Source organism: Macrotis lagotis, chromosome 1, assembly GCF_037893015.1.
Source record: "Macrotis lagotis isolate mMagLag1 chromosome 1, bilby.v1.9.chrom.fasta, whole genome shotgun sequence".
NCBI classification, from domain to species: domain Eukaryota; kingdom Metazoa; phylum Chordata; class Mammalia; order Peramelemorphia; family Peramelidae; genus Macrotis; species Macrotis lagotis.
In genome coordinates, this window is record NC_133658.1 from 171178937 (window position 1) to 171323115 (window position 144179).

Below are 144179 nucleotides of genomic sequence, written 5' to 3' on the forward strand. Positions count from 1 at the left end.
AGAAAAAGCAAGGGACCTGCAATCAGAAAACTCAGGTTCAAATCTCATCAGATCCTGCCTACTTGTGTACCTTGAGTAAGTCACTTAGCCCACTTCAAAACAGAGCTTTAGAGATTAAGGGGGTAGCTGGTCAAATTTCCCTTCCCTTTTTTAACTCCCAGAAAAAGAAAGCTGTGCCCTATTTATCTAGAAAATAAGTAACAAAGAACTGAGATTCAAACCAGCCTTTTTGAACTCTTTGGAGCCTCTGATATTGGGTACAAGATCTTATTCAACTAAGGCAATCCAAAAATATATTCTCTGACATGGCCTCATTTATTTACAATGATTGGCTTCTGCAGGTGAGCTTTCTGACTGAAGTTCTTGTCCGACTTCTCTGTACTCTTAAGATTCAAGGTTCAGCCCGACGCAATATGGTAACAATCACATCTTAAATTTCATTTGGCTTATTAGTCTTTTCCCTTAAAAACCCTTGCTGTTGTCTCCTAATTTGCATAAGGCAGCTGTAGTTTTCATTTTTATCTTCTCAGAATCCCATCTCAAAGCAATTGTGGGGCAGCTAGGTGGCACAGTGGATAGAGCATCAGCCCTGGAGTTAGGAGGACCTGAGTTCAAAGCAATTGTAGGAGACCATTCCCTTGATTGCCCCTTATCCTCAGTCTTGCACAATCAGGGATTAAAGGTAGGTTTGGCCTCTAGAGAACTGGATGGCCAAGGGCATGCTGAAGCAAACTGCAGCTTTGTTATTGTTTTGTGGTTCAGTCGTTTTGGTTGTTTTTTGACTTTTTTTATGACCCTATTTGGATTTTCTTGGAAAAGATTGTAAAGTGTTTTGCCATTTCCTTCTCCAGCTCATTTTACAGATGAGAAGACTGAGAATAGGATGAAGTGACTTGCCCAAAGGTCACACTTAATTGTAGATGAATCTTTCTGACCTCAGGGCTGACATTCCTATCCACTATGATACCTATCCCATAAAAACTGTAGCTGCTGTGGTACAAAATAATGCAGGCATTTATTAATCTCTGCTACTTTTGGGTCTGACAGGTAAAATAGCATAATTTTTTCTCTACAAAATAATATACTTGTAATGAGAAATGCCCTTGGATCCTCATAAGTGAATGAAAAAATTATTTAAGTCCTCTCTAGATGGCACACTAGGCCTTGGGGATACTAATGCAAGAATGAGACTGTTTCTGCTTTCAAGGATCTTCTATTCTAAATTCAAGGAGACATTCTACTTATAGAAGCATGGGGCAGGCTAACAATAGGCTACTGAGGTGAGCTGATCTGCAGGAAACTCAATAGGGAAGAGCAATAGTAAAGTAGAACTGATTTGACCTAGAGGAAGGATCTGGGGGATGGGGTGGATGAGTAGATGCTCAGTATGGTCTGTGTCAAGTCTGAATAAACAGGCTAGTGAAAAGTTGGCTATATGCTCACTCAGTCAAGGAACAAGGCAGCTCAGCCTGGTATGAGAGTCTCAAAGATGAGCGGGTGATTCCCTCAGGGATGTTTGGTCTAGATGTCCTATTTTAGGTGGGGAGAAGTGGAGTACTAGTAGGATAGATGGTTGGATGGCATGAAAAGCATGATTTAAATAGAGCCTTGCAATATAACAATGGCCCAGCCAATGGGTCTGTAGGAAATTTTGTTTAAAAATGGCAAATAAAGTTCCTAGTGCCACAAATGACCAACACATTAACTTTGGTAAAATTCACATTCTATACTTAATAGAGGTGACTATGTACTAAATCAATGACATAAAATGTGCCAACTCCAAAAAAGGTGTGAATTATAAAGGTATGAATTATCTAGATAGAAATTCCATTTATAGACATAATTGTAGATATAATTTTATAGGAGAGGGATTTCCAACAGCATTAGAAATAGAAATTGTGTCCTTAGTCTTTTTTTTTGGCAAGGAGGTTATTATGCTCTGAAGTTCTCATATTTCAAAAAAACACAGTTTGCTACCATTAAGCTTTAGAGTTGTCAGAATTATAGTTTACAGAACTATATATTGGTATTTGTTTAAGTGTGAGTTTATGATGAAACCCATTATTTCCTTCTGGGTATTAGTTTCAGAACAAGGTGCTAATAGGGTCATGGAACAATCTGCCCATATTTCTTTGGTAACTTCCATTTAATTAGCAAATCAGTTTCAGTCACTTATGTCATTTGTGGTTTATGATTTTATACCCATTAAAATGTTTGCAAAACTGACATAAACAAAAATGCTGAATTTGCCCCAAAGAGGATGAATTCCTAAGGCCACAGCTGCTATCGAGGTTTCCTTGAGACTAGTAATCTTTTTTTGCTTTTTTCATTACCAGATGTATTTATAAATATTATAAACTGAGATGAAAAAATGATTATTGTAAAGTAAAATTGTAGATTGTTACAAATCATCTTCAAAAATGCAGACCCAAACTTTTCTGTATATAAACTATACACAAAACCAGGCAGTATACATTTCTTTTGTTCACTTTTGGATAGTTGGGTATGAAAATAGCAGAATTTCTTAAGAGTTCCCAGCTATATAAACATGAAAGTTTTGTTTCTCTAAAAGTGCACCAGCAGCAATCCTTACAACAGCTCCTTGCCTATTACCAAAGGAAACGTTTCAGAATGTGTATAAGATAGACATACTGGTGGGATAGATAATTCAGTAGAAGCAATTCCATCTACTTCTCAAAATTGTTTTGACATACAATTTTTAGTTGGGTTTTTTTTTTGCAAGGCAAATGGGGTTAAGTGGCTTGCCCAAGGCCACACAGCTAGGTAATTATTAAGTGTCTGAACCCAGATTTGAACCCAGGTACTCCTGACTCCAAGGCTGGTGCTTTATCCATTACGCCACCTAGCTGCCCCCAACATACAATTTTTAAAAATGAATACATATTTCTTTGTTAAATGAGTGTTTGAACCAGTTGCCTTTAAACAAAATGTTAAAAAAAGGTCACTCTAGAGGGAATATTCTAGAGTGATGCACTAAGTGGATCCTCTCTAAATTCTATGGAAGGGGCGGCTAGGTGTCTTAGTGGATAAAGCACTGTCCCTGGAGTCAGGAGTACCTGGGTTCAAATCCGGTCTGTGTGGCCTTGGGCAAGCCACTTAACCCCATTTGCCTTGTAAAAACCTTAAAAAAAAAAGACTTCTTAAATTCTATGGAGTAATTAATGAACCAGTGACCTCAGCCTCTTGGTTGTTCCAAGAACAAGACTCTCCATCTTTCGGATCCAGGCATTTTCTCTGGCTGTCACCTATGCTTGAATTCCTCTCTTCAAATCCACCTAATGACTTTACTGGCTTCTTTTAAGCCCCAACATAAGATTTCAGCTTTTACAGGAAGCCTTTCCCACTATTTTCTGTTTCTCCTGAATATAGTTTGTTTTGTATAGATTTGTTTGCATGTTTGTAAACTGCCTGAAGGCTAGGACTGTTTTCTGTCTCTTTTTTGTAACCCAGGCACTTAGCAGAGTGTTTGGAATATAGTAGATATTTGATAAATGTTTATCAATTGATTGATGGGTGAATGAGAGTTACAGGGGATGAAACAGCATGTTTAGGTTGTGCCCAGTCCCAGTGATTTACAAGGGAATACAATGAAGTCTATATACTATGTACATTTACACACACACAAATATGTATCTACCTTTATACACCTATATTGTATTATATACATTTATACAAACATACATATGTAATATATTACACATGGGCCACAATCTACAAGTTTTATTATTGGTCATTTGTAGTTGGGAAAAATACAAATATTACCTAGGCACAGGCTTTGTTCACTAAATTTTATCAACAAAGACTTCTTGAGCTTCTAATTTTGGGCACATTAGGATATAGTCCTTTAATGTTCAGAATGAAAATTACAAAAAAAGTTTTACAATACAGTCCAAGATTATCGAGTCTTTGTTCAATCTTATTTTCTTTCTTTTCAGGGAAACAGAATGTTATACCTGGTTTTTCTTGTATTGATGGACAGTTCTTCAGTTGAAAAGTTTTCTAGGTTTTCATTCATTTCAGTTGCAGTGAACTGACTGGAGTGTCATATTTTCACAATTAAAAATAACTCTCTTTGCTGGTAATAATATGGTAGCCATTATCAATATTAAAAATACTTCACATTTAAGTATCACCACTCTTAGATTTCATTAGATAGCAAAGGGACAAATGAATTGGAGGGAGTACCCGTAATAGTGAGATCACTAATTCTATAATTCACTAAATTACAGAAGCATCATTTTCCCCAAACTATGAGAAAAATTAAACTGTCCTTGAATAATATCCTCTATCCTAGTCTGGATTTGGAGAAGTTTGGTTTTTTCCTTTTTCTGTATATTTTTCTAGTCTAAGTAGCCATTTGGACCAGTATTGAGAACAGAGCTCTGAGTCCATGAAATGTGTGTGAGCAGGGGATCCATCTTTGTAGGCCACCACAATTAAACCACATTGAACCTGAGGGGAAAAAAAAAACATTTTCAGCAAGTTCTAAAATAGTATTGAGAATTTGGGTATATTTTCTTCACCTTTTAGGTCAAAAAAATTTAAGCTCAGAATAAAATAACCTACAAATTGTTTTCACATTCACCAAGCTGTATATGACATGAGACTCTGGACCAAGTTGCACATCCATCATAAAGGATAATGGGATGGCTTTAGAGTGTCATAGGCAGAAAGCAATAAATACTTGATAGACTGGAATGGGAGATGATCAGTAGGGAAGTGCAGAGGAAGAATAAAAGAAAATCCTTGTCAGATTGACTGAGGCTCAAGAAAGAGATTAGGCTTAAGAGATCTCAGAAAAAGTAGAAGAAATAAAGCACAAATGAAGCAAGCCCTTAGACAAATACCAAGCAAAGTGTACAGTTCAGGTCAAAAGACTGACCTCAAAGTGATAGTTGATGTCATGGTTAATGGCTCCAACATAGGCTACCACTTGTAAAGGGTTGTCATATGTGTTCTGGATAAATGGCTTTGGTTTCTCTGATGTCTTCCAATCAATCACACACAGCTTACCCCTGCCACAAAAACAATACAAAAGCCCGACTTTCAGGTTAGGCTGCTAAGCAAGAACAAGCTTGGAACGAAAGCCCTCCCTGCAGGTCCTTTGCTATACATCCCTCATGACATCCTAGCAATCCGTCCCAATTTTTCACAGTAAGGTGCATTCCATTTTAAAAGACTTCCCCCTTGGATTTTTAATCCTTTTAAGAAAGACACCACTGCTAATAATAACTTTGTTAGCTCCTTCTTCCCAGCGAGAAACTCTTTAACCTTTCCTTGACACGCTAATTCATAGTAATTACTAGCTGCTTCCTCTCAGGCCATGCAGTATCACTGGCTTCCTGTGGTGCAGGATTGAGTGCCAGTCAGTGCTAGTCCCAGCACCAGTGTCTTCTCCCCACAGCCCTTTGCCTCTCGCTCCTCTGGGCTCTGGACTCCTTCTTTAATACTTCTTTTTGTGGCCTCATTTTCACACAAGGGGTGAGAGGAAAGTGCTGCTGACATCTAAGATTGGCACACTGCCCATGGACTAGATAGCTGGGAGACTGTTGAGCATGTCACATTTTGGCCTCCCATCTGTAAAATGGGGATAACAACACCTGGATTGGCTGCCTCCCAGGGGTGCATAAGATCCTTTGTGAGCTTTAAAGCATCAAATATAGATCAGTTATTATATTCTATTTTATCTTTCTACTTGAATGGACAATTTAAATACCATGACTTCTATTATACAAACTAAAAATGATGATAAAGTAGAACTTCTTGTCTGAAACAAAACAGAAAAAGTCCATCATTATCAATGTTCACTGACAGAGCTGGGGATGCAGTGGATGGAGCACTCGGCTTGGAGTCAGGAAGACCTATATACAAATCCTTCAGAAACTTTCCTAGCTGTGTGACACATGGCTAAGCCATGTGACTGCTCTGGGCCTTAGTTTCCTTATCTGTAAAATGGGAATAACAACAGCACTTAATTTCTAGGGAATCTGATAAGATTTCTGTACTTTGCAATCTTTGTAGTTATATAAATTATAGCCATTATTATTATTGAGCACTATATGAATTCCTTGATGTAAAAAAAAACCTTATCAATGTGAGAATTTGTCATGTCCATGTTTGATATGATGGTTTACTTTTCACTTTATTATTGTTATTTTTCCAAGTGTGTATGTGTTTGGGGGTGGAATAGAGGGCAAGAGAAGAAATGCCTATAGATTTCTTTTTTGGTGGTATAAATTTTTTTCAACCTCAAAAGAATAAAAATAAAAAAAAAGGAAAAAAGGCAATTTTGCAAAAAAGTAAATACTTAAATTATATCTGACAGTATACACCCCCAATCTCTGCAAAGAAGGAAGGGAGGTATACTTTCAAATCTCTTCTTCTAGGTCATTCTAATTATATAGTATTTAATTTTTACTTTTTTGTTCTACTTACATTGCTATAGTCATTTTATACAGAAAAGCAACTGTCTAGAACAAGAATAGAAAGAAAACAGTCACTGAAACTTTTTAAAATGCACAGAAAAAAGGAAAGTCAGAAAAAATCACTGATAAGCAACATACTGATAAGTTACATACTGATACATCTTTAAAAAGAAAAGCTGTAAATAATTAAGATTTACAGTTTCAGACACAGTACTCTTTTTCTATTCAATTACATATATGTATGTATGTATGTATACTTATGTATATATATGTATATATATATATATATATATAGAGAGAGAGAGAGAGAGAGAAATTATTTTATTTGAAATTCCTTAAGTTCAAAATTAAAAAAATGAATCTCCCAAAATGAGTCTCCCAAATAAAAATACCTGGCATACTTAGAGTGCATGCACTAGGGTTCTTTAGAAAAGAAAAATTGACCTCTTTTCTTTTTACATCACCTTCATTTCCAAATATATTGCTCCTCTACTCCCTCACATGGAGAGCCATCCCTTGAAGCAAAGAATTGAAAAACAAAGAGAAGGAAAAAGCAGTTCATCCAAACTATCATATCAACTGAGTCTGACATTCTCATCATCCCCAAACTCTGCAAAGAAGAGAAGGCAGGGTATTTTCTCTTCTTTTTTCTCCATCAAGTTTGAGCATTTTAATTTGGTTCACTTAGCATTTAGTTTTTTTTCCCCTTCTGTCCTTTTCATTTATTATTGTTTTAGATATTTTGTATATTATTTTCCTGGTTCTGCTTCCTTTGTTCTTCATTAATTTATATTGTTTTTCCATGTGTCTCTAGATTCCTCATTATTGTTTCTTATGGGACAGTAATACTTCATTACATTTGTGTACAATGTTAACCATTCCCCAACTAATGGGTACCTCCTTTATGTCCAGTTCTTATGCACTAAATTTCTTAAAAGCTCTGTTATTCGATTTTCTCCTATGGCTTCTGGTGGGTGAGCAGTAGTCTTATGTTATTCCAATTTTCTTTCCTTCTTATTTGAAGGGCTTTCTTCTGGTTGAAATGTTAAATTTAACTACCATGTAAGTCAGCTTGCTACACAGGGTTGTTTTTTTTTTTTTTTTTTTGTGAGGCAGTCTGTGGATTCTTTTAATTGGTACTTTGTTTTCTGTGTTCAGACATTCTGGACAGTCTTTTTGTATTATTTCTTTTATTACTGTGTTCAGATTTTTTGACTTGTGCTCTTCTGGGAGATCCATAATCCCTAAATTGTCTCTACTGATCATGTTTTCTTTGTATAGGAATCATATTTTCCTTCACTTTACTTTTTTGCTTTTGTTCTTTCAGATTGTCTTTTTTTTTTGCAAGGCAATGGGGTTAAGTGGCTTGCCCAAGGCCACACAGCTAGATAATTATTAAGCATCTGAGGCCAGATTTGAACTCAGGTACTCCTGACTCCAGGGCCAGTGCTCTATCCACTCTGCCATCTAGTCACCCCTCAGATTGTCTTTTACTTCTGTTTCTTTGGTGAGACTCACCACCATGGACTAAAGTTTATCTGTTCTGCTGATTATTTCTACTGTGTGTTAAGTCCTGCTTTCATGATTCTTATTTCTCTTTTAAGTCACTCTGGACATCCATTAGGTATTGATTCATTTTCCTTTGTCTTGAAATATTTACTCATAGATGCCTGTACTCTTTTCCCTGATCTGAAGGTCATTTTATTTCCTGTTATTAATATCCCTCCTTGTTATCTGCTTATGGTCAGTATCTGAGAAAATTTTCTCCTCTTGTCCATCTTTTGACTCTTTCCCCTTTGATGGTAGTTTCTAGGGCTGGACTTCAAAGCCATGTTGGGAAATTCACATTTTGCCTTCCTCAGTTTCTGTCCTCAAGGGTTTCTGGGGAGATAGAACTTGTCTCAGTTGGATGCTGGGTTCTTTCTCGCAGTTTTGGTGGAGTACTTCACATGAATGCATTCCTTTGTTCCTTAGCTCTCTCTACTTGAGTTGCCAAGCTGCTGTGCTAGCCAGAGTAAGCTTCTGCCTTTTTTGATTTTCGACAGCAGCGAGAGCAGGGTGGAGCTGTGTGCTCTTGCAAGGTTATGAGATTGTGTAGTTCTGTGTGAATAAAATGGGAAGTGGGGGAAGAGCTGCTGAGTGAGTGAATTAGGGGTTAGGAATCAGACTTTTCTGCTGTGAGTGTATCAGTTTTTACCTTGTTAAGGTCCTTGGTATCTCTGGACCATGGAGACAACTGAAATTACTTTACCGTTGCATTTAAGCTATTTTAGAGAGATTTGAAAGGTTATAAGGATCAGAGAATATAAAAGCTTTTAAAATCCACAAAAAGCGAAATTCAATGGAAGCATGTTAGGGTTGGGTTTATTTGGGGGCATCTTATTTCCTTTCCTAAGGATGGTTCTGAGAATATAAATATGTACATCATGGCAGAATACTATCTGACAAGAACATTATATTTGGAATCAGAGGACCTAGCTGAAACAGCAGCTCTGCCACTCATGAGCTCTGACTGAGTAAATGCTTCAGTTTCATTATCTATAGATTGGATTTAATAATACATGCACTACTTATTTCACAGATTTGTGAGGAAAGCTCTCTGTAAACTTTAAAAAGTTACTGAAATAAGAGTTATTTTTTGATTGAATAACCTCATTTCACTCTTCTTTTCCCCGAACTATATAACCATGAGGTTTAGGGAAACTTTCTGGTGAGGTCCTCAAAGTTCCCATATCACTCTGCAATAATTTTGCAAGAAAGGGAGAAGGGGATAAAAAATAGAGCCACCTTTAAAAGATAATTGCTATAATAAAGGGATTTTTGTTGTCAATAGTGTTTTATGTTATAATAGTATTTGGACTGCAGAGCTTTATAAAGCATTTTTTCAGAAAATAGCTTTGCCATGACAATGAAATATATTATCCTACCACATAAAAATTGCTCCATTTCTCACTTCACAAAAATTATAATGTAAAAAAAAATATTTAAATTTACCCAGGGTATAGGAACATATTAAAACTTTATACCTCTTTATGGTGGCGAAGAATTGGAAATCAAGTAAATGTCCTGCAATTGGGGAATAGCTTAGTCAACTGTGGTATATGCATGTCATGGAACACTATTGTTCTATTAGAAACCAGGAGGGATTGGAATTCAGGGAAGCCTGGAAAGATTTGCATGAACTGATGCTAAGCAAGATGATCAGAACCAGAAAAACTTTGTAGACCCTAACAGCAACATAGGGGTGATGATCAACCTTGATGGACTCACTCATTCCATCAGTGAAACAATCAGGGATAATTTGGGACTGTCTGCAATGGAGAATACCATTGGTATCCAGAGAAAGAACTATGGAGTTTGAAGACCAAGGACTATTAACGTTAATTTAGAAAAAAAAACTGATACCTTACTGTCTGATCTTGTTATCTCTTATACTTTATGTTTCTTCCTTAAGGATATGATTTCTCTCTCATCACCTTCAATTTGGATCAATGTATACTATGGAAACAATGTAAAGATTGGCAAACTGCCTTCTGTGGGGGGTAGGGGAAGGGAAGTAAGATTAGGGGAAAAATTGTAAAACTCAAACTAAATAAAACCTTTAAGTACAACCCCCCCCCCCCCAATAACTCAAAGGCAGCTAGGTGCAGTGGATATAGCATCGGCTCTGGCATCAGGAGGACCTGAGTTCAAATCTGGATTTCAACGCTTAATAATAATTACCTAGCTGTGTAACCTTGGGAAAGTCACTGAATCCCACTGCCTTGCAAAAAACAAAACAAAAAAATCTATAACTCAAACTAATGTTAAGAAAATAATGTCCCTATTAGTGGATTATATTTAGTTTCAGACCTCAGTATTGCTAATGATATTTACTTCAATATGAGTTTGATAATGATATTTACTTCAATATGAGTTTTCAACTTGATTAAAAGCATGAAAGTAAAAAAAAACTTTATAAGATTTTGGTCTTGGGTTTGTAATGATTTGCATAGGTTTTGGCTAACTTTTATTAATCAATCCTTTTACTATCTCACTGAAATAAATAAAAATGTATGGCCAGCTAGGTAATAAGGTTTGTCCTTCATTTTCGAAGACCATGACATCAAGGAGGTGATGCCACGACAAGAATGTGAATTGAATTTGAATGAGGAGGTGCTCATTTTCTCCCCCAAAACCACATGGGTCTGGTGGTCAGATATAGATCAGGATGACTGGAGATGGCCCTGGATGCGAGGCAATCAGGATTAAGTGACTTACCCAAGGTCGCAGCTAGCAAGAGTCAAATGTCTGAGGCCAGATTTGAATTCCAGATTTGAATTGACTCCAAGATCATTACTTTCTCCGGCTAGGCAGCTAGGCGACAAAGCAGACAGAGTACTGGGTCTGGAGTCAGGAAGACTCATCTTCCTGAGTTCAAATCTTACCCCATTAGATACTCTTTAGATACTCTCTGTGTAACCCTAGGCAAGTTAATTAACCTTGTTTGCCTTAGTTTCTTATCTATAAAATGAGCTAGAGAAGGAAATGACAAAATACTTCAATTTCTTTGCCAAGAAAACCTCAAATACGGTCTCATACAGAGTCAATTTTGGGCAGCTAAGTGGCAAAGTGGTTAAGAGCACTATTCCTGGAGTTAGGAGGATCTGAGTTCAAATCTGGCCTCAGACACTTAATAATTACCTAGATGTGTGACCTTGGGCAAGTCACTTAACCCCACTGCCTTGTAAAAATAAAAAAAATTAAAAAAGTCAACCTCAAATAGTCACATCCAGAGTCAGACACTACTAAAACAATTTTTTTTTTTTTTTTTTTTTTTAGAATTTTGCAAGGCAAATGGAGTTAAGTGGCTTGCCCAAGGCCACACAGCTAGGTAATTATTAAGCATCTGAGGCCAGATTTGAACCCAGGCACTCCTGACTCCAGGGCCGGTGCTTGGTGCTTTATCTACTGCGCCACCTAGCTGCCCCTACTACTGAAACAATTTAACAATAACAATGGTTATTATTTTACAGATGAAGCAACTGAAGAACAAAATTGTTAAGTGATTGAAATTAGCAATCTTGGGAGAAAGTAGACTACTTCAATATGTTATTGTGATTGGTAGACAGGAATAAAGTAATGGTTAGGGACTGGGTTACTCCCAGGGCTACTGAAGTATTGTATTACCCACTTAAAAAAAAATTGGCTTAGAACAAAGGGGGCTAAACACAGTCTAACCTCCTGTTATGGATCATACTCATGACTATCTTAAATAAGCAGAGCTTTCAGACAAGGTAAAGACAATTCTGGAGAAAAGGAGTACAGCCTTGGGAACAATGAATAAAGTAAAAGGTAATATGTAGCAGAGATGATCCTATCCATATTACTTAAATTTTTCTCCAGCTGCTTGGGATATCTATAAAGTAGCACTTACCGATATTCAGCTACACAGTCTATTAGGCCCAGGTACTTGAGGGTCTCATGATGAACTGCACTTTCTAGAGCTCTTACTCCACTTATCTCTTTTAGGACATGCTGGACACTTGCCACATAGCCAGAGCGAATAGTTTTTTCATCTAATTCCTTTAATTGCTCTTGGGATGAAAGCATGGCTTCTAATTCTTCATGGAAGTGTTTCCCTTGTAAAAAAATATCTAAGAAAAAAAGCAGGAAAAAATAAAACCTCAAAACTGACACTAAGAAAAGACTCTAATTAAAATAATTTTAAAATCACAGTTATTACAGAAATACTTTTTAAAAATAATTTCTGAACAGAGATTAAGAATATTTTCAAAAGTAGAACCATTCTAAATTGTTTTAAGATGATGAAAAGAATTTAAATAAAGTATTACATGAGAACAATCTGATGTGAACTAATGAGGCTTCTGCTAGTCGTAAACAACTTTTGAAAGAGAAGCTACAATAACTCCCTGATACTTTATAATGATATGCATTTACATATACAAAGAAAAAATAAAATAGAGGCAGCTAAAACAGGAAGAAAACAGAAAATAATGAATTATACTTCAATTAAAGAATAAAAGTTTGTGTAAACCTAATGAGGGAGTGGGAAGCCTTTTTACTATCAATATCATCTACTAGGAGAAAACTAAAAAAGCCACAAGTTAAAAGAAACCTATTTTTTTTTTAGCAAGAATATAAATCATCTCACTCATCTACTTTTTAAATATTTAATATTTACTTATGCTCATTTTGTACAATTTTTTTATACATTAATAAAATATTCTTGTTCAAGAGTAAACAAAATACCCCCTTCCCCCCCCAATGTAGACTCGCTTGAGCAATAAAGGGGAGAGAAAAAAAATTAAAATTAAAAAAAATAATAGTAATAATTGTAGGTATGGCCAGGTGGTGCAATGGATAGAGCACCAGCCCTGGAGCCATGAGCACCTGAGCCCACATCTGGCCCCATACACCCAACAATCACCCAGCTGTGTGACATGCAAGCCATCCCAGCCCCACTGCCCTGCAAAAACCAAAAAAAAAAAAAAAAAAAAAAAAGACCCCCAAAATAAAATAAAATAGTAATAATAGTAGGGGTGGCTGGGTGGTGGACAGAGCATTGACCCTTGAGCCAGGAGCACCCAGGTCCAAATCTGGCCTCAGACACCCAAAGATCACCCTGCTATGTGGCCCCAGGCTGTCCACCCAGCCCCATTTGCCCTGCACCCCCTCCCCAAAATAATAATAATAAAAAATGTGCTTCAGTCTTTGTTCCAACACCAACAACTCTGTCGCAGGTGGATCACATTCTTTATGGTAAGTCCATCACAAAAGTTACTTCCATATTTTTCCACCGTTGCCATTGCCGATCGCAACTCGCTCCTTTCTTATTTTTCCACTACCATGTACTATATTTTCTCTCTCCTTTCACTTTGACTCTGCTGTAGGGTAGCTGAGTGGCCCAGCAGACAGATCCCAGGCCCTGGGGCCAAGAGGCCCCGAGCCCCCATACCACCCCTTAGGCCCAGCATCTACCTGGCCCTATGGTCCTGGGTAGGCCTTCCAATCCCAGCTCCTTGTAAGAAGTAAAAAAAGAAAACGTGTTATATCTGACCACTCTCCCCCCATGGTCCATCCTCTCCTCCATCACTCACATCCCCCCACTTCCCCCTGCTCCCCCCTCCTTCTTACTCCTGTTGTCTATACCCCATTGAGTATATTTGCTGTTTCCTCTCCTAGCCACCTCTGATGAGAGCAAAGGTTCCCTCATTCCCCCTTGCCTCCCCCCTTCCATATCATTGCAATAGCTCATTGTAATACAGAAAAATCTTATTATATGAAATATCTTGTCCTATTCCCCCTCTCCTTTTTCTTTCTCCCATTACATTTCTCATTTTTCTATTGACTCCATTTTTACACCATATTTTATCTTCAAATTCAGCTTTCTCCTGTGCTTCAACTATAAAAGCTCCCTCTACCTGCTCTGTTAACTAAGACGGTTCATATGAGTATTATCAGTGTCATTTTTCTATGCAGGAATACATGCAGTTCATCATCATTAAGTCCCTCATATTTTCCTCTTCTCCAATCTCTATGAGTCCTGTATCTGAAGATCAAACCTTCTGTTCAGCTCTGGCCATTCTAACAGGAACATCTGAAATTCCCCGGGTTCATTGAAAGTCCATCTTTTTCCCTGGAAGCGGACATTCAATTTTGCTGGGTAGTTGATTCTCGGTTGCATTCCAAGCTCTTTTGCCTTCTGGTATATTATATTCCAAGCCCTATGAGCTTTTAATGCAGTTGCTGCTAAGTCCTGTGTGATCTTGACTGCAGCTCCACAATATTCGAATTGAATCCTTCTGGCTGCTTGTAATATTTTCTCTTTGACTTGGGAGTTCTGGAACTTAGCTATAATATTCCTAGGGGTTGGTTTTTTTGGATCTCTTTCTCGGGGAGATCGGTGGATTCTCTCCATTTCTATTTTGCCCTCTGCTTCTAGAATATCAGGGCAATTTTCCTGTAGTAATTCTTTGAAAATGATGTCAAGGCTCTTTTCCTGATCATGACTTTCAGGTATTCCAATAATATTTAAATCATCTTTCCTAAATCTGTTTTCCATATCAGTTGTTTTTTCAATGAGATGTTTCACACTTTTCTTCTAATTTTTCATTTTTTTGGTTTTAAAGTATTGAGTCCTGATTTCTCATAAATTCATCGATCTCCCTGAGTTCTATTCGTTGTCTGAAGGATTTGTTTTCCTCAGATTTTCTTATTTCTTTTTCTATCTGGCCAATTTTGCTTTTTAAAGCATTCTTCTCTTCAAAAACTTTTTGAACTGTTTTATCCATTTGACCTAAGCTGGTTTTTAGCATGCTATTTTCTTCAGCATTTTTTTGGATTTCTTTGACTAAGCTGCTGACTTCATTTTCATGTTTTTCCTGCATCTCTCTAATTTCTTTTCCCAGTTTTTCTTCTAACTCCCTCATTTGATTTTCAAAGTCTTTTCTGAGCTCTGTCATAGCCTGAGCCCAATTTCTGTTTTTCCTTGGAGTCTTTAGATGCAGGAGCTTGTGCTTCTTCATCTTCAGACTGAGTGTTTTGATCCTTCTTGGGTTCATATGCAAAATATTTCTCAATGGTGTTCCTCTTTTTTCTCTGCTTGCTCATTTTCCCAGCCTAAGCCTGTTTTTGGCATGCTTCCTGAGCTTTTGGGACATTCCCACAAGGATCTCAGTGTGTGAGGTTCTGTCCTCCCTCCTGGTCTGTGAATGACTATATGCACCCCCCTCTGCCGCAGGGCCTGATGTTCTACTGGGGGGCGCCTAGACTGTGATCAGGACCTGAATGTGGTCAGAGCCCCAGAGTCCTGTTCCAGGGACAAAGCTTGGCAGTCTCTCTCTCTTCACTCCCCTCAGTAGGTTCAATGGGCTCATGCTGTGGGGGGCTTCTGCTTATCAGCTCCGCCTGCTTCTGTTTCCTGGATCTGGGCTGAGGTGGCCACACTGCTTGCTGTGTGCCCTGAGGGGTGGGCTTCATGTGCTCGCTCTGGCAGAGGTCCCCACTGTTCCCCCAATTTGTGACCGGTGCTCCCTGGGGTATAGGTCAGGAAACTCCCCGGCTGCTGTGAGCCACCGCTCCCAGTGCCCTGGAGCTACCTCCAGGAGGCTGAAGTTCTTTCACTCTGGTGGGCTGCCCCTCCAACCCCGGGGAGCAGAGCCTTTCTGCTCTTTTCCAGGTTACCTTGAGTAGGAGAACAGCCTCACTGGGTCCTTCTGTGGGTTCTGTCTCTCAAAAATTTAGCTAGAGTCCTTACTTTTGAAGATTTATGAGAGAGCGCCTAAGACACTATACATTCTTGTTGCCATCTTGGCTCCGCCACTCATCTACTTTTAAAGTTAAAAATAGGCAAATGAAGATAAGAGTGAAAACAAGTCTGGTTAAGTCTGGAATAAGAAGAGAAGGAATAAAGACAGAAACTTAAAAAGAAAAAAAGAAATACAAGATAAAGAAAACTCAGAAAGGCACAAAGTTACACATGCTAATAAGGAACCAAGGTAAAAAAAAAAGACATAAATACCCATTTATATAGAAATGGGTATAGAGAAACATCATAAGAAAATTATCTTTAAGAAACATCACAATCATACAGTATATTTTTTTAAATATTATAAATCTTTTTTGTTTTTTAAAAAAAATTTCCCGATTGTATCTAAAGATAGCTTTTAACATCTTTTTTCTGTCTCCTTCCTTTCCCTTTCTCTCTCCCCAAGAAGTGAGTAATGTGATAAAGGTTATACATATACAATTATGTTTAACATACTTTCATATTAGTCATGTTGTGAAAGAAGAAATAGAACAAAAGGGAAAAAAAGTCATGAGAAAGAAAAAACATAAAACAGTTCAAAAAGTGAAAACAGTTATGGTTTTGGTCTACATTCAGATTCCACAGTTCTCTCTCTAGATGTGGATTGATATTTTCCATCTACAAGTCTTTTGGAATTGTCTTTGCTTTCTGAACTACAAAGAGAAGCTAAGTCTGTCATAGTTGACGATCCAACAATATTGCTATTAACGTCCTACAGTATTTTCAAATACTGAACCTATAAATATATTTAAATAAATATATTCAGTCTTTTTGCTTCCACAATGATATATGTAAATGTGGTTAATTTTTGGTTTTTGCGCATCCTTCAACACTGGTCAGTTGTTTTTGTGAGCTGTTGGCATATGAGATTACAAAGATTGGCTCCCTGTATGAAATAGATGATTGAAAATTCAAACATTAGTGGACATGGTTAAAGAACAGTTTAATGCACTTGAAATTCTCTTACCCATTGCAAATTAGTATTTTCTTTGCAGCTTGCCTAGAGCACTGGTTAAATAACAGACTTGTCTAGATCATACTGCCAATGTGTACCAAAGATAGGATCTAAATCCAGGTTTTCAGGTTCAAAGTGGTCTTTAACCACTGTGCCTCTTTCAAATCTTACTTTGAAGAAAATTCAAATGAAAATCAAGATGTAATAAAACTATTTGCAAAAAAATTCACAATAGGATTTTTAAAAATAGAATTTCTTGATACATGTAAAATTGTTAATAATTTCAATTTATACAATTATTTGAAGCACATAAATGTCATTAAAACTGTTGCTATTGTTCAGTCATTTCAGTCATGTCCAACTCTTCATGACAGCACTTGGGAGTTATCTTAGAAAGATACTGGAGTGGCTTGCCATTTTCTCCTCCAGCTCATTTTACAGATGAGGAACTGAGACAAACAAATTTAAGTGATTAACTAGTATCTGAGGCCAGATTTGAATTTAGGAAGATGAGTCTTTCTGATTTTTCATAAACATTAATGAATATGTAATATACTGATGAGAGCCATAGATAATCCCCCTTTTTAAGAAATGGAGATCATGGCAGTAGGAAAACTTTTAAAAATGTATTTAGGCCCTTGAAAGTACAAGATTTTGAAATAATTAAAACTAATTCTTAGGAGAAATCTGCACTTCTGTTATCTTAGCTTCTCTTCCTTTCCAAATTCTGAACAGTAAGCTGGTACTTAGGGAATTGCTTAAGTTCAAGAAGCATGCCAGCTCTAAACAATACCTATTTAGATCTCAAGTATGGAAGGGTCAAAAAAATGGAATTCTAGGTCTGCCTCTGTGTTCACAAAAAAAAGAACCTTATTCTTTCTGCTCTAGAATTGGGGGCTCAGTGACTAGGTTATATTGATGGAATGTAAATAAGCCCACCTTTAGCATACAGTCTCTCTTCATCTCAAGTAGCCTTTCCTTGATCCTGCTGTATTTATTTTCTCCTTAATAGCTAATATTTATATGGTGCTTAAAGGTGACTAATCAATTCATATACAGCATCTCATTTAATCCTGATTACCTTGTGTGACAGGTGCTGTTATTACTGCACATACCAGACCAAAGAAGCTATGGATTATAGAAGGTAGAGTTTAGGAGGCCCTGCATTCCAGATATGGGGCCACTATATGTGCAAAGGAAATGGGAGATGAAACACTGTATACAGGTAAGGGAGGGTCAGTTTGCCTGGATTTTGTAAAGTGGAGTAAATACACACTGGATTGGAGAGGGAGTTTTAAATGCCAGGCTGAGAATTTTGTATTTTATCATCCTAAGGAATCACTTAGGCTTTTGGAGTAGAGGAGTGACAGGGCGAGGTCTGGTTTGACAGCTCTGTGGAGGATAAATTAGAGAGGGGACAGAGTCAAAGCAGGGAGACCAATTACGTAAACGACTAAGTGACAGGTGATAATGCAGCAGCTGTCTTGTGAATGGAGAGAGGGGAATGTGAAGACAGAACTAAGAGAACTTAGGAATTGTTTGAATGTGAGTGGTGAGAGAAAGGAGACAGATCAAAGATAACTTTGAGATTAGAACCCTGTGAGACTAAGGACTGAGGTGCCCACAGTAGAAACAGAGAAGTTTGGAAAAATAATATTTTAGGAAATTAGTCCCATTTTGGTCATTTTTTGAAATGTCTATGGAATTTCTATATGGAATGTCCAGTTGGTTATGCATGACTAGAATTTATGAAAAAGAAAAGGACTGGATATACAGATTTAGGAATCAAAAAGCATTGAGATAACTGAACTCATGAAAGTAGATGTGATCAAGAGAGAATGTGTATACAGAAAAGGCCTCAGGACAGAGCTTAGTTTTCCATTATTCCTCAGCATGGTATAGGAAAAAAGAATCTAGAATTTGGAGTCACATCACCTATGTTCAAATACATCTGAGTTTCTAGCAAGTTTTATAACCCTGAGACACCTAGCCTTTCTGTGGTAGTTTCTTCATCTGTATGTGGGGATTTTACTAGATAGCTTTAAATCTGTGGTCCTATATTCACTTAAATGAGACTGTTAGTTTTTTCCTGAATATAACATTTCATCTCCTATCTCAGACTGTCCCTATGGCTCTGTGGAAAGGCTGGAGGAGGGGGAGAAAGAAGAGGAAGCCTACTTTCTAAATCTATTATTTGGAATGTGTGCTCCAGTGAGAGCAGGGATTGGCCTTTGCCTTTCTGTGTATCCACAGGGCTTAGCACAGACCAGACATATAATGGGCACTCAATTAAATACTCTGAACTGACTAGACATTTTTTTCAAGGCTTGTCTAAAATGTGACCTCTGGAAATTCTTTGCTGATTCCTGTACTTTCTAGTATTAGATTCATTTAGTTTACATCCACTTGTTCATATTGTGTTTCCCTTGAAAGAACATAAACTCATTGTGGACAAGGACATTTTGTCTTTGCATCTCCAGAATCCCACAAAAAAGCAGCTGCCTAACAAATGTCTATAAACTACACTGAATTTGGGGTAGAGAGCATTATAGTTTTCTTCTATTTAGAGAATAATATGGAAGAGGGATTGGATATGTTCTGCTTATTCCCAGAGAACTAGGTCAAAGCTAAAGAAAGGCAGAGATTTCTACTAGCTATAATTTTTTTTTTTTACAAGGCAATGGGGGTTAAGTGACTTGCCCAAGTAGGTAAGTGATTATTAAGTGTCTGAGGTCAGATTTTAACTCAGGTCCTCCTGATTCCACGTATGGTGGTGCTCTATCTACTATACCACTATAATTCTTAACAGTCCAAATTGTCCAAAAGTGGCAGAAGCTGAGTTCCCCATTCCTAGAGGTCTCCCAGCAGAAGATGAAAGTCATAGTCATTGACTGGGCACTGATTATGATAAAAGTGGAGTGCAAGGCAGCCTGGAGAAGGATTAAGATAATGTTTTGGTCTGCCTTTTATTATTTTGCAAAGGTATTGTCAAAGAAATTGAGAAATCAAGAATGTTTGAAGCATTTCTTTTTTTGTGGACTGAGGAGAAGAATTTCATTTTGTAATTTCTTTTTTAGTTTTTTTTTTGGCATGGCAGTGGGGTTAAGTGACTTGCCCAAGGCCACACTGCTAGGTAATTATCAAGTGTCAGAGCCCACATTTGAACTCAGGTCTTCCTGACTCCAGGGCCAGTGCTGTATTCACTGAGCCACCTAGTTGACCCCATTTTTTTGTAATTTTAGTCCAAGTTTTGGTTTTGGTTCTTGTTCTTAGACCTTGCATTTACTCACAGGTCTATAAAAATCAATCATCTTCTTCTGGTGTCAGAGAATTAATTCTACCTGATAGGACAGAACAAACTAACCTATAGTAGTTGTCTTGATGGAGGTCTGATCCTCCCCCTTAAGGTTTTGGGAGAAAGCAGCCAATCAGAAAGTGAGATCTTAGGGCAAGGAGTACTTTCAGAGTGAGAAGTAGTCCAAGGGTGGAGTGAGCTTTCAGGGTAAAGATGGTGGGGTGAGTAGAGAAAGACCCAAGGAAACAGTTAGTAGTACCACCTAGAGATAAAGACCATTTAAGACATCATTCCCAAACAGGTAGAAAGCTAGCATGGTGGAATAAAAAACACTGGATTTAGAGTAAGAGTGCTTATGTGAAAATCCTACCTCTACTCTGATATTAATACTCATGTGACTTCAGGCAAGATACTTAAGATCTCTGCTTCATTTTCTCAATTGTTAAATGAAGGCTGGCTTTATGACTCTCTAAGATTCCTTCCAATCCAAACCTTGATGACTTCAATGAATCTTGATTCATTGCCTCCCCACTCCCTAGTGGTTTGATAAAGTTTTCTCTTTGCTTCCATTGTTACTATTTGTTTGGGGGTATCCAATTATCTAAATAGAATTTCTGTTGCTAAGAGATATTTTTGCCTTCAAAATCTGTTAGGTCTGCTATTTAGCATTCAAAATATGCCCTGGAGCTGAGCCAGTGATCTTGTAAGTTAGTTTACCTATTTTCAATTTTCAACAAAATGTTAACTTTGACAAGTTAGCATGGTTTACCAAGATCTGAATTTGGATCATGTGTTATGGATGACTGACAGTGTTTTCAATGAAATTATTGTCAATTTAATTAGGATTTAAAAGGATTTACTTCCTATTAACTTGACTATTATGTAATGTGAACAGATGAAAAAAATTTCTCTTAGTCATAGGAAGGTACCAAAGCACAGAGGATAAAAAACTGGCCTTCATAACCAGGAAGGACTGGTTTCTGCCTCTTCCAGTGACAGATCTTTGGGGTGTTAATTAACTTCTGAGTGCTAAAATCAGCTCTCTAAGACAGTGGTTTCAGATTCAAATAGAAAAGGGACCACATAAGGAGCCCTGTGGGCTGTACATTGACTTAGAAAACCACATATGTGCATAAATTTCTTTTTTATTAATACATCAACACATTATGGTTTGAGCAGAACTTGGCCGTGTTGTGGGCTGGGTGTTTGATACCTTTACTAGAAGATTCCACGTAGAAAAGAAGGTACCAAACTGCATTAATAGGAATTTCCATATCTGATAGTTTCATGTAAAATAAAATCACAGGTTCAGTTCCTATCCCTAATTATGGAAAACAAGTAATTCTAATATGGAAATTTGCAGTGAATTTTAAGTAACATTTTAAAAAAAATGGTTCCCTTCTTACCATCACAGAATAAAAAATTCTTAAACTTAATATTTAAAGCATTATTTGTTCTTGAAAATGTAAGAGAAATAAAGTAGAATTACCTGAAGTATATTCTGCAAAGCCATCCTCTCCCAGTTTCAAAATCATTTGCTGTTTCCACCTTTCTAGGATTAAGATTTGTTTTGCTGTCATAGTTTGTTGAAGGATTCTCGTAACACTAGGCATTTTATTCTTTTGTAAAGGGATTTTCAAAGGAATTGAGGAATCAGTTAGAGTCTTTGATACATTTCTTTTTTCTGGATTGAGAAAAAGAATTGTATTTTGTGTAACTTTTGGTTCTGATTCTTGATCTTGGGCCTTACATTTACTCACAGGTCTATATAATAAATCATCTTGGATCAATGATTCTGGTGTCTGAGAACTAATTCTGGTTGACACAATAGAACTTATTAAGTTAGAGTATTTGTTTTGGTCAACTTCTTGATAAGGGTTTTTTTTCTTCTTCTGGTTATGAAAGTAACATGAAGTAGAGAAACCTACAGAAGGAGCTAGTTCTCCAAAGAACCTACTTGATCTTCCAAATTTCTTGCATATACTTGATAGTGACTGCATTTTTTAAGCTCTAAATTTCCATGAAATATAATTTGGTTCAAAGTTCTCCTCTTCAAAGGCGAATGTTTTTTTTTTGGAGGTGTCCTATGAAAGAGAAAAGTTAAATGTTACTGATCAATATTTTGACTAAAAATAAAAACCAGAAGTCAAAGAAAGTAAGATTCCACAAAACTTTCCCAGTAATTTTCCATGCTAGCACTCAGACTTAGCTTAACTTGTACTTTACTTTTAAGGGCACTCAACCATCTTTGTTGATCAACTAGTGGATCTTGCCTCTCTGAAAAATCAAGCAAAAAGACAAGATGCTTGGAATCACTAGGTAAGTTTCAGAATTAGCAGCCTGCTGCTGCTTGGTTCCTAGGGTAGAAGTGTAAAATTTCAAAACTAGAAAAGCTGGATCATAGAGTATGTGAGCCATCTTCTTCATTTTATGTACGAGTAAACAATCAAAAAACATTTGTATAGAACTTAAGATAAAATAGCACTAACTGTAAAATTAGCAAGTGATTTTAGATGAGCTCCAATTCTAGTTCTTTTATCAGATTCCCTAGCAGGGAGTATCTATCATTTAGTCAAAAAACATTTATTAAGTACTTATTTTGTTAAGACAGTGCTGACACGAAGCGACAAAAACCACTCTTTCCTTCCCCTCAAACAAATAATCCTATCCACATTTCTGGTCTTTTAAAGGAACTTCCATTTAATTGGTGACTCAGATTTAGATATATACAAAATTGATAGAATATATATTTCTTTTTTGATGGAGAGAGGGCATGAGAAGCTTGCTGAATAAGGAAAGATTTCATATATAAGTTGGTGACTGAGGGGAGTTCTGGTGAAAACAAGGGGTATAAGAGAGGAGGGAATGCAGTAGTGCAAAGGTATGGAGAAAGGAGTTGGGGTCTCAATTATTATTGGTTTTTTTTCCGAGGCAATAAGGTTAAGTGATTTGCCTGTGGTCACACAGCTAGGTAATTATTAAGTATCTGAAGCTTGAACTCAGGTCCTCCCGACTCCACAGCTGGTGCTATATCCACTGTGCCACTTAGCCGCCCCACGGAGTGTCATTTATAGGGAAGTGGAAGAAACTCCGTTTTTATATAGCAAGTACTTGATGTTTTATAAAATACCAACGTCAGAAATATAATAATGAAAACGACAGGAGCTAATAATTACATAGTGCTTACCATGTGTAAAGAACACTGGCCTTGGAATTGGGTTTAATTGGGTTCTGACACTAAACTCAGCAAAACTGGCCTGAGTCTCAGTTTATTTATCTACAATTTGGTAGACTCAAATCACACCATCAACTATATAAAACACTCTAAAATAGGGGGCGGATAGTTGCATCAGTCGTGTGGCCCCGGGAATCAGAAACACCGAATTGAAATCCCACCTCAGACCAGGTAAAGAAAGTGTCTTAGCATCTCCCAGCCTCAGTTCTGAAATAACAGCCTTTATTTTTCAGGGCTCTAGTGGAGATAAAATGAGATACCTGTAATGCATAAGATATTTATCATTACAAAGCGGGAATTCTGCATAGTGCGGATTCTAGAGACAAAGCCTTTGTTCTTCTGGCATTCAGGTACACAAGTAAATACAAAGTTTCTATAGTCATTTTTTTTTAGATTTTTGCAAGGCAATGGGGCACACAGCTAGGTCATTGTTAAGTGTCTGAGGCTGGACTTGAACTCAGGTCCTCCCGACTCGCTGCGCCACCTTAGCCGCCCTCTACAGAGTAATTCCAAGAGCTGGAGCCGCTGAGCCCCGGGGGTTGAGGGCCCGGAGGGGCATCCTGGAGGCTGGGGCTCCGCAACACGACCGGGAGGGGGTTGGGGGCCGATGGCGGCGGGGGACGCGCGGCCGCCCACGGCTTCCCTCCCGCGGCAAGGCCAAGGCCCGGAAAGCCCGCGACTCCCCGGCAGCCGGAAGGAGCCATCCGGCGCCCAATCAACGAGCGCGCCGCTCCTCGGAGCGGCGTGCGCGTGCTCGCGCGCACGTGACTGGAGGAGGTGGGAGATCGGCGAGGGCGCCCGGGAAGCGGGCTGGGGGAAGGGGCTCGCCCGGGCCCCTGAGGGTGCAGTCGGTGTAAAGCCCCGCAGCGGCTGCGGGCCCGCGGGGGGGGGGGGGGCCGTGCGTACCTTTCGCTGCTTCTCGCGGCCCCGAGGCGTGGCCGGCGGCAACTCCCGCGAGTCTTCCTGCCTCTCGCGGCATCTGGCTCCCCGGGGGCGGCGGGCCGGCATGCACCGCGGCGCCGGCCCCGCCCCCGGCCCCGCCCCTCACAGCGAGCCTCGCGGCGAGGCGGGAGGAGCGCGGGGCGCGTCCCCGGCTCCCGGAGTGTAGCCTTGGCGCCGCCATCTTGAGTCAGGGCTCCGGCGCCAGGGGCGACTCCTGCGGGGAAAGCCCACTTCCCCTCGAGTTGGGGCGCCCGGCACCCTCCCGGCCCGCCTGCCTGCCCGGGCTCGAGACCCGCCGCGCAGGGACGGGGGAGCTTGAGCCGGAGCCGCTCTGCCCGGCTCCAAGATGGCGGGGGCCCGCGGCCGGCCCGGGCCCCGGGCGCCGCCACGTGCGGCTGGCCGGGGCGGGCCGGGGCGGGGCGGCGCGGGGGGCGGGGCGGCCGGGCGGGCCCGTGGCGGGGCGGCGGAGCCGCAGTCGCAGCTCCCTCCGCCGCCTCTCGCGCCCGCGCCATGGCCTCCGTCCCGGAGCTGCTGAAGCAGGAGGATGACCGCAGCAAGGTGAGGCCCGGCGCCCGCGGCCCCGCCGAGCCGCTCCGGCCCCTTGCCCCCGCCGCGCGCCCTGCGGCTCCGGCTGCCCCCGGCACCGCCGACGCCGCGCCGGCCTCCCGGGCTCCTCACGCGCCGGCGGGCGGCGGGCGCCTGCGCGGCTCCCGGGCCCCCCGCGGGGCAGCCGGGGCGCGGCCCCGAGGGCCCGAGGCTGCAAGCAGGAGCTTCCGAGCCCCGGGGCCGCGGCTGGCGCGCGCCTGCGGCGCCCTCCCGAGGGCAGCCCGGGGCGCGGGGGGCGCGCGGGGCACGTGTGCGTGGCCCCCGAGGCCCAAGGCGCGCTTTCGGGCCGTGCCCAAGACGTGACGAAAGATGCACCTTTTTTGCCTTGGGTATTTTTTGTGCAAATAAGAGCCCCCCCCGCGTTAGGAATATTGAGAATTTATCTTTTTTTTTTTTTTTTTTTTTTTTTTTTAGGATTTTGCAAGGCAATGGGGTTAAGTGGCTTGCCCAATGCCACACGGCTAGGTCATTTTTAAGTGTCTGAGGCCGGATTTGAACCCAGGGCCTCCTGACTCTTGGGCCGGTGCTCTATCCACGGCGCCACCTAGCCTCCTCGAGAATTTATCAATTTTCTAAAGATCACTAATCTTTATATTCTTCACTTTGTTTTATTCTCAAGTTTATTTCCTCCTGAGAAGAGTTTTCTTTGGCCCTTATTGGGAGAATTCCAACAATTTAAGGAATTACGTGCTACACACACTGTAGTACACAGATTTTGCTTCAGGCAAGGTGCTCAAATACTTGTTTAGTTGAGGAAGGGACTTATACCTTCCTTATACATAATTAACGATTGTATAAACTTTTTCTCTACAAAAACTGTAAATGCTGACAGAACTACTGGTCAATTTTTAAATGCACTGACAAACTTTTGGAATGTGAACTAAACTTACTTTTCCATTCCAATCCCTTTTACTTCCTGACTAGACAAAAATGTAACTGTTCTATGTGGTTACAACATACAAAATCTTTGATATTTTCCAACAGAAATTTTTTTAGTCAGCATGTGTAATCATTCCACTAGCACATGTTTTTTTTTTTTTTTGGCTACTATTTTGTTTTAAATTTTGTTTTGTTTGTGTCTCTCCCTCCACCTACTCTCCCTCCTATTGAGAAGGCAAAAAATAGCATATGATTGGAACCATCCCCTCCCAAAGCTTTCATTCTTTTCTATATCTTCTCTTAAATTTACATGAGGGATCAATCCCATGCACTGGAGGCTATATTCAAAATAGAGGTGTCTCCCCTCACATTCTGGTCTTGCTTTATAATCTAGTCATGTGCCTTTGATGATGACTTTTATGTTACTGTTTGCTGAAGTCTTTTCCATTTATTATCCTTTGAGTTATCTTCAATTTTGAGTCGCAGTAGAATTTTAAGTTATTTGGTTGTGATCTCATGTAAATTCTTTTTTTAAAAATTGTATGCTAGATAGGCAAGTATTTGAAAATGAATTGAAATTAATAAATTCCATTAAATGGAGATTTCTTTTAAAAAGTAGTGACCTTTTCCATTAATAGTTTTTATTCTTTGGATTATTGGTGCAAATTTGATCTCATTGGTCTGCATTTTTAACATGACTTTTGGGCTCACATAAAACTGAGCTTGATTATTTCAATAAGGGGTCATTGTTTCCTTTATGAGTTATTGAAATGCTACTTTGTAGGGCAGGGATCTTGGTTTGGTGTACATTTTGTATGTTTGGGGGAGTAGGTGTAGAAAATTTGTGTTGTGCCAGGGGGTGTGAGAGAGGGTTAATATTCATTATTGTTCTTCATACTGCATGAAAACTGGTCACATTTTTTGAGGATAGATATTTTGACTCCCAACTTGTTTTTTCTTTACCATCTCTTTTTCTCTTCCTTCTCCCCCCCAGTTTATTTTATTTACTATTCCTGATGCCAGCATTTGAAAATCTTAAGAATTTTAACAAGGAGATGATTTTCTAATTGACTTTTTAAGTTCACCAATATCTTTGAAAAGTCATCTTTTCATTCTTTGTCTTTATTTTTTGCAAAGAGTAGGAGGGGAAGGTTCAGCTGACTTTGCTACATTCCTAGGTTTTCTATTTTCTGTTTGCCCTAATCCATCCCCCCCTTTGCTGGAGTTCTCTCTACCCCACCCCTCCTCCCCACTTTCTAGGGTGAATGACTGGTCTTTTGGAAGTGAAACACTATTTTTGCTTTGCAAAATGGTCCTAGGGTATATCATTTAATCAACTTCTGTTATTTATTTTTATTATAAAATTATTACTAACTGAATTGTTTGGAGAATATTGGGTTTACTATTTCAATTTTTTTGAACCTAGCATCTTAATTTTTTGCTTTACTGTTATACTTGTTTTAATCATTTTAAAAAATATTGCAAAATTGACACTTCTCATTACAGCAAGGAAAAAGAAAGTTACCTTTTCCTTTGAGAATCTTACACCAATGATTTGTTATGAGATTGGACCAAATCTATAAATTTTGTTCGTTTTGAATGAAACTGACAAATTTGTATAGTGGTCATTTGCCTCATCCTTAAGAAGTGACCATCATAGGGGGGTAACTAGATTGCACAGTGGTTAGAGTACTGTCCCTGGAGTCAGGAGGACCTGTGTTCAAATGTGAACTTGAACACTTCATAATTACTTAGCTATATGACCTTCGGCAAATCACTTAACACCCTATTGCCTTGTATATAAAAAAAAAGTGACCATCATGGTAGATAGAAATCTTAGGAAGTGCTGTTTTTTAACCTCCTTTTTACTTGGGGTAAATAATAAGTTAAGATTCTGGAGGAACCCCCAGAATAAACTTGCCTCTGACACCTACCAGCTTGACACAGAAGACTTATATTAAAAGACTTTTTTCTCCTATAAGACTGCACATTTAAAACTAAAATCTATAGTTCTCATATTTAATCATAACTATAATAGAAAAAATTGTTGACTTATTTATATTGTGCTAAAATTCTTTGCTAGCATTTCAAGAAAATAAATTGATGTTAGCAATTTCACAAATATACCTTATAAACAGGGCTATCTTACTGAAAAAGATGATGTGTTGCTGGAATGACTTTCCTTGCTACATTTGATTCCCTGCTTTGCCCCAGCTTTCTCTTGGTTTTTGCATTTTTTTTTTTTTTTTGCTAGGCTATAGGGTTAAGTCACACAGCTAAGTAAATATTAAGTGTCTGAGGTCAGATTTGAACTCAGGTTTTCCAGACTCTGGGACTGCTGTTGTACTTAACCTGCCCTGAGTATTTTTTGCTTATTAGCCATCTTCAATGAATGCCTATTTCCCCAGGAAATAAGGGATTTGAAGTTGGGAGCAGGTTCTTGTTCTGGGGCTACCTCTTTTGAATTTTACTTTTAGGAGTTCCTCAGGCTATTGGGATCACCTTTGTAGTGCTTATAATCTGTTGTTAAGGTAACAGTAAATGATCTAATGTGCTTTGATCTTCTTATCCTGGTTATTTTTCTGTACTTTGTCCCATCTCGACCTTTCCCCATACAAAAAAATAAAGCCAAATAAACTGAAAGAAAAAGAGTAGGAAGACTTACATTCAAAATCTAACTTCATAAAAGATTTATTTTCCTTTCTGGGAGAAAGATCTCTTGGAAGGACTCTGGGAAAGATGTTAACTTCTCAACAGATAAAAGTTGTAGATGAAAAATAAAAATGATATTGAATAGATGAGAATTTTTTTCCTTTAAAAATATTATATGGGTGCAGCTAGGTGTCGAAGTGGATAGAACACTGGCCCTAAAGTCAGGAGGATCTGAGTTCAAAATTGGCCTCAGACAAATAATAATTGCCTAGCTGTGTGACCTTGAGCAAGTTACTTAACCCCATTGCCTTAAATAAATAAAAAAAAATTATATGCAGATTTTTTCAACCTTAATTTGCTTCCAAATTTCTTTGATCTTTTTTTCTATCATGGTATTTTTTTCCTTTATATCTTTCTAGACTAGTGTTTACAGATTCCAGCATGTATTTAAAGAGTTTGGAAGAGCATATCGCTAGAATGATTGGAAAAAAGAAAACTGCTTATGTATGTGTAGGTGGTTGAAAGTAGGAAGGAAGATGTCAGAACAAATTGAGGTATAGCCAATCCATGGCATTGTTTCATCATATACCTTTTCCTTCATCATTCCCCCCAAAACAACCACAGCAGATCAATCCTAATCCTCTCTTCAGGGAAGTCTGGACAGTGACTAGCATCCTTCAGATTGGTATGCTTAATTGTCTCACTGCTATTTCCTGTCTCTGAGAAGACTTGGAACCTTTCCTGCTCAATCATTGTCTTAATTCAACTTGTGAATACTTAAACTTGTATTTCTGTTTTCACTTTTTTTTTAAAAAATCAAATGATTGTAAGATATAGATAGTATATTAAAATCTTGGATTTTTGTTGACCTGGTTCCTCTCTGATCTTCATTAAAGGATTCATCAACTTCACGATTATATGAGCTAGATGGTATAAAAGTTCTTTTACATTATTTTCCTAAATTGCATTTTGTCTGTTTGAACAAAGGAATTTTGGTAAGGAGTTTTTCTCCTCACTAAAATATTAAATGTAATACATTTTTTTAACTTTCTCTATATTATATTCAGTATTCTTGTTATTTCATATCTTCAATTCCCCTTTATCCAGGCCTTTTATGTGTAGTAGATTATATTTTATTTATATTAAAATTTTTTTTATTTATTTAAGGCAATGGGGTTAAGTGACTTGCCCAAAGTCACACAACTAGGCAATTATTAAGTGTTTTAGCTTGAATTTGAACTCAGGTCTTCCTGAGTGTTCTATCCGCTGTGCCACCCAACTGCCTCTGTAGATTATATTTTAAACCCAACAACATTCTTTACCAGATTGGCTTAGCAAATTCTATATAAAGAAGTAGAAGGCTGATATAACATCATTAAGAATGAATATAGTAATTAAAAGAGGGATCCCTTCTCAGCCTGGTGCTTTTGTCTGTAGTGGAGAACTGATGTGTTTCCTATCAAAAATCTACAATTCCTAAATTACGTAAGTTTAAAGGGAGAAGACTTACTGAAATGATTGAACAACGGCTACTTTTGAAGGTCAGGCATTCGACTGGAATGTGGCAGAACCAGATGAAAATGTTTAGCAAAATAAGTAAAAACACTTTTTGACTGATATTAATTTGGGATTATATTAATTTGGGATTTTTTAAGTCACCAGTGGATTGCATTTCTATTTGAGTTTGATACCACTGCTGTAATGCAACTTCTCTGGTGAACCATTGCAATTCTCTTTTAGTCAGGCTCCCTGATTCCACCTTCTTTCTAATCTCGTTCACACAACTGCTAAAATAATTATCTAAAAACAACGATCTGGCTATCTCACTCTCCTGGCCTATAACCTTCAGCAATTCCCTATTGCTTCTGGGGTAAAATGGAAAATTCCCCAGCTGGGTATGTGAAGCCTTTTTGTGGTCTCACTGCAGCCTACATTTTCTAGGATAGATTCACACTAGAACCCTTGATGTGCTATATGTTTAAATTGATCTAGGCTTGATATTCTATCTCCCATGTCCTCCCTTTCTGTAATCTCTCTCCATTTCTCCAAAAATCTCTTAATTTATTACCAAACTTTATTTGATTTGCTGTGTGTGTGTTTTTGCTTCCCCAGTAGATATAAATTCCTTGAGGATGACACTTGGCTTTTGGGTTTTCTTTGTATACTTGGTGCTGTAATTAGTTAAGAATTTAAGCACTGGGGCAGCTAGGTGGCACAGTGGATAGAGCACCAGCCCTGGAGTCAGGAGGACCTGAGTTCAAATCTGGCCTCAGACACTTAATAATTACCTAGCTGTGTGACCTTGGGCAAGCCACTTAAACACATTGCCTTGCAAAAATTAAAAAAAAAGGATTTAAGCACCTACTGTGTGCTAAGGTCTGCCATACAAAGTAGATGCTTCTTAAATTGTAGTGAACCTCTTCATTTTACAGTTGAGGAAACTGAGGAATTAAGATGCTATATGATTTGCCTAAGTTCACTTTCAGGTAATAACAATTTTTTTTATTTTGAATTTATTTTATTTTGAGTTTCACAATTTTTCCCCTAATCTTACTTCCCTCCCCCACCCCCCACAGAAGACAATTGCCCATCTTTACATTGTTTCCATGTGGTATCCACTGAGATCCAAATTGAGTGTGATGAGAGAGAAATGATATCCTTAAGGAAGAAACATAAAGTATAAGAGATAGCAAGATCAGACAATAAGATATTAGTTTTTTTTCTAAATTAAAGTTAATAGTCTTTGTTCAAACTCCACAGTTCTTTCTCTGGATACAGATGGTATTCTCCATTGCAGACAGCTCTAAATTGTCCCTGATTGTTGCACTGATAGATGAGCAAGTCCATCAAGGTTGATCATTGCCCCTATGTTGCTGTTAGGTGTACAGTGTTTTTATGGTTCTGCTCGTCTCACTCGGCATCAGTTCATGCAAATCCCTCCAGGCTTCCCTGAATTCCCATCCCTCCTGGTTTCTAATAGAACAATAGTGTTCCATGACATACATATACCACAGTTTGCTAAGCCATTCCCCATTTGAAGGACATTTACTTAATTTCCAATTCTTTGCCACCACAAACAGGGCTTCTATGAATATTTTTGTACAAGTGATGTTTTTATCCTTTTTCATCATCTCTTCAGGGTATAGACCCAGTAGTGATATTGCTAGATCAAAGGGTATGCACAGGTTTTTTTGCCCTTTGGGCATAATTCCAAATTGCTCTCCAGAAAGGTTGGATGATTTCACAGCTCCACCAACAATGTATTAGTGTTCCAGATTTCCCACATCCCTTCCAACATTATTCATTGTCCTTTCTGGTCATATTGGCCAATCCGAGAGGTGTGAGATGCTTTAATTTCCAGCTAGGTAATTCTTATTTGAGATCCCATATGAATTCAGGTCCTCCTGTATTCCAGGACCAATGCTCCATCTATTGTGCCACCTAGTTGCCCCTTATATAATGTTCTTTATGGAAGTCAGATTAGCTCAGGGGATTTTAACTTGGGGTCTGATTTTAAAGAAATTTTTATTAACAGTATTTGTGTAATTGTTTTGCTTTGTAATCTCTATTTTTATTTTGTGCCTTTAAAAACATGGTTCTGAAGAGTCTGTAGACTTGACCACATTGCCAAAGGAGATCCTATTCCAAGAAATAAAGCCTGACTCCTGGACTAGCAGTAGTAGTTAAAATATGATAAGAGAATTGCAATACTTATGTAGGTTTTTTCTTTTAATTATATGCTAGGAAGTTAAATATAATGTAATCCTGTGGGACACTGTAAGTTTGAGGTGATGCAGATGAACACATCTTACATGGGCTTTAAAGGATTGTTTGAATCATTAAGCTGCAGTTTATCATTTGGGAGAGAAGCAAAGTATTATTCCTTTGTGGTGATGTTTTATTTTTTTGTTTTTTGTTTTTTTAAGTCTAGATTTTGGTCAAGAAAATGCTCCTTTGAGTGCCATCTGTATCTAGATAAAGAGCCATGGAGTTTGAACAAAGTTCAAGGACTATTCCCTTTAATTTAGGAAAAAAACCCAGATATCTTATTGTCTGGTCTTGTTATCTCTTAGACTTTTTGTCTCTTCCTTAAGGATATGATTTCTCTCTCATCACACTCAATTTGGATCAATGTACAACATGGAAGCAAAGTAAAGAATGACAGATTGCTTTCCTTGGGGGGGTGGTGCGAGGGAAGTAAGATTGGGGGAAAATTGTAGAACTCAAATAATACCTTTAATAAAAAAAATTCAAAAAAAAGAAAGAAAATGCTTTTTTTCTGTGTAACAAAAAATAATTTTAATTTTTTCCATTATTAATAGGGTTTGTTGAAGTAGAGTCACATGAGCTATACAAAATTAAATGGGAAGGGGCAGCTTTGTATGCAGTGTATAGAGCACTGACCCTAGAGTCAGGAGGACCTGAGTTCAAATTTGGTCTCTGATCTATGGGTACTTTGACATTGGACAAGTCACTTTAACCCCATTGCCTTGTAAAAACTTGGGGAAAAAAAGAAATTAAGTGGGAGGTTGAGAATGAAAAAAGAAATGAAGAATATTACTAGTTTGAAAATACTTCAAGACCTTTCTCCTTGTGCTTTCAGAGTAAAAATACAAAAGAATTCATAGTTGGATTAGGAGGACTACTTGACTACTGTTGAATGTACTAACTTAATGATTTTTTTAAGATTTTATCTTAAACCATTAAAATCAGATTCATAAGCAAGAAAAGTCTTGTTTCGGTAAGTACTTGTTTTTTTGGGGGGTGAATTTCTGAAGAAACTACAAATTCTTTTATATGAAGTTATTTGGCTCAAATTAAAGGTGAAAAAAAATTCTAGTCATTCCAAAAACAGTAAGGAACTAGGGAAGTTTTGAAGGATGGATGGGCTGTGATAACTGTCCTAAAACGAGAGAGAGAGAGAGAGAGAGACAGACAGACAGACAGACAGACAGACAGACAGACAGAGACAGACACAGACACTTCAGTGAGAGGAAATTAATTAGCGTTTGCTTATTGTAAGAACTTGACAGTTCGAATATGTTGTTGGAGTGCACCTTTTAACTGATTAAAATTAAATTTAATCTCTTTGGTTTCTTAAAATTTTTCTGTTAATTTAGAGGGTAGTTGGACCTTTCATCAAAGATGTTTTAAGGGAAATTTAGTTTTAAAGGATGGCCATCAAGTGCTTATTATGTGCCAAGCATGGTGCTACAAATACAGTAAATGAAACCATTTCCTTCAAGGAGCTTACATTCTAAATACTAGAGAAGAATGTTGATATATGTGAGGGAGAATAAATATAAGGTAGTTTGAAGGGGAGGTAGGGCACAAGCAGAGGGGATCAAGAAAGGCCTCCTAGAAGGTGGTACAGGAGCTGTCTCTAGAGGAAAGCCTGAAATAGAGGTTTTTAGTTTAGAGAGAAGTGTTGACAGAGAGTAACAGAAAGGGGGCCAATTTGGCTGGATTGAAGAACATGGGAGGGAGAGTAGCCTTTAATGAGGATGGATGGATAGGTTTGGGCCAGGTTGTGAAGGGCTTTAACAACTAAACTTAAAGCTAAAAGTTATATTTAATACTAGTAATATTAATAGAGAATCCCATGGCATCTATTTCATTCATTTATTTAGATTTTGCTAGGCAACAGGGTTAAGTGGCTTGCCCAAGGCCACATAGCTAGGTAATTATGTGTCTGAGGCCGGATTTGAACTCAGGTATACCTGACTCCAGGGCCAGTGCTGTATCCACTGCGCCACCTAGCCGCTCCTATCTATTGAATTAGGATTATAATTTGGTAATAATCTGTTTTTAAGGAAAATCATTTTGGTAGTGTGAACAATAGAACGAGTCTCTTAAGATCTCTTTCATTTTAGAATCTGATTATTCATGTTTCTTGTTTTCTGAATTCTCTGGTTTGTCATTTGTATCCCATGCAAAAATGAAATTCATGCTGGAAGTATTTCATTGGAGGGGAGGGGTAAATGCTTAAAATTCCTTATCTTGAAAGGAAACTATCGAAAAATGGATCATAGGAGGTCATCTTCTGGTATCTAGGCCCATTCCCTCTGAGAAAATGAGACCCAGAGGGCTTGAATGACTTGTCTGAGGGTCACACTGGTAACTGGAGCCCGGTTAACTGTATATAGATCCAGGACAGCTATTGTCTTTCATTAGCCAGTCTCTCTGAGTGAGCATTTTGTGCATGCTTGAGAACATTTTTTTCCTGTCTCTTTGAATATACCGTGGTTTTTTTCCTACAGGAAGCCTTTACCAAAATTTGTTATGTTTGAAGAGGGAATACTTTCTTCTTTCACAAGCTCATCACTTTAAGGAAAAAAATTTGTTTTGCTTAGCCTTTAAAAAATTAACTTTAGTATTCATAATCTTTTTTTAATGGTAGTGGACTCTGAGTTATAAAATGTGAGAACTGGAAGAGGATTTTTAGCAAACTATTCTTACCATTTAACTTTCTAGTTAAAGAGATGAAGTCCCATATAGTTTGTGAACTTAAGCTAAGCTCCTTGTTCAAGTTCAAGTTATGGTAAGACTTTTCCCTTCCCCTTGGACTGATCTCCCAGCCTCACTGTTCCTCTTCTGCACCCACAGCTGCCTCAAACCAGTAATTGAGTTACTGCTTACTGTTGAGACACACCTTAACTCTCACCCTGGGGAAATAGTGAAACTAGTATGTCATAAGTAAGAGGAAGAAGAAAAGGCACTAATGAGTGTGGAATGTCACCTTTGAGGCTTCTTTATTTTACTAGGAGAGTTAATTTGTTTCTGATCAGTTTTTTTGGTTCATGGCTTCATAATGTGTGATTTTGGCATTTCTGTAGTTGCATTTAACTCACCATTGATTACAAATGAAGTCTTAGTGATCAGAGGCCTAATTTTGAAGGAACTGCTTACCCACTTCTGACTGTTCTTTTATACCTCAATCACTGCTATGTTGTGAGTAATGCAATTACTGAACTAGAAAGGGGGTCTTAGAGCAAAGGCCTTGCCCCAGTCATAAGGTGTTGTTCTAGAACATTGGACTCTTCCAGTTTGCAGTATGCTAGCATCTTGAGGACTAGGACTCTACATTCTATCTTTTCATCACTGGCTTATGACAATAACTTGTATGTATCATATACTTAACTTTAGGGAGAATAAATATAAGGTAGTTTGAAGGGGAGGTAAGGCATCAGCAGTTGGATCCCCTTTAGGGGATCAAGAAAGGCCTCCCCCCCCAGAAGGTGGTACAGGAGCTGTCTCTAGAGGAAAGCCTGGAATAGAGGTTTTTAGTTTAGAGAGAAGTGTTGACAGAGAGGAACAGAAAGGGGGTTGGACTGGATGTGACATGGAATAATAATTTTTTTTAACTTTTTTTTTTTTTGCAAGGCAAATGGGTTTAAGTGGCTTGCCCAAGGCCACACAGCTAGAAAGTGTCTGAGACCGGATTTGAACCCAGGTACTCCTGACTCCAGGGCCGGGTGCTTTATCCACTGTGCCACCTACTGCCCCCTTTTCAGTTTTTTTAAAGAAAGATTTTTGAGTTTTACAATTTTTCCCCCATTCTTGTTTCCCTCCTCCCACCCCCACACAGAAGGCATTCTGTTAGTGTTTACATTGGTTCCATGTTGTACATTGATCTCAGTTGAATGTGATGACAGAGAAATCATATCCTTAAGGAAGAAAAATAAGTATGAGATAGTAAAATTACATAAAAATATAACACTTTTTTTCTAACTTAATGATAATAGTCTTTTGTCTTTGTTCAAAGTCCATAATTCTTTCTCTGGATACAGATGGTATTCTCCATTGCAGGTAGCTCAAAATTGTCCCTGGTTGTTGCACTGAAGGGATGAGCAAGTCCAGCAAGGTTGATCATCACCCCCATGTTGCTGTTAGGATGTACAATGTTTTTCTGGTTCTGCTCATCTTGCTTAGTATTAGTTCATGCAAATCCCTCCAGGCTTCCCTAAAATCCCATCCCTCCTGGCCTCCAATAGAACAGTAGTGTTCCATGACATACATACGCCACAGTTTGTTAAGCCATTCCCCAATTGAAGGACATTCACTTAATTTCCAATTTTTTGCCACCACAGACAGGGCTGCTAGAATAATAATTTAAATGTTTTAAATTTTAAAGAACATCTCTAACCTTCTCTTATAAGATATTATCTGTTGATCCAGAATTAAAGGTGGTAATAATATAATTATTATTATTTTATGGGACTTCTAAGGTTGGCAAAGGGCTTTATTTACATCATCTCATTTGATCCTCACCGTCTCCCTGGAAAAGAGATGCTATTCTAATTTACTGATGCAGAAATCTGAGGCAGGATTTGAATTTACTTACCACCAGACTAGCACTACCTAATGAAAAGTAATAATATAGAGAAAGTACTTAAGTAGAGATGGCAGTTTTTTTTTAAATTTAAATTTTATTCTACTATGAGCTTAACATAAACATGGATGTAGGTAATTGGGATTTAGGTACATATTTAGGTGCATCAGGGCCAGGGTGCATAACCAGTGTTGAAAGTAATAGTGAAAATATTTTTGATTGGGGAATAAGGAGGAAATCAGCATAACAATTTAAGGTCTGCAGTAGCACTTATCAAATACTCCTTGGTTGTGTAAACAGTTCTGAGTATTCGATACTATTGGCTTTGTTATATCTATTGTAAAGATGAGGAAACTGAAGTTCAGGTAAAGTGTCTTTACCAGGGTCTTTACCAGGGTCTTTTAGCTAGTAGGTATTGGAAGCAGGATTTGACTCTTAGATCTTCTTGAATCCAGGTCAGCATTGTAGCTTTTATGTAGATTATGGAAGTGTGCTGTATTAGGAATTGGAAGACATGAGTTCGAGTTCAAATCCCAACTATGCTATGTGTTATTTTTGTTGTTTGGGGCAAAACACTGAAACTCTGAGGCATTTACTTATAATGTACAATGAGGGTATTCAGGTAGAGGACTCTTAGGAATCCTTCCAGATCTAGGTATGATTTTATTTTATCCACAGAAAGAATTTAAACAGGATACCTTAGTTATCAGATTAATCTATGTAGGTGAAATAATTTTTAGCTGATTATATTCTGCGAAGTAGATTAGGGCATCTGTCTATTGTTTCTCATTCCACATCTGGATTTGTTTCCTTGGTTTGCAGCATATGTGAAATGATGATGAAGTTTATCCATTCTCTGAGTGTGCTGCTCTGTCCTTCCTGCAGCTCTCAGCTCCTGTTCTAGGAACTCTGAGTAATGTAACCTCCAGATGGCCTCCAGGCTTGCAGTGTTCTGCTGCACCTGGCAGGTGTATGTGGTGGTCTTACTGGTAGGAAAGGATGGGGTCAGCAGGGGTGGAATTGTTTAGGGTCCCCCCCAAGACGAATGACTGATGTCTGATCACATGCTGCAGCCTTTTAAGCTATTTCTTTGATAATAGAATTAGGGTCAGTGTTAGGTCATAAATTCTGGATCCCCAATGTGCACAGTAGTCTTTTGTTATACCTTTGGATGTCCGCTAGCCACTAAGAATAGGTTAGAATGAGGGGAGGACTTTTTAATGTTTGTATTTATAAAGCTTAAACATTGTAGGCTCTTAATAATCTTGCTGATGGAGGAAAATAGGAGGTTAGAGAATGTTAGACCGATAATCTGGGGGACCTGATTATCTCCGCAAATTTGCTGACTGATCTTGGGCAAGATTTCACTTGTAAAGGTATTGTTGTTCTCCATTTGTAGAATGAAAAGATTGGAGAAGATTGCCAAATCTCTTTCAGCTTTTGAGTCAGTATTTAAGAGGAAAATAAAAAGAGCAGAACATGCATTAGTTGACTGACTAAAAGTGGCTTCCTGGAAGTAATACCATATCCCTTGCACAACTGCTATAAATCTAGTTGACTCTCAACCTACTAGTTGTTATAGAGGGAGCAGTAAAAGGGGAAATAAGTAGGGTGTTGTTGGTTTATAGAGACTTTGATACAACTGTTTCTATTTGGGTGTATCTTTTTGAAAAATTAAAGTTAATAGTAACAATGTTAAATGATTTTTTTTCCAAGGCAATGGGGTTAAGTGGCTTGCCCAAGGCCACACAACTGGATAATGATTGTGTCTGAGGTCGGATTTGAACTCGGGTATTCCTGACTCCAGGGCCCGTGCTCTGTTCACTATGCCACCTTGCTGCCCCCGAAACAATGTTAAGTGGAGATTATAGCTTAGGTCTTAGCTGAATTATCTAATTTGTCTGGTATTCTAAAAATTCAGGTATATAATTGTATTTAGGAATTATTTTATATGCATATCTTTTGATAGTGAAAACCTCTAGAAGCAATATTAATATAAATACAACTTTTTTCACCTTGATCTAAAGATATATATACATATATATCTGTATGTATGTGTGTATATATCTATATCTATATGTGTGTGTGTGTGATTAAATGGTATTATAGAAATTCCCAGTTCAAATCCAGCCACACAACACTTCTTGTTAGTTATGTATCCCTTGGCTAGTCACAACCTATGTTTGCTTCAGTTTCCCCATCATTAAAATGGAAATAAATAATTGCATCTACCTCCAAGACTTCTTGTGGGATCAAATGATATCATTGTAAAGTGCTTAGCACAATGCCTGGCACAGAGTAAGAGCTATAAAGTGTTAATTGCTGTAAGAGAAGCACTTTCTTATTTATTACTTATTAGAATTTACCCAGGGCATTTGTGACTTGCCCTAGAGTTTTATAGGTATTAAATATTAGGGAGAGAATGGGAACCCAGGGCACCCTCAATTCAAACCTGGCTACTTAATTTTTGAAACTATAATATTCCATTATTAACAATAACTTCTTATACTTTTAAGGCTTAAAAGACTTCTCTTAACTCTCTATAAAGTTAAGTAGTGCAAATATATCTACTTAATGGAAAAGGGAAACAAACCCAGAGAGGCTCCACTAAACCCAGGTTTCTTCTAAACAAATCTAGCCTTGTTTTCTTTTCTTGCAAGACAATGGGGTTAAGTGACTTGCCCAAGGTCACACAGCTAAGTAATTAAGTGTCTGAGGTGGCATTTGAGTTCAGGTCTTCTTGACTTAAGGATCATTGCTCTCTCTCTCTCTCTCTCTCTCTCTCACCATTTAGCTGCCCTCACCTAGCCTTTTTTTTCATGGTACCAAATCATTGTAAAGCAGGTTTTATTTTCTCCCACAAGAACATCTCTTGAATTGCCTTCTCTTCATGGTCTCAATATCTGTGAATCATAACTTTAGCCAGTAATATGGCATAAGAGCAAAGGAACAACTGTGACAAAGCTCTATGATTATTTTCAATTTTAAAATTATGCATGACCTATAAAATGGGTGCTGTACATGTATTTTTAGGGCCTTAATGTACTGTGAAATGTATATTAAACATATAAAAATGTGATTCTGCATTAGTAATTGGATCCATATAACTAAATTGTTATATTTTTTAAATGTGTGTTGGAGGGGGTGGTAGGTAAGGTGCTGGAAGGCAATGCCCAGTGTCATTCTGTCCGGGTTAAGGCCCTTCTTCCATCTATTTTTTTTTCTGTAGCTTCATCTTAGAGAACTGTTGGGACCCACCTGTTTTTTGTTGAAGGTCTTTTTACTCTGTAGACCTTGGTTGGTATTCTATAGACCTCACCAATTAGAATGGTAGCTCCTTTGCCTTTCTGCTTAGCACAGAGACTGCCTGGCACAGAAAGTATTTATGAAAAATTTAGTTTGGTGGTGACACAGCTAGTGTAGTTCATGTGCAGGCCTTGTACTGAAGACCGTCTATAGGACACTGAGGCTAGCCTCAAATCCCCCTAATGTGCCATGTTATTTGATGTACACTTGGACCATAGAGGAGTGACCTGAAATTTCTTCTTCATTTCATGCAAGTCTTCCCAGATTTGTCTGAAATCATTCCTTTCATTGTCATTTGTACAGCCCAATAACAAATTCCTGTTCCATTTACATTCTATAATTTCTTCAGCAATTTCCCAATTGTTTTCAGTTCTTTGCTACTGTAAAAAGGGATGCAGATGTTATAATAAATATTTTTGTGCTTATAGGTTCTTTTCTATATTTTTGTCATTGCTAAATAGTTTTAATGATTATACTTTTGTAATATAGTTTGAGGGAGATATCAAGTCTAACTTTCACAGAGCTTCCTCCTCTTCTCCTGACTACTACTTGCAGAATGTGCTTTTACAGAATTATAAAATGTTATTACTGGAATTTCTGTAAGAGAACCATTGGGATTTTTTTCTGTCTTTGGTGGGGTGTTGACATGTATCTATGTTACCAGTATGAGTCATCTTCTTATGATCTGGGGCTATAATGTATACAAGATGAAATGTCAGCTTTTTTTTTTTTTTTAACATTATAAAGTATGTCCCCAAAGCAAGGGTTGAAGATTTCCCAGCTGTGAATCTATTGAACTATTTCAGCAGTTTCCAAAACTAAGAACACTGAATAAGCTATCTTAGAATGATATGAAAGTCAGGTTCACTAACCTACAGTCAATAGCATTGGGTCAACAAGCATTTGTTAAATAATTATCTACTTTGTGCAAATTTCTGGGGATGCAAAGAAAAAAAACAGTTCTTGCTCTGAAGGAACCCATACTTTTATGGGTGAGGCAACAGGCAAACAATTATATACAAACAAAATAGATAACATGATAAATTGGAAGAACTCAGAAAGGTTTATTTCAGAAGGTATGATCTTAGTTGAGCCTTCAGGGAAACTAGGAATTGGAGTTAGAGGGAGAATGTTCCAAGCATGTGGGGTACACAATGAAAATACTGGGGTGTTTAGTGGAGCCCAGCAGACTAACAAAATGACTGATGCAGACAAGGATCCTCATTCCTGAATGAAGCTTCTGGTAGAGAGTTGTAGCCAATTTAGTTCTTAAAGAAAAATTCAATCTTATTTTCCAGGTTTTTTTCCAGTAATGGGGTTAAGTGGCTTGCCCAAGGCCACACAGGTAATTATTAAGTGTCTGAGACCGGATTTGAACCCATGTACTCCTGACTCCAGGGCTGGTGCTTTATCCACTGTACCATCTAGCTGCCCCTGGACAATGTCTTTTAGCAGTCACATTGACTAATTCTTCTGTTGCTTTGATTATTCCGCTTGTATCCAAAAAAAATTTTTTTTGAAGCAATTTTAATTCTGTCTCTCCTAGCTATAAGGTTATTTTTCTTTTCTTTAAGTTTTTGCAAGGCAAGGCAAGGTAATGCAGGTAGGTAATTATTAAGTGTCTGAGATCAAATTTGAACCCAGGTCCTTCTGACTCTAGGGAATGCTCTATCCTTTGTGCCACTTAGCTAAACCTAAGGTTACTTTTCTTGACCAAAAAAAAAAAATTGGAAGCAACAAAAGAGTTGAACCATCTCCCTTTTCATTCTGTCTGCCTTTAACAGTAAGTACTCTTATACTTTTTGTGATTTCTTTTTGCCTAATTCAGTTTTCATCCCCTAAAAACCTCCTCTTTGTTGTCCTTATATTTTCCTTGCCATTTTGTGTTTTGGTGTGTTGGACTCTAATTACACAGTCCTGCCACATTTTGTTTTATTTTTTATTTTATTTTATTTTATTATTTTATTTTATTTTTTAGATTTTTCAAGGCAATGGGGTTAAATGGCTTGCCCAAGGCCACACAGCTAGGTAATTATTAAGTGTCTGAGACTGGATTTGAACCCAGGTACTCCTGACTCCAAGGCCAGTGCTCTATCCACTGTGCCACCTGGCTGCCCCTTCTGCCACATTTTGTGTTATCTTCTGTTTCCTGATTTTTCAATTTCTCACTTTTAAAATTTGATTTTAAAATTTAAACATTGAGTTCTCCGAGTATTCATGTTGATCTCTTGGCCAGTTTTCCTTTTTGTCCATACTAATTATTTGTCTTTTAATGTGCTCAGAGATTCACTTAATGTCTTTCCATCTTTCCTGGTCCTCTTCTTTGGGATTTTAGGCTATTTAGAATTCATTTCTAATTTTCCTCTTAAGATTCTAAGATTTCTTGGCAATTTTGGACCCACCCAGAAAAGGAAATTCAGTTCCTCTTTGTTTAGATTTTTTCCTTTTTAGTATTTTTTAATCTCTTATTATAACCAAAAAGAAATGAAAAGGGTGGGTACACAGGTATCCACAGTGTTGCCAAAAACTCTGTCATCATGGTTTTGTCCTGGAGTAGGGGTGCCCAAATCTTTTAGCTTCTGGGCCACATTGCCCAACAAACACTTGTCAAGAGTCACAGATAGAACAAGGTTGTTGGACACTCTTGATTCTAGAATTAAAAGGAGCTGGTTCCCTTGTAGTCTGATACAAGGAAGCCACATTTTAGGAAGATCTGCCATTATTTGCAGAGCTTGTCAAGAAAAGGGAAGGACTTTAAGTTTGTTAACATGAAGATGGATTGAATAGAGAAAAAAGATTTGTTGACAACCTAGTTGTTACAGAGTCATCATGTGAAAGAAAGTAGATTTATTCTGCTTGAAAGGCTGAGCTAGGAACTAGGGATTTACAAATTGTGAAAAGAGGCTGGTTTCAGTTCCAGTTAGAGAAACTTCCTTTGAGAAATGCTAATGAGAGGGTGTGGCTTGAATGAGTAATTGGCCTCAGACATCCCTTCTAATTGAAAACTTCTTCTATTGTAATTCTGAGGCAGAAAAACCTGGGCTTGGATCAAAAATTTTCTGCTCATTAAATTTGCCATATGATTGTCAAATAATCACTTGAGATGTCTCTGAGCTTCAGTTTCCTCATATGTAATGGCTATAGGTCATAATTATGGGCCTTAATTACTTGATAGCCATTGTTGTAAGAAAAGTACTCTGTAAACAGAAAGCTCTACTTAAATAGGTTGTTAATGTTCTATTGATTGATGTAGATGGGGGGAAGGGGAAAGCCGGTGAAATTATTTAGCCCAGGTAACTGAAGATGGTACTTGAAATTCAATCAATGTAGAAGCTTCTTGGGGATGAATTAATATTTGACCAAATAGTTCAGGTTAATTTTCATGTGGATAATTTTGTTTGACCCTTGAATGTTGTAAATATCCAAATGACCCATGGCAGAAACAGGCTCCTCACCTCTGATGTAGATGACTTAAGAGACTACTGAAGAGCAAGATTGCTCAACCCCTATTTTATATTTTTAAGCAATATAATCTTAACCCTAGTTAAAGGTATAACAAATGCAATAAAAGGTATTAAGCTTAAGTTGATGGGAGTAAGAGCATTTCAGGATTCTAAAAAATTGGGAGTTGGAAGAAGCTTTGAACTCCTAGTCAAACTGCCTTAGTTTTATAGAGTTCAGATGAGGAAACGAGGCTGAGTGATATGATTGATATAAATAACATTGAATAGGGAGTTGTTTCAATTGTATCCAAGTCTTTATGATCCCCTTTGGGGTTTTCTTGGCAGAGATATTGCATTGGTTTTCCATTTCCAGCTCATTTTACAAATGAGGAAACTTGAGGCCCGTAGGGTTAAGTGACTTGCCCAGGATCATACAAGGAGTGTAAGTGTCCCAGGTCAGATTTGGACTCATGCTTTCCTAACTCCAGACTTGGTGCTGTATCTGCTGTGGCATCTATTATCACAATTCTTTGTTCAAATGTCAGTTGGATGGAACTTGGTGAGGCTGAGGTGTGAAAGGATCTTTGAAGACTCAGGGAGATTTTTGAGGTGTATTTTATAGAAAGATCTGCTTTTGCCCTCTAAAACACTGTAAAACTTTGTTGAAGTTGTACTGTTGTGCTGTAATGACAACAATATCCTATAAAGGGAGAATTATTTGGGAAGCTCTAAATCTGAGACCCACAATTTTGGGACCTAGCCCCGTTTTCCCTCTAGCTAGGGAGTATTTTACTTGTTTTTTTAAATTACATAGTTTTTATACTGGTCATTTTTTTTTTGGAAGGCTTTGAGTTTCCCAGTTTTTCTCCCTCCCTTCCTTTCATTCCCCCCCAACAGAAGGCAATTTGATATAGACTTTATATTTGCAAGTATGATAAGCATAAATTGAAATTGAATGTGTTGTGAGAGAAGAATCAGATCCAAAAGGAAGAAAATATTAGAGATAACAAAATTATAATACATAAGCCAACTGTTTAAAAAATTGAAGATAATAAATAAGCTTTGGTCTTCATTTAAATTCCACAGTTCCCTCTCTGGATATGGATGGCATTCTCTATCCCAAATCCCCTAAGACTGTCCCTGTTATTGCACTGAGGGAATGAAGAAGTCCATCTTTGTTGATCCTCACCCATGTTGTTATTAGTGTGTATAATGTTCTTTTGATTCTCATCTCGCTCAACATAAATTCATACAAGTCTTCCCAGGCTTTTCTGAAATCCTGGCCCTCATGATTTCTTATAGAACCATTGTGTTCCATCACATATGTATACCACAATTTGTTCAGCCATTCCTCAATTGATGGGCATCCCCTCAATTTCCAGTTCTTTGCCACTTCAAAAAGAGCTGCTATGAATATTTTTGTACATGTGAAACCCATCATTTTATTGGTATACGGAGATGGGGCCCAATTCCCTACAAAGCCCTTGGGTTGAGGGATTGGAGGCACCAAACTCCAGGACCTCCACAGGACTGCCTTGTTTTAGCTTTCTGGACAGCCTCTTCATTTTGTAATTATCTTCCCTTAATAAAACTGGCTTGCCTTACTGTCTTGTGAACTCCATGTTTCCTTGTCCTGGGCTTGTTATTCTGAACTGTCCTAAGCCTATATTAAACAGACATACAGACTGTGACTTCCCTTGAGTGTCCAGCATGTTGGCCAAGTTTGGCCTGCTTCACCCTGAAATATAGTTGTTTGACAGTTTAGCAATATTTTTTTTGAAAACTTAATTAAGCACATAAATACTGATTGGTCAGGGTCTTACTTCACTATTCTTGATAGTTATAAAGTAGAAGACTTGAATCTATGAATAATTAAATTCCAAAGATAAATTTTTTGTTGATATTGTTTTTACATCACCTGAAAGTCTTAGCATATACCTTCTGACACCTCCCAGAGAACTAGCCTTTATAAAAATATTATTTAAGAAAGAAAAAATTTTGCAAAACTAACCAGCACATCAGAAAAATATGATGTAATAAGCACTGTTACCACACCCATGATTCCTCTGCAGAGAGGCAATGGGGCAAAGTCTTTTTATAACTCTTCTTTGGGACCAAGCTTAGTCTTTAATTTTGTAGCATTCACTTCTAACAATTATATTTAAAGTATCTGTTGGAAAACATAGACACCCCAGGCCCTGGGATGAAGTGAGTTTTGTTGTAGTGGTCATTTTTATGAACTTGAACATTGTGTATATTTGTGCTGACTTGGATCTTTTTGATTAATGCACTTCCACAAATGTTCATCCCTCTTAATGAGGAAGGAAATGTTATTAGAAATATGCCTAAGCTAGAGTTAGTTGTGACAAATAAGAAGATCCTTGACCTCTTTAGTCTTATATTCATTTGCAGGAAGTTACTATCAAGTTTGAAATCTGGTGACCATATGACAGTAGTGGAGCCATGCCCAAGCTGGCAAATAGCTAGGAGGAGTAAATCAGAGTCCATCCTTAAATAAAGAAATCCAAAGGAGACACATCCAGGCAGGAATATTATTCTCATATTGAAGTTGATTGTTGAAACTTCTGTTAAAAAATAGTGTAGTGAAGCAAATATTGATTAATGAAGTTTGCTTATGTTTAAAGAAGATAACTTTTTGTGAGGGGTAGCTAAACTTGACAAAAATTCAGAGTTCTTTAACTGAAAAACTTGTTTCTTAGCTTCCAGATCTTCTCAAAGAACTACTTAGTAAATGCATCTCACTTCTTTTGTTTTCTTGTTTTCATATCCTAATATATTTTTTGTTTTACTAATCCACAAAATTGGAAAGCAGACTAGAAAAGGAGAGAGGGGAGAGTATATAGAGCATGTCTGAATTGGAAAAGAGACCTCAGATCCTAGACTTCAGTCCATGCTATTTCCTCTACAGCTTATTCAACAAATAACACCCTTGATAATGCTGAGATGTTCACTATTTGCTGAGGCAGCCCATTCCAAAACTTTAATCGTTAGGAAGTTTGTCCTTCTTTTAAGCCAAAATTTGCCTCTGCAATTTCCGCCCATTGTTCCTAGTTCTGCCCTCTGGGGCTGGATGGAACTGGCATGATCCCTCTTCTACAGGATAGCCTTTCAAATACTTGGACAAATAATACAGAACTTTCTTCAACCTCTGATGCCCCACTATAAAGGAGAATTCCCTGTTCCTTTAATCAGTAGTTGTTTGGATGGTTTCTAGGCTTCATTATTCTGCTTGCTCTTTTATTCAATAACCTTTTTGATTTTTTTATGGCACCCACAACTGAATACAGTATTCCAGCTGCAGCTTTAAGCAGTTAAATGTGAATGGCAGAAGTGAATTGATAGTTCTCTGCATTCTTAGAATCTTTTATTAATTGCACCTTTATTCATACCTATTTTAAGAATCAAAATAAAGAATGAGTACCTGAAGACTTTAGGTTCCAATTTCCTAAATTATTTCAACCTTTTAAGATTAAGAAGGATTTTGAAATATTGGAAATCCTCTTACTGTGTTTTCCCATTTGTTATTTATATAAGTTTGTATATGTGTACCACATAAGCAGTTACATGAAATTTTTGGCATTTACAACTAATCTATCACATTAAAATGCTGCTTAATTTAGTCTCTTAATGCCATTTGTATAATAAATTTAATGGTTAGAGAGAGCAGTTTTTGCATTTTGTTGGTCTGTCATATCCAACTCATCTCTATTTGGGGTTTTCTTGTCTAAGATTTTGGAGTAGTTTATCATTTCCTTCCCCAGCTTATTTTATAGATGAGAAAACTGAGGCAAACAACCTGACTTGCCCAGGCTTATAAAGCTAATATATGTCTGAGGCCAGGTTTGAACTCAGCAAGATGAGTTGTCTTGACTTCAGGCTTGGAACTGTAGATACTTCATCACTATCTTTGCTTTGGGAATTACTAAATGGCCAAATACGCCTTTCATCTCTTTAAGGTGCTCTCATGAAGCTTCTTTTACTCAACAAGCTCCTTTTAACTATATGTTATATTCTAAGTACTATGTTAGTTGCTGAAGATAAAAAGATAAAAATGAAGTGGTGCCTACTTTCATGCCACTTACCTCCCATGGGGTTAGAAAAAATGAATTCTAAATTCTGAATATAGGCAAGGTAATTTCCAGGGGGAGGACACTAACAACAAGTGAATCTGGAAGGGGCTTCCTAAAAATGGCACTTGAAGAGATACTTGAAGGAAGCTAGACATTCCCCAGGTAGAGAGGAGTATGTTTTAGGGAAACAGTTGGAAGTTGGGATGTCATGGACAAAGAACAGCAGGGATGTCAGTTGGAATGTGTTGTCCAGCAGGTAAGAACTCTCAGTAAGCCTGGAAAGGCAGCCTGGAGCCAGACTAGAAAAGACTCTAAAAGCCATATTAAAGTGCTTATATTTTATTATATAGGCAATTGGGAGCCACTGGAGCTGGAACTTTCTGGAAGTAACTTGGTTGGTTCTTTGCTTTTAGGAAAATTGATTGTAAAATATTGAAGGATGACTTGGAGAGGGAATCATTGTGAGGGTGGGAGAGAGAGCTCTGTGAGTGGAGAACGACAGGTTTCAGATGTAGAGGGAGAAGAAACAAGACTTAGCTACTATTTGAATTCAGGAGGTGAGGAGTCAAGGGAGACAGGGAACCTGAGTAACTGGAAGAATGGTGGTACCTTTGACAGCAAATTTAGGAAAGGAGAGATAGTTTAAGGGGAGGGAGAATGAGCTCAGTTTTAAATATGGGGTTTGTAATAAATACATCCAGTTGGAGGTATTTTGTAATCTGTTGTTGATCTTGCTTTGGAGTTTGAGGGGAAGCTGATCATCTATCTAGCTACCTATGCAGTCATCTGTAAAGAGATGATAGCTGAACCTCCTGGGAGTTTATGAGATCCATTGAGAGACTTTAGAGAGAAGATAAGAGTTTGGGAGAGAGCTCTGGGGTACAAAGACAAGATGATGATTCAGCAAAGGACTGAGGAGAAACCATAAGAAAAATGACTGAGAAAAGGCCCTCAAATTTGGTAATCTATCATTGGTTACTATGAAGATTCTTTTGGGGTGAGAGAATGAAGACAATGAGTATAAACACTTTTCCCAGAAATTTCCCTTTGAAGGGTAAAAGAGATATTAGGACTGTAGCTTACGGGGATGATTATGGAGTGAAGAGAAAAAATCATTAGATAAGGGAGAGTTTGAAGATGAGAGAGAGAATGTGGGAATGATAGAATCCAGGGCAGAGTGAGAGAGAGTTCACCTTTGTGAGAAAAGCCATTTCTTTCTCACTTCCTGAAGAGACTGGAATAAAGAGAAGGGTGGATAGATTGGGAGTGGGCTGGAGATATGGAATACTTTTAGAGTGGAATGTCCTTCTTTCTTTTTAAGACTGAGTCTAGGAATTTACTCCACCCTTGTCTTTGTCTGCCCTATAATTTAGTTACCAGAACTGGTTTGTGCTTTCCAGATGTTGCTTGATTCCATTTATTTCCTTTCTGATCTCTTAGCAGGATATTTTTGAGGTGGTGGACACAGCCAGGACATACTCTGTGAAAGATCCCGGGTTTAGTCTCTGGTTTATTTCAACCTTGAAATCCACCCTTTAAAAAAAAATTTAACTTTATTTTTTGGTGCTTTCACATTCTGTGATTCTCAGATCTCTCTCCTCATGCCTTCTAGGGGTCCCCATTGATTTCTTTATCAAGAAGTCCCTGAGTATTTTACTTCAAAACTTGCCTTTCTAGCCCCCTTTATGTTTTCTCATCTGTTTCTTATTGTCCTAATCAGAATGCCACCTAGAGTTCTTGCTCCCTATAACTACAGTTCTCTAAAATTTCCCCAAAGTGTACACATTCCTATCTTTCCATTCTCTTTTTTTAAAAAAAGAGATTTCTTTTCTAAGTATATGCTTAATGGTTTGTATTCCATAACTAGTCTTAGCTCTTTTTTTGTATATCACTTTTTCATTGGTTTCTAATACTTTAACAAGACTAAATTGATTTAGTCCAAAAGATAAGTATCACAAAATATTTAAAGTAGTTAACCTCTAGAGTAGACCTTGCTGAGATTTTAGCATTTGGGTTTTCAGTTTAAAAAATAATATAGGGAGCAGCTAGGTGGTGCAGAGGATATGCATACATATATGCATACACAGTGTACAATGTTTGTTGACCTCTTGTCTTTGCAAATGGGTAAGGGATATCTTCTCATTTATCTCCTCATTTGCTATGATACTGCCATTGTGGAAAGCTTATCTCATTCTAGTTATACTTGTTTTTTTACTTTTGCAGTGTAACACTTGATTTGTATATGTGTGTTTATCATTTCTATAGTTGTAATCATCTTGTGAATATTTCTTTGACTTTGCTTACAAGATTATCATGTAAATTTTTTTCTTCACCCTTTCTCCCCACTCCAACATGATTAGGCACAAATAAACACGTGTGTCTGTATGTAATATACTTCTATTTATCATTTATTTCTCTGGATGTAGATAGCATCTTTGTTACAGTCATTATTTTTTTCCTATAACATGGTACAAAAAAAAGTTTATTGTACATGAAATTACAAATGTACCATGCACAACTTGCTATTCCTTTCAAATATATAGCAAAATGATCATATAAATTTTCTCAGGTGTTCTGCTGATTGATCTCTGCCTCAAGTCTCTCCCCACTCCAATCCATTTTCCATTCAGCTGTCAGATTGCTCTTAAAGTGTTAGTCTCTCCATTTAACCCTCATTCCTTCCCCTCCTGGGCCTCCAGCATCAAATGTAAAAATACTTTTGGTTTTCAAAGCCCTTTATAAACTTTTATAACAGTTCCCTTCCTTGCACATAGGTCTGTAACCCTGGCTTCTCCATCTCCATAGCATTTTCACTGTCTAAAACTCTATTTTCATCTTTGCCTTCCAGTTTCCCCTGCTTCCTTGAAGTCTCAGCTAAAGACCCACCGTTAGTAAGAGACCTTTCCTATTTTTCCTTAATGTTAAAGCTTTCTGCACTGAGACTGCACTCAATTGATCCCAAATGGAGCTTATTTTTACATTATTATTTGTACTTTAGTTTCCCCTGTTATTAGACTGTGAGCTTCTTGAAAGTAGGGACTGGACTTTTTTTGCCTTTCTTTGTATCTCCAGAGGTTAGCATAGTGTAGGACCTGCCACGTAATAAGGGCTTAATAAATGATTATTGACTGAATGTAAGTTTTTCTAGCATTAGGGAACTATGAGAAGGAAATATGTAAAATTTTGAATAGATTTCTCCTAATTTTAAGCTTCATTTGCCATTTTACTGAAATACTTTTCTAAGATAATGATTTTTCCTTATGAAATGAAAGAAGTGTAGTTTGGATGTCTTCAGTGTCATGTAGTTTAAACTTCCAACAAATATAGATGAGGAGAGTGAAGTTCAGAATACTGAAGGAGTAAAGATAGCTAAATCTAGTTTAGAACTCAGGATCTTAAACTCCATAGGGTTATATTTATTTGGAGTTTAGCTTTTAGTGATTCCTTTATGTCATTGTCATTGTGTATGATGTTCTACTAATTTTGTTTTTCCAATAATTTTTCTTCTCATTTTTATGAATTCCTTACATTCATATGTCAGAATTTGTTCAGCCATTTTCCAGTCAATGGATACCCACTTTGTTCTCACTTCTTTGCTATTAGGAATATTTTGGTATGTCCTGGACTTTGCATTTGTTGTTTTTTAACTTCCATGGAATTTACTCAGGCGTGATCAAGAGAACAAACAGTGTAATGACTTCTCTTATTTTAGTTTTTCCAGCAGTAGATAAGTTTGCTTGTCTTCCTACAGTTCAGCAAACATGGTATTTTTTTTAAAAAATATGCCTCAAATAGAGAATGACAATAGAAATGCAAATTAAAAGAAGAACAATTTTGCTATTCTCCAGTAAGAAGTGGTTAAATGTTATAAATAGTGCTCAGTTAACAGCAGTGTGAAAGAATCCCCTAATCACTAAAAAGAGAACTGAAAGTCATGGTAGCCAGTTTCACCCCACATCCAGCAAATTAGCAAATTAAAAAGATGACTTATTGTGGTGATATTAATTATTGTAATCATTATGGAAAGAAATTTGGGATTATGTCAATAAAGTGACCCTTTGACCCATAGATTACACTGCTAGGCATACACTTCAAAGAAGGTGTTAATAAAAAGACAGCTCCATATGCACCAATATATCTATGACAATATTTTTTTGTGAAGAAACTAGAAACCAAGTAGATGACTGTCAATATCAAGCACAATGTGACAATAACAAATAAATGGAAATTTAACCATAAAATACGCAAGACCATTGTAAAATTATAAAGAATAAACTTGGCTCCAAAGAAAATTTAAGATTTTCCTTAAGACTTAAGGGAAGGTGGGGCGGCTAGGTGGTGCAGTGGATAGAGCACTGGCCCTGGAGTCAGTAGTACCTGAGTTCAAAATCTGGCCTCAGACACTTAATGATTGCCTAGCTGTGTGTGACTTTGGGGCAAGCCACTTAACCCCATTGCCTTACAAAAAAACAAATAAACAAAGCAAAAACCTAAAAAAAAAAGACTTACGGGAGGTGAAGTAGCCCTCTTCTTCCTATGACCCTTTGCAGAGATCAAGATCAATAGATACAGGAACCCTGTACAGTGTCAGGTTTTTAAAATAGTTTTTCTGAATTTTTTCTTTTAAAATTTTTAATGTTATTTGTTTTAAAAGATGACACAGGGACAGAGAGGGATACACTGGGAAATCTAGTTATTATGCAAACACCACTGATATATTGTAGTCACTCCTTTCATCTTCTTAAGTGTTTTCTCCATTGGATTGTGAGCTCCTCAGGATTATTTTTGGCCTCCTTTTTTTTTCTTTTGTACCTACAAAGTAGATATTTAATAAATGTTTATTGAATGAATGAAAAAAACTTAATTAAAACTATTTTTTTCTCTCATACCCTTTAAAGTGAAGCTGTTAGATGACAGAAATTAAAGATTAAGTCTTTATGTTTTCCAGTTGAGATCTGTGTCTGTGGACTTGAATGTTGATCCTTCACTCCAGATTGACATCCCTGATGCCCTCAGTGAAAGAGACAAGGTCAAGTTTACTGTGCATACAAAGGTAATTTTATTTATAGAAAGAAGGGGGAGGTGGTAAGGGACTGTAAAGCTAGTTTATCTCATTTTTTACTCTGATGTTAGATATGAAATAATCCATGAATTGGTAAGGGAAAGATGACATGATACTGATCATAAATAGCCAATGACTTATATCTCAACCCTTTTTTTTTCTTTTATAGACCACCCTGTCCGTTTTTCAGAGTCCAGAATTTTCTGTTACAAGACAACATGAAGACTTTGTATGGCTACATGATACACTTACTGAAACTGAAGAATATGCTGGACTCATTGTAAGAGTTTAGGTTTTAAAGAGGAAAATTGTTCTGCTAAGATGCTTCCTTTTTCAATAATTGCTTTCTTTGCTTGAAATAATCTTTCCTCATCTTTAATATAGCTAAAATTTGTTTTAGTATCTTTCAGCACTTAATAACAAAATGATTATTTTTCTATTTAAATGAGATATTCCTAATAACCTTTCAAATGATTGTGGTTTTGCAAAATCCCATCAATGTTATAAATTTAGCATTATTTTCTCCTTTGGTCTTTGATTCTGCTTAATGTAGAATTGGCTTCAATCAGTTTAGTAATAAACAAATCTGAAATTTGTTTCATTTTGACCTTTCTTTAGCATGGGCTCGATGGAATAAGATTTGTGCAGATCAACCCATCTCCAAATGTTCATCCTTAGTATTACAATAGGACAGGTCAGGTGATCTTTAATATTTATTTTAGCACTCTGCTCAAGTAAGGATTTAGAACCATGTCATGTTCTCCATTCTACTTTTCCTGTTCTTTGTTTTTTGCTTCCATGAATTGAGACTTGGGATTTAAAGGAATACAATTTGACCTGCCAAGTAGTCAATAAAAGTAGATTTCTCAGCCTAAGTGGTGAATCCTAGTTGGCAGCGGAACCTGTGAATAGGGGTGTCCACTTGGCCAAAGCTTAAAGCAATTGAAATCAAAGTAAAACATACCCGTGAAGTCCTATTGTTTGAAGACTTAAACTCATTTCTAGGTTTTTTTTAGATCATTTCTAGTTTTAATAATGACTCAATGATGACTGACTGCAGTTTTGGAAATATTGAACCCTGGGATTTTATATGCTTATTTAAGCTAGAATTAAAGCAGCTTAAAAACTGTTGTACCATGGGTCCCATCTTCCTTTTTTTGTCAGTGATAATCTTCAAGCAGCCTCTAATATTCAGATGAGTAAATTAAAGAAAGACATATTTCCTTTTAAATACTTGTCTAGACAGACATTTCTCCCTTCACAACACTTTGTCCTGCGGCCAGCCCTTCCACCTCCCCAATTGTTGCATGTAAAGATTGGTGGTACTTAGGGGCGGCTAGGTGGCGCAGTGGATAGAGCACTGGCCCTGGAGTCAGGAGTACCTGAGTTCATATTGGGCCTCAGACACTTAATAATTACCTAGATGTGTGGCCTTGGGCAAGCCACTTAACCCCATTGCCTTGCAAAAAAAAAAAAGACTACTGGGGGAAAGTAGAGTGAGATTTGCCCTGGCTTATTTGGTCTGCCATCTGTCCTCTGGGGGAGATACTACAGTTGTTTTTTTCCCCTAAATATTGCCCTTTGTTCTAGAGCTGACTGACGTTGTAATGGGACAATTCAATACAGAAAGGAAAATTGAATTGAATCTTTAAATATGACCTTGAAGTAACATTTCTTAGAAATCTTCTTTAATGTTGTACTTAAGAGTTACTATATTGTGTTGAATGCAGATACCACCTGCTCCTACTAAGCCTGACTTTGATGGCCCTAGAGAGAAGATGCAGAAACTGGGGGAAGGGGAAGGCTCCATGACAAAAGAAGAATTTGCAAAGATGAAGCAAGAACTAGAAGCGTAAGTGTGGTGTTTTGGATGGTACTTTCTGATTTATTGACTCCCTTTAGAGAAGATAGAAAGAACCTTGGAATAGGTACAGAGAATATAATTTAGTGACTGTTGGCTATTGGGAATGGTTTTTATTGTTACCTGCTTCCTGAGAAAACCTTAGAAAAGTTACTGATGTAGATGACTTTTACAGACCATATCATCTAGTTCTTTCACTTCATAGAGGAGGAAACAGGGTCAGAATGTGTAAGTGAGCTGGGATATAAAATCTAGCCTGACCAGTAGACGACCTTTGATCTCATAATATAAAGACGTGCTTTCTTTGTTCTGTCCTTGTTATTGGGAACTGGTTGCATAGAAGAGCTTTTGCTCTGTTAGGTAGTGTAATTATCCTATAACTATTTCTTCCATATTTTACAAAACCTACTTAAAGTCCAAAGTCAAAATATGGGATGTGGGAGGGACAAAGGCCAAGGACAGAATTTTAGGGAACACTTTGGTGTTCTTTCTTTTTGTTTTTTCCTCCTGTATTTAACAGTTTACTATCTCTTCCAGACTTTTTCATAGGCTTCATTATAATATTCTGCTTTTCTCATTATCTTTTTTTATTTGGTCTTTCTTTGGCTTCTCTCTTTTTCTCCTTATCCCCCATAAAGATATTGCCTCAGTCTTCATTTCTCTACCCTGTCTGATCTGCTTTCTTAGTTTCACAAATACACTTCCAGCTACCTATTGAATCATACTTCTATGTCTTCTGCCACGCATTCACCATGTCAGCACTGATTGCCATTCACCAGGTTTCCTCTTCATAACTTTTCTATTTCTGTTAATGTTCATATACTATTTCTGTCATATTTAAAACCTTATCATCTTTTCTGTTTCTTCTTTCACCTCCACATTGTTGCTCAGTCCTCTTTATCAAAATTTTAGTGTCTCTTAAATTTGTTTTCCCTTCTGTTATCCCTCTTACTATGCTCCTGAGTTACTGCGACACTATTATCAAGAGTCCTGTTTTTAGACTTTTGTGTTTAAGCTATCTTGCTAACCAATGTAAGAACATTTTTCTTAATGCACAGTTCTGATCATGGTTTCCCATTGCTTGCTAGATAAAAGTCCAGACTCCATAAGCTTAGCAATTAAGAGTTCCAGAGTCTGGTTTTAACCTATCTGTTTAGTCTTCTCTCACTACACCCATTCTTAGACCATATATTCCAGTGCAGTTAGACTATTTATTGTTCTACAATCATCTCATTCTGATTTGGGACCTTTTCTTCTGCTGTTCCCTAAACATGGGATGTCCTACTTTGGTACTGTTACCTGTTAAATTGCTAAATATTTTCTCATGACATTTTCCCTGATCGTATCTTCACCCAGTTGGAAGTTATCTTTCTCTTTGAACCTTCATAGCATTTTTTGATGCCATTAATCATTCAGATTTTATATTTGCATACATACCTTATTTCCCTGAGTTATCTCCCCATAGGCAAGAACCATGGCTTATTTGTCTTTGAGTATCTCTGTCAAAATGATGCTTTATACATTACAATCATTCATTAGGTGATGATAGAATGAATTAAATTCCTTAAGCCCTGTGGTGTATAAATTTTATTTGTAAGTGTTTTGGAGATAGACTAGTTATTTCACATTTTCTTTGCCATGATAGAAATACATTTGATAGTAAATTTTTAAAAATTAGCACCATATTTGCTCCAATTTTAAACTTCTTCCAAATCCTCTCTTCCCTATAACACATACATCTTAGGTGGTACAATGTATGTATGTATGTGTCCAATGATTGGTAAATTTTTATTGCCCAGAAAATGTTCTTTGAGGTTGTGGGATAGTGAAAAAGCTAATAGATGCAAGGACTTAGAGGGACAATCCACTGAAATCTCTCCTTATTTCTGATTTTGTGCTTGTGTTAATTGCATGGCTATGCAGAACAATATAGCTGATAGAGATTTGACTTGTCACTGGGACTAAAACATTATGGTAATAGGTTAGTGTGATTCTTGTTAAGCATACCTGAACAATGAGAGATAACCATGATTATACTTATTGGTTTGATTTTTAAAATTTGGTTGTTTCTGCTAATGCTGGTATGTTCTTTACCAATCTGCTGCTTAGCTAGGTGAGGACAGCAACATAATCAAATGCCATTTGTCACACTACTAATTCCTGGGTCCAATTTTGATAGGCTAATAGTTAATCAAAACTGGGAATCATTAGGGTAATCAAAGAATTCAGCATAGGTCTCAATACTGTACATTTATTTCAGGGAATATCTAGCTGTCTTTAAGAAGACTGTATCATCCCATGAAGTTTTTCTTCAGCGACTTTCTTCTCATCCTGTCCTCAGCAAAGATCGCAACTTTCATGTTTTCCTGGAATATGATCAGGATGTAAGGCACTTACATCTCTTTTATAGGGTCTGTTAAGATTATACCACGTGCCCCATAGTCAGAAACTGGAGACAAAGTGTTAGCAAGAAAAACTTTCAGATGGAACCATTGTAGAAAGCATTTTGCTAACTCATTATCTTTCCTTATCAGGAAATGTCATTTTTCTTTTTCCTTCCAAAGTGCTCACTCCTGCATTTTGTACCCCCCCCCCCCCATATGGGCAGAAGCCCTAAGGTCAAAAAGTAGTCACAAGAGTAACCATTCATCGTTGGCCTCCAGCCATTCTGCTTCTTGAGGTTTTTGTGACCAGGATTACAGAGATTTATCATATTTGAATTTCTTGTCCCTTGTTAGACTCCCCAAATATTACTAAATTAAATGTTTTTTTTCTTTTCTGAATAAAGGTTGTATATTAAAAATATAATCAATTATATGAATTTTTCTTCCATAGTTTTTGTAGGTGATTTAAGGAAAGCTTTTGAATTTATGTGAATAAATCTTTGTAGTTGATCAGGCAGTGTTAAAGAATTGAATTTTCAAGAAATAGGGAGACCTTATATTCTAAAGTATCTTCTAAAAGTAACCACACTGGGGAAAATATTGTAAATGTTTAGAGCAATTCATGAATCTTAGTTTATAACATGAAGTGAGCACTCCATGAACCATCTTTTTGAAACTTTTTCCACTCCTTTTTATCTCTTCCTCCTGTCCTCAATTCCAGTTAAGTGTTAGGAGGAAAAACACCAAGGAGATGTTTGGTGGCTTCTTTAAAAGTGTGGTGAAAAGTGCTGATGAAGTCCTTTTTTCTGGAGTGAAGGTAAATGGCTTTTAACTTTTTTCTTGAAATGTGATTCTGTTTTCTGGGTATTGGAAGTTCTATCTTCTACAGGAAGAGAAAATCAATACTATACTACAACACATCAATGATAAAAATATTTTTTCCATTTCTTAAATTGGCATACCAGTCTTATCAATAAGAATAGACTGAACAGTTAACCACTTTTGAAGGATGTCACCACAAGAAAACTGAGCTCAAGGAATGTCTCAACAAATTTTGCTCCTGTGAATTGACCATAGTATTACACTCCATTGTTTTTATAAACTAGAAAAATCTAAACAGAAATTGAAAATTGAATATTGAATCCTAGTTTCTTCTGTTTGGGGCATTTGTTATATTTGAGCTTCTTAAACTTATCCTGTGACTTCAGTTTGTGTATTTTTTTTGTTTAAATAAACTTAATCATTATCAATTACACAGAACATAGTTTCTTTTCATACCTTCAAGATAACAGAAGGAATCCCTTGTTTTTTTTTTTATTGCTGGACTTTCTTTACTGGTGGTCAAGTAATGCATGCTCTTTGATTAGAGCTGCTTTCCCGTGGTGATGCACAGATTGAGCTGTTTCTGCTTGGTCATGCAAGTCTTCATACCTCAGCTGATATTACTGCAGAAGGCTTAAAATGCAGAGAGAGAACAGGAAGGAAGATGTTTCCATTTGAGCATTCCTTTAGTGAACATCTTGAACTCAGTCTTCCTGTGTTGCAACAAGCTTCCTAGGCTCCAGAGATGCCATCAAAGCATAAGAGCCCCTTTATTAGCCTTGTACTTTAACAGGAAATGAAATCTCTACTGTTTTCAACAAATATTCTCATTTTCAGCTCCTATCTCTCCACTGTTATCCTTTAAATAATTTCTTCCAATGCAAATATAAAAATTCTTATGTTTTCATATTCTTCCTTTCCTGCTACCACCCCACTTTATCTTAGAAATGTTTCTTAAAAAATTAAAAAATATTGCCAAATTGGTTTGATGAGTTCCCTCGATGTGCAAGAGGCAAGGGATGCCCCCCCCCAAAAAAAAAAAAGGTTTTTGAATCCCAAGGTTTGCTTCCAAGGGCCTCCTTTAATAGGATTTTAGTTACTACTTGTTAGTATGAATGTTCCTTTTTTGGGAATAACTGAAAGAATTATAGAGTTGGTTTAAACTCAGCCAAGTCTTTCACAGTTGCTTCTTTTTTCTCTTGTTTTTATTGATAGTCAAGTCTTAGCATTTTCCTCTATTTTCATTTTCTCCTAGTAATATTGTTAAAACATGCCTTATAAAATAGAAAAGCTATTTTAAAGTCTGATCGCTAATTGGAATGTCTGAACTCAGGAACTGTCAGAGTGAACTTTGGATTCTAAAGATGTTTTCTACAGAAATATCTAAACTAGTCCAGATTTTCTCTCTTGGTTTGGTCAACTTAATACTTTTTTCTTTTTAAATCTTTTTTCCCCCCCTTTATAGGAAGTAGATGACTTCTTTGACCAAGAGAAGAATTTCCTCATCAACTATTACAATAGGATCAAGGATTCATGTGCAAAAGCCGACAGAATGACCAGATCTCATAAAAGTACATACCATAGAACTGCTGAGTTAATTTAAAAAAAAAGACAAAAGAAAAATTGCTAATGTTTTCAGCTCTGTTCTGATAGAACTGAAAGTTCTATCCTTGTTTCTGCAGATGTTGCAGATGACTATATCCACACTTCAGCCTGCTTGAATAGCCTAGCTTTAGAAGAGCCAACTGTCATTAAAAAGTAAGCAGTGTTGGGCAGTAAGGGGTGGGGTTTACAAGGGTGCACAGAAAGTTCAGGTGGATCCTCAACTCAAATGATAAATTTGGGTACTTAATTGGTTTCTATATTTTCTGTAAAAAGTAACTATGGACACTAAATTGACCTCCTTGTTTTCTACTAACAATCTCCTTATCGACCATGATTCTTTCCTTGAAAAGGAATCTTTTGGTTTATATGATCATTAGAAATAGCCTGCGAAATCCTATTACCCTATCCATATTTGTGAGTGAGCATGCTTGCTGAGCCTGATATTTCATGTCCTAAATGTTAATGATTTAGCTTCTCCTTAGCATTTTATACTCATCAAAGCATGTTGATATCCAGGCATTTTTGAGTCTTATAGCCCAAAAGGAAGATGAATCACATGGTATCTCTTTTCAGTTCAACAAGCATTTATTTATTTATTTGCGAAATTTTATAATTTTGGCCCAGGCTTAACCCTCCTAGTTAAGAACCTTAACTGTATTGATGATGCATTTTGGATCTGTTGAGTCTGTAGTCTGACCTAGAGGAATCATTAGATTAAAAGTCAAGTTGATGGTTGTTAAGGAGACATGCAAAATCAATTCTTTTACTGTAAAAAGAAAACATTTTTGATTAATTTATCAATAGTGGTAAGTGGCTTCTGGATTAAAAGTTCTAAAATGTAGATGAAATTTCATGAGAAATAGCGTTGCTTTTAAATTTCTCCTAATGGTTGTTTATTTGTAAAATGCTAGGTTTGGATTTGAAAATAAACTAAGGACCCTTATAATTCATTTGCTGCCCTGTAACTTTGTGCCAATGTTTTGGTTTTGCTAAAGATTTTTAAAAAATGAGACTAATTATTGAATTCCTCTGCCTCTGATGATTTTGCTTCCATATATGTTTATATATGAACTTATTTCTGTCAGAATTCATGAATGGAATATTGAGTAGGTCTTACAAAAGGAGCAAAGTGGAGCTTTTCAAAATGTTTGATCTGGCATAGTATTTTGTCCTGATTATTGATATAAATCATTTGAAACTGAATGCCTGACCCAGGTTTGTGGTCATGAGATTTTGAGTTCAGAAAAAAACATGATGTATACACGTTTGGCTATGTTAAAATATTATGACTGGAGACTGATATTTATTTTTTTCTTTAAATATATTTGTATTGATGTCTTTTGTTTTTATATTGTCTGCATTTCCCACTGTATACTTCTCTTATCCCCTTACAGAGAACCATATATTATATTAGAGAGAAGAAAAAGTTCTGTAAAACTAACCAATAGATCAGAAAAGTTTGATGTTTATGTCTTCCAGTGGAAAAGTCCATTAATGAACGTTTTGATTACTTTATGACTATCCAAATTGCTTTCTAGAATGTTTGGACTTTTAAGATGATAATTTTGAAGTGTTAGAAACTTATTTTTTATTTTGTTCATCAATTTTGTTTTTGAAAGATGGGAGGGAACCATTCTGTTTGTGTAGGGATGAGTAAGGCAGAAATTCTCAATGATTTATAGTAGACCAAATTTAAATTAAAATAACACTTTTATTGCTTGCTGAATGCAGAGGACAGTTATGCTCTTATGGTAGTTAATAGTCATTTATCAAATGGTAAAAAAGGTTTACTTCAGGCTTCATGAATGAGCAAATATTTTTAGAAATCAGTGTAATTCTCTGTTTATGAATTTTCTTTCCCAGATATTTATTGAAAGTTGCTGAGCTATTTGAAAAACTAAGGGTAAGTGTTTGTTAAGTGTTAAGGGGATGTTAATCCATCCATTCCCCCAGCCCCTCAGAAAAATCCATGGATTTCTCATTGGGCAAATAGTAATTGACTATTGTTTTTGTTCCTTTTTACAGAAAGTGGAGGGTCGAGTATCATCAGATGAAGATTTAAAATTGACAGAACTCCTTAGATATTATATGCTCAACATAGAAGCTGCTAAGGCAAGGATCGAAATCTTAATAATTCTGAACTAAGATTGGTTCAGGTTCATCTAGATAAAAAGAGCTTACATTATATTGGAGAGAAACCCCTTGAACCTTGTATATATAGAACAAAGTCAGTTTGGAGTTGGGGAGGAGCAATAGCCCTTGGTATTGAGAGAAGGAAAGACTTCATCTAGTTAATACTTGAGCTCATTCTTAAAGGAAGTAACAGATTTTGGATAGTGGTGGTCTACGGGAGTGCATGGGCAGAGGCACAGAAAGAGAAGGGAGTGTGGTGTTCTGTGTCTAGAATGGTAAAAAAGGCTGACTGTAAGGGAAGAAAATTAGTTTGGATTACTGAAGAAGGATCTCTGAAGCAAAGCCACAGAAACTGTCAAGGAAAGATCATCCAGGGAGACTCCAAAGAAGAATAGGAGAACAATCATTATTGAGACTGTCAAGAACATGTTTTTGCTGTCCTTATTTGAATTGTCTCCCTGGGGCTTATATCTAAACATAACAGAAAACCTGAGGCTTTTTCAGAGTCTGAATGGTCACCATTTCTGGTGATTCACATGAGTCTATGCCCTAAAAGACAAAGGAAATAAGATCTTGGTGAGGGATGGACTCTGCCTAATAAAGGTGCTGGTAAAAATGTTCTTATTTGGTGTCTTGAACATCTCAACAAAAGGGCTTTCAGTTAAAGATGAGTTAGGGAGAAAATAGCATGCATGGGTGTATTCACCAGACTAGCTGTCCTCTGGTTAGAATGAAAGAAGCATAGCATCTCTGTATTCACAATAGACGGAACTCCCCTAAGGCTAGAGGGCCAATGCAAGGAGGCAAATTGAACCTAATAGGCATCTAGAGATAAGATCTATTGCCCAGAATACATCCAGTTCTGACTGGATGTGCCTATTGTCAAAAACCAAAACAAAAAAACAGTATAGGTAAACTGGAGCAAGGATTTCAAGGAAATCAAAGGGGAGAAAGCCTGATAGAAACCATTTGATTAAAGATTAATGAAGGGAGAAACAGGATTTTTGCTAGTAAATATTCAGACCTTCTAGACCATAAGAGGAAACTGAGCAGTCTGGGAAAACATGCCTGGCACAAAGATATAATGTAGTAGTGATGAGAGACTTGTAATTATCCATACCTTTGCTGGAGTTCTCTCCCTTTCTCTGTCAAACCAGAGCAATTATTACTTCCTTGCCTTAATGATGAATAATTTCATTCTTCAGAAGTTGGAATGATCAACTAAGAACCTGATTTTTTTTTTTTTTTTTACTAACAAAGAGGAACTAATTGATTGTTTAACTAGTAACCTGCTTTGGTGGAGGAGTACTTGTGTTAGAGGTCAGAAAATAAGGGGAAATAAGAGATTATATGGATTAAAATTTTGGTCAACTCTCAAGAATGAAATTTTGAAGACACAGGGAAACAATACTAAGGAAAAATAAGAATTGTCTAAAAAGACTGGGTACATGGAGAACCCATTAAGTTTTTTGAAGAGATATGTACAGAACATGAAAGAACATACCAAGATGAATCCCAAATGTTTGACATAATATAACTAAAGCACAGAGAGAACTGAGACTAATAAAAACTGTTGACAGCAGGAAGGGAAAGGCAGGTTAGCTATGTTCAGGAGGGAGGGAATCAAAGGGATAGAACTAGCTAGGGAAAATAAAAAGGTGGTTGACGACAAAAAGTGAACCTGTTTACTTTTTTTTTTTTTACAATTTCTTTGTTGAAGAAAATGACCTTTAAATGGGAAAAGAGGAAAAAGCTTTACTAGTGGGTAGTTGATAACCAATAAAAGTAAGGAGATAATAGGAAAACACCAAGCTGCCCTTGATGATTAAAGGTAGTTGTCGACTGAGCTATATTCAATTGGAACTAATGCTTGATTGAACCACATTTTCAGATTCTGAAGGAATTGAGAAAATTGCTGAACCATTGTTATATATAAAAGATCATGAAACTGAATCACTGATAGGAAAAAGCAAATTAAAATTACCCTGAGGCTTCACCTCTCAAATTGACTATTCTCACATTTTGTCATCTTTACCCTGGTCTGAGGGACCAGGAAGTGGTCCTAACATTCTGAATACAATACCAGTTTGGTGTTGTAAGAAAAGTGACTAAGCTCTATATATTCTTTGACCCAGAAATCTCATGACTGAATATATAGTGAAATAAAAAACTGGAACAAAGGTCAAGTCTTTCGTTGGGATTTTTAGAATGAGAAACTGTGTGCTCATTGATTGTCAGTTGACTAAAACAGTGGCTTATGAATAATAGAGTATTGTTGTGTATATATGAAGAATTCAGAGAAATACTGGAAGATTTATTTGAACCAGTGCAGAACTAAAAACTATCCTTAAGTGCTACTACTAAAATCTAAATAAACCACTCCATAAAAGCAAATCAAATTGGAAAAGGCCCTAGAGAACAGATAATGGGACCCCTCCCCCCTTCTTCTGTAAGAGAAGTGAGGGGACGAACTAGGATGAGATGAATATTTTTATGAATGTTTACTTTTCTGAATATTTTTACTTCACCATTTTTCTCTGTTGCAATGAAGAGTTCAGTCTGGAAGGACAAGAGAGCATTAAAACACTTTTGATCTGTCAGCTTGATTTGTCCTAAATTTTTGCCAGGAACTGAAGATAGTAAATCCTCTAGTAAGGGACATGGTAATCACAAAGAGCTCATATGACCTTATCAAGAACATGGTGACAGACTAAATTTTTTTTTTAATCGAATAAGTAAATGTCATTCTTTGGGCATGGATGAAGAAATTGGGACTAGATAGTAGTCTAGTTAGGTGAATTTCAGTGGTTGAAGGACTTCAGATGTTAATGGTTTGGTGTCAGTTTGTAGGAGACATTAGGTGGCTCAGCTCAAGGATCTCTGCTTGTTTTTAATATTCTAATTAGGAAGGGAAGGAAACTAAATGTATCCATGAAGTGCCATGTGCTTTATAAAATATCTCACAAGTTGATGTTTGGCTTTGAGAAAGAAAGAGCTGAGAAGTTCGTTCATACTGGACCTCTTTGGGCTGGAAGATAGACCTTGACACTGAGAAGGTAGAGCATCTCCAGGGAGGGCCAGCCAGGATAATGAGGGACCCAGAGTCTGTTATATGTAAGGATAGGTGAAGGGACTGGGGATGCTTGGACTGGAAAGGGGAGCACTTGGGAATCACATTTAGAAAGCTGTCATGTGGAAGAAGGACCAGGCTTATTCAGTTTGACCATAGAGTGCAGAAGGAGAAGCAGTGTGCTATTGGGAAAATTTCCTTAGGATTATAGTTATTGGGGTGGTTAGGTGGCTCAGTGGATAGAGCACCAGCCCTGGAGTCAGGAGTACCTGAGTTCAAATCTGGTCTCAGACACTTAATAAATACCTAGCTGTGTGACTTTGGGCAAGCCCCTTAACCCCATTGCCTTGCCAAAAAAACTAAAAAAGAAAAAAGGATCATAGTTATCCAAAAGCAGAGGCTGAATGACCACTTTGGCAGCATGGACGTCCTGTGTTGAGGATTCTGGTTAGATGTGGCTTGGACTAGATGACTGCTACAACTTGATTAAAATTCTCTTAAGTTGCAGCATTTTTTTATGATTTCTCCTTGATAGTTATCTTTGAGACCTTTTACCTCCAGGAGATAGTAACTTCTAAGACTTAATAACTTTTGTTTCCATCTGTCTGCATGTTCTCTTATCTTCCTTCCCTGTAATTGTTTTCTGATAAGTAGTAGCTTTTTGTTTCCTGGTTTTGACCTTTGACAAGACACGGGACTTCTGTTTCTTCATCTGTAAAATGAGAAGGTTGGACTAGTTGATCCCTCAGGTGCCACCTGGTTTTAACATTATATAGTACTGGTTAATCTTTAAATCAGAAATATGAAGGGATGACTTCTTTTAGGGATTTATTAGCATTGTGACTTAACTGATGGATGACTATATTTCAGTTCAGTGAACACCTTAAGCACCTGACACATGAAAGGTGGGAGGTGGCGTGTGGCAGTGGAAAGCTGACCTTGGAGTCAGGAAGGTTTGGTTTGATCCACCAAGGCAAGTCAAGCTTCTCAGCCCCTGGAGAGCCTAGGTACAGTCTAACTTCTCATCCTTGTTGATGAAAGGAGTTTCCATATCTGGAGTTCTCCATGAGGTGACTAGCCTGCCTGTCCACATGGGCTTTAAGCTCCTTCCATATTGAACCCTCCTTTCTGACAGGAAAACAGCAAAGCAAAAATATTCACAACACCTGACAACACATGCAGTATCCCATTTTTGTTATCCCTCCTTTCTTTCATTTTTATTACCTGTTCTCTGGGGTCTTCACTCATTTTTTTAATTATTCATAGTTGGTGTGCATAAAGTATTTGAGAGGAAAAGAGAACTGACACCTAGGGGCAGTTAGGAAAAGCGTGATGTAAGTTGTTTTAGATGTCTTAGTTGTGCTTTGGAATAAGGGAGGGTTTCTGGCAGGCAGCAGTGAAGTGGAGGCCTACAAATGGGAGAGAGTAGTTGTAAGTGGAGGTGGAGACTCTGGAGGAGGAGTGACCATATCGGCTTAACAAAACAGATGGTGTGTACAGGAAGGCTGATGAGCAACATGGAAAGAGAGGTAGAAGCAAGAAGCAGAACTTTAAAATTCAGACTGAGAAGTTTCTATTTTATCTAAGAGATATTTTGTTTAGAGGAGAAATTTGGTCAGATTTTTGGTGTCTAGGATAGATTGGAGAGGTGAAGAAATCAGTTCAAAGGCTGTTACAATATTGTCGTAGTCTAGGACCTCTTTAAGAGAGTGTGTATGTATGTTTATGGGTATGTATGTGTATGTGTGCACAAACAAAATCAGCCTCAGATGAGGGGAGTAGCAGGGAGACAAGGCTGGCTCTGAGGTGAACCTGGGTAGCTGGAGGGACGATGGTGACATAGACAGGAAGAGAGAAATTGGGAGGTTGGATGGATGAATGGCTTTGTGGGAGGAAGTAAAATGAATTCCATTTTGGATGAGTTGAATCTAAGATAGCGATATGTCATGCAGGTGAAGTTTGTTAGCAGGTATTTGCTAATGAAGGATTTACATTCTTGTCATTACTAACAAAATAAAGAGACCAGTTCTAAAAGGTTTAGATTATATCTTGTATATTTTTTAAAAATGCCTACAATTAAGCTATTTTACTTCTGAAATAAGTTAAATTTTAATTTTATGTCATTATGACTAGAGTAGTTCTAGATTCTTAAAATCAATGTCATATTTTAATTGTTTACATTACTATATTACATGTCTTCTTTCCAGGATCTCTTGTATAGACGTACAAAAGCCCTCATTGACTATGAAAACTCAAACAAAGCTCTGGACAAAGCTCGGTTAAAAAGCAAAGATGTCAAGTTAGCTGAGACACACCAGCAAGAATGCTGTCAAAAATTTGAACAGCTTTCTGAATCTGCAAAAGAAGGTAGGATGAGGCTTATCTATTAACAGGTCTCCATAATTTAACTCAGCAGGGCCCTCTTAGTAGAGCATGTAATACAAATCCCAAATAGTTTATTCCAGAATGGATTAGTCTATGCCAGGGTTGTCGCAAAACTTGGAAGGTACAAGTGTACATTTAATGCTAAATATGATTACAGGTGTTGTGGTAGGTGTGGGAAGGAAAGATTACAGAGTTAGATGCTTATCTAAAGTTTTCTTACTGTGTTTCATTAGATCCATTAAAGCTGAATTTTACCAGAAATTCTAAGTCAGCTTATGTTGGGGATACACTCATAAGTATCCCGATGTTAAAGGTTAGATGAAATGTATAAATCTAACCAATTGGCTTTTTATGTTTAGCAATCTGGCAGAACGAACTTCTATACCAAATCTTAATCTTCCATCTTCTTTAATGACATTTTTGTACAACAGAAATTATCAATCAGTTACATGAATGATTGACCAATATTATACAAAATTTATCTTCACTCCTCACCTGTTGGTAGACACTGGGTAGTTGTGTTTTTGTAATGCTTTCTCTGGAATTCATTTTTCTTCATCCTATTTAAATTTCTTTTTTTTTAAATCATGTTAACTGAAATTTGTACAGTTTATAAACTATTATACCAATGTAGGTGTTTCCAGTTTATTCTTTCCAATTGATGGAATTGTCTGCCATCTCCAGACTTTCCATCTTATCTATAAATATGGACTTTGCTTTTCATTAGCATTTAGGCAGTAAAGATGCTGAAAGATATTAGACTCATGATTTATAAAGCATATTGGTATGTTTTCTTCATCAGTGAGCTAGCTTTGCATCTTATTTTCTAGTTGCAGTTTCTGATTGCCTTGAGAGTGAGTATAAAATTCTAATTATAAATATAATTATAAAATTTAAAAATCCTAGCATTTTTATGGTATGTAAAGACAAAATGCAAATTTTTTGGTTTTTTCAAGTTGAACATTTGTCTCTCCTGTAGAACTGATGAGTTTTAAACGGAAAAGAGTGGCAGCATTTAGGAAAAACCTAATTGAAATGTCTGAACTGGAAATAAAGCATGCAAAAGTAAGTTAATGTCTTCATGTTGAATCATTATGTAGTGCCAATTTTTGTTTCATGAGTTAGGAAGAAGATTGCTCTTTCTTCACCACTAAAACTTTGTTCCCCGTGTCTCAGCAGAAGTGCAATTGTATCTCAGATACTGTTAATTGGATTCACTAGAATTTATCTTTGGGTAAAAGAACATTGTGGGAGCTAAGCTGAGTGAGAGTCTTCTGGGAGGGAGCATAGGGTTTTCAGTAGGAGTCCAAGCTGCCCCATTCCCATTTTCAAAAGGAGATTGGATAGAACAAAGGAGCTTGGCCTAATGATGTTAGATTGAATTTGAATTCCTTTTTAACATGGAATGTTATTTTTAACATGTATAGAAGAATTTGTCATTATCCTTCATTATATGGTCATTTGCAAGTTATGCCCAAGCAGTCAATGAAAATAATACTGTGAAAAGTAATGAGGTATCGTGACACTAACTTATATTCTGGTGAATTTGGACACCACAATTCTCATACTTATTAAACAAGACAAAGGCTTAATTAAGGACCATCTGTTTGGTTTTTATAGAGAAAACCAATACAAACTGTTGTCCTTAACGCCTGAAAAATAGTGTTGCTTTTTTGAGAGCAACTATGGATGTAGCTATTACTCATGCCAAAAATAAGACTATCCTGTCATATATTTACAAACAGCCTTCTAAGGTCACTGCTTCAAACACTGAAAGGTAGAATCCTGGAATACTGGATAGTTGATTTCAGGGACCCATGCACTGCTTTCAAGTATGACTATTGACAAGTTCGCTGCTGTGTTATCTATGGAAATGTGGAGAGAAAATTATAAACTACTAGGAAATGCAGGACACTATTTCAGGATCTGAAGAGAAGCAACATAAATTAGAAAGGAATTAGATATCTGAAATTTGGCATATCATTAGAATAAGGAATTCATACTCAGCTTTGTACCTGACTCTGAATTTATCTAATGGAAAAGTCAGTCCAAGTGATTTTTAATTATCTTCTGGAGCATAAACATTTTAAGATAGGTGACCAAATGATTTATTAGACTGCCTCACAGCTATTTCTCCCCTTCCTTCTAGAATAATGTCTCCCTCTTGCAAAGCTGCATTGACCTTTTCAAGAACAACTAAGTTGCCTTTACTCTGAATGAACCTGAATGAACTGAAGATGAATGTGAAAACCAGCATCAATTGCACTCAATTTCATTAGCCATGGAAGATTTATTTTTACTTTTGACTAAAACTTTAGGTCTAAAAATTTATATGAATAAATATTTTGCTTTCTGAAAAATGACTAATACATAACCATGTTTAATTTTTTAGAATTTTCCTTTGAGTTAAATTGCATTTATATTATTTGGATATAGCTAACTTTACTGTCAAATACATTTAATACCTCAAAATATTTGAGTACAAGTTGTAGAGTCCTTTAAATGTAAATTCCTTTAAATGGTAAGGAAAATATGTCTTCCAATATGTCTATTGGAAGAAAAGCATTAGAAGGAGTTTGATACAAGAGGGTCCCATTATAATTTGTGCTCCCATCCAGTTAAAAATTAAAAATTAGAATTAGAAGCCAATTATGTATAACATAACATTCTTGAGCTCAAGAATTGAATGACAGGTGACCAAACATTCCACTCTTTAATCAGATTTCCCCCCCCATTCTTCCCATAGTCTTTTAATAACCTCAAGTATTTATATTATATTGGGAGATCAAGGCTATTTCATTAGATTTATTTTTGTAAGTAATCTTGTACAGGTTTTGTAGTTGGAATATAAAGACACTTGGGTAAGAGATATTTCTCCTATTTTTAGAGTGTCACCAGTATAGGAGGGGAGAAGAATATACCTCAAGGGTATGGAAACAGTACATTGGCCTAGTATAGTATAATTGGCCATATTGATTTTTTTTTAATTACTCCTACTGCCTGGTATGGGGGGGGAAGCATAAAAATCCAATTAAGACAGGGCTTGTATGTATGTATCTTTTTTCTTCCCTTTTTTGTCTATTTTGTTTTTTTTTACACAAACTGGTTTATTGCATAATGTATAATAAAATAAAAAATGCTTTCTGGAATTTTTTATTTTTTAATTTGTATTCTAAAACTGTATTCAAGTCTTTGAATTCCTTCATGATTTGAAACTCGGTGATTGTTAGGGATCAAAAAGTTTGACCTTTTCTGATTGGGGTAGGGAACTGACAGCTGCATGTTCATTGAGAAAGTTTTGTGTGCACTGCTCTTAATTCAATGACAAAAGCTAAACTAAAAATTTAACTTTTTGAAAGCTCCCTCCAGTACTTAGCTTTCTGGATCATTATTTTTGGCATTGAATGCCACAGTGACTTAATATGGGTCTCCATAAAGCACATATTCCCAATTGCCATTTCCCAAAGGACTTAATTTGGAGTGGAATGAATGAATTGGGAAGGGAGTGTTTAAGCTATTTTCAGTAAATAAAATGGATTGGTAGGAAGAGGACTGTTCTGAGCTTGGGGAAAGGTACTATAGTTAGGAAGGAAGGTTGAGAATGTGGCATTTAGCCTTTCACTTTAGCTCTGCTGTGGTGTAATGTTGGGGAAGGGGTGTAGAAAGTCTGGGAATGGGAGATTGAATTGTGGAAGACTATATTCTAGAATGGGGTGGTTATTATTACTTTGTTCCATAGGCAGTGGGAAACTCCTGAAGACTGAGCAAGGGAAATACTTGTAGAATGATGCTTCTGGAGAAATGCTCTTGAAGCAATGAAAGTGATAGATTAAAGAGGTCAAGAGGCTAAAGGCAAGAAGATCATCCAGGATTACACTAAGAGATTAATATGAAATCAGGGAAGGGACAGAACTTAGAGAATCATATAATAGAAATATATAATAAGCTCAAAGTCTTGAGCTATGATGAAATCAAGTAAGTTGGAATTGAAGGAGTAGGCTTCTTTACAGCTGATAGAAATTTAAGAAATTAGGAAAGCTTTGTTCTTTGGGGGGGGGGGATAGATTAATTTTTGCAGCCAGATTAGTCTATTACCATGGCCAAATCATTTCCGAGTTGTCAGTAAATCTTTAAAGATTCACACAATCTTGAAATTATCAGCCCTGGACTGGTGGTCTGGAATTTATGGTTTATATATAGGACCAAGAGACCCTCACAAGCAGAGCCTTGATGACCTCCCCTGATCAGTACATATTACCAAGATGTGAATTTTTTTTTTGGTTAATATACGATTTATAACTTCTCTTTTGATCTATGGGATGGTTTGTTATGATTTCAGGGCTTCCCTTTGCAATCTTCCTACTATTACAATACCCTTTATACTGGCTACTTACAAACTTGCCGTACCAAAACGGGAGATGGGATATGGGAACCAGAACCCGATTAACTTCTAATACAGATGATAATTGTAAATATGGAAGCAGATGACCAGATTACCAAGGGGAAGTATAGAAAGACCTTTGGTAATACTGGAGCTTTAGTAGTGAGACGGTAAAAGATTTAACTAGTGAAGACTGAGGAGTGCTAAATGGTGGGTAGGAGAGGATGTGGAGTTAGTGAGTAATTAACACGTAGTCATTAAGCTCCAATTACTGGGAGTACAAAAGATAATGAAACCATCTCTGCTTTCAAGTGACTTGCATTCTTTTGTGAGTGCAGAGCAAGAGTATGGAGCTTAATGTCTGGTGGCATCTGTGTGTGGTATATGGCTCTTAAGGTGAACTTTGAAGCTAGGAAGTCCATGAAGGAAGATGGAGGTCTAGATTTAGAAATAGAAACTCAAGAGTCTGTCTAGTCCATCTCATCTCATTTTAGTGTCAGTAACAAGGACCTACTGGGCTGAGAGCTAAATGCTAGTCAACGGGAAAGACTCATGCTCTCATGCACCTTACAATCTAATAGAGACAATTTTACATGCAAGTTAGATGTAGGATAAAAGTAAGTAATTAAAGGAAGACCCGAGGGATTATGAAAGACTTCCTATAGAAAATGAGATTTTAACTGGGAGATGAACGTCGACTGGGCATATAAAGTATATGAAGGGCTTTGGAAATGAGAGATTTTGTATTTGATCCTGGAGGTGTAATAGCCACTGGAGTTTATTGAATAGGGGAGTAATGTGATCAGACCTGTACTTAAGGAAAATCTCTTGTCTAGTGATTGAAATGAGGATGGATTAGAGTTAGGGAGTACTGCCAACAGCCTATTGGACTCAAGACCAGACTTGAGGTGATGAAGGCCTGCAACAGGAGGGTGGCAGAGTTCAGGGCTTTCCTTATCTTTTTCTCTCCCCTATCTTCATTTTACAGGGAGGGAAGCAAATTCAAAAAAGGGTACAACTTGATCAAGGTCATACAGGTAACTGTATAACTATGGAATTTGAACCCAGGACCTTTACAGTCTCAAGTACTTTTAAATGTATCATGGGGATAATAAAAGTTGTAGTTTGGCAAGAGATAGATGGTGATAGAACAGTGGGGATTTGAGAATAGCCTTCTAAAACACCTATGCAAAAGCAAACTTCACTGTGACATAGCTGACAAATGATTCTCCTTGCTCTTCCTCCAAGAAGAGAAAACCCATCACTTTTTGAAGCAGTCCATTCTACTTTTGGACACTGAGGAAGTTTTCCCTAAAGAGGACAAAATCATTTCATTGTAACTTTCATTTCATTGTAACCCTAGTCACAAGTGTCAAAATCTGGTGAAAGATCAAATGAAAATCTGAGAAACGGCCATGAGTCAAGTTAGAATGTCACTTGATTCTTAAGAAAGTGTTTCAGCAGAGGAGCAGGGTAGAAACCAGATTAAGATTTTTTGACAGTGGAGGGGGGGAATGGTGGTAATAATCATAGACATTAACTTTGATAAGGAAGGATAGCCTTATCTACTGAAACCAAGTGGAGAGAGTTAGATGAGGAACTGTCAAATGGCCTCAATCTTCATAATTTAAAGAATGACTAATCTAGTATTAGAGTGGAGGAAAGATAATTTGGGGTCATTGCTGTATGCAATAAAGTAAGATGAGGAAAAAAGATTACTGTGCAGCATGAGAGCCAAGTTCAGGTTAGGTTGTAGTTGTCCAAGGCAGGGCAATTTAGGAAATTTTAGTTACTTTCAGCAACTATGGGGTAGGGATGGAGAAAATAGTGTAGGAGTAGGTTGAAAAACAAGGGTTACCTAAAGTTGGAGATAAATATAATAGGAACAGTTTGGATAAAAAAAAGACAAGAGTATGAAGTTGTTATTGAATATAGCTTCTGAATTGTGAAAAATGAAATTAAGACTGGAAGAACAATCAACAAACATTGTTTACACTTACTTGTGTCAAACAATGTGCTAGACCCTAGGGCTACAAAGAAAATAATTGAAACAATCCTTATCCATAAGAACATAATTTGTTCTCTTAATCCTCGTATATCTCAATTTATGAAATTAATAACTTATCTTTGGTAATTTTAATAGAGAGGGATTGAAGGACTTGAAGGTCACAATTAGGGGAAGAAGGAATGAATTAGAAGGAGGCAGAAGGAGTTGGGTCTTGTCTTGATCTGTCTTGTCACTGGCCCCAAATGACTGGAGGAGTGAGACTGATGACTTTGGGAAGTTTTGCCTCACTTTAATCCAGTTCTCTCCTAGGTCAAGACATCCTCCTTCCTGATGTCATTGGTCCTTTTAGAGAACAAAGACTGAAAACAACATAAGAAAATACAACATGATGGAAAGATTAAGGATCAGAATCTTTCAAATGGTGAAGTGTAAGATAGAATGAAAGTGGAGGTCATTGGAGTCAAGTGCACTGAACTGATCAACCATGTTATTGGGTCATCAGAATGAGCCTTTGTTGAGCCTTTGTTTTCTAAATGATTATAATTTTATCCAGAAACAATTTCATTAACTATTTCTAGAAAATAGTCAAAATAGACTGCTGGTTTCCCTCAGTGAACAAAGAGGCCCAACCTATAAACTTGATTTTTATGAAGTCTTTTGTAAAGGGAGTGCACCTGAGAGTGGAAATCAATTCTGATTGATAATGAGAGGTGGGATTATTCTAATCAAAGCCTTGGGATAATGTTAAATTGAGCACCCAGGCTTGTTCAAAGAGACTTGTCAAAATATATTACCTATGTGACAAAAGGGAGAATTTATATTTTCTCAAACCTGTCTGAGTAAACAAAGAATAGGAATGTATTCACCTAAACTTAGAATTTCTTTACTCTTTGATTAACTCTTATCCTTACCCTAACTGGGTAGGTAAGTGTTGTCCAAGGTATTCCACAATGGTTGATTTCTGCATGAGAAAGTAGAAATTCTCAGTCCTAATTCAATAATTGGTTAGGTTATTAACAGCAAAGAAATAATTTAATCCAATTAATTTAATTGAAATGTTTAAATATTTAAATGTTATCATCTAAAAGTTTGATTCTGAGAAGTTCAGAGACTTTACCAGGCTACCAAAAAAGAGCCAGGGCACACATACACACAGAGAAAGGTTAAGAACCCTTTGATTACTATGTCCCAGTTACTGTGCTAAGTGCTAGGGATACAAAAAACAAAAACGACCAGTTCTGAAACAAAATAAAACTTATCCCAACAAAATCTGCCCCTGCCTTCAAGAAACTTTACATTCTAATGAGGGGGGATAACTTAAATAGGTGTAGACATGATATAGTAACTTTAGAAAGTAGGGGACTGAGAAAGGTCTAAAGTGACTTTTTGAGACCATCAGGGTTAGATGACTTGCCCAGGGTCACACAGCCAATAAATGTCAGGTCAAATTTGAACTCAGGACCTCCTGACTACAGTGCCAAAAGGTGCTTTATCCACCTACCTAGCTGTCTAAAAAAAAAAAACCTGGTTTTTGAACTGAGTTTTTAGCCAGGGAAATATTTATTTTTTCAACTATATGCAATGGTAGTTTTCAGCAATTTTTTGCTAGGTTTTTTACATTTTTCTTCCTCTCCCCCTTCCGGAACCCCCATAGACAATAATCTAATATAGGTATAACCATGCTAAACATAGATCTATGTTGAAACAATTGAAATTGAGGTTTTTTTTTTTTCAAGGCAATGAGGTTAAGTGGCTTGCCCAAGGCCACACAGCTAGGTAATTATTAAGTGTCTGAGGCTGGATTTGGACTCAGGAACTCCTGACTCCAGGGCCGGTGCTCTATCCACTGCACCACCTAGCTGCCCCTGAAATTGAAACAAAAAAAAAATTAGAAAAAAGCATAATACCTAAGACAACTTTTAAAAATTGAAGATAGCAAGCTTTGGTCTTCATTTAAACTCCACAGTTCCTTCTCTGGATACGGATGATATTTTCCATCACAAAAGTCTTTTAGAATTGTCTTTGATTACTGTGCTGCTAGAATGAACAATTCCATAATAGTTGCTCATCACCCCATGTTGCTGTTAGTGGGTACAATGTTCTAGTTCTGTTGAGTTGAGTCTTAAGGAATCCAAGGATTCTAAGAGATAGCGGTGAGAAGAGAGAACATTGCAGATGGACAGTCAGTACATAAGACATGAGATGAAATCAGGCATCGTGTGATAAACAGGAGTCCAGTATAACTGGATTCCTTTATTTTTGGGGAGGGATGACAAAGTGGGGTTAAGTGACTTGGCTAAGGTCACACTAGATAATTATTAGTGTCTGAGGTCAGATTTGATCTCAAGTCCTATCCATTGTGCCACCTAGCTGCCCCTATAACTGTATTTTTAAAAGAGGAAGAGGAAGAGGACAAAGGATAGGAAAGGGTCAGGTTAGGAAGAGCTTTAACTCTTTTCAAACAGAAGACTTTTATATTTGATTCTGGAAGTAATAGGAAGTAAATGATGATATTGAGTAGGGGAGTGATGTGCTCAGATCCAGAACTTTAGGAAAATCCTTTCAGCAACTTCCCCTTTCCCTGAGGAGAAGACTCTATATAAGGGAGGTATAGAGGAGGCAGGAATAAGATATCAAATTATAGAGTATGATAGAACATAGCAATTTCTGATTAGTGTTTCATTATTGAAAATATAGTAGAGGGGGGCAGTGGGCCAGTTGTTCCACAGAGAATGAAATAGAGAAAATAGACTGTCAGAAACCAATGAAGTTTTTTCTCGCTGGAGTTTCTTGAGCAAAATGAAAGACAATTATTGATTTATATTTCATCAGTTTCCTAATTTATAAGAGGTGATAACAGGAATCCATTTCCTTTCTTCCTCTGCCAGACAAAAGGAGAGAGCTGAGAAGAAATTTCTGATTGGTGGGAGCAAATTGCTACTTTGGGACATAAGACTTTCCCCATTGTTCTAGTTCACATTTGTTCTAGGAGAACCACTGTCTGCAAGAGGAGAGTCAAAGTAGGGGATTAGAGAGTAAGCCAGGCCTGTGGGTGCAGGAAGGGCTGCCCTGCATATGTTCCAGGGGTTGCTGGCAGAGGGAGATAGAGTGAGGAGCCAATCTTTCATCTGCTTTATCCCAAAATTTTTTCTCACCTTATACAAACAACTCCTCACAGACACATTACTAAATGATCCTTATTACCTTCTATCATTCTGATCCTCCACACACCTTACCACCTTAACCTTATTCTTTGTCCTCCCTATGGCCTCTGGTCCCTTCAACTCTACTTTGTGAGAAGTTGGAATCACGGAGGAGATAGTGGGGGATGATGTCAGATGTTCAGAAGACTTAAGGCAAACGACCTTAACTTTTTTGGTGAAGTATGGGATAATTTGGATAAATGAGGTCATTAAGGGGCTGGAGGAAAAGAATACCCTGGGGATGTGTGAGGAGAGAAGATCTGGAACAGCTGCTGTCTTGAATGGGGCAGAAAATTAATCAGAGAGGAGTACAAGGATTTCATTGTTGCATTTGCAGCATCAGAGTCAAGTCAATCAAATATTTATTGTGTTCCCTGATAGGCACTGTTGCATGGGAGGAAATGAAAATTAATAACAATAATAATAATAATGATGATGATTATGATAATTAACATTTGTATAGTGCTTACTATTTACCAGATAGTGCTAAGGATGAGGAATGGTGATGGGGATGATGATGATGTCATCATCATCATCATAATCATTGCTAACATTTACATAATGCTTACAATTTGCTCACCTGGAGGTAGCTAGGTATCTTAGGGGTTTGGAGCCAAGGAGACCTGAGTACAAGTTTAGCCTCATCACTAGCTGTGTGATCCTGAGTAAGTCACTTCTCTGCTTACCTTAATACTTTGAAGGAGGCATATTTTATCATGGCATAAAATTCATCTGCAGATACTTTCTAGCTGTGTGACCCTGGACAATTCACTTAACCTCAATTTGTCTCAGTTTCCTCACTTGTAAAATGGGGGTATTAATAGCACCTACCTTCCAGAGTTGAGAAAAATCCAGTGAGATGATATTTGTAAAGTACTTAGCATGGTGGTTGTTGGCATATAGTAGACTCTTAAATGCTTGTGCTTTTCTACCTTTTTTTCTTTATCTGACCATCTAATTAAAATTGTTCATTTTCTAAACTATCTTGAAAACCACCTCTTTACTCCATAGTCATAACCTGGGTATTAAAACCATTCAGTAGCTGTAGAGGGAGGGATGATGAAGATGTCTTCCTTTATTCCAGAAGAAGACTGTGACATCAGGGAGGTGATGCCATAATAACATATGAATTGGATTTGAGTAAGGGGATGGTATACTAAGTCATCAGCCTCACTTTCTCCTCCAGAACCATCTGGATCTAGTGGCTGGTTATGGATTGGGACAACTGGAGATGCCCTGGATGCCAGGCAATTAGGGTTAACTGACTTACCCAAGGTCACACAGCTAATCAGTATCTGAGGTCAGATTTGAATTTGGGTCCTCCCGACTTTCAGGGTTGATACTCTACCAACTGAGAGATAACAGATGATCAATTGGGTTGTATGCTAGTATTCATGATATATCAACAGACGCAAGGGAGAAGAGGATAAGAATGGTGCATTGTGAAGAGGATGAGTGGTTGTGATCTGCACCAATGAAGGGAATGCTGGCATTGATTAGATCCTAGATCTGCTTATTAAATAATGCAGCGGAGGAAACTAAACTTTAATAAGTATGTCTATTGAAATAAAAGGGATTGCATTGTCAACTTTCAGTCTGTAGGTGGCAGAGCAAGGCAACCTAGTTTAAGCATTTGCTAGGCTCATGGACTTTCCACCTATTAATGAAATATATGCCATAACATGCCTGCACGATTCGACTTCTAAAGCCCTTTGCTAATAGCCAAAACCTTTATGCAGCAGGAAAAGAAATTACATACTGAGATTTCAAGTAATTCCAGATGGCATCTTCATACATCAGGAATCTCACACAGAAGTCTTTTGACTTTTAAAATGCAATGACCCGGAGCAAAACTTCATACTTTTAAATTTTCTGATTTTATTATGGAAATGTGTTTGGGGCGGGGGTGTTAATGTGTCTGATGGTTGAGGAGAGATGTGATATCAGAGCAGGCCTGTGAGGGCAAGCCTTGAGTTATTCTGGAAAAATAAGTTAGGATGAGATCTCCAGAAAGGTGTCATCTCAGCAGCTTACTAGGTTTTTGGTCTTCTGATTGACTTGGGTACCAAAGCCCAAGGGACTTCAGATTATTGCTTCTGCCTGTCCCTGGGGGAAAATGTCAAAATAATCTTTTTTGATTTCAGCCTAAGGGGAAGTGACCTGGGGAAGAAATTTTTTTTTTGATCCTTTTAGTTTAATGAGTTCTTTGTATTCTCTTTCTCCTCAAATTATCTTATATTTAGTTATCTCTGTTTATTCTCAGAGGTCCATAAGCCTCTCCTGGGAAGGGATGTTTGCTTTTTGTACCTCTTGTCTGACCTACTTTAGCTAAGACATAATGCAGCTAAGTGGTTCAGTGGATAGAGTACCAGCCTTGGAATCTGGAGGACCTGAGTTCAAATCTCATGTCAGACACTTATCACCCTGATTGCCTCATGTCTAGGGCCATCTCCAGTCATCCTGATTCGTATCTGGTCACTGAACCCAGATGGCTGTGGAGGAGAAAGTGAGGCTGGTGACTTAGCACAGCACCTTCTTCAGTGCAATCCAATTCATATGCTTGTCATACCATCACCTCCCTGATGTCATAGTCTTTTTCAAGAAGGATGGATAGGGGCAGCTAGGTGGCATAGTGGATAGAGCACTGGCCCTGGAGTCAGGAGAACCTGAGTTCAAATTTGGCCTCAGACACTTAATTGCCTAGCTGCGTGACCTTGAGCGAATCACGCTTAACCCCATTGCCTTAAATAAAAAAAAATTTAAAAAAAAAGAAGGAAGAACAAAGTCATCATCAACTGACCAGGACCATTCACTTCGCCTTCAGGAAGAATAGGAAACCCTTAACTATGAGCCAGGTGAAACACTTATAAATATCTTATTTGATTCTTACAAAAGTTGAGGAAATTTTACAAATGTAAAATTCTCAAACAGCTAGTAAGTGTTAGTGGTCATATTTGAACCTAGGTCTTCCTAATTCAAGTTCAACTCTCTATCCACTGAATTATATAGCTACATTGAAAACATTAATTGCCAATGATTTACTGAATCTATATCCAGGTTTCCCTATTCTAGAGGTCCTCAAACATTTTGGTCTCAAGACACCTTCATATTCATAAAAATATTAAAGATCACTCTCTCCAAAGAACTTTAGTGGGTTATATGTTTTAATAGTTAGCATAATAGAAATGAAAATATCTTAGTATTTTTATGGAAAGTATGAGTCCAAAAGACCCCTCAAATGAATCCCCTTTGGTCTCCAAACATTGTTTTGCTAATCGATTCCCTAAATCAATGAAATCACAAGTCTGATCCATTATGGTACTTTGTACATAACAGGCAATTATGATCAGTTTGTTGAATTAAATTATTGAATCCCAATAATAACATATTTCTGGGGAATGATTTACAGAGACTGAAAGTTAGAAACCCCCAAGTTAGATGCTTTATAGAATTATGGAATGTTAGATCTGAAGGAGACTTTAAAAAGTGATTACTCCAACCTCCTTATTTTACAGATAATAAAATGAAGGACCAAGATCCTATGGTGCTAAGATCCCACTTCTGACTAATAGCCTGCTAGCTTATTGCCTTTCCTCCACAACTTCTTTCCTACCATCTGAATTTTTAAGGGAAGATAATATAGGACAAAACTAATGGTCAAGCATGTGAATCTGTTTGGAATTCCATGTTCTGCCTTTTAGTTTTTCCTCCTCACCTTTGCTCTCTTTAAAAGCAAGTCACTTAATCTCTGGTTCAGTTATCTCACTGGTAAAATGGAGACCTTTCAGGAGTATAGTCAGAATTAAGTGAGATAATATTTGTAAAGTGCTTTGCAAAATCATTTAAATGATAGCTATTATTTAAAAGTCAATTCTTTGGAAAGTCTCTGAAACTTATTTGCCCCAAGGACCATCTTTTAAGCCAGCTTAAAATGTTGGCTGAAATCTGCATTTTCAGAAGATCAGGGTTTTTAAATTATTAAGAAATTTAGCAGTAAAATTTCAGGCCATAAGAAGTAGAAAATGGAGTTTTGGTGAAGAGGGACTAAATAGCAGCCCTGGAACAAGGATAAGGTATTAACAAAATCAAATGAGAGAGTGTGGACATTTTTCCTCCAGTATTAAATGCTACCACCTAAAACATCCCCATTCCTGGAACCACTTATTAAAGTAGAAATGTATAGAGTGGTGAGTGGGAGATAGTGTTTCCGTGAATGAAGAGAGACATTGTACTGTCTACCTGTTAATGAAAACCTACTCTCTCCCCATGATCCCAGATCCTTGGTGGCTCACAGATTTATTCTGCTATTCTTAGGAGATTTTGATTCATTTAAGTTATTAATTTCTCTCCTTAAAACTACATATACAAGGGTGGCTAGGTGGCACAATGGATAGAGCACCAGCCCTGGAGTCAGGAGTACCTGAGTTCAAATCTGGCCTCAGACACTTAATAATCACCTAGCTGTGTGTCCTTGGGCAAGCCACTTAACCACATTGCCTTGCAAAAAAAAAAGAAAAAAGAAAAACAAAACTACATATACATATTCATTTGAACTGACTTGGAGTTACCTTTCCAAAATACCTCCAAGTACTTTTTTTTAGTGAAAATCACTATCTTTGCCCCCTCCTCTCTGAGGTGGGCTACTTCTTTAAGTTTGTATCTAGGTTTACCCCCTTCCCCAAACATCAATCTGAGCTGCTAATATTAGCTATGATACAACGATAAGTGACCTTTTGTGTTCTTCATATAGAAGGGGATAAGCAAAAGTGTAGGACAGAACAAGAACCCAAAAGGGATATAGAAAATGAATGGATATATACAGCCAGATTGACTTCCTGTAGGGGGAAGTTAAGGGAAGTTTTGATTTCCCCATCAAAGTGACTGGGAAGTGACAAAATAAGTATTGATCATCGATCATTTTATTTCTCTCAGCAGAGAATAAACAATATTGTAACCACAAAAATGGCATCAGCAATAGTCATTTTTTCAGAAGTTTTGTAGGTAATCAGAGTACAAGTCCACAGATACTGCCCAGTTCTTTCTTCTGTAATGTCCAAAGCATCTTGCAATGGAGAATGAACTCTGACTCAGCTCAACTCCTTCTAGCATCTATCTCCTAAATATCTTCACAAAACCCTTTGCAGAAATTCCTAAAACATCATCAGCTGATGGATTCTGGGATAATGTCTTTATGACAACATGGATTATAGTCATCCCCGGGGGCCAGAAATTTTGCAGTTCCTTGAAAAAATTAGGTGGAATACACTTGGAATTTTTTAATTAAACAGCATAAGTAAAAAAAAAAATCACAGTTTTAAAGAAATAAGGATTAATTTCCTGGTATTCCAGGTAGTCCTGCATTTTTGAAAACAAATATACATCAGTAATGCATGCTTAAACAAATCACTATGCAAAACATCCTTTATTTTAATGTCTAAATGTTCAAATTATATGCAGGATATAATGCAAGCATAGCTCCTAGTACACAAGCAAATAATGATTTACAGTAAACCAAAGTAAAACCAACTAGTTACAATAATACCAACAGATCTATAAGGTACAAGTTTTGTCTAATCTTTAGTGTATATGCAAATAAATGATAAGTGAAACAGCTAACATGTAAACATGAGTAAATAAGCAAATAAATATAACAGTAAAATCTTAAAATAGCAGTGATTAAGTTATGTATCAAAAAAAATTACATGCAAAGCACGCTTTAGATAGGCAATCTCTAATACCTGTTGCCTATCTATATATATGTTACTACTTCTGGTTCAGTGATAAAGGATTAAAAAGCTGAGGTGGAATTTTTTTTTTTTAGCATTTTAAATATTATTTCCATGTAATCATTTTCCTTGGAAATCTTCTATTTTATGCATTTAAAAGCATCATTTGGAGGAGTCCCCAAGCTTCAGCCAAAGGGGACTACAACACAAAACAATTTAAGAACCCTTGGTCTAGAGACTGTCTAAATGGTTTGAATTTTTCTGTAATTTACTGACTTTTATGCTCCTAAACCTGAGCTGTTAAATGGAATGGGTTATAACCATCTTTATCATTAAAGATATAGCCCTGTTTCTCCAAATTTCTACTTTTTTGAAGTTTAGGGTGGTTGAAACACTAGGCTAGCTAGCTATATTCTTGCTTGGTTGGTTGTATCTACATCCTAGGAAGGAATCTGGGTATCAAAGTGGATAAACTACCAGACCTGGAGTCAGGAAGACTCATCTTTCTGTATTTAAATCCAGCCTCAGACACTTAGTAGCTGTACAACCCTGGGTAAGTCACTTAACCCTGTTTGCCTCGGTTTCCTCATTTGTAAAGTAAGCTGGAGAAGAAAATTGCAAAACAATCTAGTAACTTTGCCAAGAAAAACCCAAATGGAGCCACAAAGAATGGGACAAGACTGAAGAAATCAGCATATCCTAGAAGACTCTACATCTGAAGCTTTAGGTAAGAAAGGACTTGCCTCTGGGTTCAGTCTTCTTGCCTTGCTTAAGCCAGCTTTCTGTTTTAAGGTAAAGTTGTGAGGGAATAATACTCAGTTTCTCTTTCATTGGAAACATCACCTTGACAGCTCATATCTGGTTCTGGGAGTTTTTATATAACTATTGGGTGTTTTTGTTTGCTCAGACTCTACCAAGGTAAGTTTCTGTCACTTCTTTCTACTTCATAAGGAAGTTCAGTGAACTCTATGGCAAATAAGTAGTTGTCTTGCTAGGAAGGGAGGATATGGACATTTATTAAGCATGTATTTTTTTAATTCAATTATTTTCTGTTACATATATCAAACAGAAGTTCTACCAATTATTGTTTTCAGGCTATTAGATTACCAAAGTTTTACCAATTGCACATTTTATTTCTCCAAGACATCTAGGTCTTATTAGACACTAGTTGGAATTCAGAAGAATTTTACAAAATATCACTAGTAAATAGAATTATCAGATGACTTACAGCTAAATCAGTCAGTAAATCAGTCAGTTTTTACTTATATATGCATATTTTTAATCACAAAATAAAAGCAAACAAGATTCTGTTATGGTCTCCATTTTAGTGTTATCACATGAAACTTGCATAGTTCAGCATATTAAAAAAAATCTTTGCTCTCTTCTTTTCCTTTATTTTTCCTTGTTATAAATGGCTCCTGAATACTTAGTCCAGAGTGATTAAAATGGTTTTTATTAAGATAGCTTAACAAAATGACACACCTCTCAAGATGGGAGAGAAGGGTAGGGAAATCCCAAAATGCAAGGTCTTTTATACACTTTGAAAGGCTTTTGTTCCTGCCTCCTCATGCCAGTCATAGGCTGGGGTCACAATCTAAGTGATACATTGGTCCCCCATACATTTTCATGCCCTGCTCATTATACTAATGAGCAAGAACAGCTAGATCTCCTTGAGCATGCATATAGGAAAAGGTGAAGACTGGGTTAACTTGAGCATGTGTAAAAGAAAAGGTTAAGACTAGGTTAAAAATAGGTGGGGCAGTTTTTGATCAAAAGGAGGCTAAATCTTTTATCTTAACTCAATACCTGCCCATAGGCAACAATATAAGCAGACCCTATTTTGTAATGGAAACTAACAATCCTCCCTTTTCCTTCTGGTGGAACCCAAACACCCACATTTTCCTCACAATTCCCCTTTTTTTATAATAAGAGTTTGGGGTTTCACACCTTATTAGTCATTTCTTTCTTGAATCTCAATCCTTGTTATTAACATAACTACTAACTTTTTCTTCTATCAAGATTTTTATTTCCTCATTATCAGAGACATGGACCCGTTCTATTTTCCAGGTTTCTGCAGGAGCACATATCAACTTTCTGCTGTTTTTTACTACTTGTCTATTGGCATCTAATTTTTAGGCAGCAGCTTAATAGATTCAATTTACCACAGACTCCTCCTTCTCCAATCAACAGATTTGTTTGCATGGTTTAGCCAACCAGCAAGTCTGAGGTCCTGGGCTATCTGATTGGTAATTGTTTCCACTACAGCTTGGAATCTAACCAGGATATCATTTGGGATTCCATAGCCCCAATTCCCCACCCTGTGCCCAGATAGCAGGCCCATGAGTCTAGATACCCACTCCCTGACCAGCATTTGGCAGATGGATAAATGCAGTGTAGTGAGTTCTGACAAGGGATCCAGGTACCATCATTACATCTCACATGAGTCTCAGTCCATGCATCTATTTAAGTTGTCCAGTTCAGAATATATGTCCAGACATTTTGAGCATGTGTTTTTAAAATATTACCTCCTTTGATCCTCACAACAATCCTATGAGGTAGTTGTTATTATCCCCATTTTATAGAAGAGGAAACTGAGGCAGACAGAGGTGAAATGACTTGCTTCATATAAATTAATTTGTATGAGTAATACATTTGAACTCAGATCTAGATTCCAAGTCCAGTCCTCTATTGACTGTGCTACCTATGCCACCAGCTGATGGGCCCCCTCCACCCTGGGGCTTGTAGGGAAAATTGCCTAGTCCTGGGTTACTTTTCTATTGATCTCCTTACTTGCTTGTCTCTGGAGCATCAAAGTTTCTCAACAAAATCTCATCTCTTTATTGAAGGTCTTAACAATTCACTTGAGCATCATGTTGTCATTCTTTTGCATCACTTCTGAGCAGAAATCTTAGCTAATTGTTGGATTTCTTTCAGCTTGCCATCCAGCTAAAAAACATTGTGAATATTCATTTCATTTCCTTCCTCTCAAATTCCAAAACATAAGGTAATAGGTAAACTTGACTCTGATTGCAACAAGAAAATATGGTACAAAGCCTATGACATCATCCCTGGTGGAAATGTATACATCTACTAGGAACTACCACGGGCTGACTTTTTTTTTTTTTAAGGTTTTTGCTAGGCAATGGGGTGAAGTGACTTGCTCAAGGCCACACAGCTAGGTAATTATTAAGTGTCTGAGGCTGGATTTGAACTCAGGTACTCCTGACTCCAGGGCCAGTGCTCTCTCCATTGCACCACCTAGCCACCCCTATGGGCTGACTTTCAATGAGATTCTTGTGGTCTTAGTATATTCAATAGCACATGGTTGAAACATGGTATGTGGTTCTATGGGATGATAGGTCTCCTTGTAGGTGACAAGATATAGTCCTAGATTTTTTCCATGAGTGGTTCATTTTCAAAGCCTGTGTGCCCCTTGATGCTTTTAAATACATAAAATAAAAGATTACCAAGGAAATGAAAACATGGGAATGTATTTAAAATGCAAAAAAAAAAAATAAAAACAATTTCACCTCAGGTTATTAATCCCTGCTCTAGACTAATCTATGATGTTATCATTGAACCAGAAGTACTTATACACATATATAGGGGTCAGTTCTAGTGACTAGAGACTGCCCATCGACAATGTACTTTGCATGTAATTGTATATTTTTTGGATCCATAATTTAATTACTGCTCATTTTAGGATTTTGTGTTATATTTATTTCTTTATATATATATATATATATATATATATATATATGTTATTTTTAACATTTGTTGGTTATCTGTTTCACTTATCATTTATTTGCATTATAGTAGCAGAGAATTAGTACACAAAAAAATACTTCAAAATAACCCCTAAAACTTTTTCCTGTAATCCCTTTGCAGCCACAGATGCTTTCTGATTCCTAGTTGGGTATGCTTGTACATAATCGGCAAAATGATTACTAGCAACATATGGCATATTTTTTCTATTTCCTTTCAGAAATAATGCAGTCAGGTATGCTGGTACTTGTGTTCGTCAAATATCTAGCACAAGCTGGCAATGCTTTTCTTTGCACATCATGTGGAAGGGGGTAGGAGTAAGGATTTACAAAGCATCCACTATATGCCAGTCACTGTGTAAACACTTTATAAATATTATCACATTGGATACAAGTTTCATACTTCTTATTAAAACCCATTGATCGGGGTAGCTAGGTGGCACTGGCCCTGGAGTCAGGAGTACCTGAGTTCAAATCCTACCTCAGAAACTTAATAATTACATAGAAATTGTGATTTGGGCAAGTCACTTAACCCCATTGCTTTGCAAAAACAAACAAACAAAAAAATCTACTGATCTGGGCCAGTAAAGTCTGTTTCTTAACTTCCTAGTCTTCTCTTGACACTTAAGTCTAAAGCCATCATGGCCACACAGCTAGGTAATTAATTATTAAATGTCTGAGCCTGGATTTGAACTCAGGTACTCCTGACTCCAGGGCCAGTGCTCTATCCACTGCGCCACTTAGCCACCCCCACAGAATAATCTTCAGAGAGCTCCAGTGGCCTCCTGGTTCCATGTAGGATCTGTCACTCTGGCATTGTGCTCTCTCCATTGCATTAATTCCAACTTCTATCATTGCCTTCTCTGGAAGATGTCTTCTGGTAATTGAAACTCCAGTCCTTTAGCATCATTTTCTTGTTTCTTGGCTTATAAGGTTCTCTCAGTCATGTATTTGACATCTGTTCTCATTGACAATTAGCCATAGATAAAACTGAGTCAAAGAAGGCTTGGTAGCAAATCCTAGGCTTTCAGAACTGGAAAGTATCATAGATTCATTTCATTTCAATTCAAAAAAATCTTTTTTAAGCTCCTCATACTGTATATGCTAAGCATACAAAGGCAAAAAATTGTCTGCCTTTCAGAATCTAACCATCTAATGTTGGATATAACTTGTATATGGATAAGTGATACTGAGAAAAATGGTTATTTTCTTATATTAATAACCAATTTTATACATGGGATCCATAGATCTTTTTATTATTAATAACTATTAACAATGTATGTATTAGTTCTTTTTTTCTCTCTTTTTTGTTTTTTTTTTGTGAAGGACAAGGCTGATAATGAGGCATTCTTCTCTATGTTGTGTGGGACTCCACCCAACTGGGAGAGCTTATTTCTGATTAAAAGTTAAAGAGAATCTAATCTGGCCCAGTTTTCTACTTGGTTAAGACTGAGGGGAGATGAATCCCTTTGTCTAGATTGTCCCGGCAGGAGTGATCTGATTTAAGATGAATCTCTTTGTCCAAGAGTACTGAAGTTATCAAATACATCTCCCTCATTAGAATAAGCTCTGCCAATTAAAGTTGATTTCCACTCATCAAGGAAAAAACCCCTTTCTAAAGATCTCTTTGAAGGATCTTTATAGATTATCTGCTAGTGCAATTAATAAATTGATTATTAATTACTCAGAAACTCTGTCTCTTGGACTTTTTCATTAGCTCTCTTTCATTTTCATTTCAATACACAATAATCAATATAAATTAGGGAGGGACACCAATATTTGAGCTGTTATAGTTCATGATTTAAAAAATGTGGCCAAAATGTATGTAGATAAGAGATACACTATATAGAATATAAATAGAGGGACACTAAAAACTGGAGGGATCAGGAAAACTTATAGCAAGGATACTTTAGCTGAGTCTTGAAAGAAGCTAAGGATTCTAGAAGGTGGATATATATCTATATCTAATCTATATCTAATCCATATCTAATTTATAGCTAATCTATCTCTAATCTCTATCTCTATATCTAAATCTCTATATCTATCTATCTATCTATCTATCTAGAGAGAGAGAGAGAGAGAGAGAAAGAGAGAGACCATTTTTTTTGAGGGATGACTGTGAAGAGAGAGATGGGAGATAAAAAAACAATGGATGAAGAGCTATAAAACAAGTTTTGGTGGACTATTTTTTTCCCCGAAGGTTCTTTTTTTGTTAAAATAATTTATTTTCCCCCCAATTACATGCCAAAATGATTTTTAAGATTTTTTTTTTTTTTAGTTTTTGCAAGGCATTGGGGTTAAGTGGCTTACCCAAGGCCACACAGCTAGGTAATTATTAAGTATCTGAGGACAGATTTGAACTCAGGTACTCCTGACTCTAGGGCTGGTGCTCTATCCACTGCACCATCTATAAGCCCCTAAAAAGTTAGAAAACTCAGACCCAGAGAGATGAATACATATATCCCTTACATATACATATTTAGATCACAGATATGTCTGTGAACAGAAACAATACACACACATACATATTGTATGCATACATGCATGTGATTCATCAACATTGGATTTGCAGTCTGAGGGACCTTAATTTAAATTTCAGCTCTTCTATTTAGTACAGGTGTGATTTTAGACCAAGTCATTTAATCTCTGGGCCTCAGTTTCCTCACCTATAAAATGAGGAATTTGGATTAGCTCTCTTTCAGTTTTACATCTTTGATGTCAATGATCTGCTAATTCTTAGTGAACAGAATGATTCTGATGGATCTTCCCTATGTTAGATAAGCCAAAGACTTCCTCTAAGTCTAAACCATGAGATTGTGAGTTTCTAGAGAACAGGAACTGTCCTCCCCCCTTCTCTGCATTTAACACATGGTCTGGTACACCATAGGAGCTTAATAAATATTTATTGATAAACCTCCTCTTTAGAGCAGTGGTTTCTGGTTTCTCAGCTTCCAGAGTTCCTCACCTCTAGCCCTAAATAAAATCTTTCTATTAGTTTAAATACCATTCAGATGGAAATTTTTATATTTTCATTGTGATCCCAAAACTCTGCACACACAATTGTGTGTGTGTGTATGTGTATGTGTGTGTGTGTGTGTATCTTTGTGTTTATCCATAGTTGTATGTACTGAAAATATCTAAAATATTGAACAAGGAGAAAAGAAAAAAGAAAGATCTAATTAAATCTGTAAAACAGGTCAACAATGAAAATTCAGTCCCTGACTCTTTAGCAATTATTGGCCTAGTCTCCCTTCCCCGGAGTGCACGGCTGTTGCCATGGAGGACAGGAAATCCTGAGTCTGCCCCAGCTCAGAAAACACTGGAAACTCTCTGACTGTTAAATCACAACAATCTTTGTCCCAAGAAGCGACTGTTTGCTCACAGTGTTTTTCTAAAGTCTGGTTTTGTCGGCAACATAGTTTTTACCTCCTTACCCTGTCTGATGTTAAAGGACTTGCTGCGTGTAGACAGAGGAAATTGAAGTTTGAGGTTTATTGTGGAGGATGGGGGGGGGGGAGGGAGGATGGGAGAAAGAGGGAGAATAGTAGGAAAAGGGCAGGAGACAAAAAGGGGACTTCCTAATAAGTGTTTTATATTATATCTTTGGAGGAAGTTCTTCTTGGCATGAGAAATCCGGGAACTGGAGTCCTCTGACTGTTTAGCTGGTGATATGTCCACTATGCCATTTAAATATGCTATATACTTCCACAGGGGCCCAGAAATTAAAACTGGAAGATACTTTATTCCCACTTTCTTGTACAAAAGAAGAGACTGAGGGTCCAAGAAGTTTGCTGACTATTTACAATTAGTAGGACTGATTCTGAGAAAGAGTGATGTTTTCATAAAGAGCCTAATGTATGTTCATATATGTGAATGTAATTAATATAATGTTTGCATTTATGTATGCACATAAGAAATATGTGTGTTCATATATGAATATTAAGGAATATAATATCTATATAAGGAATATATTATATATATTCATGTATTTATATACACAGAATATGATAAAATATACACAAGTCAATCCTTTGATAATTTGGAAACCATATGTATTTATATATGTTTATGAAGGAATATGATATTTATATTCACATATGAATATATAACCAATATAATAAAATATTCACAACTCAATGCTTTGATAATTCAGAAACCACTTCAGGAGCAGAGTTTCTGGGTTATTGTGGATAAAATGTGGTTTAATAAAGGGAATGTAGAGTCAGATCACCTGAGTTAAATTCCCTCATCAGCTGCTCCTCTAGGTGCTTAGCCTCACAGCTGTATTTAGCAATGAATGAAATAGGAAACTCCATTTGGTTCCAACTTATAGCCTAGGCCTATCCACACTGTAGGTCTCAAAAAATATTTGGAAGAATGAATCAATAAAACTGTGACTTTGAGTTTACTTCAAAGGCTTTTTAGTACAAGACTGAAATTCTTTGATTTTTTTTTAAGACTTAATTCCAGTTTAATACATTTAAAACTGATCTCATTGGAATAATAATAGGAAACACTGATTCCAAAGCACATATCATCTTCCAAAGACACACAACTCTCAAGGTTGGTATCTTTTGTGACCTTTTAGGTCAGTTTATATGTGAATAACAATCCCTGACATACTTGCAAGTCAACATCCAACCTTTGCTTAAAGATCTCTAGGTGTTCTATTTTTTTTAGGTTTTTGCAAGGCAAATGGGGTTAAGTGGCTTGCCCAAGGACACACAGCTAGGTAATTATAAAGTGTCTGAGTCCGGATTTGAACTCAGGTACTCCTAACTCTAGGGCCAGTGCTCCATCCACTGTGCCACCTAGCTGCCCCCAGGTATTCTATTAACTCTAGATAGTTCTATTATTTAAGAAACATTCATTGGGCACCCATAGGTGCCATGCCAGCCACTGAGACACAAGAACCTTACTCCTAAGAAGCTTGCATTCTAATGGGACAAACAAGGACATAGGAAAGTATATTGCATATAATACAAATGGTACCACTCACAGGGTGGTAGCCATTTAAAGAGAGGGAAGAAATCAGTTGTGAAGAAATATGTGTATGTGTGTTCAGAGAATATATGTATACATATGTGTGTGTGTGTGTGTGTGTGTGTGTGTGTGTGTGTGTGTGTGTGTGTTGGGGGATAGTGCAGGGTAGGGATGTCATCATTGAGGATAAAATAAAGTAGAACCAGGAGGCTCACAGAGCAGAAGTTTGAGGGAGACTTTTTTCTAAGCCTATCCTGCTTTGGATGTTCCCTTAGACCCTCTATGCCACATAGAGACTTGCCCCATGAAACAGTGTCTCTGATTTTTTAGCTTCCTCATGAAAAGTGTTTAGATTTTGGTTTGCTATTTCCTTTCCGTAATTTGTAACCCACCATACCATTCCCTGGTCCTAATTCTTATCCTTTCATTGGAGGGGTATGACTCTATCAACTGATTAACTCTTACCTTTTAATGAAAGTACCAGTCAGGGTACTGTTGACCTGTGCCCTCATTTCTCCCCTACCTCATTTTCTAGATATGCACAAGTTTTCCAAAGACCCAAAGAGTTTGGGAAAACATTACAAAGCAGATAGAGTTTTAGACTCAGAGTCAAGAGAACTGGTTTTCAGGGGCGGCTAGGTGGCACAGTGGATAAAGCACCGGCCCTTGAGTCAGGAGTACCTGGGTTCAAATCCGGACTCAGACATTTAATAATTAACTAGCTGTGTGGCCTTGGGCAAGCCACTTAATCCCATTTGCCTTGCAAAAAATCCTAAAAAAAAAAGAAAGAGAGAGAGAGAGAGAGAACTGGTTTTCTCCCTTAGTTATGTGATACTAGACAATCAATCAATCAAGTATTTATTCAGTACATTTTGTCTACAAAATGGAAATAATATTTGTACCATTAACTATGTAAAGTTATTGTGATAAAGTTATTTGACAGGGTTTTATAAATGGGAATTATTTTATAGCAATATAAACTCTAGGGGTTCTTATCCCAGCCCCAGATGAGTCAGATTCCCAGAGGGCTGACTGACTGCATTTCTCCATCAAGATTCTAGGTAGTACCCCTGGTGAGTTAGGGTTCTACTATTGCTCTGGGCTTGATACTCCATTTTTATATATTCTCCCCAATATTAGTGGGAGATTAGTGATTAGTGCCCTAGTATCATATGACTAATTAATGTCAATGAACTTTTACAGAGATATTTAATGAGAAGATAAGAACAGAAATTAGAATATATATATATACATATACATATACATATATATATATATATATATATATATGTATATATATATATATTTTGCTATCTGATCTGAAGTGTCTGGGGTAGATTCTCCCCTCCAACATCTTGGTTCCTGGGGAGAGTGGGCTCAGTCTTAATCAATTGCCATAATTCATTGCTCCACTAAATTTATTTCTGATTGTGTCCTAGCTGATGGATGAGCCACTCCCTTGCTGGAAGACGTGGGATCTTGGCTACCACTGACCAGTTGCTAAGCTGGCTCATGCAGAACTCTCTTCCCCAAGCTTGTATGCTGACGTGAGATGTCTGCATTTCTTTTCCTTTAACCTTTTGAAATTGTACTGGGGTCAGTTTCAGATAGAATCAGGTCCCATCTTAGACCCAGACTTGCCTAGGGGGACAAGAACTTCATTATGACTCCAGATAAGAGACAACCCCAAGTGCGGCACATACCTGGAGGTCCAGAACACTGCACTGTAATTATATTTAATGAGTTCTCCACAACAAATATTTTTTGGTAATTAGAAGGAAGGGGGGGGGAGAGAGAGAGAGAGAGAGAGAGAGAGAGAGAGAGAGAGAGAGAGAGTGTGTGTGTGTGTGTGTGTGTGTGTGTGTGTGTGTGTGTGTGTGTGTATGTGCGCATGTACGCAAGAATGTACAGGGAGGAGATTCAGTCTCTTTAATCCTGTAGGACAAAGGTTGCAGAGGAGGAGAAAGGAAGGAAGGAAGGAAGGAAGAAAAGAAGAGAAAAGAAGGAAATAGGAAAAGATGATGAAGGAATAGAAAGAAAAGAGCTTTATATGTAGATTTGTAGTGATATTGATGATATTTTGGCTTATATTGAATGATGTGAGTTCAAATACTGTCTGACAGGAGATATAGGAAAGTTACAACTTCTTCATGCCTTAGCCACCTCTGTAAAATGAAGGGGTTGACTAGATGGTCTCCAGTATCATTTGTAGCTCTAAACCTATGATTTTATAACTAATTTTGGTTACGTATCTTATTTTCTCAATTGTATTGGGTACTCCTGAAAAGCAAAGTCATCAGATATATTTTATCTTATCCATCACCATACTGATTATAGCATTGTGTATAGCCTAGATTCTCAATTAATGTGTCTTTACTGACCTATTGGGTGATGATTAAATGAATGAATAATACATACAGGGAATTGCTGAATCTGGGCATAGCATAAAAATCCTACTGTTTGTTTGATGATGCTGGTAGGGAATGCATGTTTCTAGCAACATAGCCTTTATCCCTAGTCTCCTGAGATTTGAAGGATTGCTTATTAAACTAACTTTTTATATTTCATTTTAAAAGTTAATAGGTTCCTTTATAAATTAAGTTTTGATCCAGTGAGACCCATATTAGCTATAAAAACCTGAACAATTAAAGAAGTAAATTCTCTTAGGAAATTCATTCTTTAAAATAATTCCAGTTCTTTTATCAGAAGAGTTAAAAAAAACAAACCTCCCCTTAAAAAATTGCAGAGCAGATTGGGTAAGTTAATGGGGAAAGACTAAAGAGAGACCAGTATTTCTATTCCAATAGTCTAGTGGATATGTAATACATGCAGTAAATAACTGTTGAATTATTTTTAAAAGAAGGCATCTAGATTGTAACCCGTTGGTGCCTGCCTCTTCTGTGTGACTCAAATTCGTAACTGCCCAGAAGTTCACTGAGGGGGGGAATCTGTCCAACATACTGGATGACTTCTTCATGTTTGTCTGACATCATGTGGATATTTCCCAAAGGAGTAGGAGGGTCATTCATAAGTTATCCCTTATACTACTTATATTGCTGGCCCATCATTTAAAAAAACATGTATCTTTGATGATATATTTTATTCCAAATCTCTTATGTAATTTAATGTTTGGAATTTGTTAAATAGTTTTCTCATCCCTATCACTTTGCTTCTCCTTCCCTCTTTGGATGACCCTCAGTTTCAGTTCTTCAGAGATTGTCCTGTTTCATAACTCACATTTAGGCAACATCACACAAAGAAAATTGGTATTGATAGACTTTTTATTTTAAGAAGAAACTTAGGAATATGAAAAGAATTAAAAAATTTTAATTCTCAAATCCAGCTTTGTCTCTTCTTCCTGTTAAATTTTAGGCCTATCTTATTGTTCATTGAAATATACATTTATATTTGTTGTTTATTATTATTTATATATGATTTTACATTTTAAATAATTATTTATATGCCTATTGATACATACACAGCCAAACACACATTTTTTTGATTTTATTAATATTTTATTTGTTTTTTGGGGAGGCTAGGTGGCACAGTGGATAAAGCACCGGCCCTGGAGTCAGGAGTACCTGGGTTCAAATCCGGTCTCAGACACTTAATAATTATCTAGCTGTGTGGCCTTGGGCAAGCCACTTAGCCCCATCTGCCTTGCAAAAAACCTAAAAAAATATTTTATTTGTTTTTCAATTATATACAATAGTAGTTTCTACCTATCATTTTCTTTTCTTTTTTTTTTTTTTTTAGTTTTTGCAAGGCAATGGGGTTAAGTGGCTTGCCCAAGGCCACACAGCTAGGTAATTATTAAGTGTCTGAGACCGGATTTGAACCCAGGTACTCCTGACTTCAGGGCCGGTGCTCTATCCACTGCACCACATAGCTGCCCCCATACCTATCATTTTCTGTAAGGTTTTGAACTTTGCAATTTTTCCCCCACCCTCCATTCCCTTCCCCCATTCCCCCACACAGAAGGCAATCTGATAATCTTTACATTGTTTTCATGCTATAAATTGATTGAAATTGAATGTGTTGGGAGAGAGATCATCTCTTTAAGGAGAAAATAAAATATTAGAGATAGCAAAATTATGTAGTACATAAGACACTTTTTTTTTAAAATTGAAGGTAAATCGACTTTGGTCTTTATTTAAACCCCACAATTATCTCTCTCTGGATACAGATGGTATTCTCTGTAGCAAGTTCTCTAAAATTGTCCCACATTGATGGAATGAGCAAGTCCATTAAGGTTGATGATCACCCCCCTATTGCTGTTAGGGTGTACAATGTTCTGGTTCTGCTCATCTCACTCAACATCAATTCATGCAAGTCTTTCCAGGCTTCTCTGAAGTCCCATCCCTCTTGGTTTCTGAAAGAACAATAGCAAACACACACATATTCATATATACATATACATATATATATATATATATATGTATATGTATATGTATATGTATATATATATAAAATAATTTGGTCACTAGGCATCTTTTATTTTTAACCTGTGGATAGTTTTCTGTGTGAATAGTTAAAACAAACTTTAATTTTTTTGATTAGGTACCTGATTTGCAATGAAGATTTTACCATCTCTAAGAAAATTCCTTTCAACTTGAATTCTACATTGCTTCTTTCCCTTGAGCAAATATATTGCTCTGTTTTATACCTTACTTTGTACTTATTATGAAAGAACCATCAAACAAGTTTATCTTTATTATGTCTTTCAAAGAATCTTATATAATTCTGACATGCATAGAACAGTAGTTCTTAACCTTTTTTTTTGTAACATGGATCCTCTTGATAGTCTACTGAAACCTATGAACCTCTTTTCAGAAGTTTTTTTAAATTCATAATGATAGAGAATAATAAATTTCAGTTAGAGATTAGTGGGAAAAAGATACATTACAAGTTCATGGACCCTCTGAAACTTATCCATGAATTATAAAAGGTCTATGGACTGCAGTTTAAGAAACTTTTGAATTGAAGCAGAGCTTTAAGGCTCAATGAGAATCAAATAACATTGGGTTTTTTGTAATACAAACCCCAGCAATTTTGTGATGGTAAAGATGTGGTATCCTATAAAAAATTACTTGCCAAAACCTGCCTGGTTTTTAAAATTAATATCCTTGATCCCAGTGCTTGCAGAATATGTCATAAATATTTATATAGATGGGGAATGAAGTATAGATATGAAGGTATGAAGTATAAGAGTAATTGATATTTTCTGGGTTGCCTTTTGGGTAATAAAGCCCAAGAATTTTTTCATTTTTTTAACTCTGCCTTTTTCAGATGCCTTAAGAATCAATCTCTCATTCTTTCCAAATTGTGCTACTTCCAGCATCATGGATGCCAATATATACACACTTTGTTAAGTTCAGATTTTTTTAAAAACCATTTTTATTCTTTTAGATTCAATTCCAACTTTCTCTATAAGTGTCTTCAAATCCAAGTTGATGACTCTACTTTCCTTGATGATGAATAAATTAGATATTAAAAAAATTCTTTGTTGCTATCAATGTAGATTCAGGATGGTTTGAAAGAATAGAAGTCAAGGGAAAATTTGCACTCTCCCATCTCTGCCACTTATTCTTCCATGAGAAGCGTCTAAGGAGTTACTTGCTTGAGGGCAAAATCAGTAGCCACAACTCTAGGGTCAAGAAGAATAAGGGGGAGTGGGTTCTTCTACTTGGAAACACAGTTCCTTATCCAGACCTTGTATTCTATGTTCCCTAAGTGAAGACTTGGAACATAGACGTGATTATTGAGATCATTAGAAAGGAGAGATTAGCAATAATGATGTCCCCCAAAAGAACTATTCAATACATTTTTAAAAATGGCTCAAAAGAGAACAAAGGATTTTTAGAAGGAAGCACGGAAAAGCAGTACCACTTTAAAAATAATGTGTGGAATTTATGTTTTATTTGTTTAAAAGCAAGTGATTTGAAATGTATGCTTTTACATAAAATCCTCTATTGGTGTTCTGCTGGTTACATGAAGCATATGTGCCTGGAAGGCAGAATATTGCCAAACAAAATACAGCACAAGATGAGAGTTGACAGAGAGAAAGTGAAACAATCAAACATTTTTCACTGAAGATACTCATCTAATAAAGGGGCTGTCTGGGAAGATGACCACCCTTCTGTCCACTGTAGTCTTAAATGGAGTTAGGCACCCAACTTGGGTAAAACTGGGTTTTTATAGGGTTCCTTTCTGGGTCAAATAGGAGCAAGCAATGGGGCTAGGGAGTAAACGCACCCAGATGACAGAGGTTGACTTGGAGTGGGTAGATCTTAGAGACAGCTGTGGTTCTTTTAAGTGAGGAAATCACGAAACTCTCTGACTGGGGGGGGTGGAGAAGAAAAGGCATAATTTTCTTTTTTTAGAAAGGTTTTTTTTAAAATTTATTTTGAATTTTACAATTTCCCCCCCAATCTTGCTTCCCTCCCCTCACTCCCCACAGAAGGCAGTTTGATAGTCCTTACATCATTCCCATAATATGGATTGATCTAAGTTGAATGTGATGAGAGAGAAATCATATCCTTAAGGAAGAAACATATAGTATGAAATATAGCAGAATTACACAATGAGACAACATTTTTTTTTAAAAAAAATTAAAGTTAATAGTCCTTGGTCTTTGTTCAAACTCCACAATTCTTTCTCAGGATACAGATGGCATTCTCTATCACAGATACCCCCAAATTGTGTCTGATTGTTGAGCAAGTCCATTAAGGTTGATCATCACTCCCATGTGGCTGTTAGGGTGTACAGTGTTCTTCTATTTCTGCTGATCTCGCTCAGCATCAGTTCACATGAAAAAGGCAAAATTTTTAATTATCAGGTTATGGCAAAAAAGTTACAAGTTAATTTACAAAGTTCTTTAGCAAGTAAAGAGAGGTGATTTTTTTTTTAAGAAGATAGTAAATTTAAGCAAAGAATAACAACTCCTAGCTGGGTTAGTGAGACCATAAAGGACAACTAAGTATGGGGAAAGGAGGAGGGGAGAAGAGAAATACAGGTATAAGTCAACAGTCAGATAAAGTCAGCCATGATCAGCACCATAGAAAGGGAAAGACTGACTTTTTCAGAGTCCTTGGGAGACAGACACATCAGGTAGAATTAGGGCAAGACTGTGACTACCAGGAAAGGACTAAGGAGTGATTTAATTACGACATAAGGTTGTATTCCTACACATGTTGGAGAAATGCAGAATTTAAGATTAACTTTAAAATTCTCAAATTAAGGTTGTTGCTGTTTGTCCTTTATTTTTGAAGACCATGACATCAGGGATGCCATAATGCACACATGAATTGGATTTGAGTGAGGGGGCTGCTGTGCTAAGTCACCAGCCTTACTTTCTCCTCCTGAGCCATCTGAGTCCAGTAGCTGTGTGATCTTGCACAAATCACTTAATCCTGATTGCCTCTCATCCAGGAGTATCTCCAAATTAAGGTTAAAGCTTAACTGAAGGCATTAGCATGACTGGGAGTTAGGGTCTTTGTTAACATAAACCTTAAGGAATTTATGATGTATAACCAGGAGAACCTGGTGGGATGACTTGGAGCCACTAGTTTAGATAGAATTACCTAGCAGACTAATTCAAAGTTAATGTAGAAATTGGGAAAGTTTAACAGTTTTAAAAGATTTAACTATTTTAACAGTGTCTCTTTGCTAGGTACATTCCTTGCCTATAGAGATTTGCTGGCATTACAATATTTGTCTCTTAATATAGTAAAAGAGGAAAGATTACAATATTTCTTCCTGTCCAGAGTTCTGCTTCACAAGGAGCTCTGACCTTGGATATGGGACCAGGTTTGGGACTAGTGCTGACTCATCCTTGGGGAGAGGGGGTTGGGATTACAGGAGAAAGCCTGGTGAATTGGTCGTAAACAGGAAAGGGTCTTTCAGTCTTGATGACTCAGAGTATTTTCCATGCTTCTTCATTTAGCAGATTATGAGGTTACTGAATTTTTTAGAGCAAATCATTCCCATCTTTTGGTTATTTGTTGTCCTGGGTCCAATTTCATTTTTTTTTTTTTTTTTAGATTTTGCAAGGCAATGGGGTTAAGTGGCTTGCCCAAGGCCACACGACTAGGTAATTATTAAGTGTCTGAGGCTGGATTTGAACTCAGGTACTCCTGACTCTAAGGCCAGTGCTCTATCCACTGCACCACCTAGCCGCCCCCAATTTCATTCTTAAAGAGCTGTGGATGAATTTTCTTACTTGAATGTCTCACCCAGACTTTCTTTAAATTTATTTTACCTTCCAATAGTAGGAATAATATTTTAAGACTTTGACCCATGAAGATCAGGCTACTGTTTCCTTAAAAGGTATTGAAGTCATTTCTGAGATTTAATTTGCTCTGGGGACTAAAGCTGTTGATATGGCTTCTTGGTATGGTCATGAAGGGCTCCAGCTGCTCCTTCTTGCTTGACAATAGTACCAAGGTTAACTTGGAAATATGAGAAATGTTTTAAACTCAATCAGCATAGTGACCTTTATGAAGAGGATAGGTAGGTGGTTGCATTTGGACTCAGAAATATCTAGGTTAAAATTCTGCTTCAAATACACATTAGCTTCCTGACGATGGACTAAGTTGTTCGCATCTGACAGCCAAGTTTCCTTATCTGTAAAAGGAGGATATGGTTGTCGGGAAGATCAAGGAAGATAATTTAAAAAATTTTTGCCTTAAAGCACAATGCAATGCTAGCAATTCTTATGAAAAGCCTTTTGAATATCATTTCCCTGCTATGACTGAGTAACTCTTCTGTTAATAAAATGTCAGATCTATTACAATTGTTTCATTTCATTCCAACATTGAATCTAAGGTATTCAACTGATTTGGTTAGCTCCAATCCATGACATTTGTCAATGGCTATCAGTTTTTGAATGGAATGATCTCCTTGAAGTCATGGATGGCCCATACAGAGGAGACTAGGATAACCTCCATGCTCTGGAGTTTCACGTTCTCTGGTATTGTTTCTGGAAATGGTGGCTGCTTGCTAAGAAGATTCCCTACTGACACTGGGGATTAGTTAGCAAATTGTGGCCATTCAGCAGTAGAGACCAAGGGAAATTATCTGAGCTTCAAGTCTTTAAGACTTGTGTGTGGTATCAGAAGAGTGTTATAGCATTGGTTCTCCTTAAACAGAATAATCAGAAAACCTGGGCTAGAGAACAAAAAGTTTATTTGCTCTTCAAGAAGAGGGCACAACCTCCATAATATGAATTATAGCTCTAGGAAGAGTGCAAAGCGGGGGGCCTGCAAGCCCTCTTTTATCCTAATCCCTAATGCAATCCCATCTCCCTGGCCGATACTTATTATCTAGATAGCTGGGCTCTAGACTGATCAAACTGATCATTTAAGCATCTAAGTTCTTAATCTTTTTTTTTTTTTTTTTTTTTTTTTGTGCCCAGGACCCCTTTGGCAGTCTGGTAAAGCTTATGAACACTTTTTTCAAAATAAAGTTTTTAAGCAGATAAAATAAAATATATAGGATTATAAAGGAAGCCAATTATATTATTAAAGTATTTTAAAAAGCAGATCCACAGGGACTCCAATTAAGGGATTCCTCAGAACTCATTTTATCTTTGAAACCTCTGGGAGGAATTGGAGTTTTAAAATGGAAGATTTTTTCCCTTACCAGAAAAAGAAACCCCAGCTCCAGCTGAGACCAGATGGATTTGTATTACTAATGGTTATCACCAAATTAACTAGAGGAAGTCTACAGAATAAGAATGCCCGTTAAAGCTTTAGGAAGACCTTTGGGAGCTTTGCTGTGGGGACTTGGTTGGAATTTTCTAGAACCTGACATTGGGGAAAACAAGTATTTGATTTTCCCCAGAAGCCCTGAAACCTTTTTTTGTTTATTTTTGCAAGGCAATGGGGTTAAGTGGCTTGCCCAAGGTCCCACAGCTAGGTAGTTATTAAGTGTCTGAGACCAGATTTGAACTCAGGTCTTCCTGACTCCAGAGCTGGTGCTCTAGCCACTACACCACCTAGCTGCCCCTAGCCTTGAAATTTTTCCAGAATTGAAACAATGGGCAAAGGCATCCCATGACAAGGAGGGTCTGTATCAATTTTTAAGGTTTATAAAGAGATAATATTCACTTTTTCTCTGACCTATGAAATATGACTTTCTCTGTTTCTATTTCTTGTCCTCTGTCTTTGTCTGTCTGTCCTCTCCAACTTTCAGAGAGTGGTAGGTGAGGGGTGTCTATGGAACCCAGATTCCATATATTGTAGCCAACCTTAACAGAACTAACTAGTGACTGCTTGTATGTGGGCAGAAAGAACCTAGAAATTTTTATTCTTTTCCACAATGAGTGCTGGATTCCTACTCTTGGGGCAGGAATCAGCTTTATTGTAGCCAGGAGTTCTAGGGACAGAGAAATATTGTGATCTTTTTGTATTGGGAACAAATTTTGTGACTTTTTCTATATTGTTAAATACTGTACTATTACTGTATTTACTATACCATTTTGCTTTGGCTTGGTGGGGGGCCATGTGTCTGACCTTGGTCATGCCCTCAGGGCAGGAACATGCATGGTGCCAATAGTCATCAGTATGTTCAGTAGGCAACAAAATATGCACGGACAGTGAGCCACCCTTGCTCCACCTACCACCAAAAGTTACTTAAGAAATCTTCACTTCCTCATTGATTCTCTTTTTCCTATTGACTTGACTGGCTACTGATGCTCTAATTTCTTCTCCCTTTCCTTTCTCTAAGTTGGTTCTACATGCTCCAGCTCCTTAGAAAACCATCTTCTTTCCCAGCTAATAATTATCTCTTTAACTTGACTATCCTCTTTACTATTCTTCTCAGCTGTCTCTCACCTCATTAAAGTACCTAAATTTGATTCCCATGTCATTTTTTCTCCCTCATTAGGGATCAATGGTTTCCTGCTTTCACTTTAGGCTTTCTTTCTCTCAACTTCTGCTAATCAGCCTGTCCTTTAAGAAATTCACTATCTAGCTTCTTTTCCAAAGGACCTAACCTATGAATTTTTGTAGTAACCTGCAAAACTTTTTGTGCAACTTGTAAAGTTAAGTCTAAGCCTTTTTTATATGATTATGGGAATTATGTGATTTCTCCACTAAACAAACCATAGCTGTCCCTCTCCCTGGCAACATTATGAGTTAAAGATGCCAGGAGCTCTTGGGTCTCTCAGTGATGGATGACTGGCAACTGGAAAAACTTACTTCCTTGGAGAGAATGAATATTGGCCTTAAGGAAAAGCAGAAACTGGATTAGGCTAAAAAGATATTTATTGATTTTACACTTTAGCTAGCATGCATGGAGAAGTCCAATCTGAGGGTCAAACTTCCTGCAGATAGGCTATTAACCTTGATTTAAATAGGGCTATTTATCAGGGGGTACAATCTGAAATGTCATCTCTGGGTCCTCCAGTCTAAGATGGGTATGGCCCCCAGTGTAGGATGGGGGGGGGGGAAGAGGCGTGGTTATCTTTGGCCAGAATCCCTTTGAGAGGATTTAAACATGATCTCATCAGTGTATTGGACATACCTGTCCTGGTTTGAGGCATGAAGCATGGTTATAGAAGTGAAGAGCCAGCTACCAGTGTAGAATTAGACCAAGACAGAAGAACTCCAGCCTCAGCATAAGGGGACAATGGCTAGAATTGTGTTAAAGGTGAATTAATTTTAAACTTATATTTCTGTAACTAGAAATTCCCCTAAATAGGGGAATAAAACCTTCTGGGGCGGCTAGGTGGCACAATGGATAGAGCACTGGCCCTGCAGTCAGGAGTACCTGAGTTCAAATCTGGCCTCAGACACTTAATAATTACCTAGCTGTGTGGCCTTGGGCAAGCCACTTAACCCCATTTGCCTTGCAAAAACCTAAAAAAAAATTGCACATAAAACCTTCTAATGTTCAAATTACGGAACAGAGTAGATGAGGTCCAATCAAGACCAGTTTCTCCTGGTAATCAAGTGGCATTTGAAAAGGATACTTAAAGTGATCCCCACAATAGTAAAAACAAAAGACACAGCCTTCTGATTCCATCAGAAGTTTCTCTAGGTATATATTTGTCTTGAAGGGGCAACTAGGTAGGCTGTCAAAAGAGCCCAGCACTGGAATCAGGAGGACTTGAGTTCAAATCTGACCCCAGACACTTTATACTTACTAGTTATGTTACCTTGGGCAAATCACTTAAGGAAAAACTAAGTAGACTGTCAAAAGAGCTCAGCCCTAGAGTCAGGGGAACTTGAGTCCAAATTATACCTCAGACATTTTATACTTAACTAGCTATGTGACCTTGGGCAAGTCACTCAATGTGATTGCCTCATATCCAGGACCATCTCCAGTCATACTTATACATATCCAGCCACTGGATCCACATGACTCTGGATGAGAAGGTGACATAGCACAGCATCCACTCACTCAAATCCAATTTACTTTCTTGTTATGATATTACCTTCCTGATGTCATGGTCTTTTAGAAGGAAGGGCAAACATCACTAGATTCTCCTGTTGGAATGTGTGTCTCTTCTTTTCTTCCCTCTTCCCCCATCCTACATTGGAGGCCAAACCTATCTTTGATTGGAGGAGTCAGAGGTTTCAGATTGTACCTCCTGATGAATAGCCCTATTTAAATCAAGGGAAATAGCCTATCTGCAGGAAGTTTGACCCTCAGATTAGATTTCCCCATGCAGGCTAGCTAAAGCATAATATCAATAAATGTGTTTTTAGCCTAATTCACTTTTTGCTTTTCCTTAAGGCTAAAGCATCCTATTTTGGGGGAGTTTTCCTCAATAGATATGAAACCCAAAGTGTTTACGCCCTAGTATAAGGGAGTTGTGCTCAACTTCATCATGGAGGGGCACTGCTAGGCTCTGTCACAAAAGAATAATGCTTGTCCTTGAATTAGTTGACTGTGGACCTTAGAGGCAGAGGCAAAGGCAGGTGCAAGGGGTTACTGTTACCTAGAATTGATAGTACCCCTCCTCATTACTAATGATTAGTTAGTATAAACTGTTTCCTCCAATGATCTTCCTTAACATTTTTATTTTTTATTCTGGATTTTAGCACCCCACAAAGATCATTTTCATGTATACAACAGAATAACCCAAAAGAGAATTATATCTGGAAAAACTTCAAACCACTTGCCTTTTATTTTAAAAACTCCAATATAAATTCTGTACATTAATTTTTTTTAATTTATTTAAGGCACTGGGGTTAAGTGACTTGCCCAAACAGCTAGGCAATTATTAAATGTCTGAGGTCAGATTTGAACTCAGGTCCTCCTGACTCCAGGGCTGGTTCTTTATCCACTGCATCATCTAGCTGCTCTCGTGCATATTAATTTTTAAAGTAGTCCTGCTTTTCTGTGATTTTTTTTGAAAATCGTTTTGTTCTCTTGTATATCATTTTAAAAATGTATCAAATGGCTCTCTTTTTGGAGTGTTGTCAGTCTTTTACCCTGCACTGCAGGCTTCAGATATTCTTGGAGAGTCTCTGGTCAGAAAATAACAATAACCACAACAGCAACAAAGCAAACAATAACAGAATACCTTTTAACATATAAAGACAGTAGAAGAAATAAAAATCACGTGAGAACAGAATGAATCAATCTAAAAGCATTTAAGTTTCTATTGCAAAGCACCAGAGATATGAATAAGACAATTTTTGTTCCCAAGGACCTCACATTCTAATGGAGGGAGATAACATTTATAGGAGTATTCAGCTGCAAATCAGATGGAAAAGTTCTTAGAATGCAAATGCAAAGCATCTGAAGTTTTGGTAGGGATGATGCAGAAGATAATGTATTCTTTAATGTCATTTCCAGTGATAAAAATCATATCAGTTTTTGATACTGAACCATTTTAAGGTATCAGTGACTTCAGTGGCTAGAACTTTTCCCCACTAGCTGTGACTGCAACCACCAGAAAAATAGATATTAGACCATATTGCCATGAAGGTTGTTTCTTAGGATGATGGCTGTGAAGTTGGAATGAAAGCAGCATTGGGGGGGGGGGTGTCTGGAAAGTACTATTGAGCTTACTGATCTATTGGTAGAAGTTGGCCAGCAGTTGGTACTTCTGGTGAAGAGGAAGGTGAAGGGAATCTTTGGTGATTTCTCCAGTCAGTGTTGTCTGTGGGACTGATAGGTTAGAGAGCATTGCTATTCCTAAGGCTCTTGGGTTCAGGGTTTGGGCTATTTCTATTGGGGTTGTTTCTTTTGGTGATAGAAGAAGAGATAGTAGTGGTTTGATTTGCCTGGCATATGCAACTTTCTGCTATAATATCAGTGAGATTTGACTGCTCATGGGAGGACAGTTGATGTTGTGGATGGCTCACTCCTTCTCCAAAGGAATGACTTCCCTGGATGATGGCTAGTGAGCCTGGGCTAAAAAATGGACCAGTGGTCTATGGAACAATTGGCATTCCCTTGACTCTTGGGTTCAGGGTCCTGACTATCTCCATTAAAGTCTAAGGGGAGGTGGTTATTGTGGCAGTTTTGACAGAGGCAAATTGAGAGTTGTGAATAAGCCAACTTTAATAAGCATTTGCTATTATTACTACTACTACCACTGCTACTGCTACTGCTGCTGTTAATGCTGCTAATAATAATAACAACAGTATCCATTAGATTATAAATTGCTTCATTAGATTGTAAATTCCTTGAGGGAAGGGGCTACCTTTTACCTCCTTTTGTTTTCCTAGCTTAGGATAGCTAAGCACAGCTTGATGTGGATAGAGTCCCACTCCTGGATTAAGGAGGACCTGAATTTAGATCCAACCTCAGACACTTACTAGTTATATTACTCTGGGAAGGTCAATTAACACTGTTTGCCACAGTTTCCTTATCTGTAAATGAGCTGGAGAAGGAAATGGCAAACTACTTTAGTATCTTCGCCAAGAAAACCCCAAATAAAGAGTCTGACATGATGAAAAAACCAAAAAACAACAAAAGCACTTAGCATAGTGCTCAACACACAAAGCACATTTAGTAAATGTTTATTGATTGATTGATTATTGGTTATAACCTCCCCAATGTTAAATCTGGATGATCATATAACTCTGGATATAGAAACCTTGAGTGGTTTTACCAGTTCCTTACTAGGAACAGGATTTCCTTGGAGTGGTAGCCAGCCTGGTCCTATTTCTATTCCTTACCTTCTCTGTCAATATTTATTTTTCCATCAATCATCTATCTACAACATGGTATTTGCTCAAAGGGTAGGAACAACAGAAGTGGAAGAGGCCTTTTTTTCCTTTTCCCTATTCCTACTCTATTAACAAACAGTATTAGTTCCTTGGCATTTCCTGATTGGTTTGGTTTGCTAACTCAGGTGGAGTCCACCAGGACGTCCTAGTTGGGGCTTTGCAGTTGGAAGGGGAAGGTAGCATGGTTAATTAGGCCAATGTGCTGAAAAGGAGAAAGGAGATCTGCCTTCATTCCTACATCCTGTATTCTGGACTTGTCACACTCAACATGCTTCTAAGCATTGCTCTGCCACTCTATTTCCTTCTATATTCCCACAAGCAAAGTAAATGGGACTCTCTGACCTAGAGGCATAACTAGTACAGCATGATTGGAGTTTTGCCCCAAAGTATAGAACTTTGGGGAGCACTGACAACACTTTCACTTCACCTACAGAAACTGAATTTAGCACCCACTTAGTAGAAGCCTTTTCTCTCTTTGTACATGAAAATGGGGGGGAGGGTTGGGAGATGTAAATAGGAAATCTTTGACTTTAGCAAACAGTAATTGCAAATTCCTCCTTTCCTCTGAATTTTGATTTAGTAGATGCAGTAGGATTTGATCTTTTAAGTTGCAGAGGGAGATCTCCAACTGAAGCAGTAGGGAGTAAGAGGCAAATAGGTTTTATAAAACAGAGGATAATTCTGAAACATTGATAAGGTGAAATGACTTATTTTCCATTAAATTTCTGTTTATTTCAGAGCATTATTGATTTAGATTGGGAAGGATCTTAAAGACCATCAAGTACAATCCCCTCATTTACCAATGAGGAGATTGAAGTACAGAATGGTTATTAAGTGATTTGCCCACAGTCATACATCTAAGACATGATTTGTACTCAGGTCTTCCTGTATCCAAGTCTGATTCCCTGTTTCTCATGTTTTTTTTTTTTTTTGGAGGTAACTAGTAAGTGTCTGAGGCCATATTTGAACTCAGGTCCTCCTGATTCCAGGGTTGGTGGGCCACCAAACTGCCTCAAGCATGTATTTATTTTTAAAGATATATATATATATATATATTTCTTTACATATATACACATGAAAAGTAGCATGGTAAAATGAATAAAGTGGAAGATTCAGAGCAGAAAGACCTAAGTTCTGCCTCTAATATAAAATCCTCATGAATAAATCATCACTTGGAGTGCTCCAAATGATTCTCAATGACAATGAATTGTAGACCAGTTGTAATTTTCAGGGTGTTCCTTACTGGCAATTCCCTTTATTTATTTTTCTGAAAGATTTTATTTATTTTGAATTTTACAATTCCCCCCCTAATCATGCTCCCCCCCCCACAGAAGGCAGTTTGATAGTCTTTACATTGTTTCCATGGTATTCATTGATCTAAGTTGAGTGTGATAAGAGAGAAGTTATATCCTTAAGGAAGGAACATAAAGTATGAGATATTGCAGAATTGCATAATAAAACATTTTTTTTTTTTTTAAATTGAACGTAATAGTCTTTGGTCTTTGTTCAAACTCCACAGTTCTTTCTCAGGATACAGATGGCATTATCTGTTGCAGATATCCCCAAATTGTGCCTGATTGAGGCCCTGTTGGTATGAACAAGTCCATTAAGGTTGTCCATTACTCCCATATTGCTGTTATGGGGACAGTGTTCTTCTGGTTCTGCTTATCTCACTCAGCACCAGTTCATGCAGATCCTTCCAGGCTTCCCTGAATTCTCATCCCTCTTGATTTCTGATATAACCATAGTGCTCCATCACATACATATACCACAGTTTATAAAGCCATTCACCAAATGATGGACATTCACTCAGTTTACAATTCTTTGCCACCACAATCAGAACTGCTATGAATATTTTTGTACAGGTGGTGTTTTTACCCTTTTTCATAATCTCTTCAGGGTACAGACCCAGTAGTGGTATTGCTGGATCAAAGTTTTGTTGCCTTTTGGGCATAATTCCAAATTGCTCTCCAGAATGGTTGGATGAATTCACAGCTCCACCAACAATGTATTAATGTCCCAGATTTCCCACATCCCTTCCAATATTGATCATTGTCCTTTCTGTTCATATTGGCCAGTCTGAGAGGTGTGAGGTGGTACCTCATAGATGTTTTGATTTGCATTTCTCTAATAATTAATGATTTGTAGCAATTTTTCATATGACTATGGATTGCTTTGATTTCCTCATCTGTAAATTGCCTTTGCATATCCTTTGACCATTTGTCAACTGGGGAGTGGCTTATCTTTTTTTTTTAAAATTTGACTCAGGTCTCTGTACATTTTAGAAATGAGTCCTTTGTCAGAAACATTAGTTGTAAACATTGTTTCCCAGTTTACTACATTTCTTTTGATCTTGGTTACAGTGGTTTTGATCTGTGCAAAAGCTTTTAAATTTAATGTAATCAAAATTATCTAGTTTATTTTTTGTTGTTTTTTCATTTTTTAAATATATCTTTTTATATTTATTTTTATTTACACATTACTAAAATATTCTTGTTTAAGAGTAAACATAATACCTCCTCCCCCACAAAAAGATAAACCCTCATGAGAAATAAAGTGAAAGAAAGAGAAAAAATGTGTTTCAGTTTGTGTTCTGATACCATCAGCTCCATCTTGGGTGGATCACATTCTTTATCATAAATCCATCATAGAAGTTACTTCCATATTTTTCCACAGTTGCTGTTGCTGATTGTAACTCCCTTCATCCATTTCTCCCCACTACCATCTATTATATTTTCTCTCTCCTTTCACACTGTCCCTCTTCAAAAATGTACTGTGGGGCAGCCAAGTGCCACAGCAGACAGAGCACCAGCCCTGGGGCCAAGGGGCCCCAAGCCCACATCCCACCCCAGAGACCCAGCCCTGTGTCCAGGACAGGTCACTCAATTCCAGTACCTTACAAAAAGTAAAAAAAGAAAATGTGTTATATTTGACTATCCACTTCTATGATCTACCCTCTCCTCTATCATTCACATCTCCCCTCACCCTCTGTCCCCCTTCTCTCCTTTTTCCTCTAGATGTCTATCCCCTATTGAGTGTGTATACTGTTTCCTCTCTGATGAGAGGATTTCTGATGAGAATGAAGGTTCCCTCATTCCCCCTCACCTTCCCCCCTTCCATATCATTTCAAAAGTTACATGAAATATCTTTGATATAAAATATCTTAGTCTATTCTACCTCTCCTTTCTCTTACTCCCATTGCATTCCCCTTTCACCCATTGACTCCATTTTTACAATATATTATATCTTCAAATTCAGCTTTCTCCTGTGCTTCATCTATAAAAGCTCCTTCTACCTGCTCTATTAAATGAGAAGGTTCATATAAGTATTATCAGTATCATCTTTCCATGCAGGAATGTATGCAGTTCATCATCATTAAGTTCCTCATAATTTACCCTTCTCCTCCACTCTCTATGCTTCACCTGAGTCCTGTACTTGAAGGTTAAACTTTCTGTTCAGCTCTGGTCATTTCAACAGGAACATTTGGAAGTCCTGTTTTCTTGAAAGTCCATCTTTCCCCCTGGAAGAGGATGTTCAGTTTTGCTGGGTAGTTGATTCTTGGTTGCATTCCAAGCTCTTTTGCCTTTCAGAATATTATATTCCAGGCCCTACAAGCCCTTAATGAGTTGCTGCTAAGTCCTACATGATCCTGACTGCAGCTCCATGATATTTGAATCGTGTCCTGGTTGCTTGTAATATTTTCTCTTTGACTTGGGAATTCTGGAACTTGGCTATAATATTCTGGGGGGGGGGTTTGGATCACTTTCCAGGGGAGATCAGTAGATTCTCTCAATTTTTATTTAACCCTCTGCTTCTAGCATATCAGGGTGCTTTTCCTGTAGGAATTCTTTGAAAATGAGGTCAAGGCTCTTTTCCTGGTCATGACTTTCAGGTATCCCAATAATTTTTAAATTATCTTTCCTGAATCTGTTTTCCAGATCAGTTGTTTTTTCAATGAGATATTTCACATTTTCTTCTAATTTTTCATTCTTTTGGTGTTGCACTACTGTGTCTTGATTTTTCGCAAAGTCATCAGCTTCCTTTAGCTCCATTCTATATCTGAAGGATTTGTTTTCCTCAGAGAGCTTTCTTATCTCCTTTTCCATCTGGCCAATTCTGCTCTTTAAAGCATTCTTCTCCTCAATAACTTTTTGAACTGTTTTATCCATTTGACCTAAGCTGGTTTTAAACATGTTATTTTCTTCAGCATTTTTTGGATCTCCTTGACCAAGCTGCTGACTCCATTTTCCTGTTTTTCCTGCATCTCTCTCATTTCTCTTCCCAATTTTCTTCTATCTCCCTAACTTGATTTTCAAATTCGTTTTTGAGCTCTATCATAGCCTGAGCCCAACTTCTATGTTTCTTGGAGTCTTTAGATGCACAAGTTTATACTATCTCATCTTCAGATTGAATATTTTGATCCTCCATGGAATCATAGACAAAGTAATTGTCAATGGTCTGGTTCCTTTTTTTTTTTTCTGTTTACTTATTTCCTCAGACTGTGCCTGGTTTTGGAGTGCTTCCTGAACTTTTGAGTATTATTGGGACACCCCTACACAAGGACCTCAGTGTGTGAGGTTCTGACTGCTCTCCTGGTCTGTGAATGATCACAAGCTCACCCCTCTGTCACAGGGCTGTCAGGGGTGGGGGGGAGTCCCTGCTTTATGGGGGGCCTAGACTGTGATCAGGGTGTGAATGTGGTCAGAGCCCCAGAGTCCTGTTCCAGGGACAGAGGACAGACCTCAGAAGTCTCCCTCCCCTCCCTTACCTTCAGTGGGTTGAGCACTCAGGGTGCAGCTGCCTGGAGGCTCCTGCTAGGTGATTCTGCAGGCCTGCTTCCCTTTGCAATTCCCTTTATTAATGAAATCACAGTCCCTGACAACCCCTGAGAAGTTTTAAAGGTCTTTTTTGTTTATTATACCACTCTTAATATGCTTTGTAACAACAACAGCAACAAAAATAAATAAAGCAAACCCAAAACAGTAACTTTATCTAGCTGTCATTGTCAGAGCTATGTAACAGCAGCCTTTTGTGATTTTATTCCCCAATTTAGAGGCAGGAAGTATGTTTCATTATCTGTCCTCTGGAACCAAGATTTATCATTGCATTTTTTCTTTTAGCTCAGCTGCCTTTTATAAATTCCTTTTTATAGAAAGAAGATTTAACATGTAAATAATAATCACCTTTCAAATGATCCCAGCAAGCTAGCTTTACCTTCAGTCACGTTATTCCTGACTATATGGAATTAAAAGCAATTTATTTCATGACCTGAAAAGACATTTTTAAAAGTTCACTATTGCTTGCTAAAGAGTGAGGTAGGTTTTTCCAAACCCATCTTTTTAGTTTCTAGATCTAGGAGTTCAAATGCTAGTTTAGTGGTTTTGGGGAAAAAATGAATGTGAATAGGTAGATTTCAATGTTGTTTATAGGATTTTAGAAATTCCCTGCTTGGTTCTACAAAATTGAAATATTCAGACAGGCTTGTTATTTTTGGTTCTAATGTCTTTTTCATGGCAATAGCAGAAAAGAAAATGAGCCAGGACTATGCAAGAATTGGAAAAAGTTAATAAAAACAAGAATTTTCTATGTATATGATGTTAATTACAGTAAGTCATACACACAAATGAGATTGATTTCTAAAAACTCAATTAATTCAACAAGCATTTATTAAGAGCCTATTTACTCATATGGTATGGAAAGTGCTATTACTAGGAGCTGGAGATACAAAGAGCAGTCCTCAGAGAGTTCACTTTCTATAATACAGAATGAATACATTTAACTGGTTAACTCCTGTCTATTTTATTTTCCAAACATCTCTGTGGTTTGTCTGCCTGCCATGAGTCTCTCCCTACTCTTGTACATCCTCAGCTCTTCTGTCAAATAGTTTATCTTCCTGAAGTACAAGTTTGACCATATTACCTTTTTTCCTCCTTTTTCAGTCAACTCTAATGAATAGCACCCTGTGCTGTAGGATCAAAAATAAAATCCTCTGTCATTCAAAGACCTTCATAACCTAGCCTCTTCCTACTTTTCTAATCTTCTTACACTGGACTCATCCCATGTACCTTATGATTCAGGAACACTGACCTCCTTGCTATTCCTGGAACAAGACACTCTATCTCTAGACTCGAGGTATTTTCACTGGCTCCCCCTATGTCTGGAATTCTCTCCCTACTCATCACCTCCTGGCTTTCTTGGGCTTCCTTCAAGTTGTAGAAAAAAAAATCCCGTTTTGAAACAGAAGCCATTCCCAAATCCCCTTCATTTTAGTGTCTTCACTCTTAATTATCTTGTATATAACTTGTTGTATACCTTATGTGGTTTGCATATTGTCTCCCCTATTAGACTGTGAGCTCCTTGAGAGAAAAGACTGTCTTTTGCCTTTGCCTCCCCAGCAATTATCAGTGTTTGGCACAGTATCTTCCAAAGTATCTAGCAGAGAAGATATCGAGGTGGTATGGCAGATAAAGTGCAGGACTTTGAGCCAGTCAATCAATAAGCATTTATTAAACTCCTACTATGTATAAGGCATGACACTAAACACTGGAGATATTGTGAAAAGCAAAAGAGAGTCCCTGTTTTCAAGGAGCTCTCCTACTCTAATGGAGGAAGAAAGATCTGAGTTCAGATCTTTCCTCAAATACATTACTAGCTGTTCCTCATCTATAAAAATGAGGATATTAATAATAGTATCTCCATCTCAGGGTTATTGTGAAGAACAAATGAGACTTAAAAATATATATTTCTATATTATATATTCATATGTTATATTTGTATAATATGTGTTGAGAGAAATTATTTCTGTAATGTTATTTATTATATATTATATTAATTATATTTATTGAGAGAAATTAATGCATTGAGAATCAATTATTAAAATTGGGGGGATCAAAGATTTTGTTTAATGCTCGGTCTCTCAAGGACAGAGCTGATGGAAGATAGGATTAACTTTTTCCTCATTCTGGATATTGAGAATTCATCCCAGGTGTTCACATGGGCTCTTTTGTAGAGCATTCTGAACTCATATTGGTCTGTTCAGCCATAGTTCAACACACTGCAGCACTCTAACAGAGTAATACTGTTTTAGTCCTCTGAGAACAAAGTACACCAAGCAGCCAACCAACCAGCCAACCAACCAACCAACCACCCACCAACCAATCATCCAACTAGATCAAATTTCTAATCTGAAATGATTCCTACTCAAACAAATTTGAGCAGAGGTAGATTTACCTCCTGGGTTGTCCAAGACTGAATGATATCACTCTTCCAGTACCTCATTAGAATAGGTCCATCACTAATTGTTAACCAAACAGAGTTGATTGCCATCCTCTGGAACAAGAGCAATATAAACTGTGCAAGGAGATATAAGCTGTGAATCCACTTCCATGATTGTTTCTGGCATTTGAGAATGTCACTGACCCTTTTGTTAATAAAATGCTAGTGTTATTAATAAAATGATCAATTCCTCAGGAACTACATCTCCAGCTTTTTAAAGGTGTAGTTCGTAAAGCGCTTTGTAAAGCTTAAAATTCTATGCAAATCTTAACTATTAAAGGTTGTTGCTGAAATAACAGCAGATGTTTTCTTGTAAGTTCCTGTCATGCTGTTTGCCTGGGATATTGTCTGTTTCATGTATTTTATTATACTACAGTTAAATAAGTACTGGAGACAGCAATGACACAGGTTAAAATCCCTCCTTTTAACTCTTGTAACTGTGGGATATTAAACAAATCTTTTCTGGGCTTCAGTTACCCCATCTATAAAAGGGATAAATAGTAAGACAGGTGGTATCTACCTCAAATGGATTATTTTGAAGAATAAACTTTACCAACTTTATGTGAGTTATTGTTATTGTTGTTGTCATTACCTGATTTCCTCTTGGAGGAAATGTCCTAAGGAAGGTTCTCAACCTACATGATATAATGGAAAAACTTCTGGATTTAAAGACAGAACTAGATTTGAATCTCATTTTTGGCCCTTTATCCCAATGTGACTTCAGACAAGTTACTTAACTTCTCTTGGTTTCACTTTCCTCATTTATAAAATGAGGGTGTTAGGCTAAATGATCTCTAGTAACCCTCCTAACTTGAAATCTGTGATCTTAGCATCTTTTTCTTACACTAAAAAATGTTAAGGATTTCTTCTTTGCCTCATGTTAATAAGTTTATTATTGATACTTGTTTTTCTGTTAAATAGTTATGTGTATAATATTCTTCTCCTGAAGTTATGAGACCTGGACTTCAATCCTTCTTCATATACTTTCTAGCTGTGTGATTGTGAAATCATTTAAACTTCAAAAGCCCCAGTTTCCATAGCTGTAAAAATGAGAATAATAGTATAGGTATTTTCAGTTTCTCCAGGTGATAGTTTTTTTTCCTCTAAGATTCCTTTCCACCTACTTTATATGTATCTGGTATGTACCTAATTGTTTATGTTATCTTCTACATTAGAATACAAGTTCCTTGAGGGTTGGAATTGCTTTTGCCTTTCTACAAATCAGAGTAATAAGTACTTAATAGATCCTTATTGATTGATGGATTGAACTATATACATACAAGCTATTCTTAACTGAGAGAATGCATAATGACAAAAAAGCTATTGTGAATTAATTTTTATTATTTTATTATTTATTTTAATGCTTTAAAATAAATGAGTATTTCATTAATTATAATGACATCTATACATATTTGAACAATAATATTGCATAGATGTGTGAGAGCTTATTCAACTTGCCTATGGTTATACTGAGTGATTTAATGGAACACTCCTCAAAATATAGCTGCAGAGGTCCTCAGCTTCTGGGTGCGAAACCATTGTAGGAGTGAGAAAAAAAGACAATGGAAACAACACAGAAGTTCTGGCTTGACATGCAAGCCCTGCGTCTTGAAGGCAACTCGGTGACTTGGGGTGATTGATTGACTTTATTTCTCTTAGCTTCAGCCTGCTCAGTTTCTATAAAACAGTAATGATTTTAATACCTGAAATACGGTCTCACAGGGTCATTGTGAGGAAAATGCTTTGTAAACTTCAAGTTCTATATAAATGTGAACAATCATTTTATATAAATTTATATACTGCACATCACACCTACATACATGCATACACACATACATACATACATATATATATTTATATATATATATATACATACATATTGTGCTAGTTAGCATAGTGAATAGCTTACTGAGTCTGTGATCAGGAAAATGGAATTCAAATCCAGCCTCAGACCCTTACCAGATGGTAAGTGTGATCCTGGGCAAGTCACTTAACCCTGTTTGCTTCAGTTTTCTCAATTGTAAAATGAGCTGGAGAAAAAAAATGACAAACCACTGTTTATATCTTCTAGGAAGCTAGGAAGTACAGTGGATGGAGCACCAGACTTGGAGTTAGGCCAACCTATATTCCATTGCAACTTCAAATATTTACTAGCTGTGTGACCCTGGGCAATACACCTAATCCTGTTTGCCTCAGTTTCCTCATCTGTAAACTGGGGATAATGGCACCCATTTTCCAGGTTAGCTACTATTACTATTATCATACATACATACAGAGAGACACACACAAGAGATAACCTAGGGGGTGGCTAGGTGGCACAGTGGATAGAGCACCATCTTTGGAGTCAGGAGTACTTGAATTCAAATCTGGCCTCAGACACTTAATAATTACTTAGCTGTGTGGCCTTGGGCATGCCACTTAATCCCATTGCTTTTCAAAAACCTAAAAAAAAAAAAAGAGAGAGAGACAATCTAGCATGGAGAAGAGAAAATACTGGATTTGTGATCAGGCATACCTAGGTTCCAATCTGGTCTGGGCCAGCTACTTCAATTTTTCATGCTTCATGAAACCAACTCACAGGATTTAGCTACAAAGTGATATGGCCATCTGCACTGGGGGAGTTTCTCTAGGCTGAAAAAAATCACATTATCCTCATTTACATATTACATATACTCAATAATAGATATGCTTATGAATTGATCAGTGGATTGGTACAGCTCATTTGTTAGTAAGTACTTTCTCTGATTTTTTTTATAGGGTATGCTATGCTGGCATGTAAAAGCAGGAAGGGAGCTGCATTAGTTAAGAAAATTGAGTGTTTAGTCTCAGCTCTGCCCCCAGCTAGGGGTATGATCTTGGTTAAGTCATTTAAACCCATTCCTCATCTCTAAAATGAAAGTGTTGAACTAGACAGTCACTAAGATCTTGGCTGTCTCTAAATTTCTGTGATCTTTTCTTTTCTTGTCCTTATTTCCTGCTTCTCTTGTTATTTTTGCTTATTCTGCTTACCAGTCCATTTCTAGCCTTTTTTTTTTCATGGCAGCTCATGCCTGTCAGTCATTATCATCATCCACATATCCCATTTCTGGAAAGGGTATCTTGGGTTTGGCAGAATGTATATTTGCACATAAATGTATCTAGTGAAATGAAGAGTGGTTTGGCATAATATCTCTGTGGTTTCAAATTCAGTGTTTGAATTGGACTGAATACTACCCAGCATTGTTCCAAGAGTCTCAGATTGCATTTGTTCCTCTCATGTGTATAGTACAAAGATTTAGGAAGGTCTAAGGAAATAACTTCTGGCTACTTCTTTAATTAGCCTGTCTCACACACAGATAATCTATTTATCATCCATGTATTTCCGATAATTTCTGATAATGCCATTTAAGTAGAATGCTCTCTTCATAAGCAAACTGTGTGTAGACAATCACCTGCTCCCTTTTCCCAGGGATAAGTCATAGGATGAGGAGGCAAAGGGAGTAGAGTGGTTCTAGACCATGCCAGCCCTGCTGCTTTGCCCAGGAAAGAGAACCGTTCCACTGCCCCTATCATTTTGACTTGGAAATTTCATCCCTCCCCGATGCCTTCTCATCTTTCCCCTTCCCCTCTTCCTCCCCTGGTCCAGCAGCCCAAAATGGTGAGGAAGGCAGGGAAAGGAATCTACCAAATATGAGAGAAAAAAGGCACTATAGTTTAATGGAAGGAGTGCTACATAAAGAGAAATCACTTAATTCTCTTGGGCTCTCAGTTTCTTCATCTGCTAAAGAGTATTTTAGTCCATATGCCCCCCCCCCCCATGTCTCTTGTCTAGTTCTAAATGTATGAGTCTATGAGTCAACATTCCCATGTGGATTGGTGATAGAATAAGGAGCATTAGGAGATCTGTATTTTAATTTTGTTTCTGATACTAACCATGTTACCCTATACAAGTCACTTCACCTGTCAATCACCATCTATTGGACCTTAGTATATTTGTTCTTTTCCAGTTCATGAGATAGTTGTGAATAAAACAAGATTATTATCTGTGAGATCTTTGAAAATATAAAATTAATATAATGTATTATTAAAACCCAGAACACTCCAAATTCCTGATCCTGCTCCAGTGGAGAGAAGATCCTATTAGGGATACCTAGGACTGGACATTGTGGACTTACAAAATCAGTCCCTTTTCATGGAACCATGGATAGGATGATGGAAATGGAGTCAGGAAGATCTTATTTGGCTTTAGATCCTAACTGTGTAATCCTGGGAAAGTCACTTAACCTGTCTCCCTCAGTTTCCTTAAGTGTAAAATGAGAAGAATAATAATGGCACCTATCTTTCAGAGATATTGTAGGACTAAGAGAAAATAATAAAGTCTCTGAAATATTAATAAATGCATTTTTCTTCCTTACTTCCAATTTCCCAAAAAGAAAGAACACTCTTATTCTTGGGTCACAACTGATTTCATCAGTAGAGTTGCTTCTGGCTGAAGAAAACCCCTCTACTGGTATAGTTGGGCACCATTTATAATCTTTGAGTATTTCCTTTAGGCATTAAAAAGTGACTCAGTCAGGGTCATTTGGTCAGTATGTCAGAGGCAGGACTTGAACCCAGATCTTTTTGATTCCAATGCTAGTTCTCAATCTGCTTCACCAGGCTTCCCCTCAATCAAGAGCACTTTGAATGAAACATTTGCAAAGAAGAGCCTTTGTGAGTTTAGAATTTTTGTTTCAAAGAATATAGTTTCTACATGCACACTCATTTTAGCCTCTTAGACCCAAATGGCCAGGATGTGGAGCAAAAGCATGTTATATCCCTACCTCTTCTTACTATCCCCTCTTCTTTCTCCCCTCTGCCCTCCAAGACATTACGGTGAATATCAAGGGCAGCTTTGGGGGGAACAAGTCACTCAAAGGCAGTGAAGAGCTTTGACAGGAAGAAAGGGTAGAGGGGGTGGGGTGCAAGGAATTTTTCACAGTAGGTGTTTTCCATTGAGGCTTGTTGTCACCGTGTCCTTCCTTCTCTCACAGGACCCCTCTTCCCCCAACCACTCCTAGTATACTGTTAAAGTACCAACAGCCCCAGTGGAGCTGTATTTTTAATATGAGGGGAGAATAGAATATTCATTGGGAAATTCAAAGGATTTTAAGGGAGGGAGTCCCAGTTAAGTCCTCAGGGCCCTCCCCTAGTAATCTGAATGTGGAAATGACCCAGCTGTTCAGACTCCCAAGAGATACAGAGCAGCAGGTGTTCTGAAATGGGGGTGGGTAGGGGCCTGAGGAGGAGACTTGTGAAAGTGGTTGGATTCAAACTATCGATGTTCTTCCTCAGAATAAAACTGAGGACAGCAGCAGAGAACTTATTGGAGAGGTGGGGAGGAGTAGAAGAAGAATTAAAAGGTTGGGGGTCACCTCCCAGCAGCCAAGAACCAGCTGCCAAATTGTGAATGTTGACTCCTAGGGAACCTGCAGAGAGGCCATGCACCTCCAATAAGCCTACCTGGGCCTGAGGCCTCTGATAACTGACTCCTGCGGCTAGCAAATGCAGCTATAAAGAATGAAGTCTGTTCTGGGACCAGTCTCAAAAGCAGCTTGGCTTGAAACTCCAGGGAGGTCCTTTTTTAAAGTTCCATTAAAGAGGATGGATTTTATCCTGCACCTCCTTTCCCCAGTTTATTTCCACTCTTTCTCTTTCTCTCTCTCTCTCTTTTTTTAGATTTTTGCAAGGCAAATGGAGTTAAGTGGCTTGGCCAAGGCCACACAGCTAGGTAATTATTAAGTATCTGAGACCAGATTTGAACCCAGGTACTACTGACTCCAGGGCTGGTGATTTATCCACTAGCCGCCCCTACTTCCACTCTTAATACATACAAGTCCTGAGTCTGGGGAAGAGATGGTGGCGGGGGGGGGGGGGGGGGGGGGGGGGGGGGGGAAGGGATGGTGAGCCCAATATTTCCCTGGGCAGCTTTTGTTTAGGATTTTTTTCATCACAGCAAACCTCTCTTTATGGAACAGTGAGTGGCATAGAACCTCAGGATCTGGCCCATCAGACTTGGAGAAGTTTCCAGAGGAGAGGAGAAGACTTAAGGCAGCTGCTCAACATTGAGGATCATTTCATGGCTGAGCTCCTTTGCCTCAGGCCTCTGCCAACTGTGCCATAGTCTGGCCTAGGAATTCCTGATGAGGAGTTAAAGCAAATTGAAACCCTTTTCTCCCCCATCTCAGCCCAAGCAGCACCAGAGGGTGCTGTGGTGCAATGTAGTGAATTAATTGCTTTTGCATTTTTTTAAAGTAAATGTCACCAATTGAATGCCTTGCAATTTTATGCTATAGGTTTTTTCCCCTGCATTTGCAAGTGGAATATTGGAGGTTTTTTTTTTTATAATAATAGAGTACTGCAATGTCCTATCTGTTTACCAATTCTGAATCTCCATTGCAGGCTTTTCTCTTCAATCCTTACTTCTATTTTTCAGTTCTTCCATTCCTTTCCTTGATTCACTGACTCCTTCTCTGGTACCTATAAATATGTCCAATTCTTACCATCTTCAAAACAGCCTCACTTGACCCTTCCACCCCTACGTGTTCTTGCCTTATATCTTTCTTCCTTTTCATGTTCAGTTAGAAAGCTATCTATTCTTCACTTCCTTCTTTTACTCTACCCACTTCTCAGCTCTCTTGTGGTCTAAATTAGCCTCAGAACTGAATTGCAACATTTTTTTCCCCACAAGATAACCAATGAGTTCTTAACTGTTGAAATTCTAAGATCTTTTTCTTGGGTATAGTCCTTAATTTCTTGGCAGTTTTTTTAAGCCCCCTCTTACCTCCTTTTCTCTCTTTTCCCTTCCCTTCCTTTCCCCCTTCTCCTCTTCATGTCATCAACAAACTCAATTATTCTTTACATACAAATAACCCAGAAATTCCCATATTCAACTCTTATCTCTCAACTGAGCTGTAGTCCAGTCACTTTTCCTGCTAAACATCTTCTTGGAATCTTAAACTCATTGTATCTAAAATCTAACCCATTTTTTTTCTTGGAATCTATCCACCCTATTTCTGTTGAAAACACTACCATCCTTCCAGTTTCAAATACTTAGGTTTTCACTTCTCATATCCAGTATGTTGCCAAGTTTTATTGATCCTAATCTCTTGATGACATCCTTGACTTTGATTTAAAAATGATAATTAAATTAAATATGTGTTAAACTTTAGAATTTTTCCAAGGAACAATAATAAGGAATACATATTAACCTTCAGAAAGAGTTAGCCTCAAGAAAGAGTAAAACAGAAATAGGTTAGCTTACATATTTATTAATTTGACTCTCTTCTTTCTCTTCTGACTATTGGAATACCTTCCAGTTTACCGCCCTGCCTCTAGTTCTTCCATTCTCCAATTTCTTCCCTATGATTTTCAAAATAAGACATTAACTTTTTCTGCATGGTCTTTAAATCCCTCCACAACCTGGATCTAGCCTGGTTCAAATGCAGCCACCAACACTGAACCTGAAAGTCACCTAGCTTCTCTCTGCCTCACTTTTTTCTTATGTAAAACATGAAGATCAAGATACTTACAAACTCTCTGCACAGTGCTTAGCAAATGGTTTTTTCTTGCTTTCTTTCCTTTTGACCTGACTGATCTACTTTCAGATAACATTCTATAGCCTGTTTTTGCCCCTTTTTATAGGTAGTCCCCCATGTCTGGAATATTCTCCTTCCTCTCCCCCATCTCTTGGAGTCCTGATTCCCTGCAAGGTTATGCCAGGTGCTACTTCTAATATGCAGCCTTTTCTGATCCCTTCTATTCTTTGTACTTCCACCATGCTATTTGTATATATTGTGTTTACTAATCTGTATATACCTTGTATCCCCTCAATAGGTCAGGAACTGTTTTCTTCTGTTTTTGAATCATGAGGACCTGCCTAATACAATGACTGGACTATTGTAGGGAATTAAATGGGAACCCTACTACTCTTTTTTATACCTTTTTATAAATACTATCTCATTTAATTCTCCCATATACCTTGTGAGATAAATGCTATTATTATTCCCATTTTATAGTTGAGGAAACCAAGACAAACTGGTTAAGGGACTGGCCCAGGATCCCATGGCTAGTAAAATATCTAACACTGGATTTGTACTCAGATTTTCCTGACTCTAGGTCCAGAACTCTATCTCTGGGTCACCTTGATGAAGTGTGAGACTTACTTGGTAAGTTGGGATTTGAATAGTGAGAATTTCACAAAGAATCATGGCTCAGTGATAAGGGACAGATTAAATTTTATTTCACAGGTGCAAAGTTATTGTCTCTAGGCTCTATCCCTAGTGGATAAACAGCTGGCAGGGGGGAAAAGCTAAGGTTTATATTGGGGTGTAGAGATTGGCACAAGCATAGTGTAAAGAATTATGTCATGATGTTCAGGGGTAGCAAAGGCTCATTTTGGGTAGTAAAGAGTTTGTTTAATCATGTTGGGCTTCTGCCTCTGTTTCCCTGGTCTTGTAGTGTTCTCCCAAGGGTCCTATCTAATTGGTAGAAAACAGGGTACACGGATGATTTTTATTAATTCAATGTCTGGTATAAGAAGGAGGAGTGTTCTTAGGAATAAGATGTTACAAAACATAATTTCTCAGGGTACAGGAAGTAAGCATTTCTGTACAAGATTTAACTATTTGTTGTCTGCCTAGAATTTTCACAGAAACATTGCCCCTAAATAGTTTTAACCCAGATTCTTTTGGGGACAGAAACTACTTCCCATTGAGAGGGGGGCTAGAGTTATTGGGGAGTCAACATGCATTTAGTAGATGGCTGAGGCAGTGTCTGGGGGTGGCTAACATCCAGGATTGTATAGAGGATGATACCTGGCCCTGGCCCTTAGTTGAAGATGTATGGCTGGAGGAAACAAACTTTAAAAACAAGGGTCAAAAACTACCAAGAGGAGATTGATCATGAGTGAGGTGGGTATCAGGGTCAGCAAGAAGAAAAGCCAGGAACCCTCACCTAGGGGAGGGTCCTGGGGAGACAAGATTCTCATGGACCTTCTGCATCCTTGTAATCTTTTCCATGACACATTCAGTCCAGAGTTCACCTTGATGGGAGTTGTTAATCTACGTGTAGCACGAGCGAAAAGAAAGAACAAAATATAGGGAAGTATAGATAATAAAATAGTAGCACTCCATGACTTAGGTAGTTGGGGTTGAATCAATCTATCTAGCATTTATCATGTGGTAGTTTCCAAATCCAGGAAGCATTGGTCTATTCGGTTTATAGGGAAACACTGAGCTGTACCAGAGCACATTGTGCACAGACCCTTGCCCTTAATTGACTATTTGCTCTGAAAGTGGAAAATTGCTAAAGAGAGGAAAAAGCTGGGACATGATGAAACAACTTCAAATTAGTCCCTGTTAACAACACATATATAGCAGGATGAAATATCCTAACCTCTGATTGACTTCAGACAGTGACAGCTGACAATGGATCATACAGAACTCCGTAATAACCAGGAACACAATGGGGAAACTGAGTCAGAAGGGGACTATCTTGGGCTGAGACCCAAGATATTCCTTTCAGTCTGTTCCCAGAGTTGACCTCCACCTGTAATAGTTCATATTCCCTCTGAGTAGCTTGTGATATTAACTTGTAACAGTTCTTCTGAATATGAATTTACTGACAATGATTCATCAGACAACAGTAACTAAAGTCAAACCTTAGAATAAAATCAGTCATAGTCCTGAAGACTTTTACCCTAGGTCTAGCTACAGTTATTTCTTTTTGGGATGAATTGTGATAAACAATAAAAGTATACCAGTATTCAAACATTCATATATACACACATTTGTATTTATGATTTCACTTAAAATTTATCACTTTTTTTCTATTCTAGTTCAAATTTGTCCTGATATAAAGACCAAAGCATTAGAAATTATTTCTGTATTAGATAGAAACTTGCATATTTACAACAGGTCAAGTTCACCGTTTTGAAACTGCATGACTCAAAGTTGACTTATTTCCCAGGGCTGGTTGATCTTGTTCTATACTAAACTGACAGGGACCCCAGGGAAGGGAACTCGGTTTGTTGTTCCTGCCTGCTTACTTATTTGTCCTGCTGTGGACTGTACTTTTTGACCTTTAGGTTTCAAAATTATGACTATAATTTCAAATAATTTACGTTTTCATAAATAGTAACAAATAGTTGTAGATACTTTAGATATCAAACCAAAGGCTGATAAATAACATTAGCTGATTTAAAAACACTTGTTTCACTGATTTTTTTCTTTTAGTTTCTTTCAGCCCATACTAAATAATATCCAAGTTGCAAAAACATAACTTGGACAAAAGTTTACCAATTTGTACATTATAAGCAAGAAAACTGATATTACTTGAAATAAAACCCCTTACTGATAAGGTGACACTTTGATCAGTTAAATGCATGCCCAAATTTTCTTATAGGCATCTTGTCACCTTTAGCATAATAATATACTATGCACATTTTTTTTGCAAGGTAATGGGGTTAAGTGACTTGCCCAAGGTCACACAGCTAGGTAATTATTAAGTGTCTGAGGCTGGATTTGAACTCAGGTCCTCCTAACTCCAGGGCCAGTGTTCTATCCACTATGCCACCTAGCTGTCCCTGTGCACATTTTTAAAAACATAAAATTATCAAATATGAGGCACTTATTCTTAATTAAGGAAACAATAATAATAGTTAACATATAAAATGTTTGCTTTATGCTATGCAGTTTACAATCACATGGTAACTTGCTTCAAGTAACAATTAACAATTCCAAATCTATGCATTGTCTCAATTTGTCTTAATACCAAATAGAACAATAAATTCTGACTTACTTTAAGCATCAAATTAGGAGAGACATAGTTCACTTAAAATGTGACCAAAACAGAATTCAATTTCATCTTAAATTATATTATAAATGGTATAACACAAAATCCCAATTTATGATTTTAACATTGTAGTTTTAAATACTATAATATTTTTCATGAATGCTATGTTTCCCAATGACATTTATTATTTCTACTCAATCCACTGTCAGAATCACTTTATGCAAAAGCAACAATCCAATGTTAAGTTTTTAAGTTGCTCTAATTATATTTAAGAGACATTTTAATTTAGAAATCTCAGTTTCATAATCCCAGAAGTAATTCACAGTTCTTCAATTGACTCATAGCTCTCTATACTCTTTTTCTCTTATTCTGTTGATTTTCAAATCAATTTTCAAAACTTTCATAATATTTTTACTTATAAAGTCATATCTGCTCATTTGCTCTTTCTACATGTTTTAACCGTCTTCTGTAAATTTTAAAAATAGATATGTATCCAAGAATTCAATCTTCTTTATACCTTTTCATTTTACACTGTAATCTTTTTATTATTTTCTCAAACCCGTCAATCAGATTGCACAGCTGTCCTTTCCTTTAATATACCGTTTAACCATGTTTTATACTATATTCATTCTACAGAATATTTATTTTTGTGATTTTAATACATATGGTTTTTAAACAGATCGAATGGCTTACTTAAAACTTCACTTTAGGGGGCAGCTAGGTGGTGCAGTGGATAGTGTACCAGCCTTGGAGTGACAAGGATCTGAGTTCAAATTCAGCCTCAGACATACAATACCTACTTAGTGGTTTGACCTTGGGCAAGTCATTTAACCTTGAAAAAATAAAAAAAATTTGAAAACTTCACTTTAAACCTTACTTTTTCAGCTATGTCATATTTTTTACACTTAAATGGCCTTGTTGCTATTACATGACTTATATCACAATTCTTTCTTTTAATTTTTCACAATTCAAATATTTCTTAAAGTAGACACATCAAAAATCCTTTGAATATGTTTTTAACTCTTTACAATAATTTATAATATCTTACAAAATAGCCACAAAACATTTTCGAGTTACTTAATGATAATGGTAGATAATAAAACATTTCTTAAGATTCAAGAATTTAAAAAAATTAACTTCATATGACTTTAAATACCAAATGCACTTATTTTTTCCCATTTCTCATTAGGCAGAAAAGACCTCGGAAGTTTTTCCAGTTGTCATAATTCCCAGAATGGGATGGATCTTAGATTACATAGAAGCTGAAATGCATTTTGATAGTAATTTTTCTCCTTAGGAAAAAACTGTGAAAGGACAATAGGAGTGGAGAGAAAATTTCCAGCACTGGGATTCAAGTTAGAGCAAGGGAAAAAGAAGACAGATAGTCTCTCCCTTTTTAAAAAGTGACTTCCAATGAATCTTACTTGTTGGCACTGAGTTACTTATTATTAGGGGGCTGACCCTCCCAAAACAGCAGAGAGGAGACAGGGAAAAGAAAGCACCCCCCCAAACAGGGGAGGGAGGAGCAAGAATGACCATCCACAACATAGAAAATACACACACACACACACACACACACACACACACACACACACACTGTCATAGAAAGTCATTTTAACAGCGCTGAAAATCTCAAGATATGTATTGAGGTTAGGAAAAACTAAATCACTTAGGTGGACTGATGGTGTTTGGGTTCTCAAATTCAAATCTTTTAACTTTTCCACCAGGGGTGAACTCGCTAATAAAAATGCATACCAAGAATAGCAACTCCCTCAAGAGAAGAAGGGTCAAGATTAGTATATGTTTTCAAGGTGGTTTTGAAAAAGACACCCTGTGTGATTTTTTTAAGCTTCTCATAATATTCTTTATTTTTAATATATCTCATACTTTAAAAAAATCTTATTTATTTAAGGCAGTGGGGTTAGGTGACTTGCCCAGGGTCACAGAGCTAGGCAATTATTAAGTGTCTGAGGTTGCATTTGAACTCAGATCCTCCTGATTCTAGGGCTGGTACTCTATCCACTGTGCCACCTAGCTGCCCCTACAGCTCATGCTTTCTAACAAGCAGGTTATCATATGAGCCTTCTTTTCCTTATCACTGTCTTCTTGGAGGGAACAGTAATTGCCCCGGTGGGATTTTATCCACCAACTTAGCTGTTGTACCTGCAAACTGCTGGGCTAGAGTCCAAAATTTTGCTCTGAGATGAGCTAAGTGTGGGGGTGGGCTGGAAGCAGCATTCTTTTTGGTTAGGTTTTTGCAAGCCTATGGGGTTAAGTGACTTGCCCAAGGCTGCACAGCTAGGTAATTATTAAATGTCTGAGGCTGGATTTGAATTCAGGTCCTCCTGACTCCAGGGTCTGTGCTCTATCCATTGCGCCACCCAGCCACCCCTGGAGGCAGCATTTTCCAACTCTCTGCTTCTGCATAGCCATCCTGGGGTCCAGTGAAGTAGGGGTCTGGTGGGAAGGGAGAGAGTTTCTCCAAAAAGGTTTAAGAGCTTCATGATAAAGGAAGCCAGGGAGGCAGGTGCTGCCCAGGGTAGGCAAGGGAAGGGAGAACACTTTAATCAGGAGCAATTTTAATTACAAGCACTTTGAAATTTTGCCACAAATTATGATTCTAAGTTCCACAATGGTAAGATGTTACAAGCCATGTAAGTCTAAAAATATGCCTGTAGCTTCAACAGCCACGATGAAGACCACAATGAGAATACTCTCTCTACCTGCATCCTGGAGAGGGAGAGAGTAGATGAGCATTCTCTGGTGGGGCATCCACCATATCATGAAGGGCCCTACCTGGTAGGACCCAAGAGAATGAGATCTCTGCGTTTCACCTGCTACACAGTGTTGCCAAGATACCAAGTTCCCTGGAATACCTGCCACATCTCATACCTAAGAGAATGAAATCTCTGGGATGCCAGTAGCACAGTAGGCCCCCCTCCACACTCCCAGCCCCACAATGCTAGCCTGGGCATGAGGGAGGGGAACCCAAATACTACTACATTACTACAGGACAGCTCTGCCAGAACATGGGAAGAGGATGAACTCAGCTGGGTCTTGTACCTGGGCAGAAAAAGATGGTTTATGAGAGTCAGAGTTGATATGCCCCATGTTGGACCAGATGATGCAATTTGGGGCTCACTTGGTAAGTTAGGGTTCAAACAAGGAAAAGAATTTCACAAAGACTCATGACTCAGAGTGATAAGAAACAGATAAGTTTTATTTCAGGTGCAAAATTATCACCTGTGGTTCTGTTCCTAGAGGATAAGCATCGAGCAAAGGGGGAAAACTTGGGTTTCTCTAGGGGTATGGGGATGATGTATGTATTGGGAGAAGTGTAGGGATGGGTGCAGGTAAATTATAAAGAATTATGTTAGAATGTTCACAGATAAAAAGGCTCATTTTGGTTAAAAAAGAGCTACCAGTTTGTTAGCATGCTGGGCTTCTGCCTCTGTTTCCTTGTACTTGTAGGGTCCTCCCTGTGAGTCCTTTCTAGGCAGAATACAGAGTACACAGATGACTTTTATCAATTCAAGTTCTGGTACAGGGAGGTGGACTGTTATCAGGATTGGTAACCAGGGATATTACAAAAATATAAATTCTCAGGATACAAAGTCAGAATAGAAAGGTGCAAGATTTAACTATTTGTTGTCTGCCTAGTATTTCCAAGGCAATAAGCTAGCTGCCTCCTAGATATTGGATTGAATTGAGGGAAATGGAATTCTGTATTCATAGACAAACAAGTCAGTTTGACTGGACAGTAGAATATGGGAAGGGGTAATGTGAAAAAGCTTCAAGAGGATATTGATACTAGAAAGTGAAGGACTTCAAGTACCTAGGTGAGGAGTTCCTATTTATTCTAGAGATGGTAAAATAGGGAGTTGTGGATATTTCTTGAGTAAGAGAATGACATGGTCAAATTATACTTTTGTCAATTATTTGACCATTGTGTCTGACTCACTGTGATCCCATTTAAGGTTTTCTTAGCAAAGATGCCAAAGCAGTTTGCCACTTCCTTCTCTAGTTCATTTTACAGATGAGGAAACTGAGATAAATAGTGTAAAGTGATTTGGCCAGGGTCACAGAAATTATACTTTAAGAAGATTTTTTTGGTAAGCTTGTGGAAAATGGATTAGAGAGAGAAGAAAATGTAAACTGCAAGGGCTTTGAGAGAGAGAGACATGGGGACAGATGCAGGAGATGTGGAGGTCCAAAACAGATGAAGAGGCTATTTCATGCTGACATCAGAGATAGGAATGCCAATGAAGACCACACATCTAGGATCTCACATATCCCTTGTTAAAGAGGTCATTCTAATTTGAATTAGAAATATATTTGTTTCTTTACTTTTATTTTTTTGTTTTTTAGGTTTTTTTTTTTTTTTTTGCAAGGCAACCGGGGTTAAGTGGCTTGCCCAAGGCCACACAGCTAGGTAATTATTAAGTGTCTGAGACCGGATTTGAACCCAGGTACTCCTGACTCCAGGTCTGGTGCTTTATCCACTACGCCACCTAGCTGCTCCTTACTTTTATTTTTTACATTTATTTTGCAAGGCAATGGGGTCAAGTGACTTGCCCAAGATCACACAACTAGGTAATTATTAAGTATCTGAGGTTGAATTTGAACTCAGATCCTTCAGACTCCAGAGCTGGTGCTCTATCCACTGTGCCACCTAACTGCCCCATCTTAACATTCATTTTTACAAGATTTTGAGTTTCAAATTTTTCTTCTTCCTCTCTCTCCTCTCCCCTTTTTTAAAGTGGTAAGCAATTTTATTGTTATATTTGTGTAATCATATAAAACATTTCCATATTAGTCACAATCGTGAAAGAAGAAACAGACCAAAAGGAGAAAAAAAACCACCAAAAAAGTGGAAAAATATGCTTTGATCTACAGAGTTCCTCATTTCTTTATCTGCACGTGGATAGAATTTTCCATCATGAGTCCTTTGAACTGTGGTACTTCTGACTCCAGGCTGGCACTTTATTCATTGCGCCACCTAGCTTCCCCAAGTGATTTTTTTAAATCTCACTTAAAGGAAAGGAAGTATCTGCAATAAAGGGCAAATGTTTTCTTTGTCAAAATCTCTGCAGAAATGTCTGATTAAATTTTTGATACCAAAATCTTTTTTCAAATCTTTGAATGGTCAGAGTTACAGGGAGGCTTTTGTTTTGGACTGGGGGTCACAAGTACTGGTTTCCTTATGCTACCTGATCTCAAAAGACCAATTTTGGAATAAGTGGCACAAAATACTTCCTCAAAGAATAAGAAAAGAGTGGATATTCTGGGAGGCAGCTCCTGGGGAGACTGGCTGCCTAAGATCTAGGTTAGTCAGGGATAAATAAACCCACTTGGGATGCCCCCTTCTTGAGAGAAGAAGGGTGTATATCAACTTATAACTTCCTATCTTAACTAATTAATCTTGTTAATGAGGTGCAAAGCTCAGCTGTTTGATCAAGCCAACAAACTTCAAGTAGGTCAATACTCTCAAAATTTTGGCCCCTTAGGGAAAGCCTCAATTGCCCAGCCCAAAATTAAGAGCTCCATGTGATATATCTATATTATATATAGATACACATACATATATACATATAAACACACATATATACTAACACATACAAATAAATAGCTTCTGTCTGTTGAGCTATCAGTTAGGGAAAGAACTTTATTATTATCAGTATTCTTGTTGATAGGATTTAGGACTGGAGAATTCCTTGCTCTAGAGTTTTGGCTGAACCTAGATGGAAAAATATTAAGGAGAAGAAATCCTGAAAGGTAATCTGCCTACCTCCAAGGAATTCTTTTCTCTGAACTGGGAGCTTGGGAGAAGGGCCAGCTTGGGATCTCTTCTTCCTGTCAGAACATATTGAAATATTAGTCACCTGCCTCTCATTTTACAGATGAGGAAAAAGAGACACGATTATAGTTATTTTTGTTTAGTTCTCTAAATTATGGGAAATCTTATCCTCTTAAATAGATAATGAATACCTGTAGGCAAGGATCACATTTTGTCCCCTTTCACACCTTCCAAAGCCTTTAACAGGTTACCTGGACCCACAAGTCAATTCAATCAAACTTTTAAAAGTGCCTCAGTTATTTACTCATTAGCAATTAGCAGATAATTGCTATGAAGATAAAATCAAAAAATTTATGAGGATAAAACAAAACAAAACAAAAACAAATTGGTGTGCCTCAGTGGTTGTGGTCAATTCTGCATTAGGTTGTGGTTTTCAGCCTTGTGCTTTCTGAACATTTTAATCTTTTCAACTTCAAGAATGAATAGATCTTGAGGAACTGGTTTACCCTAAAGACAATTACCAAGTCAGAAAGTCACTTCAATTGACATCCCTGTTCAAAATATTTCTCCCTGGCCACTGCTTTCTTATGTGTTATTCTTATGTTATTAGCTCCTAGTGTAGGAGCTATCTGGATTTTTCTTTTTTCTTTTTGCATTTTTATCTCCAGCACTTAGCACAGTTGCTATACATAGTAATTACTTAGTAAATGCTTTTTTTTCACACACATATATAGTAAATTGTTGCAATGGCCTTTGAGGGTAACTTAACCTGTCTATATCCTCAACTTTGGCACAGTGTTTCATGCAAAAAAGATATTTAATAGCCCTTAATTCCTTTCTTGGTTTGTTAAATGAACTAGTTGGAATACATTAAAGGCTGTTGACCTGGGGCTACCCTTGACACAAGGGGTCTATGGATAAATTAAAATCTATGCCCCTAAAGGAGATCTGTGAATTAGGATTGAGGGAAAAATTATATCCTTATTTAATAAGCTCTAACTGGAAATTAGCATTTTTTAAAAATTATGACTGTAGGCCACAAACCATAATAGTTTTAGCAGTATCTGTGACTTTGTCATCAATACAAATTACAGATATTTTCATAACACAATACAGCTGTTGTAGATATTTGAAAATTTCATTTATACTCAACATTACTTTGAAATTATTCTAGTTATTAGACATGTTAGACATATTAGATCATGAATATTTTTGTTTTGATAATTACATTTCAGTAGAATTGGTTTTCTTTTTAATCTTATATATTTCATTTCATGCATGGAAAAACATAATTCTGAGAAGGGATCTATGGGTTTCACCAGACATCTAAAGGCATCCATAAAACAAAAGAGATTAAGTACTCTTGGATTAGATGATTTCTAAGATCCCTTTTATCCAAAGCAATCTATTATTTTAATAAATATTTGTTGGTGGCTTTTATTACTTGGGATGCAAGGGATGAAGATGAGGAGAATGATACCTTTCTAGTAGGTAATAGTACTGAATATTCATTGCTGGAAAGCTACTCTCTGAATTACTCTTTGCCTAGCATCATGGTGTCTAGGGAACTGAATTAATGGTTGGTGACTAAGGGAGCAGAGATCTGGGAAGATAGTATATCTCTTGGGATATTTCATTCAAACTCTGAACAGATCTTCCTAGTAACCACTCATTTATTTCCTCTTAGACAGTGCTGGAGATATTACTATTATCTTCTTCCTATACTAGTGATTACAGAGCAAAGGAGACAAGATATTGAAGTATGAGTTTCCATTTCTAGGAGAAGAATGGCTACAATGGAACAAACATTTAATTTCTCTTCAGAAGACCTTACTTGAGAGATGGTTTTATATATTTTTTAATGTGTATATGATTTTTTCCCCCTTTTCATATGATAAATTTCTGGAAGGCAAGGGCCACATCTGCATTTTGACATTTTCCACATGTTGAAATCCCACAGCTGGTATCAGGTCTAATCCTATGTAATTTATATCTGAAAAAGCTTCATTCACCTTTGCATCTAATTGTTATAATTTTGGCTCCTTAGCAACTTTTATTTTGCTGAAGTCTAAAGTGGGGTACATTCTAAACAAAAGGCTTTTCCCCCTTCTCTCCTCTTCTTTCCTATTATAACTGATGCCTTTATAGAATTCACAATCATTTCTTTTGATTTCCTCCATTGGTATCTCCTAATAACAAAGAAAAAACAATGAACAAAACTGACCAATAAATAACCATATCTGAGAGAATATGCAAAGTTCAGCATCCATAATTCCCTACTCTAGCAACAAGCAGAATGTGTCTTTCATCCTCTGATCTCTGGACTCAAGATTTTTCATTTCAATTAATCTGAGTTCAATCACCTTTTAGTACTATCTTCATTTATTTTATTGTAACCATATATATATTAGTATATATATAATTTTTATTTATTTATATATTATTTTATACATACATACATATATATATATATATATATGTATTAGTCTCTTGGTTCTGCTTCCTTCATATTACATCACATCATATAAGTCTTCCCACCTATCTCTGAATTAATGTTCATTGTATCTTATTGGTGCAATAATATTCTATCACATTCCTTTTTTGGTGGTGCAGATTTATGATATCATAGGTGTAGGGAAACTCCAAATGAAAAAGCCTCTTCCATCAACTTATATCTCACTAGGACATGAAAAAGTGATCTATCTAGGGTCATGCAGCCAACATGAGTCAGAGGCAGACTTTCTAACTAAAACCCATTTTCTCTCCATTATATACTATACTGCACCTGTATCAAAGATTATTCAGTCACTCTTCCCATCACTGAAGCAACTACTTTGTTTCCAGTTCTTTTTGCTATCCCAACGAATGAATTATATTGTTATATATGGCACTGACTTCCCAGATAGTCATTTCTCTTTGTGTTACTTATTTATTTATTTTCATTTGGCATTGTTGTTCTGGGTTCCATGGTCCCATCATTCAGGAGTAACTGTCTTGGTTGCTTGGGAAGACCTATACTAAAGATTATTTGAAGAAATGAATATTTTTAGTGAGTAGAGTAAATGAAATCTGTTATTAAAACCTGCTTTCATCTTCTTGGCAGAGGCAAGAATTATGCTGTTCTTCTGTGTCTGAATTTCTTGGCTTTCAAAGTACTTTGTAGCAGGACAACTGACCTGAGATGAGAGATGCTGCTGGGCCCCAAGGGGAATGAATATTTATGCTGGCGTCTCCACTGGCATTTTCGGAAGACTTTTAGGCCAGGACAGTTTGAGATATGGTTCTTAAAATACTGCTTGGGGACTATTCATTCTCTGTAAAGGGCCCCTAGGTAGTCTGTGTTTTGACCTCATAGTATGAATGAATGAAAAAAGGATTTAGGAAGACTTATGATGTACCAAACACTTAAATGCTGAGATACAAACTGAAGAAGTGAGACAATCTCTGCTTTCCAGGAGGTCACTGTCTAACTGAGGAAGATACTACATGAAAAAGAGATTGGCTTCAGAAGCCCTGGCAAAGCTGGGAAGGTCTAAAGTTGCCAGGGTAGAGTGAATGGAGAGGTTGGGGATCCTTAGTGTCTAAGTCTCCAGGCCTTATCCACTAGGCCATCTAACTGCCCCAATTTCACAAAGAACTATGAGAGCTGGTATTTGAATCTAGGACTCCTGACTGAAGTCCAGAGCTCCAAAAAAGAGGTTAGGGGAGAGGAATGCAAGGAAGGGGGAAGAATAAATGGGGGCATTAAAGACAAAACATACTTGTGAATATTGGAAGAAAGTCTGAAAGCCACACAGTTCCTGGACTGATGGCTGGAACAGCTTAGAAGAAAAGTGCAGGGGTTGGGGAGGCAGAGCTCTAGGCCAGATTCCAATCACCCACTAACGTGCTCTGCCTTTAGATGAAAAGCAAAGAATCCCAGAGCTAGAAGGGGATTGAAGCATCTGAGCTGCTCAGCAAAGGTCTGTATGGAAGATACCCTCAATCTACTCTTCCTATCCTTGCTCAAAAGATTCACAGGATTGGATAACCTTAAAAACAGCTTTCTTAACTAAACACTGCATTTTTTAAAGTGAAAATCTGTTTTTTTTTTGGGGGGGGAAGTCAGACTGGGATTGGGAGACTGAAGGGAAGACTCCTTGATTTTTCTTAGGCAGTTCTCATGTGCTGCAGAACACTATATTTACTGCCATCTCCTTGTGCAGGAAGGGACAGGGCTTGTGTGGTAAGGTGGGACCACATTCCTATCTTGTTGATGGGATCATTTAATTGTGATCCAGTTCTGTAGATGAATGACACTGCAGGGCATCTTTAGCCTTCAGAGATTACCACAGGAACAGGCCCTTTCTCATCTTGGTCCTTTGGGGAAATTAAGCCCTAGATTTTGAGGGAGAGCAAAGGAATGTGTAGGGAAGGGAGTCAGCAAATAGTCAAGTCACCTCTGAAGTTGTGTACTTTGTTCTGTGATGGAAATAGAGCTGATTTATTCTGAGTCATTAAATGAAGCAACTTCTTGTGAGACAAGCTGGTCCCAAAGATGTGTCCATGCTCTATTTTGTGCAGAGTGCATCTCACTTTCAAGTCCTTATTGATGGAAATAAATAGAGATGATCATAAAGTAGGGTAGATAGTAGGTAGTTAATACCTTAGTCATTGTTTTTCTTTTATCCATATTCTCTTTCCACATTCAGGAGGAAGCTTTTACAATGAAATTATTTTAAAGTTTTTATTTATTTTTTAATTTTTATTTGAGGAAATGGGGTTAAGTGACTTGCTCAAGATCACATAGCTAGGCAATTATTAAGTGTCCAAGGCCGGATTTGAACTCAGGTCCTCCTGACTCCTCTATCCACTGTGCCATCTAGCTGCCCACAATGAAATTATTTAATTATTCCACATTTATCCAGGAAAAATATGATCCAGAGATATAGTAACTTGGAAGGGGAAGGGGGTGTTTAGAGAGAAGAGGCAACTCAGATACTTTAACTTCACTTTGAGAGATGTTGCTATTTATTGCTAACATGGAATGGTTGTTGTTGTTGCTGTTCAGTCATTTTCAGGTATGTCCATCTCTTGACTCTATTTGGGGTTTTCTTGGCAAAGATACTGGAGTAGTTGGCCATTTTCTTCTCCAGGTAATTTTATAGATAAGGAACTGAGGAAAATAGGATTAAATGAATTTCCAGAGTCACACAGCTCGTAAGCATCTGAGTCCATATTAAAACTCAAGTACTCCTGAATCCAGATTGGATACCCTATCCATTGTGTTTTACCTGTCTGCCCTATAGATGGGATAGTCATTTAAATAAGATGGTAGAATATAAATTGTATAACATTCTGACTCCTTTGACTTGAGAGTGTTATACATCCCAAGAATATAAAATAAAGCTCCATTCCAAACTCCCCAACAAAAACACATTCTAAACCAAAATTGAAATAATTTAAAAATTATCCAGAGTTTGGGATTATCTTTGTCACCAATAGGCTCTATCCACAAGGACAGTTGGCTACCAATTGACTGTAGATATTTGGTGATTCCATTTTTGAAAGGAAGGGAAAACTGAGGTATGAAGGGGCCTTCCTCCTAGATATATTTGCAGGATGTGGGATTTACAAATGATTTTGAAAGCCTTTATTGGTCCAGACATGAGAAAAGCAAAGTCTTGGGAGCATTAGGAGGTGGAGGACAGAGTGTTAGTCATGAAGTCAACACATATTTATTAGGCCCCTGATAATGTGCTGGCACTTGTGCTAAGAAGTGGGGATACAAAAAAAGGCAAAAATTTTCCTTGTCTCAGGGAGTTTGCATCTAATGTGGGAGACTCTAACTTGCAAATACAAGTTACAAATAAGCTGTCAGCAGGATAAATTGAAAACAATCAGCAGAGGAAAAGATACTAGGATTAAGGGGGGATCAGGAAAGACTTCTGTAGAAGGTGGGATTTTAGTTAGGACTTGAAAGAAGCCTGGGAAGCCAAGAGACAGATGAAGGGGGAAAACAATCCAGAAACAGGGATAACTGAGGATTGACATCTCAGTTACTGATATTTTTGTTAACTTTGACTTATTTTTACTTATAGCCTAATTTTTCTTCCTCTTGTTCACACCTGAATCTCAGATTCAAATTTCTCTATACCCATCTCTAGGAGTATATGGGTATTATTATGATAATAATAACAACACCTAGCATTTATATAATGCTTTTAAGTCTGCAAAGTACTCTACATTTGATCCTCACACCAACTCTAGAAAGTGAATGCTGCTATTATTCCCATTTTACAGATAAGAAAATTGAGACTGAGAGACTGACTTGCCTAGGATCACATAGCTGGTAAGTGTCTAAGGCAAAATTTAAACTCAGGTATTCCTGATTCTAAGTCCCATGCTCAAAACAATTTACAACCCTGGCCCTGTACTTGTATCTAGAATACTGGTCTAAGCATGCCTGTAGATCAGCTTGGATTCCCACAGTTCTGGTCTTCACTAATGAATGAATGAATAAAACATTTATTAAGTGCCTACTATATCAAACACAGTGCTAAACATTATGGATACAAATAGAAAAGTCAGACAATCTGCTCTCAAGGAACTCACTATAATGAGAGAGAAAACACATATGGAAGTTTTATTTCAACTTCAAGTCAGATGGAAAGATTCCATGGTCCTTACAGTACTGTGGCAAAGCAGATGGTAATGCCTTTTTTAATGTCATTTATCAATGTTAACAGTGAACTGTAAGCATTGGCACGTACAAAGTGCTATATAAATATTAACTTTTATTTTTATTATTTTATTGGTTTATCCTGTTTTGCCTAAATATCTGGCCTTCCTGTTTCCTAGCTCCCTATGATCTTTTTTTTTTTGCAAGGCAAACGGAGTTAAGTGGCTTGCCCAAGGCCACATAGATAGGTAATTATTAAGTGTCTGAGACCGGATTTGAACCCAGGTACTCCTGATTCCAAGGCTGGTGTTTTATCCACTGCGCCACCTAGCTGCCCCTCCCTATGATCTTCTAACAGGGTATTCTCTTTGGGCATTAGCCATGGTTTACTTTCATGATGGTTTTCTGAGTCTTTGATTCTGGGTAGAAGGGAGCCAGAATATTTTGAGGTCCCAGGTGCCATGAGATAATAGTTCTTGAAGTTTCCAAATGAGATCTGAGAGCCCTGAGGATGGGGCTTTATCTCTGTGGACTGAAGGAGGACTGATCCATTCTTTGTTGGCAAAGATCAAGAAGCAAAGGAAAAAGAGAAGAACAGTATGACTTGGGACCCAGGCAACTTGGCCATTGTGAAACTATGGCTAATTGAATGAATTAAAAAAAAAATCCATGGATGATTCTGATGGGCCAACACTGATAGTATTCATATCCTCTTAGTTACATAAAACTCTTAGGTTTTAAAGGTTAAGTTAAGAAATGGAACATTTTCAAGAGATTTCCTACCTTAGTGGGGACTGGAACAGAGGGATCTTACCTTTGTATTGATATATATATATATATATATATACATATATATATATATCTTATTTAAAAATTAAAAAAAAAAAAAAGCAGTTTACACACATCTTCTCATTTGGTCCTCAGACCAATGCTGGGAAATTATAAAGAACACTGCATGAATAAAAAAGCATCTAATAAGCATTTTCTACATATTAAACATTATACTAGGCACTGGACATACAAATAGAAAAGTGATATACTTTTCTATCTCAAATAGTTTATATTCTTTTTTTTTTTAGATTTTTCAAGGCAATGGGGCTAAGTGGCTTGCCCAAGGCCACATGGCTAGGTAATTATTAAGTCTCTGAGGTCGGATTTGAACCTAGGTACTCCTGACTCCAAGGCCGGTGCTCTATTCACTGTGCCACCTAGCCGCCCCAAATAGTTTATATTCTAATTGAATATTTTATACATACACATATAATTCCCAATTAGATTGGAGATTATATAATTACATATATTTATATACACATATCAATCAAATCTTCTCTAATTAGAATGTAATATACACACTCATATGAGAGTTCAGCTGCAAGGCAAGACCTGGTGACCTTCTGTCTAATCAGAAGGATTATAGTTGGTGACCCTCTGCTTCTTGAAGCTAATGGACCGAGAAAACCAAAGTCCATGCTTGCTGGGAAGGGACAAGTCATCCTGGACTGAGAGAGAATAATCTGAACTCTTTCCTTTGGGATGAGAGGGAATGAGGATGACACTCTACTGTCATGGTGGTAGTGGTGATGGTGGGTATAAAAGGAAAAATGACATGTTGGCAGAAAGGTTGGTGGAAAGGGCATTCCTAGTAGGATGTGGGAAGAGGGCAGACTGACCAGCAAGCAAGAGTCATGATACCTTCCTGTGAAAGTAGATACTAGAAGAAATTGGAGTGGGAGGTCATAAGCATCTTGGGGTCAAGGATCTGTTTCATTTTTACCTTCATGTACCTAGCAAAATACCTGAAATATATACTTGTTGAATTGAGTTGAATTGAATTATGCATGTTGGAAATGGTACAGCCAGACTCTACCAAGGATTTTTGACTCTGAGTCCACTTACTTATCTCTTCCAATTATATGTAAAGATTGTTTTCCAAGTTCATTTTTTATAAGACTTTGAGTTCCAAAATTTTCTCCCTCCCTCCTGTTTTCTCCTTCCCAAGATGGCAAATAAACCTAATATTTTTAAACAACTTCTGGGCAACCAATATTTGGACCAAATATGGGGTAAATCTATGACCAAATCTCTTAAATTTGAACTACGTCTATCCAATTCACAGGGAGAATTATTACACTGAACAGTATTGTACTGAGCATCATTTGGTCCAGCTATCCTACTTTTTGCCCCTAGGTGGTACAGAAGGCTGTTCTGGGCAGCCTAGGCATTTTGCCATCTATCTTGTTGCCACCTGCACCTTGCTACCAGGGTCAGTGATGTTCCTTAGACCCTGTTCCTGGTTCCACGGCACAGAAGAAAACCAATTTTGCTGGTTGTTGACCAGAAGATGAGAAAAATAAAACCGTACCCCAACCCTTTATAACTCTCTAGGTTCTGAACTAAGCCTAATACCATCCAGATTTCTAGTCTCTGCCCAGGAAACTAGGACACCCAGGTCTATTCTCAGTCCTGTACATAGGCAGCTTGCTGACACTTGCCCTGACAACACCACCCCCTTCTACTCTTCTTCCAGGCAGCATAGTATGATCAAATCAATATTTCCATTGCTAAAGAAGTATATGTCATTTTGGGGGGCAAAGTTAAGTGACTTGACCAAGGTCACACAGCTAGGTAATTATTAAGTTCCGAGGCTGAATTTGAACTTGTCTCTTCCTGACTCCAGGGTTGGTGCTCTATCTATCGTGCCACCTAACTGCCTGCCCCCACCCTCACCCTGTACGTGTCATTTTAATGCCTTATGCTTCACTCAGAATCTGCGTGATATTGAGATATAGACTGACTCAGAAGTCCCCTTGTCATTCTCACCTTTCTCATATCCATCCCTGTCTATCTCTTCCATGTCCTTATTCAGCTCTACTTTCCTCTTCCATTGTACCCTTGGGAATTCGCATTCTATTTTTTTTTTTTTTTAGATTTTTCAAGGCAATGGGGTTCAGTGGCTTGCCCAAGGCCACACGGCTAGGTAATTATTAAGTGTCTGAGGTTGGATATGAACACAGGTACTCCTGACTCCAAGGCCCGTGCTCTATCCACTGCACCACCTAGCCGTCTCAAATTTGCATTCTGTTGATAACAAATTACCTTTATATTAGATCTCTTCCTTTTATATTTCTTCTTTGCAAACATGGAAATTTGACTCTGTATTCTTGGTCCCTTTCCACAGTACTAAGATTTACTTTCTGTGTGACATAGTAGGTCAGGAATGAGGGGAGGCATGCTTCTGACTCCTCATTTCACTTGTCCATCTCTCTCTTCCTTTTTAAGGTTCCTTCCATCCTATCCAGATCTTGGAGACAATTATGTTTTGGGCTCCAGTTCATTCTCCCTCCTTTCCCAAAAAGTTCAGTACCTGCCTCATAGTTTTCCTTTTCATTCCACTAGCTGTCCTTGGACATTTTAATTTAATATGTTGACATCTGCTCAAATATCTTTGATTCCCAGTTCATCATCACCCACACGTATTCAATATTTACAATCCGTAGTAACAAAAGAATTCATCTTATCATAATGTTCTGTGCTTGCATTTCACCTTGACTAAACCTGTTCTCTGTCTTAATGCAGCTTATAATTTTTTTAGCCTTCCCATTATCTTGAGGGGGCAGTTAGGTGGTTTAATGGAGATAGCACTGGCCCTGAATTCCAATGTGACTTCAGATTCTTGACATTTGCTAGCTGTGTGATCGTGAGTCACTCAATCCCAATTGCCTCACTGAACACACACACACATACACACCATGTATACCACACACACACACACACACACACACACACATACACATATACATACACATACACACACAAACTTGACTCTTTAGTTAACTAAATAAAATTCAGCAGTGTCTTCTGCCCTTGAGTTGTTTGTCTTATTGTATATTGCTCAGCCCTTTTCCAAATCTCAACCCTAAATTACCCTCACCATTATCTTTTGCTCCAACTTTCAGGTTACAAAAAGATGCTATGAAAAGTCACCCAATTGTATGAGTTTTCCCAGCTGTACATTGGACTTTCCGGTTCCAGGGTGAGAAACCCACCATGCCTCCATTATTAGCTTCCCTGGAATTTCCCTTGGTACCTGTGGCCGCCTTCCTCCAGGACATCCATCAGTCCCTGTGATCTTCTCACTCTAGAACACCTTCCTACTCCATAGAACCCCTTTCCCTTTCTCACACTGGTGGCCTCCATTTTGGGGAGGAGCCCAGGCAAGTCAATTTTCACTCCTCTCCTGCCTTTTGGTCCGACTCTGCTTCAGCGTTATTCCCCTGCTTCATTACCTTTTCCTCTTAGGTTTCCTTTTGTGCATTATCTTCCTTCTTACAATCTGTCATTTTCTTGAGGGCAGGAAGATCTCTTCTTGGACCTCATAACTTAAATTGGTGTAAATCTTCTGAGTTCTTAGAATTTTTTCGCCCCTCATTTATTAGGTTCTTGCTCATTTTGATTCCTTTTGATGTCAAATGCCACTCCAATTAATTAATTATAGAATAGATCATTTTCCAGGAATATTGGGCATCTAGGGGTAGGTAGGTGACACAGTGGATAGAGCGCTAGACCTGAAGAAAGGAAGATTTATCTTAATAGACTCTTGACCTTGGGCAAGTCATTTAACCCTATTTGTCTCAGTTTCCTCATCTGTAAAATGAACTGGACAAGGAAATGGCAAACCTCTATGATCTCTGCCAAGAAAATCTAAAATGGGGCCACAAAGACTAAAATGTCCAAATAATTAAACAAAAACAACAACAAAAAAAATCAATGTCCATGTTAAGGAGAAAAAAGAAGAGGTCTCATGCATAAAAATATACAAATGAGATTTATTGAGCTATATTCCTTTTTTTTTTTTAAAGTTTTTTAGTGGCTGGCAGACTTCTCTGACCATGGTTCAGCCAAGGCTGCTTGGCTGTTCCTTTATCTCTTTCTTTTTCTCTCTCTCTCTCTCTCTAGCCCTTCCTATGTCTTGTAACCTTTTTAAATAAATTTTTGTTTTATTTCTACCATGCTTTCCCAGTCTGAATAATGATTCTTCAAAGGGAGAATTGAACCCAAGTAGCCAGCGGCTACATTTTGGTGACCAATGAAGGGATTCTCTGCCCAGACTGGGAAACTGGATTGAGCTATGTAGCATTGTCCTTAGCCACATGAGCAACAACTGAATTAGTTTTTGCAGGCAATGGGGTTAAGTTATTTGCCCAAGATCACTCAGCTAGGTAAATATTAACTTCTGAGGCTGGATTTGAATTAAGGTCCTGCTGACTCCAGGACTGGTATCTATCCACTTCGCCACCTAGCTGCCCCCCACTGCTCCACCTAGCTGACCTGAGCTATGTTCTTTATAACCAATTGAAACCTCAGAAGGGCTAAAGATAGGAAATGTCATAAATGCTCGTCATTTTCCAGAACAATTGGGGGGTTTAGGGGCTTGGAAGGTGTTTATCAGTTCAAAAATTACTTCCCAATTGATTCCTTTTGTTATTCTTTGATACTTGAAGAAGATCAAATGATTTCATGTCATTGGTGTTAAGGTACAGTGTGTTTTCTATGGCTGATCAGTTTAATATGAACTTGGAAGGCTCTGCCATGGGTTGGACACAAGTAGTTTGAACATTTGAGATGGAGAAGTCTCTAGATTTGCACAACTCATGATTCTGTTTTGGAACACAGTACCTTCTTTGATGCAGACATGCCATATTGGGCAGTCCTGTGCCAGCATCTCCCATGTTTCACAATTAATATTGAAGTTCATCAGAGGGACCTTGAGAGTATCCTGTATAGTTTCTTCTGACATCCATGGGAGTGCTTGCCTTGTGTGAGTTCTAGCTATATGGCTATCCCATCAGAGTTTGCTCTCTTCAGTAAAGTCCTTTTAGTACAAGAAAGATCCCACTTGGAGTTATGAACTGATTCAACCATTCTGGAGAACAATTTGAAACTATGACCAAAGGCTATAAAATTTTGCATACACTTTAATTTAGCAACATTCTTGCTAAGTCCAATATTCCAAAGGGATTAAAAAAATAGAAAAGACTCACATGTACAAAAATATATATAGAAGCTCCTTTTATGGTAGTTAAGAACTGAAAATTGAGGGATGCCCATCAATTGGGGAATGACTGAATAATTTGTGGTATATGTTGTAATAAAATATTATTATGCTATAACAAATGACAAGTAGGATGATTTCAGGAAAACCTGGAAAGACAAGCATGAACTGATAAAAAGTAAAGTGAGCAGAACCAATAAAACATTTTACATAGTAAGAGCAATATTGATGAAGAATTGTGAATGACTTGGCTATTCTCAGCAATCCAATGATCCAAGACAAAGATCCATCATGAAAAAATGTTATCTGCCTCCAGAAAAAGGACTGTTGTCTGAGTACAAATTGAATTTCTCTCTCTCTCTCTCACTTCTCTCTCTCTCTCTCTGTCTCTTTCTCCTTCTTCCTTACTTCCTTTTTCCTTCTTTCTTCAAGTCTTCTTACACAAAGTGATTAATTTGGAAATGTTTTAGATGATAACACATTTATTAGGTTACTTACCATCTCAGAGAAAGGGGAGGAAAGTAGGAAGAGATAGAATTTGGAGCTCAAAAAAATAAACAATGAAGGTTCAAAATTGTTTTTAAATATAATTTGGGGAATATAAAATATTGAAAATCTGAAAAAAAGTACAGTCAAAGACTTTATATCCAGAAAAAGAAGAGAAAAGAAAAGAAAAAAAAGAGAAAGATTCCACCTGGAATATGTATTAAGGTTATTTCATCAGTTTTTCTCTCTTCCCAGGAACTCTATGGCAGTGATTGGTAGGGGGAAATAAGGTGCTACTATAATTACCAGTGCCACATCTGCATATTGGGATCTCTCAATATTGTCAGTGGTTGACAATGAAGTCTCAAGAAAAGGAATTCAAAAGAGAGTCTATCTCATCCTCACAGGCCTCATTGGGCCTGTTCTCAGAGATTGGAGACTGCTTTTCATCCCTTTTTACAGGTTGGCCAATTAGCTTATTTCAGACTCATGGTAAATCAAGCCAAAAATGCCATAGTTATTTCATGGCTTGAATTACTGATTTAACTCTTAACTTACTAGAGTCAGCCTCTAAACTCATAAACATGCTACAAGTGAAGTAACATTCATTAACATTCACCCAGAAACTTTTATTCAGTACTTAATGTATTATATTGTTTTACAGCTATGAGATGAGCCAGCAGGCCATTGCCAGAGGCTAGAATAGGCTTTAATATACTTCTATACTCTAATTCTTTTGCTGTCTCATTATCTACAAGATCTGTTCTAAACTTTCTCTTCTCAAGTCCTTTATACTACCCACCTCCTGATCCCTTAGTAGAACTGTCCTCATAATTGCATTGAAAAAATTGAGACCACTGAAAAAATTGAAAAGGAAACTGTGAAGAGAATACTAATAACAGGAAATTTGTTATTAGTATTCTCTTCTCCACAGTTTCCTATTTCAGATCACCTTAAGATGATCTCATTCTTCTCTTTTGCTACAGTGTCAGAGAATAAAATGAAGCCTCCTTGACCAATGCCAAC

The 144179-nt window shown here is 37.4% G+C and overlaps 2 protein-coding genes and 1 non-coding gene across 8 annotated transcripts; 2 read left to right on the plus strand and 1 right to left on the minus strand.

Annotated features, from left to right (window-relative positions):
• Positions 1-2883: 2883 nt before the first annotated feature.
• Positions 2884-24232, minus strand: MGME1 (mitochondrial genome maintenance exonuclease 1). Of its 5 annotated transcripts, none has more exons than XM_074209379.1 (6): positions 24148-24232; positions 21496-22090; positions 11863-12082; positions 10707-10802; positions 4904-5036; positions 2884-4473 (listed from the first exon to the last, which is right to left on the minus strand). In XM_074209379.1, exons 2-6 carry the CDS (start codon positions 22004-22006, stop codon positions 4312-4314), a joined length of 1122 nt encoding a protein of 373 aa, XP_074065480.1. In that variant the 5' UTR covers positions 22007-22090; positions 24148-24232; the 3' UTR covers positions 2884-4311. The 5 variants fall into 5 exon arrangements, with proteins under 5 accessions (XP_074065480.1, XP_074065482.1, XP_074065481.1 ...); XM_074209381.1 differs by lacking the exon at positions 24148-24232 and adding an exon at positions 23502-23861; XM_074209380.1 differs by lacking the exon at positions 24148-24232 and adding an exon at positions 23194-23861.
• Positions 24233-24634: 402 nt separating this feature from the next.
• Positions 24635-69963, plus strand: SNX5 (sorting nexin 5). 2 transcript variants are annotated; one of them, XM_074209384.1, is made up of 14 exons: positions 24635-24741; positions 52441-52545; positions 52724-52834; positions 54285-54406; positions 56676-56799; positions 57521-57616; positions 59087-59192; positions 59304-59379; positions 61090-61129; positions 61252-61338; positions 66637-66796; positions 67645-67668; positions 67794-67879; positions 68964-69963. In XM_074209384.1, exons 1-14 carry the CDS (start codon positions 24694-24696, stop codon positions 69012-69014), a joined length of 1236 nt encoding a protein of 411 aa, XP_074065485.1. In that variant the 5' UTR covers positions 24635-24693; the 3' UTR covers positions 69015-69963. The 2 variants fall into 2 exon arrangements, with proteins under 2 accessions (XP_074065485.1, XP_074065486.1); XM_074209385.1 differs by lacking the exon at positions 67645-67668.
• Positions 37480-37716, plus strand: LOC141510725 (small nucleolar RNA SNORD17). Its single transcript, XR_012475145.1, has one exon. It is a non-coding gene; the product is annotated as a small nucleolar RNA SNORD17 (small nucleolar RNA).
• Positions 69964-144179: the final 74216 nt, after the last annotated feature.

What these genes read in the sequence shown, in the direction of transcription:
- MGME1 (XM_074209379.1), bottom strand. Translation starts at nt 22,006, where the DNA reads ATGCAGTCACTATCAAGTATATGCAAGAAATTTGGAAGATCAAGTAGG. An exon ending in CTTTGCAGAATATACTTCAG is followed by an intron (nt 12,083 to 21,495) that starts GTAATTCTACTT and finishes TTTTTTTCTTAG; the next exon opens with ATATTTTTTTACAAGGGAAA. An exon ending in GACTGTGTAGCTGAATATCG is followed by an intron (nt 10,803 to 11,862) that starts GTAAGTGCTACT and finishes TTTGTCGCCTAG; the next exon opens with CTGCCTAGCCGGAGAAAGTA.
- SNX5 (XM_074209384.1), top strand. Translation starts at nt 24,694, where the DNA reads ATGGCCTCCGTCCCGGAGCTGCTGAAGCAGGAGGATGACCGCAGCAAG. An exon ending in TCCTGGAATATGATCAGGAT is followed by an intron (nt 56,800 to 57,520) that starts GTAAGGCACTTA and finishes CCTCAATTCCAG; the next exon opens with TTAAGTGTTAGGAGGAAAAA. An exon ending in TTCTGAATCTGCAAAAGAAG is followed by an intron (nt 66,797 to 67,644) that starts GTAGGATGAGGC and finishes CTTATTTTCTAG; the next exon opens with TTGCAGTTTCTGATTGCCTT.